Source organism: Plecotus auritus (assembly GCF_963455305.1).
Source record: "Plecotus auritus genome assembly, chromosome: 5".
In the NCBI taxonomy this organism is placed as follows: domain Eukaryota; kingdom Metazoa; phylum Chordata; class Mammalia; order Chiroptera; family Vespertilionidae; genus Plecotus; species Plecotus auritus.
The window spans coordinates 9,863,178-9,978,675 of record NC_137776.1 but is presented as its reverse complement, the minus strand read 5'-3'; the positions used below and the strand labels follow the sequence as shown (position 1 = coordinate 9,978,675).

General features: G+C 43.9%; 1 protein-coding gene and 1 pseudogene across 2 annotated transcripts; one reads left to right on the top strand and one right to left on the bottom strand.

The window, feature by feature from the left end:
- Positions 1–8,460: 8,460 nt before the first annotated feature.
- LOC308248554 (aldehyde oxidase 4-like) lies at positions 8,461–85,209 on the bottom strand (the record flags this gene model as incomplete). The annotated part of the gene is made up of 35 exons (XM_080668670.1): positions 8,461–8,514; positions 10,309–10,476; positions 12,667–12,852; positions 14,857–14,922; positions 16,384–16,498; positions 16,924–16,976; positions 17,854–17,928; positions 23,595–23,723; positions 25,454–25,549; positions 28,941–29,168; positions 30,608–30,799; positions 30,984–31,070; positions 31,388–31,475; positions 33,334–33,467; positions 36,463–36,587; positions 39,373–39,469; positions 41,779–41,901; positions 42,427–42,541; positions 42,856–43,025; positions 44,377–44,469; positions 49,000–49,162; positions 50,505–50,689; positions 52,416–52,525; positions 53,489–53,582; positions 55,006–55,157; positions 57,800–57,892; positions 58,126–58,270; positions 59,353–59,433; positions 59,996–60,079; positions 61,717–61,778; positions 63,351–63,477; positions 77,342–77,450; positions 78,058–78,154; positions 81,442–81,499; positions 85,156–85,209. The coding sequence occupies 35 exons, from the start codon at positions 85,207–85,209 to the stop codon at positions 8,461–8,463; spliced, it is 4,008 nt and encodes a 1,335-aa protein (XP_080524796.1).
- Positions 85,210–89,280: 4,071 nt separating this feature from the next.
- On the top strand, positions 89,281–89,754 carry LOC308248419 (protein tyrosine phosphatase type IVA 1-like; annotated as a pseudogene). The gene has a single exon. The product of its transcript is annotated as a protein tyrosine phosphatase type IVA 1-like (transcript).
- The last annotated feature ends 25,744 nt before the right edge of the window (positions 89,755–115,498 follow it).

The following is a 115,498-nucleotide window of genomic DNA, read 5'->3' as shown; positions in this document are numbered from 1 at the left end:
TTGTGCTGCAAATAACACGATGCCTGGAAGTGATTATTGTAGGCCTAATAAGCACCATGAAATGAAACTATGACAAGTGAGGCTTGTTGTCAACTTCATTCTAGAGTTGGAATAAGAGGCTACGTGGGCCTTTAGGAGCCAGAGATATTAATTATATAACAAGCTGGCGGTGAGTTGGGCAAAGGGTGAGTTTGAATCACCAGGTATGTACTTTGATTTGTGAGTGTATGCTATGATGTCTTCTTTCACTCATTTCCATTTACAATGTAGGAAGTAGGAACTGTGACCTTTTTGCTGTCACCAACACAAGTTCTCCCCACTGCAAGATGAGCTTTGGGGGTCCTTCATTTTCAGCCCCAGAAGTCATTTAGGGTTCTTAGGGTGATCCAGGTAGTTCTCTCTCTATGAAAAATCAGAAATTTGTTTTGGGGATCTTCCACCATTCTCTGCACTAGATAAATGCAAACTTAAAACTGAAGTCAGTGACAAAACATGTGGGCTTCATTAAAGCTCACAAACTGAGTGGTGTTGAATGGAACCCACCATGGATAACAAAACAAAGAGAGATACTGATAGAACAGTGGCCTCATCAATTCACAATTAGATTCACTGCTTGGCACAGTTATTTTTCCTTCTCTTCTCACTTAAAAATAACAACAAAGTGGTTTTTAATTAAATCTTAACTTACAAGCAAACAAGATCTTAGGTGCCAGGGATGAAATTTCTCAAGTGAAGAAATAATTGTTGGCCAAGTTACAAATGATGATAGAACATTGACAGAGAATTAACTATATGTGCACTGGGCAAGGTTACAGAGCAGAAAAACACTGAGTTAGTACACCAGGCCCAGGTGCCAGGCCCAGTCTGGTCACTGAGAAGCCAGGTGAATTTAGGAAAACTCAGAACCTCTGTAGGCCTGACTTTATCTGAAAATTAGGGGTTTGACCAGAAGCTCTTTTGGCTCTAAGGCCATATTTCTGTGAGGTGAGGCTGTTAGTTTTACTGAACCACAGAAATATGGTAAAAGCATAGAATGTGTGACCTTTAAAAGCCGTGGGGACCTCCCTCTCACAGACTATCGTTGTTTCTCAAGGAAGGTTGAGGGGTTTCACAGGGGTTCCACAGTTGAAAATTGGACTTTTCTCCCTAGCAGAAGTAGTTAATGGGCAGAATTTCATTAAAGTTTTCCTCCCATCCATTTGTCTAAAACTAGTGGCACAAGGGATGGCCGACCATAAGATGGAATGAACAAGTAGTAAGTACAGATTTATGAGGGTAATTTGCAAACAGTTGAGTATGCTGAATTGGGTGACCTTTCTCTTCTTTTTCATGGACTTTTGTGCTCCCATTTTTAACCTCGTGCGGGGATCATATAGTGTAGTCATATTGTTCCTATTTCTTCCATTCTAACTAAATTTGCCACTATTCTATAGTGTTCCCCAAAGAATATGGTATTTCTGACTATTGACTTCTCATTGCTTCTTCACATGAGTAAATCTGAGAACCACTGGTCTAGTTTTTAATGTTTTTATTGATTTTAGAGAGAGAAGAAGGGAGAAGGAGAAAGAGGAACATTGATTGGCTGACTTCTGCATGCACCCCACTGGGGATTTAGCCTGCAACCCAAGCATGTTGTCCTGACTTGGAATCGAACCGGTGACCTCTTGGTGCAGGGCATGGTCTTGTTTTATAGAAGAAAATAATAAGGCCCGAAGAGGGTAAGTGACCTTGTCATGATGATACAGATAGTTAATGTAAACAAAACCATGGACCTGGGGGCACCAGGCTCCCTGCCCAGAGTCCTCTCAACCTGAAATGGCTCCGTGCATCTGAGAAAAGCATGGTTTAAGCAACTTCGGCTGGTTAATAATAAATAAGGGAACAAGTTCTCAAGGAAGCCGAGGATGTGGAACAGAAAATAGAGGAAGGAGCCTCTGAAGTCTAGGGCAGTGGAACAAGCGAGTAAGGACTCCGCTCATAAGTAATAGTTTTGGAAGAATGTCTGATGGTTGCTGGCTGGAGATTGGATACAGGATGGAGAGTTAGAAGGGAAATGATGAGAACTTAGAGATTCTATGTTCTGTCTCCTTTCTTGATCCAAGCCCTGGGTTGGGCAGTTGGTGAACATGGCCAAATCCCAATTAGGTTTATGGGACTAGAGAGCTGAGGGGCCCTAAAGGACAGGTAGTGAGACCCAAGAGAAGTCACCTGCCTTGGGAGGTGGCTTAATGGTCCCATTAAGGATCAGAGAGGGACTCAGGAGTGGAGGGGGCCTGTGTACTGAGCGTTGACTGTGTGGATGGATGGTGAGGACTGGAGGGAGGGATGCCAGGGAGAATGACAAAGGGAGACCCTCTCTCCTTGTCATATAGGTTCCTCCTGGAACTTAGCCACAGCCCAGGGAAGGAAGGGACCCAATATGGACTGCAATTACATTTTACCCAATTCTGTATAATGGAGACTCAACAGAAAAATTAAATAGATAAAGAGAAAAATAAAGGAATCTCTGTTTCTCCTCCTGAGTTTGAGGATCAACATATGCTACTAGATAAAGTGCTTCCAGTGTATCTGGCTCAGTGCTCAGTGATTTACAAGTTCGAGGGGAGTCCTGATCAGTGAAAGAAACACCTCTCTTTTAATCTTGACAACCGCCGCAGGAAGTGGCTTCTGAGAAGGGTACTCCCGGGCCCAAGGAGGAGAAGTAACTTGCCTAAGTTTATACAGTAAATGGCAGAGCTGGATTGGAACCAAGACTGATACTGAGGCACATGCGATTAACCCCAATGCTTTACTGTCGCCCCACATCCCAGAGGCAGAGCCATGACTGCGTGGGGAACAGGCCAAATTAGTATGGGTTGCAGTCCCTGGCTTCTTGTCCCTGTCTGGAGGGGTATCAACCCAAATGGGCCACAAAGGTTCCCCTCCAGCTAGTAGTTTCCTGCTGTCTCAAGCCCTGGTCGTAACACCCAACACTTACCTTCCTCCCGTTCACAAAGAAAACCAACTCATCGGATTGCGACAGGCCAAGCATCCCAACTGTAAACAGGTTTCACCTTACAATTCTAGGTGGGTATGCTCTTTGGCACCAGCCACGGGACTGAGCACAAAGGATTCAGGTCCAAGCACTGAAATCCTTCCTTGTGTGGAAGCTGGCAGTTGGAGTCCAGAGAGCAGACTCCTTGGCTTCGTGGCCTTTTAAGTCTAGAGCACCTGTGTGGTCCCGCCTCTTACCTTGTGCCTCACTCTGCCTCCCACCAATCCTGGCTTCAAAGCTTGCTCTGTGCATGGCCCACAACTCTTCTTGCTTACTCTGAGGTTGGAGGGCCTCAGTGTGAAAACCATACACAACCATTTAAGCTTAAACCCACTTTGTACACTGCCTCAGCCCCTGGATGGGTTCCTTCTTCTCAAAGAGAGAGAAGTGGACCTCCCGCTTTTCCCTCCTCTGATCTCATTCTAATTGCAGAAATGTCTCCTTGTAGGAAGTCATATGGACAATTCCAGCCTGTGCCCTAAAGTGGAGGTGTGGGGTGCTGCGTCCACCCAGCCCCTCTTTATCCTTCCTACTTCCTCCCCACCCACAGGATTGGTACAGGGGAAAATAGTGATGTAGTCAAGGCAACCACTTTACAGATAAGTAAAACAGAGGCTCAGATAGGTAAGATCAGTAGCTCAGGACCATGCAGAACATAAGTGGCAAAGTGGGAACTATAACCAAGGTCTCCTGGATTTAAACACTTGTGAGTGTATAGACAGATTCCTTGATCAAAAGAACAATATCATTTTGATCTTTCTGAATATCTCCAGTTACATGTCTGGAGCTAAAATCAAGCAATTCATATTCTTTCAACTGAAGCAATGCCCAGGACTTGGCCTCACATGTGGGTGATGCAGGTAGCTGCTCAAGTATTTTCAGGAGAGGAGGCAAGACCTCTCTGTCCCCCAGCCCACTTCCTTCACGAGTGTGTGGAGCCCTGGCATGCCATGGTTAGAATCAACCCTTTCTCTTAAGGTGAACTCACTGTGTGACAGTGCCTCAGGCCAGAGACAACAAACATCTGGCATCCTCTTGATCTGGCTAACTAAGGAAGATCCTCCTTCCCACTTGGTCAAGATGTGGCTTCAGAATCCTTCCCACTGCAGAGCTAGTCCAGAAACATTCCTAACCAAACGCACTTGGAAGCTGCCAACTTTCTTTGCAATTCAGTGTCTAGGTCCAAGGCCTTCCCATCTTCGTGCACCTGTGGAGATGAGTGTTTACGCACATGTGCACGTGTTTGTGTGTGGGGGGGTGTTTCCCATGTGTTATACAGTTGCTGAATAAATCCACAACGGGTATGAGAGAAGTTGGAGATGACAATGTGAATAAGGTAGGGCCTCAGGTCAGATTTTTTTGATCATGCTACTTCTGCTACAAATAGCCCAGTAACTCTCTGAGGCCTGGAACATGAGGACCAAATTCCTAGGCCCAGTGTGTAAAGCCTTCCAAGATCTGTCCCTATTTCTGGCTTTAGGCCGGCTGTGGGCAAACTATGGCCCACGGGCCGGATCCTGCTGTTCTATCCGGTTCTCTTGCTCTCCCCTCTGCTCCTTTACTTTGAATTTATATTAGTTCACACAAACACTCCATCCATGCTTTTGTTCCGGCCCTCCGGTCCAGTTTAAGAACCCATTGTGGCCCTCGAGTCAAAAAGTTTGCCCACCCCTGCTAGGCCCTTTTGCTCTTCAAAAACTACTACTCTTCTCATCATTCTTCTGCCTCAACTATTCTTCTCCTTGAAACCTTCCACTGGCCTCCCAACACACCTAACAAAACCCCATAAGCTTTCCATGGAGGCCCCTCGGGACTGGCCCTACCCCTTTCTGTGAGCGCATCTTCAACCACTGTCTCTCTTGTTCATAATCTCGGCCACACTGGCCTTTTCCCTGCTTCCTGAAGGTGCTCATTTCTTTCCTGTCCCAAGGCCTTGGTGCAAGTTATATATTCTGCCTTGACTTCTGTTTTCTCAGACTTTGGCATGGCTGGTGCCTTCTTCTTATTTGGGTCTGAGCTCTTCCTTGATCACCCAGTCAGAAGTCGCACCTCCGTCATGCTCTCTTCTACCACCCATTTCATTTTCTCCAGAGCTCTCCTCACGACCTGACGTGGAGTTTTGTTCACCTCATTTGCCTTCTCTACTAGAATGTAAGCAGGGACGTCACTGTATCCCTGGGCCTAGAATGGTGCCGACCACAGAGCACATGCCCAATCAGTATTTGTTGAGTGACTGAAGAGGCCCTTCTGTGTCTGCAAAGGTAACAGGCCTGTTCCTGTCCTGCTGTGATTGCCCGCCCTCCCTCTCTCCTCCCTTTTAACCTACCATCAAAAAGCAGCATCAAACCTCCCTTCTATCCTCTTTTTAATTAAAAAAAAAAAAACAAAAAACAAAAAAACACTTGCAAATCCAAACAATCACTTCTTTACTTTTCATTTTAATAAGCCAGGAACCAGGAAACTAGTCTCTTATCTGCCACTAATAGTTGGTTATCTTTTCAATGTTTGTGTCTCATTTTCCCAATTGGGTACTATGCTCCTGGAGGTTAGCAGAGCTACTTGTATCCCCCACAATGGCCAGCATGAACGACAGCTTGTTCTTCGCAGGGGTTAATAAATGCTTGACTGATTATCTAAAAATACTTTAAATGAAGAAGGCACCATTCATTCACTCACTCATTTACCCAGTAGATACTGGGCATCCAGCTTGCACCAGGCAGGAGGCTAAGTGGTAGAGGCACAGTGAAAAACACGATCAACAAGTGTTCTTCCTCCAAGGGGTTGATGGTTAATAAGAGAGAGAAAATTAACCTGAGATTGAACATTTACCATTGTGAGAGCACAGAACAGGGAGAGGAGCTTTGTTGGGGAAAGGGATCAGGGAAGGCCTGAGGAAGGAACCACTAGGCCTGAAAGATGAGTAGGAGTTGATTCTGTGAGAATTGGGAATGGAGGCGGGGCAGGTCGGGGAAGGAGAGAGTGGAGGCAAGCGCCCTTCTTATGGCTGCTTGCACTTCGGGGAGAAGTGATACAGGCATTGTTTTTAAGGATCCACAATCTCCTCACCATCTCACTCTGCCTCTTAAAAGAGGGAAGCAGTGAACATACAGAGCACACGCTTCCCATTTATACAGGCGTAGGGATGCTGCCGACCAAAACCACAGATCATGGTGTGTCCCAATATTTGTAGGAAGGAATCCTCCAGAGCCAACAGAAAATGCAAGTGGGTAATGTAGAACAGCCTCAGGGCTCTAAGTCAGATTATGGTATTAGAGTTATTAAGTATGAAAGCGCTCCGGATTAAGGGAACCAGATATGTTAATTTCTGGGAAATGAAAACTGACCTTGAACGATTTATCAAGAGTGTTTTCAAACTTGTTTCAACCAGGGAAACTTTTGTTTGCATGAAACCTTACGCGGTGTGAACAAATTCAACAGGAAGGTTAGTTGAGTGGGCTGGGGTGAGGCCTGAAGTCCTGTGGTTTTCTCTCCTTCAGACACCCCAGGGCTCTGGGAACCAACTCGGTCTAAAAATCACTCAGTGCAGAGTGAAGCAAGAGCTGACCGCAGCGCGAAGGCAGGCTGCTGTCTCTGCCAAGGGTTCCTCTCCGATCTTATTTCAGACAATGGAAAAAAACAACCACTGATTTTTTTTTTTCTTTAATGAAAAGGCAAGACTGAATTTCTTCACTTTAAATGGATTATTCTAGTGGGTGAGAGGAACTCTCACCTCTTGACTCAGAGGTTTGTGTATTTATTGTAAGAAAGGTCTCATGAATTAGTTACATCAAAGAACCCTTTTACCCAATGACGGAATTAATATTGGAAATGACACTGCCCTCCCCCGAACCAAAACAAACAAACCTATTTCTGGAAAAAAAACTACAGTAACAAATCCTGCTTGCTGATGTTAGTGGAAAAGTACTGGCCATGCTCCCGTGTCCCTGGTTGTGCTGCTCTCTGCTGTGAACTCTTCAAAAGCTGAAGATGGAGCACAGGTGAGTAGAACAGGAGTGAGTGGGGCACTTTTTAGGACCCTTGATGGGTCATTAAATGCCCATGGCCCAGACCCTCCATTCTTAACCTTGTCTACTACGAGGCCTCTCCCCACCCCTCCCAGCTCCAACCGTTCAGTCTGCTGAGCCAGGTGGCAGCTGGGCTTATGGGAAGCTGGGGACCAGTGAGGCCTCGGGCTGTGTGTGTGGGGGTCCTCTCCAGTGCTTGGAATCTGGAGGAAAGGTTGGTCCTTCGGGGTGTGACTGGGGATGGAGAACGTTTGACGTTGGTGTGCTAGGTCAGGAGTGCCACATGAGTCACCTAACTCCTTCCTGCCCTGAGTCTGGGTGAGTATGAGGACCAGGCCTGGAGGGTAGACCATCTGGCCAAAGGGGAGTATTTTCAAGCCTTCAGAACTGGAACATCCGTGGGGCCTGCCATCCCTTTCCTCTCTCCCATTTCTCCTTGGGAATGGGACCATGTATCTTATGCCTGTCCCACCATGCATTTCGGAAACACGTAACATGTTTGATATCACAGGTTCACAGTTGGAGAGCAATTTGCCTGCATATGAGAACATGAATTTGGTGGTGGTGGGGTAGGCATGGAATGCTGCGGACTGAATGTTTGTGTCCTCCCCAAATTCATATGTTAACGCCTAACCCCTAAGGTGATGGTATTAGGAGGTGGGACCTTTGGGAGGCGACTAGCTAATGAGGACAAAACCCTCTTCTATGGGATTAGCACCCTTATAAAGGAGACCCCAGAGAGCTCCTGTGTCCCTTCCAGGACACAGTGAGAAGAAAGCAGTCTGTGAACCAGGAAGTAGGGGCTCACCAGACACCAAATCTGCTGGCACCTTGATCTTGGACTTCCTGGTCTTTAGAACCGTGAGAAATAAATATTTGTGTTTTTTTTTTTTTTTTTTAATAAATCACCCAGTCTATGGTATTCTATAAGACATGGACTAAGACAAAACCCCCATGATGCTGTAGATCTTCAGGATAACACAAATGAATGAAGAATTTTGATTCTTTATTATACCTTTTAGTGAAAATTTGCATCCTAAAACATGATCATGCAGGGACCAAAACTATGGAGAGTAATTAAAAAATGCTAAAATTGCCCTGGCCAGGTGGCTAAGCTGGTTGAAGCATTGTCCCATACATCAAAAAGGTTGTGGGTTCAATTCCCAGTTGGGGCAGGTATGGGAGGAAACTGTTTGATGTTTCTTTCTCATATCGATGCTTCTCTCTCTCTATCCCTTCCCCCTCTCTCTAAAAATCAACAAAACATATCCTCAGGTGAGGATTAAAAGATAAAAAAGCTGAAATTATCATTGACATTTGGGAAATACCTTATATATTGCTCTGGTTTGAGAATTTTAAGGGCAATCATAAACTCTTTTATCTTCTAAAGAAAAGATAAATTTAAGACACATGGATGGACCAAGGTGTAAATGTTGAAGGATCATCTCTGGGAATCTGAAAAAGATAAAGGTAAATGGTTACTAATACAATGTTGTTATACTGAACAAACAAAACAGAAACAGAGAACAAACTGATGACTGTCAGGTGGAAGGAGGCTTGGGGGCTGGGTGAAAAAGGTGAAGGGATTAAGAAGTATAAACTGGCAGTTACAAAATAGTTATGGGGGTGTCAAGTACAATATAGGGAGTATAGTCAATAATATTGTAATAACTGATGTATGGCATCAGTTGGACATGAGAGATATGGGGGGATCGCTTCATAAGTTATATAAATGTCTAACTGTACTGTACTGTACACCTGAAACTAATATAATACTGAATGTCAACTGTAATTGAAAAATAAAAAACAAAAAATGTATTAAATGGGTCAAAGAAGAGAATCTGAAAATCACTGCAGTAAAATAAAAGCTGGAATTCAGAGCTGCAAAAATAAAAAAGAGGTCCAAATTCTGCTGGCGTGTCCACCTAGCCTTTGTCTCTGTCCCCCTACCATGCCTGGAGCACAGTCATGACTCCTGGGAGCAGCCAGCATCCGTGACCAGGAGACCAAAAGCCCCCTCTCAGGACCCGGAGTGGGTGGGGGAAGCAGGACCAGGGAAGCAGCCTGGGTCCTGATGGCATCACTGGACTGCCTTGGGCTCCAGAACTTCCTTTTGTTTCAGAAAAAGAAATTTCTTTTCTGTTTGTTATATGAAAAATGTTGTAATTCAGAAGAAAAATTGTTTGTTTTTTTTAAAAAAGAACAAGTCAGTATCCATTTTATTCTTACCAAAATCTTATAATTTTCACATTTCTTTCAAACCTTGAGTCATAAATCTCCTCATTCTCATAATGTTTGGGGATAAAATGCATCTTTTTTTTTTTAAAATATATTTTATTGATTTTTTACAGAGAGGAAGGAAGAGGGATAGAGAGTTAGAAACATCGATCAGCTGCCTCCTGCACACCTCCCACTGGGGATGTGCCCGCAACCAAGTTACGTGCCCTTGACCGGAATCGAACCTGGGACCCTTCAGTCCGCAGGCTGACGCTCTATCCACCGAGCCAAACCGGTTTTGGCATAAAATGCATCTTAAAGCCAGAAGCCCTGTAATGTCAAAGGCCTAAACTGCAGTTTAATGTTATACCAGACTCATTTAGGGCTGCAGTAAGCAGTTGAATACAGAAATAGTCTCTGATAGTTCTAGATGTATTTTCAGCAGCTAAAAAAATGAAACTGTGTTCTTTTAACATGTGCCCAGTGACTTGATATTTTCATTAAAAATTTTTTATTAGTTTGCTTGAAAGATACTTTCCGAATAATTGACCAGATCAGATATCTATTTAATCTAATTTGGTTATCGAGGCAATTCAAATACCACATCAACTGCATTCTGACCAAATGTTTAAAGAAATAACCTACCATGCCCATTTGCTATTTTTAAAAAATTTATCTTTATTGTTGCAAGTATTACAGATGTCCCCTATCCCCCCTTTTTTTGAAATCAAGGAAGAAATAAAAACCACCTGGAAACAAACGAAAATATATACCATTTGCTATCAGCACTGACTCAATTGAGTGTGCTTTTCTTTGGGGCTGGAAACAATGAAACCTCATTTTAAGAGGTTCACTCACTTTGCAGGCAGCTGCTTTGGAGCATCTAGGAAGCAGCAAGTGGAGGAAAAAAGAGAATTTCCATTGGAAAAGACTAACCTGCCCTAGAATTCGTAACAGATACCAAATTCATACCGAGACCCTGAAAGCCATGGAAAAGGGATCCCAGCAGGGGCCTCTCCTCGCCACCCTTACCATGTCAGTGAACTGATCCACACAAGCCATCCGAATCTCCTCAGGCGTCGCTGGGCTGTTTAGGGTGAAGGTGTTGGCCAACCCCCTCTCTCTTCGGGCAGCAGCCACTGCATCGTATATGGCGAAGAACACGGAGGTTCCCATGAACATTCCAGCCTCACCCAATCCCTGAGAAGGAGGGCAGAAGGCCGTCAGGAAGGCATGGCTCCTTCAGGATTACTAGTTGGTGTTGACACACACACAAGCACTCGCACACTCTCATGCACACGCATTTCCTCTGGCTTTATAACCCTCAGAGTGGGGTGCATCTGAATTGCCAGAACCCATCCCCCCATGCCGATAGGTGTGTGTGGGGAGTAGTCAATGAAAATGCCCCAGGACATCAGGGTAGCAGGGCAGCTAAAAACACCTGTTTCCCTGCCCAGGTCAAGAAGACCAGGAGCCCTTGGTGCCCTCTAGAGTACTTTAATTTGGCCTCTAGACCAGAGATTTCCACCTGGTGTGTTGTGGCTGAAAATCGTTGCTCTAGGCCAGTGATTGGCAAACTCATTAGTCAACAGAGCCAAATATCAACAGTACAACGATTGACATTTCTTTTGGGAGCCAAATTTTTTAAACTTAAACTTCTTCTAATGCCACTTCTTCAAAATAGACTCGCCCAGGCCGTGGTATTTTGTGGAAGAGCCACACTCAAGGGGCCAAAGAGCAGCCGCATGTGGCTTGCGAGCCCCAGTTTGCCAACCACGGCTCTAGGCCATTTGTGTTTAATTCAAACCCTCAGCAAAAGAACCACAATCTTTGTAGCTGAGCTTGAAAGAAAGTGAGGTGTTGCCTCTGAAGAGTGGACGTTGAAATTCTCTTTGTGCTCACTTCCCTGGCGAGTGCTGCATGATTTTGAATGAACAGTGTGAGGGCATTATATTTTGAATAATCCTCCTTTGCTTCTTGTACTCTTTTTTCTTTCTTCAAAGGAGTCTGGTCCTTGGTCTGTGTCCAGGGCCTTAGTAGAGAGATGGGACAAAGGGCCCAAAGCAGATAAAGACTACCCCAGGCTGTGGTTTTTACTCTGAGGCAAATGTGGAGGAAAAGGTGCAGCTGGCAAAAGAAGGGGTTTCCTGTGAGGTGAGGAGGAGGGGGCGAGAGCAGAGAGGTCCTGTGCCCTATTTGGAGCACAACTGGCAGGGAGGGGCTAGACCCCAAGAGGCAGGGTTGTGTCAGGACAGTCTTTAGAGATATCCCTGGCCAAGTCTGGTGCAGAAGTGGAGAGAGGGCCTATTCATATAGAAAGTCTCATCTTCCTCCCAACTCTGACCTACTCCTGAGAAACAGAGGTAGTTTCCTGAAAACCCGAGGTTGAAGTTGCCATGAGTCTGGCCAGATGTGGGCTCAGGATGGCACTTAAGTTGGAGAAGGTGTGCTTTTGTACATGTGTTGGACAATCTTTGCTGCAAGTCTACATGGGTCAGTTAGACCCCACTGCGTGGAGCATGTGTGTCAACACCTCTTATATCAGTGGCTATTAATAACTCAGACAAATCAACCTCAGTGAGAAACTTGTTTGAAAGCCCTTTCTGACTTGGGGAGAGGGTGGGCAGAGGCATTGTGAGGAAGAAAGAACTGAGTCTGGAGGACATGTGGGAAGGGTGCAGAAAAGAAGGCTCTGGGCTGGGGAAATTGGCCTACAACTTCAGCTTTACCTCCCAGTGGCACTTAGCCTCATGAACCAAGATGTTTGACTTCTTGTTTTATTTAAATATATTTCATGATCTCTCTCAAGAATGAAGACTCCACTTGGGGTTCTGAAGGCAGTGAGTACACTCTGCCATGAGTTTGCTCTCCCCTCCCCCATCTCCCTCTGGGACCTGCAATTCCAAGAAGAAAGAAAATTCAGCAGACTGTTTCATTATTTCTTGAAGGAGCAGGTTATTATGGGCTGAACGGTGCTCCTCTCCAATTTACATGTTGAAGTCCTAACCGCTAGTACTCAATATGTGACTGTAATTGGAGATAAGGTCTTTAGAGAGGTAATTTAGTTAAAATGAGGTCTTTAGGGTGTGCTTTTAAGAAAAAGAAATTAGGACGAGAGAGAGAGAGAGAGAGAGAGAGAGAGAGAGAGAGAGAGAGAGAGAGAGAGAGAGAGAGATCCGATATATGTGCCATATAGAAAGATGATCATGTGAGGACACAATGAGAATGGACATCTGCAAGCCAAAGAGAAATCTCCGAATAAATTAAGCCTTGATCTCACACTTCCAGCCTCCAGAACTGTGAGTGAATATATCTCTGTTGCTTAAGCCACCCCAACTGGTATTTTGTTATGGCAGCGCTGGCAAACGAATAGAGGTGTTGAGTTCTTACCTTGGATGAGTAAATGGCTATGGGATTTCGGGACCGCACCAAAGTAACATAGAACTCTTCTGGTATTTCTGTGACGGTGGGGATTTTGTAGTCATCAGGACCCCGAGAATAAAGCACACCTTCTGGGGAGTATTTCAGTTCCTCTATGGTATATAATCCCATGCCTTGGATAAATGCTCCTTCAATCTACAGGCAAAAATGTCACAGTTTATAAGCATATGATGTTGGTTGAAAATATATCCCAATGTGATTGCAAATGGAGCTCTGAACCATAGTAAGTCATTCTTGAAAGCATTGCAGTGAACTTACAAAGGGTCTTTCAGCATCTGCTGCTTGCCATCCTGCCTGGCCCCAGCATTATCTCTTCTTGCCCAGGTACCTCACATTCCAGGGACTCAGCACTCGTCAAGTTCTGGGGGATTCTCCAAGCCCAGCAGATTCATTCAACCCTCCAATTCTTGGTAAGGGCAGTTTCTCTCTTTACTGCTCCCCACCTCAGCTTGTCCACTTGGCAAACTCCTATTTCTCTCCTCTCTCTCTCTCTCTCTCTCTCTCTCTCTCTCTCTCTCTCTCTCTCCACTCGGTCTCTCACTGGTTTACAAGCATTATGAGGTTTGGCCTTCTTGTGTTCTGTTCTTAGCATAGTGCCTGGTACATACATTCTCAAAAAATGTTCATTGAATTATATGAAAAAGAAGCTAACGTTAAAGGAATGTGAACGAAGTAAATGTAAATGGAACTGGGGCACTATATTTATTATACTATCTGGATTTTTTTGCTTCCTTTTATAAATTATGATGGAGAGTAGATCAGACTTAAACAAGGTGGGTTGAAAAAATATTTTAATTAAATTAAATATGTTTTATTAAAAGCCATTTGAGTTCTACTTACAAACTACTATGCTTTGAGGAAAAAGGGTTTATAGTCCCCTTTAAAGGGGATATCTGCCTCAATGTTAAAAAATTGAAGGAGAGTTACATGTTGCATTCTTTTAAATTCAAAATTACAGAATAAAGTAAACAAATTTAAATGCTAAATTTGGATATTTCCAAATGCTTGCCCCTAAAGGAAAAGATTAAAGTCCAAGAGTTCCAGTCTAACACATTTCTGGTTTTTTCTTTCCTTTCCCAATGGGACAAATGTATGGTTTTTCTGATCATAACATTTCCCTTTTGGCCTTTGCTTAATCAATAAAGAGGCAGGAACAAGCTGGTAGGAGCAGATAGGAAGGCGAAGGAGAGGTGGGGCCTGAGGCCAGCTGTGGGTGTCAAACTTTACAGACTTAGGATGAATTTCAGGTGCAGGTTAAATGGGCAGATTACACATCCCCACCCAGCAAACTTTTGATGGAGAAGTGGGTCTGGGTGGGCACAGGGACCCACATTTCCAATAAACATGGTAGGTGCTTTTGTTGCTGAGTCAGAGGCCGCACTTTGAGAAACACTGAGGGACCAATTAAATTGCCCCTCAGCCCATTGGCCAATCTCAGTCAGCCAGCTCCTTAGGAGTCAGGAAGGCAGGAAGCTGTTGGCAGATGAAACCACATGTCTGTCTATTGGGTTTGAAGCCAAATGCTCAACCTGTCCAGCTACTCAGGTCTAAACTGGGGCCTGGTTGGCAGGTTGGGGGTGCACTGATGTGGCTGGCCTGTTGGCCCCACTTTGAGTAACAAGGCTACAGGGGGGAAGCAAAGCTACACCAACAGCAGGAAAGGCTTTAACTTAAAGCTTAAAAAGATTTTGGGTGTGTTAATTTACTTACTTGTGAGATATAAATCAGAAATTCAGCCAGAGAGAAATTGTTTTTAAGCATTTCTTTTCCCCTTATATTTCTCTAAATTGTTCAGTCTACTTAAATTCAATGTGTATATGAATATGAATGGGGCTTTATTATTATGCACTTATATAATATCCCCTAGTTATAAACATTAATATTTGTTGAATAAAAATTAGAAGGCATGGAGAATTATAAAGCAGGATAAATCACACATATTTCTGCCACATAAAGACAACCACTGCTAACTTTTACTTGAATTTTCTTTCAATTTTTTTAATCTATTTGTGTGTGTGCAATATATGACATATATTGCAGAGTACTTGTAGTAGGTATAAGCATTTGGAGAACTCTGGGAAATAATGTTCTGAATGGAATTGACCCAAAGACCCCACGGGGCGGTCTGGTGCCACGCACCTGCCCGATGTCCAGGGCTGGGTTTATGCTGAAAGCGGCGTCCATGAAGATGTCCGTCCTAAGGAGCTGTGCCAAGAGAACATGCAGAATGGAAAAGATTATTTAAAAACTAGAGGCCCAGTGCACGAAATTCATGCATGGGGGTGGTGGGGGGTGTCCCTCAGCCCAGCATGCACCCTCTCCAATCTGGGACATCCTTCTCACAATCTAGGACTGCTGACTCCCAACTGCTCACCTGCCTGCCTTCCTGATTGCCCCTAAACACTTCTGCCTGCCAGCCTGATCACCCCCTAACCACTCCCCTGCCAGCCCGATTGCCCCTAACTGCCCTCCCCTGCCAGCCTGGTCACCCTTAACTGCCTTCCCTTGCTGGCCTGGTCCCCCAAAACTGCCCTCCCCTGCAGGCCTGGTCCCCCCCAACTGCCCTCCCCTGCTGACCCTGTCACCCCTAACTGCCCTCCCCTGCCAGCCTGGTCATCCCTAACTGCCTTCCCCTGCTGGTCTGGTCCCCCCAACTGCTCTCCCCTGCAGGCCTGGGTCCCCCCAAACTGCCCTACCCTGCAGGCCTGGTCCCCCCCAACTGCCCTCCCCTGCAGGCCTGGGTCCTCCCCAACTGCCCTTCCCTGCAGGCCCAGTCGCCCCCAACTTCCTTCCCCTGCAGGCCTGGTCAGCCCCAACTTACTTTCCTTGCAGGCCTGGTCCACCCCAACTGCCCTCCCCTGCAGGTCTGGGTCTCCCCCCCCCCCCAACTGCCCTTCCCTGCAGGCTTGGTTGCCCTCAACTTCCCTCCTCTGCCAGCCTCGTCACCCCTAACTGCCCTCCCCTGCAGGCTTGATCGCCCCCAACTGCTCTCCCTTGCAGGCCTGGTCCCTCCCAACTGCCCTCCACTGCTGGTCATCTTGTGGTGGCCATCTTGTGTCCACATGGGGGCAGCCATCTTGTGTGTTGGAGTGACAGTCAATTTGCATATTACTCTTTTATTAGATAGGTGCACAGGTGGGGGCCGGCTGGTTTGCCCTGAAGGGTGTCCCGGATCAGAGTGGGGGTTCCCTTGGGGCATGGGGCGGCCTGGGCAAGGGGCCTGTGGTGGTTTGCAGGCCAGCCACGCCCCCCAGCAGTCCAAGCATAGGCCAGGGCCAGCTGGAAGCAGGTATCTAGGATTTATTTTATCTTCTATAATTGAAACTTTGTAGCTTTGAGCAGAGGCCAGGGCAGACCAAGGTGGACGGGAAGCTTGGCTTCCTCCGTCGCTGAGGGCAACCCAAGCCTCCTGCTTGCTCCAGCTCCGTGGCGGCCGCCATCTTAGTTGGGTTAATTTGCATACTCGTTCTGATTGGCTGGTGGGCGTAGCAGAGTGATGGTCAATTTGCATGTTTCTCTTTTATTAGTGTAGATAGATCTTCACTACAACTATCTACTGGTCCCCGGTTCCCCACGGGCAGGGTCAGGGTGATTATTATCCACACATAGAAAATGTGTCCATAGACACACTCTGTGAAGGTGGGGAACACCCACCCCCCTCTCTACCTTGTGAGCCCCAGTCAGACAGTCGACTTCCACCTCAGAACAGGTTGCTCCATAAACAAAATATGGGTAAGGCTCCCCTTCCTCCTTCTCCCAGTCCATATAAGTCTGGTAGCCTCTGCGAAGAGAAACCCGAGGGAAAGAAAGGCTCCTTCCCCTCTTGTGGTCTGATCCTGGGTGGCGCTCTGGGTCCTGGAGATGAACAGAGCTCTCACCCCAGCACCGAAGGCCTCTCTCACCTTCTCCTCCTCCTCCAAGGGTCCCAGCCCAGACACAGGAAGAAGGCCCATTGGTGTCTGAGCCCTACTTTCCACCATGCAGCTACTGTGCTAGGTCACAGGGGTGTTCCTTCTGGCTGAGAAACCGCTGAGGCGCCAAGGGTCCCTGGCCTCCCCGAGCTCTCCTCCCACATCCCCCGGCCCACGACTGAAGGGCTGACACCAGGCACAGCTGAGCACCAGTAATTAGCAGGTATCTGTTCATGAGGAGCCCACGCCATCCCTGACTAAGTGTCATCTACACCAACGTAAAAGCATCCTTTACTTGTAATATCCTGTAGTGGACAGGCTGATGGTTTCTTCGTAGGCTTTCGCAATCTGAAAGGGATGATTGACACAAATAAATGTAAGTGTGGGGACAGCAGTGAAATTCCGTGCTGGGCTTGCCTCCTCTGTGTGCAGCACCCTCTGCGCCTTCACCCCGAGCGAGACTGAGGCTGCGTATACGCACAGGCCGTGCTTCCCAAGGGCGCTGCCTATGGCAGCTCGAGCTGCGCCCTGGGACCCTGTAGAGCCGCACAGTGTAAAGTTTATTATTTTGTCACCCTTTTTGGTGTTTTAAATTAGAGAGAGGGAGAGACTAGGCCTTATTCATATGCAATAGGCGTATACACAGGTAGGTGTATCTGTACATACACATATACAAACACATGTGTACAGAAGTGTCTCTGTGTGCATGTATGTATCTATGTAGTATGTGTGTATGTATTTTTACCCAGCTTTTTTCCATGTAATTTGATTGGCTGTCTCAGTATATTATATCACCTTCCCTGCCGGAGTAAACTGGGTAGAGTTGGAAATAATAATAATGATGAGAATTGTAATAATTATTATTAAAAACAGAGTAACCTTTTGCTAACAGAGATTGCTGCTGTGATCTCCATTGCTCGGGGGGGGAAACCCAGGCCCTGAGGCTGGGCGGAGCCTGCGCCCAGAGGGGCAGTGACAGCGCAGGGCGCCGCGCCACGTGTGTTCCACGGCAGAGCTAGGCCGCTGTCACGTGGTGAGAAACGAGGCTCTTCAGTGAAGCCACGGGATGGACACAGACTCCCTCTCACTCTCAGAAAAGCAGAAGCGAGTGCTAGTAAATGCTTTGCTTCTTGCGTGGGCACCACCAACCAGCCACGTGCTGAGGGCTTTACCTACCTATCCGGATGCATTTGCCTTCTCTGGCAGGATAAGGCAGACCACTCACCCAGTCCTTCCAGCTTCCCTCCGGGTTTTTCCTGATGACTGGCTGGAGACGGGCCATGAGAATTTGGCAAGCATTCTAAAAATAAGTATAAGCCAGGCAGAGAAAGGTAAATATCACATGATCTCACTCATTTATGGAATATAATGAACAACATAAACTGATGAACAAAAACAGGTCCAGAGACAGAGAAACATCGATCAGACCATCAAACCTCAGAGGGAAGGTAGGGGAGGGTGGGGGTAAGGGGGAGAGATCAACCAAAGGACTTGTATGCATGCATATAAGCATAACCAATGGACACAGACACCAGGGGGTTGAGGGCATGAGTGGGGGGTAGGGGGGCAATGGGGGAATAAGGACACATATGTAATACCTTAATTAACAAAGAAATTAAAAAAATAAGTATTTGAAATGACATGGGAAATGAAAGGCACAGGGAGTAGCAAAATATTCAATATTTAAATCAATTCAAACGTAGATGCCAGTTTGTAAACTGCTTCCTAGTCCTTCAGGCGGAATTTCTCAAACTTGAACAATGTATGGAACCCCTTTGAAAGAAACAAATATTCTTGTGGATCCTGCAGTGTTAAAATTATTTTTTACTAGAGGCCCGGTGCACGAAATTTGTGCACGGAGGGGGGATGGTGTCCCTCAGCCCAGCCCGCACCCTCTCCAATCTGGGACCCCTCCTGGACTGCTGGCTCCCAACTGCTCGCCTGCTTGCCTTCCTGATTGTCCCTAACCGCTTCGGCCTGCCAGCTTGATCACCCCCTAACCACTCCCCTGCCAGCCTGATTGATGCCTAACTGCTCCCCTGCCAGCCTGGTCGCTCCTAACTGCCCTCCCCTGCAGGCCTGGTACCCCCCAACTGCTCTTCCCTGGAGGCCTGGGTCCCCCCCAACTGCCCTTCCCTGCAGACCCAGTCACCCCCAACTTCCCTCCTCTGCCGGTCAGGTCACCCCTAACTGCCCTCCCCAGCAGGCTTGATTGCCCCCAACTGCCCTCCCTTGCAGGCCTGGTCCCTCCCAACTGCCCTCCCCTGCTGGCCATCTTGTGGTGGCCATCTTGTGTCCACATGGGGGCAGGATCTTTGACCACATGGAGCAGCCATCTTGTGTGTTGGAGTGATGGTCAATCTGCATATTACTCTTTTATTAGATAGGATAGAGGCCTGGTGCATGGGTGGGGGCCAGCTGGTTTGCCCTGAAGGGTGTCCCGGATCAGGATGGGGGTTCCCTTGGGGTGTGGGGAGGCCTGGGCGAGGGGCCTGTGGTGGTTTGCAGGCCGGCCATGCCCCCTGGTGACCCAAGCGGAGGCCCTGGGATATGGGATTTATTTATCTTCTACAATTGAAACTTTGTAGCCTGGAGTGGAGCCAAGCCTTCTGCTCACTCCGTGGTGGCAGCCATTTCTGTTGGGATTTATTTATCTTCTATAATTGAAACTTTGTAGCATTGAGTGGAGGCCTGGGCCAGCAAGGGCAGGCAAAAGGCTTGGCTTCCTCCATTGCCAGGGAAACCCAAGCCTCCCTCCTGCTCTCTGTGGCTGCAAGCCATCTTGGTTGGGTTTATTTGCATATTCCCTCCTGATTGGCTGGTGGGCATGGCTGATGGGCATGGCTTGTGGGTGTAGCGGAGGTATGGTCAATTTGCATATTACTCTTTTATTAGATAGGATTATAAAGTTGTTTAAATACATGCTAACATAAAGCTAGGTAGAGCTGCCTTAGGGTTATAGCTCTTTTATGTCTACAAAGGAAAAACCAAAATGACAAAGTGTGCAGACTAAGCTACTAGTATATACCAATGAAATTTGAAATGACATTAATTTAGTTGATGGATAATGTTTTCCTGAAGCTGAACTGCTGCTTGGAAGGTGGAAAAAGTCTCAACCTGCTACAGGACATGTACTTCGCCGGCTGCGAGTTTGACATACTTGCTCTAGTTCACAGATCAGTGCTCAACCACTGAGCTACACGGGCTGGGCTTTGGCTTCCTCTCTTAATTTGAATACAAATCTGCTTTCACGTGTGCCTTTAACGTATTCTTCTCAGACTCAGAATACCCCTCAGGCCCTCTATTGGTTTCTGTTTCTTCTGTTCTGTTCCTTCAGTTGCCCTTCTCTGGGAAATGGTCTCTGGCTTCTTGTACATTCAGGAGATCCCTGCATTCATAAATCTATCTTTGCTGGTTCATTCAGTCTTCAATCACTGACCTCATTACAAATGCATGCCTTCCAAAAGAGTAATACACCCAAGGCAAACCCAAGTCACACAGTTCCTGCCTGTTCAAATATCAGATGGCTTTCCTCTTGTGACCTGACCATACATTCTTGCGCATAACTTTATGCCCAACAGTCTAATGCTCCGCTAAGGTAAGTTTTCCCTTGAACAGAGTGAGGTATAGCAGAGACCGTTTGTCATTCTTCTGTGACATCTGAATTCCTTTTTGTGTGTGGAGAGTTTTTTCACCATATATTTCTTAGTAGAGTCATCTCTCCCTATTGGAGCTCAAAGCGCCAGATACAAAGTTTTCTGGCTTTCTTTGCATTAGAGAAGATTTCAATATACACAAAGTGGAGAGAATAGTACAATATTTCCTCTCAGACCACTTTCCCAGTTTTAACAATGAGTATTTATACCCCAACCTCACCCCAGTGACCTAACATTTTCATCCACCTCCCTCCCCTTGGCTCCCTCTGCTCCAACCATGCTGACCCTTGCAGCTCCTCAAGCACAATAAGTGAGCTCCGTCTGCTCCAAGTCCCTACACGGAGGGCTCCTGTCCCTGCTGCCTTCAGCCCAGGCTCAAGGGTCACCAGCCAGTGCCTAGCCTGGTTTCCTGGCTGCCCAAGGTCGCCCTGACACTTGCACTCTCTCTTTCCATAACTTCCTTTATTTCGATTCATGACACTTGCCATTATGTTTCCTTCTTTTTATTCTATTTTCTTTATTTATTATTACCTAATACTTTATTATTCATTATCTGACTAATTTTAGGCTAAGGACTCAAAAGGACGAGACTGGCGCAATAGCTGACAAATAGCCCCTTAATCCAAATGGGGGTGCTCTCCCTCCTAAGCAGGTCTTGCAGAGAAAGTGGCCACAGACTGTTCCTCACCCGCCTCATCAGTGGTATCAAAGGGTTGGAGCTGAAGAGGCTGGAAGGGTGGAGTGAGGGACAGGATTGCACTGCAGCAGGTTGGTGTGCTGGGATCTCCATCTTCTCAGGATGGAGTGGCAGGAAGGGCTTTCTCCATCGCAAACCCAGCGAGAGACACTCCACAGCCACTCAACGGGCTTGATGCGTGCCCTCTAGAGTTGGGGGCCTGCAGATCCATGTCTACTGCTGCACACGAGCCTCTGGGTGAAAGGCAGCCTGCAGCAGCCCTGGGAAGTCCCGGGCCATTTCTGGGGGAGATGCTGTACTCCGCCTCCCTGCATGGCCTTCAAAGGGACATGCGTCGGGGTGGAACCTGTGGTGTGGGTGCTGCCTGGGGTAAATTTTTTCTATTTTATTGAATTCTCTATATTTAACCATTCCAGTTTAAGAAAACATGATGAAGACAAAACCAAAATGGAATTAGTTTTCCCTACTTACTGCTTTCGTTGCTTTGTGGTATTTAATAGGTAGCTTATCTCTATTTCGGTAGCCATCAATGTACTAATGCTTATTGATTTACTTAATCCATTAAGTCTTGCATTTAACTTGGATTTATTCAAGATTTTTTCTACAAGTCATTTTTCTTCTCTAGCCATTTCCTACACTTTACTCCCATAGAAATGACTTGGGATTTAAAAAGGATTCTGGGGTTCTGAACAGATTCACCTTCCTCACGGACGGGCAGTCTATTTACATCAAGGTTGGAGCCACTGTTGTCTTTGCAGCCAACGAGGCCTCAGCTATCGCCATATGTTCCCTCTGAAAGTCTAAAGTGATTGCTGACAGAGAACCTGGAGCCTCGCGACCCTTAGTGAGCCTCTGAAACGCTTGGTAATCAACCCACCAGGGAGCCCGTTGAAGAGCTGCAGGCGGTCTGAAGGGCGACCAGGTGACAAGTTGTCACTCCTTTCCTTCTAAGGAGTGCTCTGCCCAAACTAGACTATGGAAGCCAGTGTGTGGAAAGGCTCCCTTCTGAGACTTCCTATATTTTTAGACTTCAGATAAAGAACTTTATTTTGTCTCAAATGTGCCTGGCAACATTTACATAGTCCTAGAAGAAGGTTTCTGTTGTCAGCTGAACTTTACCCATGGACTTTAAAATAATCTTATTCATATATATATATATACTAGAGGCCCGGTGCATGAAATTCATGCACTGGGGGTGGGTGTCCCTCAGCCCAGCCTGCACCCTCTCCAATCTGGACTCCTCAGGGGATGTCTGGACTCCTCAGGGGATGTCTGACTGCCGGTTTAGGCCCAATCTCACAGGGATCGGGCCTAAACAGGCAGTCAGACATCCTTCTCACAATCCAGGACTGCTGGCTCCCAATTGCTTGGCTGCCTGCCTTCCTGATTGCCCCTAACCACTTCTTCCTGCCAGCCTGATCACATTCTAACCACACCCCTGCAAGCCCGGTTGCCCCCAACTGCCCTCCCCTGCCGACCTGGTCGTCCCTAACTGCCCTCCCCTGCTGGCCTGGTCGCCCCCAACTGCCCTGCCTTTCAGGCCTGGTCCCTCTCACCTGCCCTCCCCTGCTGGCCTGATCGCCCACAACTGCCCTCCCCTGCCGGCCATCTTGTGGTGGCCATGTTGTGTCCACATGGGGGCGGCCATCTTGTGTGTTGGAGTGATGGTCAATTTGCATATTACCTCTTTATTATATAGAATATATATATATATATATATATATATATATATATATATATATACATATTTTTTTTGGTACGTGCAACTATCACTACTATTTTCAATATTTTTTCATCACTCCAAACAGAGACTCTATAACCACGAAGCAATAATTCCCCACTTGCCCCTCCTCCTGACTCCTGGCACCCTCTAATCGCCACTTTTTAAAAGGACCCCATCTGTAAGGGCTTCCTGCAAGGGATGAGGTGCCTCAGCAGAAAGAGGCTGGAGGAGGTCTGGGGCTTAGGTTGAGGCTGGAACAGGTCACAAGTGGAAAAGCCATAGGAGCGGCACTGCCCTTGTTATCGTTGTTCAGAAGGGACTCTCTAAGGAGTTCACCCTGGCATCCACCAGGGAAGGAGTCAGGTGTAACAAGGCCAGGTCACACCAATGCCAGCCTAGAGTGTTCTGCCTCTTTCCTCTGTGCCTTCTCTTTCTTAGACTTTATAAGGGTCTGAACTGTAGGCTAGGAAGCTTATGGGGGGCGGGGGTGCAGGGAGGGAAATCAGAGAGGCCAGCCCCACCCCCTTTCTACCTGCAGGCCCAAGCTGTTAAGTAGCAGAGACACTGCAATTGGAAGTATATTTTGGAATTTTGGACTGAACATTTTAATTATTGAATGTGATGGTTTATGCAAATAAAAGCGATTGATGAGTTCTTAATGATCTTAGGTTGATTAGAAAAATTACAGGCAGATTTCCCTCAAGGGGAGGGAAGAAGAGGCCCACAGAGGAAGCTTCAACCACTCGAAGTCTCTCAGCCTCTTAGCGGAGCGCCTAAAACCAGCGGCTTGACCTTCCTAGGCTTCAATTTCAGTTCCCATAAGAGAGGGGGTGGGGCAAGGTTGTTTCCAGAACTGTCACTGGGTGACTGAGAAATGAAAGAAAGGTCACCTGCACCGCTCTCCCGTTGATGTCTGTCCCCATGGACCCTGCTGTGAAGGAGGCATTGGGCACCGTGACTGTGCTTGTCTCCGACAGGTGGATATACGAGACGGGGATGTTCAGTTCACGGCTAGCAACCTGCCAGAAGCAAATGAAAACCACTATTGATATCATTGACTCTAAGCCTCCCTCCCCCCAAATTGAAAGCTTTTAAATTCCTTTTTATTGATTTCAGAGAGGAAGGGAGAGGGAGAGAGAGATAGAAACATCATTGATGAGAGAGAATCACTGATTGATTGCCTCCTGCATGCCCTGCACTGGGGATCGAGCCTGCCACCCCAGGCATGTGCCTGTGACCTCCTGGTTCATAGGTCGATGTGTAGCCACTGAGCGATGCCAGCCGGGCTAATCTTTTTTTGAACTGAGTTCTGGCAATAAATTCTGGCAATCCTTTTGGGATAAACACGTAAGATAGCATCTTGGGTCTTGGTACATGTAGATTCTGAGTTTGAAGGTTTTCAATGACACTGTAAAAGATCCATACCATGTGCTTTCTTTTATACCAGTTTCATAGAAGCCATGTGGCATATGGTCATTCTAAGACATCAGTTCAGTAGGACTCACACAGGCCAGACTGAGGTCTCCGTCTTATTGTTTTACCTTCATCTTCTCCTCGTGGCTTACCTACATTTAGCAGACTGTGTTTGTCCCACAGACATTTTGTAGGTATAAAGAAGGGTTTTGTTTTAAAGAAGCAAGGTATGTTCAAAGAAGGCTCTGTGGATTTTTGTGATTTTCTAATTCCAAGCACACTATTCAGTAATAGTATTTCCTTAAAGAAACTATCTTCTATTTCTCATTAAGAGAAAAGCTTTGGCCCTAGTCGGTTTGGCTCAGTGGATAGAGCATCCGCCTGCGGACTGAAGGGTCCCTGGTTCAATTCTCAGTCAGGGCTCATGCCTGGGTTGCAGGCTTCAACCCCAGTAGGGGGCAGTCGATCAATGATTCTCATCATTGATGTTCCTATCTCTCCCTCTCCTTTCCTTTCTGAAATCAATAAAAAAAATATTTTTTAAAAAGATAAAAGCTTTGTCCCCTCCCACTCACATTGTTTTTATATGTTTTTTAAAATTGATTTCAGAGAGAGGAAGGGAGAGGAAGAAAGAGATAGAAACATCAATGATGAGAGAGAATCGTCGATTGACTGCTCCCTTTCTCCCCCTACTGGGAATCTAACCTGAAACCTGGGCATGTGCCCCAACTGGGAATTGAACTGAGACCTCCTGGTTCCTGGGTGGATGCTCAACCACCTAGTCACACTGACCAGGCTACTCACAATGTTTATTCAAATTTCATATTCAACAAATCCTTATTTAATATTTTAAAAAGAGAAAATTTCCTGTTGCAAATAATCTCTTGCTCTTTCAACAACAGTATTAGGAAGATTGCTTTGAATTAGCACACATAATGACCCAGCATTGGTGTTGCTAAGTAGATTGTGAATAATAAGAACATAATTTCTCATTCTATTAAGCACATTCATTTCTAATGAAGATTTGCATGATCACAATGTAGCTTTGAGCATTTGCCATAAAGCCGAAAAATATTTTATCTTTGAAAACTGGAATCACATTTTTCAGAAGACCTGATGGGTCTTGGTCTTTAGTATGCAGGAAGAATAATATAACATATTTTCTCAATTCTAATACGCACTTCCATCAGTCTCCTGCATTCATGTGTTCCTGATGTCAAAATGAATGCTGTAATTGACCTGTGCATTTAGTGTGATGGCATTTCTCCTGCTCAACAAGAAGCTGACTGTCTGGTGTGACAGTCTTCCACAGTGGAAAAATGGATGCTTATCTCACCTGGATCATTTTGGTGTAGAGGCCTTGTCCAATTTCACAGCCACCATGAATCACCAAGACAGAGCCATCAGTGTAGATGTGGACGAGAGCGGCGGCCTGACGGGGAATAATTATAAAACCAGTTGGAAAAACCAAATGTTGCCCACGTTTAGCTGAGGTTGCCAGATGAATGGTTTGCTTCACTGAGTCAATCTCTCATACTGGAGAAGAAAGCTATTATTGGTGGCTACAGACAACCCCTTTAGCACCCTCCAATCTTAGAAACCACCCCTGTAGAGCAAGCATGTCAAACTTGCGGCCCACGGGCCTCATGTGGCCCACAATAAATATTTTTGTGGCCCAGCCAATATAACGGTATGTAAGAAACATTCTAATAAAAATTTCGTTATTTAATTTTTACAATATCCTGTTATACATAATTATTAATAATGAACTATGTTCGCTAATGACTGATTACTGTAATCGTGTTGCATTCATTTTCCTTCCACGCCTTCCGCACAGGTGCACCATTTCTCTCCACTAATACTAGCAGCAAATATTTTAGCAGACAATTGCCACGTCATTAATCTTGGACTGACTTGTTTGGTGTGCGCAACAAGAAATATTTTGCTTTTGGAGGACAAGAGAAATAGGCTTATTTGCATTATGCTTATTAATTTGTACAGTTATCCAGTGTCTGGTAAGTTACTATTCAAGAAAAATATTAATTTTTATTAAAATGTTCTATTATTTTATGTTAATGATTACTCATTTATTTTAGCCCTTTGCATTCAGCATGTCTCTATCGAAACAAACGTATGAAAATTGAAGCTTTTGTTTTTTTGCGGCCCACATACACTTAAACCTTGCTTATTTGGCCTGTGTTAGCCTTTGAGTTTGACATGCTTGCTGTGAGCAACGAATGGCAGCTCATCCCCACACCCACCCTCTGCGGGCCTGTTGGAGGCCTGTGTGGCTGCCTTGGAAGCGACCTCTCCAAAGCACCACCTGTACAATATTTTATTATTCTTTCCCCTTGAACATAAAAATTGATTTTAAAGCAAATGGAACCAGTATAAGTCCATTTCCCAGCAAAGCTTCCACTGGCTACTAGGGGAACTGGAAGACCCTTGAGATGTTTTAATAGCTTCCAGATGCTGCTGACCTTGAGAATGATGGTGGGGAGGGGTGTGGCCCCATTCAGGAAATTCCAATTCAATTGAAGGCTGGAGGTGGAAGCCAGATTAATTCCTTCCCCCCTTGTTATTTCAAGCTCCCAGGTGATTTTGATGATTGGTCAGATTTGGGATCTATAGGTTTAGTCCATAATTTCCACTTTTCATGTGAAGGAATAGAAGCCTAAACAAGGAGAGGATTGGCCAAACCTGGTGCCTAGTTTGTGGTAAGGTCAGGAATGGAACCCACAACTTCTAACTTGAGCCCAGCGTCCTCCACACCCATGCTGTGCTGCCTCCTTCAGGCTAAATGCTGTTGTCCTTCTGTGGGGCTGGACATGTGGCTCCAGAAACCGGACTGAGAAGGGAGGGAGGGAGGAGGCTGGGCTATGTCGGGTTGTTCTGCAAGTCATTAGAATTTTTCTTTAGCAATTCCCACCATATGCTCATGCACATGGCCCAGAACCTTGCATCTCTCGCCTTGGGACCTCTATCCCCACGTTGATGCCTGTGACCCTCCACTACAAATTCAAAACATCAACTAATTTAGCCCTGGCTGAGTGGCTCAGTTGGTTGAAGCATGATCTTGTACACCAAAGAGATTGTAGGTTCAATTCCTGGTCAGGGCGAGTACAGGAAGCAACTAATTAATGTTTCTTTCTCTCTTCCCTTCCTTTCTCTAAAATCAATTTTAAAAAATCCATCCATATCCTCAGGTAAGTTGAAAAAATATGTATATATGTATATAGTATATATTCAACTAATTTAGCTACGCCAGTCTCCTGGTTTGAGACTGTAGTATCAGGACTATCAAGGTCTCTACAGGAACTTTTAAACTTTGTATTTTCACTTCATGACCATCTAACAAGAGTAATGATGACCATATTCAACGGTATTGCCACATGCTTTCAGAGTCCGTGTTAGATTTTATGTTGATGATTGTATAAGCACCAAGCAGGACAACTGTAATTGATGGGGCATATTAGAGACAAGAGGTGAGATGGTGAGTCATCACACCCTACACAGACATTTAGGATTAAGACTGCAAAACGACTTAAAATGCAGCAGCAGCCAGAACTGCGTGAGGATTTAGTTTTGGAAAAGCAACATCACCAACCATGTTAAGTTAATGTAACTATTTTGAATATTACTGGCATTTACAGTACGACTTTCATTTAATTCCCAAATTCACTTGTGTTTTATACAGGCATCAGAACTATAAGAAGCTTGTTCTTTGTCGTCATACACAGTTAAATAACATTAAAATAGATAATTTAAGCAACTGTTGAGAGTCCACTGAATTTTTCCCTTCAAAGATGGTCTGTGTGTTGTTCTGGCTTCAGAAATATTCCCTGGGGAGAAGGATTGATCATCTGCTCCCACCCCTCCTTCTCATTTTGCTTCCTACCTTGTGAGTGGACTCTGAGGAGGGGAGTGGACAGAAGGGGAATGGGGCACCCTTCATTGAAACCATGCAGGGACCTGTGTTCTCTTCTTTGTGTGGGTTTGGTTATGGGGTATTTCAGAGATTGATGGGGGATAGAAACAAGTAAGAAAGAAAATACATAAATAAATAAGAAAATAAATAAGTAGCCGAAACCGGTTCGGCTCAGTGGATAGAGCGTCAGCCTGCGGACTGAAGGGTCCTGGGTTCGATTCCGGTCAAGGGCACGTGCATTGGTTGCGGGCACATCCCCAGCGGGAGGTGTGCAGGAGGCAGCTGATCGATGTTTCTCTCTCATCGATGTTTCTAGCTCTCTATCCCTCTCCCTTCCTCTCTGTAAAAATATCAATAAAATATATTAAAAAAAAAACAAAAAACAAAAAAAAAACCAAGACAGGTCCTTTAAAAAAAAAAAAAAAAAAAAAAAAAAAAGAAAATAAATAAGTAAATACATAAATAACAGAAACAGAAATAGAACCTCACTAAAAACTGTTTAAGGTAAAACTGAAAAGAAGGCACAGTAGTCATAGAGCCCAGTATGATGACTCTGGGTAGTCATGGAGCCCAATATGATGACCCTGTGTAGTCATGGAGCCCAGTATGGTGACCCTGTGTAATCATGGAGCCCAGTATGATGACCCTGTGTAGTCATGGAGGCCAGTATGGTGACCCTGTGTAGTCATGGAGCCCAGTATGGTGACTCTGGGTTTCTGTGAGAATGGAGCACCTCTGTCTGTTTTCAGTGTTTTGAAAGCTCTGTCTTCAAATGACCCTACTGCTGTCACTGAGAAGTTAGGAAAGAGGGAAAGGGATCTTCTTGTTCCCTCCAATTCTTACATGGACTTGAAATTTGACCCCATACCTCAAGACTCATTTCTCCCAACCTCACCTGATTGTAGTAGGCCTCAGGGAGGGCAATGGTATATTTCATGGGGACCACAGCAAGCCCCCTTTTCTTCCAATAATTATTTTTGTTAAATTCCTCAGCATTTCTTTTCCTAGCATAAAATGAAGATTTCTCCAGACACTCTTTCCAGCATCTTCGCAAGGGCTCTGGATTAAATGTCTGCTTATAGGCTGTTTTGCTAATCCTCTTATACATATTTATTTCTTTAACCTGAAAGACAAGAAAAAAGCATTTCAAGCATACATGCTATTCCATTTGTGAAACATGTGTTTTTGTTATATACCTGACATGAAGAAAGTCTTTCTAAAAAAAAGAACAACTATTTAAATGGATATAAATATGTAAGTGCAAATGCAAACATATAAACATAATGATAATAACAATAGAAACTACTGTTGAACACATCATATCTTCCAGGCTGTAGACTAAGTGTATGATCTCAACAACTTTGCAATAATCCTGAGAAACAGTATGTGTATTATAAGTCCTGTGACAAGTTTCGTTAGTGGTGAGACAAATTTCTCCTGACTCAAAATTCTTTTACTTCTACACAATGTTTCTTTATTCTTAACTGTTCTCAGATTAGCTCCTTAAAATCTGAACTATGGTAGGATGTTTGCACAAATGGCTGGAATGATGCCAATCTCCCTAGCCATGCCCTTGGGTGGTTTCACACTGACTCTGGGATTGGCCATGTGAATAGCTTTGGACAGCGGGACAACACGTATGTAATGCAGGCAGAGACTTGAAAAGTGCTTGCATTTGGGCTTGTCATGGTCTTACTTCTCCTGGAAAATCTATGAACCACGATGAGAACTAATCTGGGCTAACCTCCTGGAGGCTGAGAGACCCTGTGGAGCAGAGACCAGCCTTCCCAGCTGCGACATCACTTAGACTAATCAGTCAATAACCACCAGATATGGAAGTGAATCTGTCTTGGACCATAAAACTCCAGTTAAGCTGAGCCAGACCAGAAGAGCTACCTAGCAGCAGACCCACAGAATCAGAAGAAATACTATTTGTTGTCTTAATCCACTAAGTTTTTTTTTTTTTAAATATATATAAATTTATTGATTTCAGAGAGGAAGCAAGAGATAGAAACATCAATGATGAGAGAATCATTGATTGGCTGCTTCTTGCATGCCACCCACTGGGGATGGAGCCTGCAACCCGGGCATGTGCCCTTGGCTGGAATCAAACCTGGGACCCTTCAGTCTGCAGGTGGACACTCTATCCACTGAGCCAAACCAGCTAGGGCAGTGGTCGGCAAACTGCGGCTCACGAGCCACATTTGGCTCTTTGGCCCCTTGACTGTGGCTCTTCCACAAAATACCACGGCCTGGGCGAGTCTATTTTGAAGAAGTGGCGTTAAAGAAGTTTAAGTTTAAAAAATTTGGCTCTCGAAAGGAATTTCAATCATTTTACTGTTGATATCTGGCTCTGTTGACTAATGAGTTTGCCGACCACTGAGCCAGGACTTAATCCACTAAGTTTTGATTGACGTGTTGCACAGTAAAAGCTTATTGATACATAAACTATCTACTTTCATTGAATCTTACAAGCTAATGTAATGCTGTCTGTAGGTGCTCAATATATATTTGAACCATTGATGGCAGAGATTTGTAAGGGGATTCTGACTGATTACCTACCTCTTCAGGGAGTAAGTTACATTGAGATGCCACAGCAGTTATGTAAGCTTCAACTACCACTGAAACCTGGGGAAAGCCAAATCCCCGAAAGGCAGTGTTGGATGGCAAGTTTGTTTTGCAAGGCCTTCCCCGGCACCGGTAGTTAGGAATATGATACGCATTTTCAGATTTCAGCACGACGAACTCTATCACCTGAATGAAAACAAAACCGAACTTCACATCTGTCAAACATTCAAAATCAGTTATCCAACTTCTATCTCTAACACAAACCCTTCACAGAATTTTCTCTAATTTGTATGACAAATATCCATGCAAATAAAGTGTAGCACACACAACTCAATGGGTAACCTACAGGGAGGGCATAGCCCTTATTTACCAACTCAGACTCATCCGGGGTGCATCCACCATTGATATAATATTCAATGTCGGCAGCTTTGATCACACCGTTGTTCATGAATCCAATCTGCAAAGTGATATGACAAAACCATTTTCTCAGCAGTTCTTTACAACCAGATCCTGCTGTACACAAACAAACACATCCAACTGCACTTGTCAGTCCATGCGCAGCTTATGAACATGATTTGATGTGACAGTCATCAGAGGAACACTGAGGATGTTGCCCAGGGAGACCGTGGGATCCCAACAGAAAGTTCTGATTGGTTTTGGGTAGCACCCAAACACCCCTGCAGTCGGTATGGAATTTGGTAGTTGTTTTATGATGGATTGGTTGACCCTGGACAATATTTTCAGCAGTCTCCTAAAATTTTTGGTCTTACTCACTTTGTATTTTCCGAGGAGTGGGTGGCGGCCAGCAGTTATCAGCATGTCATCACCACGTTCTAGAACAAACCGGATTGGGCGGCCAGTCCTATAGGAAGTGACTCTGTTAATACGCTGGGGGCTTCATAAAGGTGTAGAAACATGGAGCTGGCAAAAGGGGACTGGACATAACCTAACTTAGTGGTTTTCCATGGGGGTAGTAACATACCTTAAACAACATTCTGGAAGTTTGTGGGGACATTAAAACGTAACAAAACAAACACAAACATAAAAACCCCTATGAATGTTATCCTGATTTAGTCATGTCTGAGAATTTTGATGTTGAAATAATACATTATTTAGTTATGTTACTTTGTTTTTATTTCTTTTTTATATGACATTAAGGCATTGTATGAGGATTTTGCAATTGTGTGAATTAGTAGGTTATAGTATGATGATGTTCACGTTGGATATTAAAAGGGGCATTAAAACACTTGCCAAAGGGGAATGCTGAGGCTGTAAGGACTGAGAACCAATCAATACTCCTTTGAGTTCTGTCCCCCTTGCATGCAGACTCCCCATCAGAAAGTGCCCGTGGAGGACCCCGCTGGCTTCGGAGGGGATGCTCCCCGTGCCTGCACCTCTGCTCACAGGACAGGCTTTGCTGTGGTTGGAAAGTGCCAGTGAACTATGATGCTCATAGTGTTTCTTTCCGCAGCGATAGCCTGGGATAAGTTACGTTTGTCCTGAACATACTTATTGAACTCTGGTACGTAAGAGGTTTGCAAAAAGTCATGGCTATTCCTGCTCTTAATGTGTCTGGTTATTCCACCTGGATGATGTCGAGGTTAAGTGAACATTCCCAGGCAGCAGCTGACCCTGCTGTGTTTCATCACAAAATGTGTCCCTTGTAAGGCTGGGGCTTTGACCCGCCCTCCATTCAGCCACCTTAGCTTGATTTATTTTAACAATTTATTTATTTATTTATTTATTTTAAAATTCTCACCTGAGAATAGGTGACAGTGGGGCCAGGGAAAAGCCTGCAACCGAGGTACGTGCCCTTGATCAGAATTGAACCCAGGACCCTTCAGTCTATAGGCTGACGATCTATCCACTGAGCCAAACCGGTTAGGGCAGTGGTCGGCAATGCGGCTCGTGAGCCACATGTGGCTCTTTGGCCCCTTGAGTGTGGCTCTTCCACAAAATACCACGGCCTGAGAGAGTCTATTTTGAAGAAGTGGCGTTAGAAGAGGTTTAAGTTTAAAAAATTTGGCTCTCAAAAGAAATTTCAATCGTTGTACTATAGATATTTGGCTCTGTTGACTAATGAGTTTGCCGACCACTGGGTTAGGGCAAAATGTTTGTTTTAAATTGTTAAAATAACCCTAGCCTGTTCTGTTCAGTGGATAGAGTGTCAGCCTGTGGACTCAAGGGTCCCAGGTTCGATTCTGGTCAAGGGCATGTACCTTGGTTGCGGGCACATACCCAGTAGGGAGTGTGCAGGAGGCAGCTGATGGATGTTTCTCTCTCATCGATGTTTCTAACTCTCTATCCCTCTCCCTTCCTCTCTGTAAAAAATGAATAAAATATATTCAAAAGATAAAACAAACATTTTAAAGATTGAAAGTCAATGCAGTTCACAAAGAAATAATACACAGTTATGTCTGGGCACCAGTCAACATCTATAGTGATTGCATTTATTCCACACAACTATCTTGTGAACCAGGTAGATATTACTTTCTCCACTTTACCAGGGAGGACACTGAGGCGCCTTGCCTATGGTGACCCTGATGGTTGGAGCGTGGGTAGAGCAGTGTCCCTTCACCCTCATGCTAACCACACCCCTTGGAAGTGACAGCCTGTGACCAATGGAGTGAACCCTGGGGTGGATGCAGGGCTGGAAGGACGTGGGTGGCACCTGTCCCGCTAGGACTTCTGACATTAATAGCTGGCACCGCGACTCTTACTTGTTGGCAGCCACAGCACTGACAGCTCCCAGCAGGGAGGGCTTGCTCACTTTCCCCCCAAATGCTCCTCCTGTTCTTTTCATGTGGCAGGTGACTCTATTCTCTGGGATGTTAAGTGCTGCAGCTACAAATTCCTGCAAGAGATAAGTCCCCAAAGTCACAAAGTGCAATTTAATAGGCTATTTCCTCATCCATGTACTTCCCCTCTGCATAGTAAAAGACTATCAGTACTTCAGCTAATACAGCATTTACAGAACTGTGAAACCATCATCACTATCCAATTTTAGAATATTTTAAGTATCCCCAAAGAAACCTTGTATCTATTAAGCAGCCACTTCTGAGCTCCCCCTAACCTCAACTCCCTCTAATGCCCCACCACTAGGCAAATACTAATCTGTTTTCTGTCTCTACAGATTTGCCTGTTTAGAACTTTACATATACGTGGAATAATACAATGGTGGCCTTTTGTGACGGGCTTCTTTTGCTTAACATTGTTTCCAAGGTTCATTCATGTTGTAGCATGTACCAGTACTCCATTCTTTTTTTTAAAATTTTCACCCAAGGATATGCTTTTATTGATTTTAGAGAAAGAGGAAGAAAGAGAGAGAGAAAAATTGATGAGAGAGAGAAACATCGATCAGGTGCCTCTCACATGTGCCAAAATTGGAATTGAACTGGCAACCTTTTTAGTATACAGAACGATGCTCTAACCAACTGCCCTCCCCTGCCAGCCTGGTCGCCCCCAACTGCCCTCCCCTGCCAGCCATCTTGTGGAGGCCATCTTGTGATCACATGAGGATGGCCATCTGTGCAAGGGTGTGATGGTCAATTTGCATATTACCTCTTTATTATATAGGATTGTATTGATATATCACATATTTTATCCATTTATTAGTTGTCGGGCTATGGCATTGTTTCTATGTTTGCCTACTGTGAAAATGCTGCTATGAACATCCATGTATAAGTTTTTGTGTGGACATGTGTTTTCATTTCTCTGGGTAGATACCTAGTCGTAGAACTGCTGGGTTATATGGTCACCCTATTTTTAACATCCTGAGAGACTGCCAAGCTGTTTTCCAAAGTGCTGTTTCTCATGGCCACCAGCAGTGGGTGAAGGTTCTAATTTCCTACCTCCTCACTAACACTTGCTACTGTCTGTCCTTTTGATTATAGCTGTTCTAGTGGGTGTGACGTGGTATTGCTGTGGTTTTTAATTGAATTTCCTACTAATGATGCTGAACATTCTTTCACGTGCTTATTAGTCATTCATAGACTTTCTTGGAGAAATGTCCATCCAAGTCCTTGCTGAGCCTTCTTTTGATACTGCCCCAGGTTCTGGGCGCTGAGCTGTGAGTACTAGTGCCCTGGGAAATGCCTGCTGTCATGGAGCCGACTCACTGTATCCCAGGTAGATATTAATGGTGACCGCCCTAGCTGGTGTGGCTCAGTGGATAGAGCATTGGCCTGTGGATTGAAGGGTCCCAGGTTTGATTCCAGTCAAGAACACATGCCCAGATTGCAGGCTCGATCCCTAATGGGGGCTGTGCAGGAGGCAGCCAATCGATGATTCTCATCATTGATGTTTCTATCTCTCTCCCTTTCCCTTCCTCTCTGAAATCAATTTAAAAAATGTAAAAAATAATAATATTAATAGTGACCTTAGGACATATACATTATCCATTCAGAGCCCAGAGACACATACTGTCTATGAAAAGAGACCTCAGAGGTCATCTTTGTCACCTTCCTCAATTTACAGAAAAAGATATGCCCAGTGACTTATAGGAGGTCATGTAGCTGCTTAGGGGCAAAGCACATTATCTCCACACTCCTCTGCCCAGTCCCACATGTGCGCTTCTGGATGCTGTAGCACACCCCAGCTCGGTCTGATCGCCCTGCCAGCCTGATTTCACCCCCAACTGCCCTCATTTCGCCTCAAATGGCGTTTGGTAGCCTCCTTCTCCCATTGAGCCTACCCACCCCTTTAAGACCTCAAGATACCAACTCACTGTGCTCTACCAGGAATCCCCCAGCTTTTTCCTTCAGGGATGCTTGTAATTATTCCTCTCAGTGTCCTTATTTAAGTACTAGAGGCCCGGTGCATTAAATTCATGCATGGGGGGGGGGGTGTCCCCTCAGCCCAGCCTGCACCCTCTACAATCTGGGACATCTCTCTCACAATCCAGGACTGTTGGCTCCTAACTGCTCACTTGCCTGCCTGCCTGATCGCCCCTAACTGGCCTCCCTACCAGCCTGATCACCCCTAACTGCCTCTGCCTGCTGACCTGATTGCCTCTTACTGCCCCCCTGCTGGCCTGGTCTCTCCCAACTGCCCCTTCTGCTGGCTTGGTCACCCCTCACGGCCCCCCCTGCCAGCCTGGTCGCCCCACACAGCCTGCTGCTCAGTCATTTGGTTGTCCCTCACTAACTCCCCTGCCAGCTTTGTCGCCTCACTCAGCCTGTTCAGTCATCCGTTTGGTTGTTTCAGATGTGATGGCCCCTGGCTCTTTATATATATAGATTCCCCTGTGCCTAGCACTGTTCTAGGACCTACAACTCTTCATTTCAGAAGGGAATGTCAGGGGATTTTCTTTGCTTGCTTGGGGGTGGGGGTGGGGGCGGGTAGCAATGCTTTATAACTCAGCCACTAGAGCAGGACTGGAATTCACACGCTACAGTGCTGGGGAAATGTCTTGGAAATGCGATCAATGTATATGTGCAACACGAAGATGCAAAAACATGTATAGAGAGAGAACCAACACCCATCAACCACGAAGAAAATTTAAATGCACATGTACTACCAATTCAGATAGAGAAGCAATGCAATAGATCCACAGAGGGAAATGTAATTACTACGATTAAATTTTACACCATCACTTGCCATAAGGGAAAAAGAAACTTTGCCCTGTATTTTGGAAGGGAGAAAACATTTCTGATCTCTTTAAAAGGTCTGCCCATTTAGGGAAATATTTGCCCACTTCCTCCATTACGGACGTTAGCCAGTGTCAAGTGTGCAGGGAGTTTGAGGCGGGGAGTGGGAACAACGTAAACTTCTCCAAAAAGGAATGCCTGGTGGTATGGGCCTCACACCACAGTCATCTGGAGTCTCAATTTCAAAAAATATCCCGTTACCTGCACATTGGTGGGAAACTGTGTTCCAATGTGTAACACCATTTCTTTATCTTCTTCTTTTGGGATAGCCAGGATAGTTTGTGTTTCCATGTAAAAATGTTCCTGTCCTTCCACGTGGATCTCACCTGTGAAGCATGAACACAGGACAATGTTTGCCTGAAAGTCCCTCATTGGAGGCTCTCAGTGGGGTTTGGTTTATAAAGGGCAAGTTGCTTCGGCTTATGGAGAATTGGACTTTATATCATTTGGTTAAACCACTTTTCCTCATTGATCTTCACTGTGCCCAGCCAGCTGGGTGACCATGGGTAATTCAGTCCCCTTCTCTTGGGCTTGGTTTCCTCATCTGTCTAGTCATGGGTGGTGAGATCCATGATGTGTTGGACTTGAGTGCACAGATGAGCCTGAACACATATCCAGTCCCTGTCATCTCTTTGCTCAGTGAGTTTGGCCATGTTGTTAAAGCCTCAGTTCTTTATCTGTAAAGTGTGGGTCATAATAATATACACCTCAATTAGGTAACATTAGAGTAGCTTGCCAAGGGACACAAAGTTTTAAAGTGGTAGAACTGGCTCTAGCTGGTTTGGCCCAGTGGATAGAGCATCGGCCTGTGGACTGAAGGGTCCCAGGTTTGATTCCAATCAAGGGCACATGCCCAGGTCGCGGGCTTGATCTCCAGTAGGGGTGTGTGCAGGAGGCAGCTGATCAATGAGTCTCTCTCATCATTGATGATTCTATCTCTCCCTCTCCCTTCCTCAAAATCAATAAAAATATATTTTAAAATAAATAAATAACTAAATCTATAATAATAAAAGTGTAATGTGCTAATTAGACTGGACATCCTTCCAGATGAAGCTGGGGCTGCTGCTGTGAGGGAGCCCCTTGGAGCCCCTTGCAATGAATTTCGTGCATGGGGCCTCTAGTAAATAAATAAATAAAATGGCAGACCTGTTCCCATCAGTTTTACAGCCTGTTCTTACAGGTTTATCTGAGATTTTTGGCTTGGTTAAAACATCCTTATCCTTTTGTAGGCTGTGCCAAGAGAGGCATTTGGCTCTAGTTTAAAATTTACTTTAAAACTAGCCAAAAGACTCCTGTGTAGTTAAAATAAGTGAATTGCTTTTCCAGGAGTCAAAGAATTTCTTGAAATTATTTCTTGGGACAATAGAATGTGAGCCCTCCCAAAAAGCTCTCCCCCAAACCCTTGATTTTAGCATACCATATACTGATTTTAATCTAAATTCAAACAACGACATAATTTTTACATTATGCTAAGTATTGTTCTCAGGCATAGTAAATTACAGATAATGAATTCATTTAATCATCATACCAATCCTATGAGGCAGGTATTATTAGGAAACTGAGATATGGAAAAGTTAAGGAAGCTGCCCAAGGCTACACAGCTGGTAAAAAACAGAGCTGGGATTCAAGCCCAGGCAATCTGACTCTAGGATCCACACTCTAACTACACCATTTCTCTATGTTGGCATACTCTGAAATTCTTAGTCATTTCTGCCCAAATTCCAAATTCCCTTCATATTTCAAATTTTCCATTTGTGCTAAAATTTTGAACTCCCATATGGCTAAAATCCTAAGTGACAAAGAGCTAGCACCTTGTGACTCCGTTGCTCTTAGGGTGAGTATAAAAATGAAAAGGAAATATATTATTGTGATTAAGAGCAAGGGCCTTTGGGTCATCTAGTCTTGGGCTCCAGTCCTGATTCTATTATAAACTGAATATGAGATCTCAGTCAATTACCTAACTTTCCTAAGTCTCAGTTTCTTCATCTGTAAAATGGAGCTACCAATATATGTTCCTTCTCAGAGTTGTTCTGCTTGAATATTAAATAATAAGCAGTAAATACTTAGGAGCTTAAAATAGGTTTTACAATACTCATTTCTCAGGGTTTTTGTCATTATTAAATAATGTAATACATGTAATATGCTTAGCATGGTATTGTCATAGCTTGTGTTTATCTGGATGCACAGAAACAAAGGATAAAGCTGTTTAAGGCAAAGATAACACTTTTTACTAAGGAAGTTATATGCCTGGGGTGTAACTACTCACCATGTTAGGAATTTATGATCAGATCACCCTGTGAGGTTACTTTTGTTTACATTGGTTATGGCACCCCCTTTTGGACCACAATAGTGTGTTTAGAAACATCATTCATAATAATCCCAAGTTGAAACCAACTGAACTGTCCATGAACAGTAGAATGGAAACATAAATTGTGGAGTATCTATACAACAGAATGCCCCCAAACAATGAAAAAGAACTACTGATCTATGCAACAACACGGGTGAATCTCCCATACATAACGCTGATGATAAGAAGTAAACACAGAAAAAGTTACACTCTAGTTTCCGTTTATATCAAGTGCCAGACAGGTAAACTCATCTACAGTGACCACAGTTAGAAAAGACCTGGAGGAGGGGGGCACAAGGAAGCTTTCTGGGGCACCGGAAATGTTCTGTATCTCGATGTGGGTAGTATTTACACAGATTGCTGCATATGTAAAATTTCATCAGACTGTAAAATTATTTGTGCATTTTATTTATTTTATTTTGAATATATTTTTATTGATTTCAGAGAGGAAGGCAGAGGGAGAGAGGGATAGAAACATCAATGATGAGAGAATCATTGAAGGGCTGCCTCCTGCACACACCACACTGGGGATTGAGCCTACAACCGGGGCATGTGCTCTGACTGGAAATTGAACCATAACCTCCTGGTCGACGCTCAACCACTGAGCAACACTGGCTGGGCCTTATTTGTGCATTTTAAATTGCAGTTTAAGTATCCCATTAGGGTTGAGAAGCTCTGCCTTAGAATTTCAGTATTTCTCAAGCCAATGGGCTGATTTAGTCTTTGTCTTCAGAAGCTTCACTTTTCTGGCCAAGACCACTTACCTTCAATGATTTGATCAACATGTTTAAAGGCTTGCTCTACATTTCCTTGCTCAATTTTCTTCTCATCAGAAAGAAATGAATTGTGCTCTAGGGCTTGCTGCAGGGGACAAAGAAACAAAAAATAAGATTCTTGTTTTCATTTATGTTTTTACATTCTAATAAGCCAATTCTATCAGATCTTTACACCCCAAGTCAAGCTGAGCAATTTGGAGAGTCACAGAAATTGGGTTACAATGGATCGCAGGCATGGTGAATACTTAGTTCTGTTCAGCGATGGGAGGAAGAGCTGGGGGGGAACAAGGATATATAAAACACAATCCTACCCTCTGGTTTGCTGACAATAGGCAGTTTGGTGTTAGGGGCCAACTTTGTGATGAGGGGGCAGATAATAGATCAAAGAGAGGCCCAGAGGAGGAGCCTGCTGGGGCTGGGATGCTCAGGGATGGCCTGTGTAGGTGACCTCAGGTGCTGAATTGGATAGGATTAGGACAGTCAGGGAAGAGATTGAAAATCATTTGAAGTCAAGAGCACCTCATAAAGCAATTGAGGTTAAAACCCAGCTGAGGGGCCAAAATGAGAACAAGGCTAGATTGGCTGGGGAGTTTTCTATCAAGAAGCAGCTGAGTCCTGGTCAGTGTGGCTCAGTTGGTTGAGTGTTGTCCAGTGCACTGATAGGTTACCGGTTTGATTCCCCGTCAGAGCACATGCCCGGGTTGCGGGCTCAATCTCCAGTAGGGAGTGCGCAAAAGGCAACTAATCGATGTTTCTCTCTCTCTCTCTCTCTCTCCCTTCCTCTCTCTCTAAAATCAATAAAAACATTTTCTTAAAAAAAGAAGCAGTTCTGCCATGGCCAGGTAGCTCAGTTGGTTTAGAGAGTTGGTTTCGGGCTCGATCCCCATTCAGGGCACATACAAGAATCAACCAATGAATGCATAAATAAGCGCAACAACAAACCAATGTCTCTTTGTTTGTTTTCTCTCTCTCTCCCTTCCTCTTTCTCTCTAAAAATAAACAGATAGACAGATAAGTAGTTGGATGAGCTTGAAAGATGGAGTGAGGTGGGACTATGAAAGACCTTGAGTTTTATACTAAGAACCTTATCGAAGGGGACATTGTGGGGTTTTTTTGTTTGTTTGTTTTTGTTTTTGTAAGGAAAAGTGACCTGGTGAACTTTGTGGCTTAGAAAATTAACATGGTAGGTAGATATTTTGAGATAAGATGGTTATTGTAGTAAATCTGACAATAAGGTGTTGAGGACTGGGCTGGAGGGTGGGAAGGGGTGTAAGTGAAAATAGAAAAAAGGAGCACATTTAAGAGGCATTTAAAAGATAACTGGAAAATACTTGAACTTGGCATCTGTTTGGAAAAACAGGGGAGAATCAAAGAGGATGATGAAAACTGTACCCTACTTGCCGGGTTTCATATTGCTTACGCATCTATCTCTCCATCACACACATTTATTGAGTACCTACTATGGGTGTAGTGCTTGGCTGGGCACCAGGGAAATAAGCATCATGAACATGTTCTTGACCTTATTAATAACCACAACTAAAATAAAATCACAGCTAACACGTGTTCAAAGCACCCTATGTCCCAGGTGCTTTTTTAAAGCCCTTTATTTGGATTCTCTCATTTAAACTTCATGATGATCTTTTGATGTAGGAACTTTCATAGTTCCCATTTCACAGATGAGGAAGCGGAGATACGATGCATTTAAGGAACTTGTCAAAGCTTCCATTTCACAGCCTGTTAAATGGCAGAGTCAGAATCTGAATCTGAGTATTCTATCTCCAGAACCTGTGCTTAAAGGAGGACGTAGGCACGGAGTTTGAGAGGACTCAAGCTGTCACTCAGTCAGTGGTAACCTGCTCTGAGTGTCAGTGCTCTGCACTTTCTCAGGGTTTCGTTTCGTATGTGAAGCTGTAAGGACCTTCCTCTGGTGTTGCTTGTCTATATTCTCAGGGCAGGCATTGGCAAGAGGCCACTCAAGGAGTCATGGACACAGGAAGGAACGGGGCTCCAGGCAGGAGAATTCTCAGTATCATGTCCCAGGTTGGAGATGACACTGAAGAAAGCATAGATGAAGCCCAAGTTATACTGTTTGTGACTGGAAGGGTTGGATTCTGCCAAAAGTACATCACCCTACCAGGGGTGGGCAAACTTTTTGACTCGAGGGCCACAGTGGGTTCTTAAACTGGACCGGAGGGCCGGAACAAAAGCATGGATGGAGTGTTTGTGTGAACTAATATAAATTCAAAGTAAAGGAGCGGAGGGGAGAGCAAGAGAACCCTTGGCTCTTTTGGCTCCAGGGGCCTGATAGAACAGCCGAACGGGCCGGATCCAGCCCGCGGGCCATAGTTTGCCCACGGCTGCGTCATTCTTAAAGATACAAAGCAGCTCGAATACCTCTATTGTGATAATCTGAGGTTCTATGTCTTCATAAGTGATCTTCACTTTCTTAGCGGCCTCTTTCGCATGAGCATAGGTATCAGCAGCCATGGTACAGACGATCTGACCCACGCAAATAACCTGCAGAAAAGTCACATGTTGGATGTAATTAGTTGAAACATAGAATCACTAAAAAGGATTTACTGTTCCCAGGTTCTTACATTTACCCCCTGGGTTCTTGTGAACACAAGAAAGGTTCCTTCCTGTCTATGAGAACGCATTTAAAACAGTGGCTTGAGTGGGACTTAGGGGGTTCAAAATTGGATGCAGAACTTGATTATGTCTGGCCTAGGACCGTCTTCAGCTGCATTCCCCACTGTTCCGAAATCACGCACGGGGATCCAGCCGTCCTGAAATTCCTGAAGTTCTCTTGGTTCTCTTAATGGCCGATGCTTCTGGGACTTGTATGAATTTTTAGATATTGCTTCTGGGACTTGTATGAATTTTTTTTTAGAAATCTTCCTTGAGAGTGCTTATGGTTTTTATGAGAATCTCAAAGGAGTCCCCAATTCAAAATGAGGTGGAGTCCTTGGTTCTCTGAAAGTCTTTGTGACATGGCATTTTCCACAAAGTATTTGAATCCTAAGCCACATACAAATCACACACCTCGTTCTGTGCATAGAGAATCTCTCCCTTATGATTATTATCTCCCGGAACATCCTCTGCTGTTATCACATCAACAACACCGGGAAGTGCCAGGGCTTCTGAAACATCAATTGCTCTAGGAGAGAACGTGTAAAAGTACACATGAAAGTTGCAAGGGTAAGTTCAGGGTACACTATACTAGTACATGACTCCGCCAACACTGGGAAAAAGTGCAATGGACTTCATAACTACATCATGGGCAATTCTCTTCGTTGGTATTCTGACTCCTGGCCATACACTTTTTCATAACTATGCTTTAAAAATGAATGATTCCCATCCAGAAGAGGAAATACTTTTAATTGACTTACATATACAGTAAGCTCTCAGTTTAAGTATAAAATTATAAGTGCATTTCAGTAACTTTTATAAGGACAGCTTTTATTTCCTTACATGATCTTTGCATGCGCTCTGGTGCTGGTAACTACCGCCAGAAAGAGTTCTTGGGCGACGGGGGGCATGTCATCAACATACACGGCTTCCCCAGTGGCATGTTTAATGGCTGACTGGTGCATCATGGGGTGGCCGACTGGATCTTGAGGAGGTTGGTGAGGATTCACACACTGTTCATGAAAAAAGCCTGTTATTTTATTGCCAGACATTCTCATGCACTGCAAATTGGGTCTGTTATATTTGGATTACTTACAAGTCAAGAAAAACTACGGGCAACTGGGTATCTCTAGCTATGGGTCAGAGTTAATATCCATTGAGTGTTATGGTAAGGGATATATTCTTGGTTACAGGCTCTAACCATCTCCGCGCGCCCCCCCACCCCCGCCACACACAAGATGACATTGTTCCTGCCCTCAAGGATTCTACAACCTTGCTGAGGAATCAGAACACATACATTAAAATAATGTGATCAATTTCATAGAATAATAAAGAATAATTTACACAGCTAATATGGTGTAAGGCAAGCATGTCAAACTCGTGAACTGCAGGCCACATGTGGCCCACAAGAATATTTTTGCGGCCCAGATAATATAACAGTATGTAAGATATGTTTTAATAAAAATTTTGTAACTTAATTTTTATAATATCCTGTTATACATAATTATTAATGACGAACTACAACGTTTGCTAATGACTGATTACTATAATTGTGTTGCATTCATTTCCCTTACATGCAGGTGCACCATTTCTCTCCACTAATACTAGCGGCGAATATTTTAGCAGCTGATTGCCACGTCATTAGTCTTGGACTGACTTGTTTGGTGTGCACAACAGGAAATATTTCGCTTTCAGAGAACAAGAAAAATAGGTTTATTTGCATTATGCTTATTAATTTGCAGTTATTCAGTGTCTGGTAAGTTAATATTCAAGAAAAAATATTAATTTTTATTAAAATGTTCTATTATTTTATGTTAACGATTACTCATTTATTTCAGCCCTTTGTATGCAGTGTGTCTCTATCGAAATAAACTTACGTTTCCATGAAAATTGAAGCTTTTGTTTGTTTGCGGCCCATATAAACTTATAAACCTTGTTTATGTGGCCCGTGTTAGCCTTTGAGTTTGATATGCTTGGTGTAAGGAAAACAGTTTCCTGGGAGATTCAAGGTGGCTCTAATTAAGCAGGGAGGACTTTCTAGAAGCAGTAAATGTTGAGTGATGTTTTAAAAAAAAGGACCAACAGTGGCCAAGAAAAGGAGGAAGTTTTAAGTAAGATAGCTGGAAATAGTGAAGAAGAGAGATTCAAAATCAAATTCCTTGTGTAGTCTTGAGTCAAAACATAAAAGCTAAAAACATAAAAGTAAGTTGTGTGTGGGTGACAATGGGTCACATCAGCTGGTTTCAGTAGACTTTGTCTTTACATGTAACACAAAAAATGGCTATTGAAAAGGGGGAAATACATGTGTAATGCATACATCTGAATGAATAACCCTATTAGAAAACAGAAACCCTACCCACCAACCTGGAACATCTGAAGTCCTTGGGGTGTTCCTATGGGGAAATTGTCTAGAGCACTCATGAAATTTTCTGGGATATCAGGAAACTTCTGGGGATCCTAAAAATAAGATTATTTGACATTTAATTTTACAATCTGAGTGACTAGCTTGGAAAAACATGTAGAAATATTTCAGATATTAGATGCCAGTTCTGTGGGGAGAACCCTGAGCTTCAAGTTCCCTAGACTGTCAGCAGTTATTTGAAGAATAACTACATCTACTTATGTGAATGTTATTTCCAGGAAGTGAAGATTTCCCTTCATGACCAGGTCTCCTTTTTGAACGAGTGGAAGTACGTATATACTTTTAAATGGATCTGTGCTTTCAAATCCAAGCCAGCCTCCTGAAACAACTGAGGGACTAGGCAAAGATGACTTGTGAGTTATCTACAAGGATGTCCAATTACAGACTATTTGTGCTAGTGAAGAAACTAGAATTAAACTAAACTCCCAAAAACAAGGACATGGCTACACAAATTATGGTATATCTATAAGATACAATATTCTACAATCATTAAAAATAATTTCATAGAAGTGTACTTATTGACACTGAAAAATGGTCATGTAACACAATTAAGTGAAAAAAAATTGTGTACAGCATGATCCCATTTTTTCAATTTAAAAATATAAAAGTGTGTATTCATATGTTAATTGTAGGATTACTGGATTAGAGTTGATTTTTTAAAATTTTGCTTCTCTGCATTTTGAATTCTTCTAAAATGATAGAATATGTAACATAATAAAACATGTAATATTTAGAGACTATATGATAATATGTAATAGATATAAAATAAAATATATATTTAGTAGGTTATATGCAATAATATATTAGATATATACTGAAGATATTATGTAACACACTAGAGGCCTGGTGCACAAAATTCATGCGTGGGTACGGTACGGTTCCTAGGCCTGCTCTGCAATCTTCCCTCACTGCCACACACTCCCAGTTCCCCATTCGCCATCAGCTGATCGGAGCCTGCCGATGGGGGTGAGGAGGGGCGGGGGGAGTACTAAAGAGATTGGCCGTTCCTGCCCGCTTGCCAGCTCTGCCCATGCTGCAGGTTGCCGTTTGTGTTTGGGGCAACTGGCGGAGGCCTTGGCCTGGCGTCACCCACGTCCCCCACCACCCACCCCCAGTTCCCCGTTTGTCATCGGGTGATCAGAGCCTGCTGGCCGGCCAGGGAAAGGGACCGAGAGGTGGTCAGTGCGCCTCATAGTGACTGGTCGAGCAGTCTTTCTGGTCGTTCCGCTGTTAGGGTCAATTTGCATATTACCCTTTTATTATATAGGATAATAGGATATATAATAAAACATAATAGAACTATAATACTAATAATAAATAATGTTAATAAAATAATAAAAAGGGCTAGCTGAACTAAGAGAGTAAAATTCTCAGGCATAAAAAAAATGTGGGTATAGTAATTTATCTGCCATTTTTGAGTCAGTTCATGAGTTATTAAGAGGACAGTTATGGGCCATATTTTGAGAAACTGCTATGGAAGTCATTTCAAACTAGGCTAGAAAAGAAAAAACATAGTTAATAAAAAATTAGAAACAATCTAAATGTCTAAAAATAAGGAATAGACCAAATGATGTGACATCTTTCCATAAACATGACATGCAAACTTATGTCATAATGTCACTGAAAAATATTTAATGACATTGAGAGAAGTTTAGATTACAAACTGAAATAAGCAACCAGTTCTATGTGACATATATACATACACATCTATAAAGAAGGTTTTAGGAGGATACATACCAAAATATTAATAGTGGTTATCTATGGTGATAGGATTACAAATGATTTTTTCCTCTTTTCTGGCTTATTCACATTTTCTAAATATTAAAGTTGGATTATTAATTTTTTTTTTCTTAAAATAAGGAAAGATGTTATGATTTACTTACTGAAGGTTTTTTTGTGACTGAAGGTCAACTTGCATGCATATTAGTATTAGTTATACAAATTATAGGGCAAATAGAATACCAAGATTATCCCCTTCTCAGCCCAATAGTGAAGGAGAACAGAAGGAGAGGAACAAAGAAGGGCGAGGAGGGCCCCATACTCAGTACCCTTGATGGATATCAAAACCAGGCAGGGGGAGAAACCAAGATGGCGGCATAGGTAAACACCTAAACTGCTGCCTCGCACAACAATTTCAAAACTACAACTAAAAGACAGAACGGACACCATCCAGAACCACAGGAAAGCTGGCTGAGTGAAAATTCTACAACTAGAAGGAGAGAGAAAAGCTCACAGAGAATTGGAGGTACGGCAAAGGGGCTTTGTGTGTGCAGAGAGGAAGGGCGGCTGAGAGCCTGGCTGACTTTCTCTGGCGGAAGGGGGAAGGAAGCCTCCGACCGCACTGAACCCCAGTTCTGACTGCACTGAACCCCAGTTCCGGGCGAACCCCTGGGGACCCACGCTCTTACGGGGGGAGTCTGGACTCTCGGGCGGAGACTCGAGCTGGGAAAGGCAGAAGTCTGAAGGCGCACACGGGCCAGTGTGCACTAAGGCTGCGGAGGTTGCCACAGGCTTTCCCTAGTGGAAGGGAGTCAGAGGATCCTGACTGCACTGAGCCCCAGTTCTGACTGCAGTGAACCCCAGTTCCAGGCGAGCCCCTGGGGACCCACGCTCTTGTGGGGGGAGTCTGGACTCTCGGGCGGAGACTCGGGAGCCGGGGAAGGTGGAGGACTGAAAGTGCGCACGCGCGTGTGCGCCAGTGCGCACAAAGGCTGCGGAGGTTGCCACAGGCTTTCCCTAGTGGAAGGGAGTCAGAGGCTCCTGACGGCACTGAACCCCAGTTCTGACTGCAGTGAACCCCAGTTCCAGGAGAGCCCCTGGGGACCCACGCTCTTGTGGGGGGAGTCTGGACTCTCAGGCGGAGACTCGAGCTGGGGAAGGCGGAGGACTGAAAGCGCACATGCGTGCAAGGGCAAGGCTGACAGGAAGCCAAGACTGAGACTCCACCCCATCCAAGCTGAGCACAGAGGCTATTACAATTTGGCAAGTCTAATCCTATAAGGCTGTCTCCAGCACCGAACTTCTCCCAGCATAGACACAGCTGATCCTTACAGCCAACTGGCCCGGAGGTCACTTCTTCCCAGTGATACCAACAACAATAAAGACTTAATTACAACAAGGCTGTACACACAGTCCACAAAAGGGTACACCAAGAGTGTCCACCTCAGGTTAACTGGGGAAGCAGACCCACTGGGCCATATTGGAAACCTAGCACAAATATCTACCTTACCAACTCAGGGAATCAGTGAAAATGCGGGCTCAAAGAATCAGATCAGAAACAAAAGAAATGGAGGAAAACAAACGACTGGATATAGAATTCAAAACCACGGTTATAAGACTTTTTAAGAATATCCTAGAAAAGGCCGATAAATATAACGAGACCCTCGAAGATATGAAAAAGGACCAACTAGAAATTAAACATACACTGACTGAAATAAAAAATATTATACAGAGACCCAGAAACAGAATAGAGGAACACAAGAATCAAGTCAAAGAATTGAAATACAAAGAAGCAAAAAACACTCAACCGAAAAAGCAAAAAGCAAAAAAAAAAATCCAAAAAGTTGAAGATAATGTAAGAAGACTCTGGGACAACTTCAAGTGTACCAACATCAGAATTATGGGGGTGCCAGAAGAAGAGAGAGAGAAAGATACTGAAAACCTATTTGAAGAAATAATGACCGAAAACTTCCCCCACCTGGTGAAAGAAATAGACTTACAAGTCCAGGAAGCCCACAGAACCCCAAACAAAAGGAATCCAAAGAGGACCACACCAAGACACATCATAATTAAAATGCCAAGAGCAAAAGACAAAGAGAGAATATTAAAAGCAGCAAGAGAAAAACAGTTAATTACCTACAAGGGAGCACCCATACGACTGTCAGCTGACTTCTCAACAGAAACTATGCAGGCCAGACGGGAGTGGCAAGAAATTTTCAATGTGATGAATAGCAAGAACCTACAACCAAGATTACTCTACCCAGCAAAGCTATCATTCAGAATTGAAGGGCAGATAAAGAGCTTCACAGATAAGAAAAAGCTGAAGGAGTTCATCACCACCAAACCAGTATTATATGAAATGCTGAAAGGTATTCTTAAAGAAGAGGAAGAAGAAAAAAGTAAAGAGAAAAATTATGAACAACAAATACATATCTATCAACAAGCGAACCTAAAAATCAAGTGAATTAAAAACCTGAGGAACAGAATAATCTGGTGAATATAATAGAATCAGGGGCATAGAAAGGGAGTGGACTGATAATTCTCAGGGGGAAAGGGGTATGGGGGGTTCATGAAGAGAATGGACAAAAATCATACACCTATGGATGAGGACAGTGGGGGGGAGGTAAGGGCAGAAGGTGGGGTGGGAAATGGGTGGAGGGGAGCTATGGGGGGAAAAAGGAGAAATAATTGTAATAATCTGAATAAAGATTTATTTAAAAATAAATAAATAAATAAAAAGTAAAAAAAAAAAAAACAAAAAAAAAAACCAGGCAGGGAAAGCCCTTTCATGTGCAGACTCCCACTCAGAATGTCAAAGGACCCAGAGACTCAGAGAAGTCATTTACCATTTCATTCAGTCCTCGCCTCACTTTGAGGTAGAATTTGAAGAGTAAGCTGATGATGAGGGTTCGCTTATATTCTACCATGCCACCCTTAGCTCCTGGCGGAATGTAAATCTCATCCAGGACCAACCGGCACGCATCGCTCAGCATTTGGTCATCCCATTGCCTAGTAGGAAAGAATGCAAATATTTCACAGAAGAGGCAAAGATGCACTAAACTGATAGAACAAGGGAAGATGGAGAGCAATCTGTATCCATCTTTGAAGTCAACACAAAATGTCCTTAAATATTTCATCTGCTACATGTAGAATCTGATGCAGTGAGAGAAACATCAATGTGAGGGAGAAACATCAATCTTTGCCTCCTGAATGTGCCCCGACTGGGGATCAAACCCATAACTTAGGTATGTACCCTGTCCGGGAATTGAGCCACAACCTTTTGGTGTATGGGATGACGCTTCAACCAACCAAGCCACCCAGCCAGAGTGTGACAGGAATTTTTAAGATCTACTCTCTTAACAACTTTTAAATACATAATACAGTATTATTAACTACTAGAGGCCCAGTGCATGAATTCCTGGGGTCCCTCGTCCTGGCCTGTGGGATCAGGCTGAAACCAGCTCTCCGACTTCCCCTGAGGGATCCCAGATTGCGAGAGGGTGCAGGCCAGGCAGAGGGACCACACGGGTGCACGATAGGGGCCAGAGAGGGACTTGGGAGGTTGGCCAGCTGGGTGGGGACTGCAAGAGGGCTCTAGGATATGTCTGGCCCATCTCACTCAGTCCCAATCATCCAGACCCCAGCAGCAAGCTAACCTACCAGTCAGAGCGTCTGCCTCCTGGTGGTCAGTGCACATCATAGAGAGTAGTTGAGCAGCCTTAGCATATCATTAGAATATTATGCTTTGATTGGTTGAATGGATGACCAGACAACCAGACACTTAGCATATTAGGCTTTTAATATATAGGATAGGCACTATGCTATACACTAAATTCCCATGAATTATTCATTTTATAGCTGGAAGTTTGTACTTTTTACCCCCTTCTTCCATTTGTGCCCTCCTTCCCCCCACCCCCCACCCCACCAGGTGCAACCATCAATCTGTTCTCTGTATTGAGAGTGATGAGAGAAAGGCCATTTAACCTTTTGGAATATTTCATCTTCTTTATGTGGTTTAAAGAAATTTTTAGATATCTTAGGACACAATATTAGAAATGTTTACTTACTTTCTAAGTTAAGTAAAAGTGAAAATTTGAAGGTTATACCTACTTTTATTAATTTGTGCAGTAATCTTATTACAGAAACGACAATAAAAGAATTACTGTACCTTGAAATATGTTGGTTTGGGGTGACTTTCATTTGTTATCCTTTTTTTTTGCAGCAATTAAATTTTTAAAACAAATATATAGCTATATTTTATAATCAGAAAAAAAATCTCTAACTGCTATTTTCATTAAAATATTAAAATAGGAAGGCCTGGGTTCTATGTTCCAGATGTGCTGTGACCTACCTCCCGATGAGCTGCTTGCAGGTTTGGTTTGCAGAGACTACAGTGGGGCCAACACGCCCATAGAATATTTTAAGGTCCTTGATTGTGTCTGTGCCATCTTCAAACTTCACACTCATCCCGGCATTGACAATGGCAAAGGCATTCTCCTGGCGTTGGGCTAGCCGCAGTCCCGACACAAAGTGCCACTGGCGGGATAAGGACACATATGTAATACCTTACTCAATAAAGAAAAAATAAATAGAAACACTCAGAAAGGTTCATGCTTGTCTCTACTGTGTGACAAACAAGGCACTTGGGTGATTATTAATAATAAAAAGGACCCTGGGAATGGACTGGAATTTTCACTGTTATTAACTCTAGTGCTGACGGTATGTGAGCACTGGCCAGTGTGTTTTACATATGTTAATATTTAATCCTCACAGTAGCTGTACTCATTTCCAATTTACTGATGAGAAAACTGAGAGGTTAAGTAACTTACACAAGGTCACACAGTAAGTGGCAGAGCTGGGGTTCAAACCCAAGCCGTCTGGCTTCAGAATCTATGCTAATCTACTTTCAACTCCAAATCACCGCTCTTGGTTTCGGGCAAATGACTTAAACTGGGTCTTAATTTTCTTTAAAATGAGAAGGTTGGGTTTGATCAGATGGTGCCTCAAGGGATGAGGGGGAGGATTAAGAGGTGAAGTGTCTCTCAGAGCAAGGTAAACTCTTAATCAAAGAGTTTGTGCATGTTCTAGCAGACAACCCCCTCAAAAGACTTTCAAGCAAGGTAAACTCTTAATGAAAGAGAGTTTACCTTGCTTGAAAGTCTTTTGAGGGGGTTGTCTGCTAGAACATGCACAAACTCTTTGATGAAGCAATAGATATGGGGCTCCAGCTCCCATCCAGTCTCATTTCATGGGGTTCCTCCAGCTGCCATTCACCCCAACCCCCATCCTCATGCTGTTCTCCCACCTGGAATGACCAGCCCCTTCTCTCCACTGACCTATGCTTTCCTTCCCTTTTAAACAACACCAGGGGAGGGCTCTCCCCATCACAGGAACCCCTCCAGCTTTTTGTCCACTCATTTCCTGTTTCCTATCTCAAGTCCTTTCTCTGAGATTTAGAGATCTTGGAAGACAGGACACTGTGTTTTATACATCGGCGTGGTATTCCCTGGATGTAGACCCATGCCTGGCTTTAAATTTTATTTAAAGCATTTGGTTAAAAAATGTTGGTTGACTTGGAAGTACTTTATGATAATGAACTTTCAGTTCACCAGGAACTTATGGGAGGTGATATTGGTGATAGTTTGCCTCAGTCTTGGCTAAAATGTGTACTTATCTGAAACAAAAAAAATTCAGCTGCTCACACAAAAGGCACTCCTTTTCGCAGAGAGAAGGCCCACAGAAATGTTTTTCTTTTAATTTCTTTAAAAAACAAAAGAGAAAATGAATACAATAGCAATGAATATATAACACTGGGTTATATTCATCTTTGTAATAACACTAGAGGCCTGATGCACGAAATTCGTGCAAGAGTAGGCCTTCCTTCCCCCGGCAGCCAGCACTGGCTTCCCTTGCAGCCCCAGCTTCATCCGGGAGGTTGTCTGGAAGGTCATCTGGTCTAATTAGCATATTATGCTTTTATTATATAGGATGATCATTGGTTTTATTTTATTTTTTATGAACAAAGAAACCCAGAAAGGCAAAAATGCCTAAGGTCCACAAAAGCCCAAGATGGGCCTGATAAGAAAGCAAATGAAATGGTCATTGAGAATCTGGCCCTTCCTGAGTGGAGCCCAATCGTCTCCCTGCAGCTGCTGGTTGGAAAAGGAGATGGCACCATCCCCGGGAGTCTGTCTGTGGCTCCTGCACAGGGTTCAGGGTGAGCAGGGTGCCTCTGGGTGGGCAGCGGGTCAGGAGTCCTTACCCGTGTAGAGTGGGGAATATAAACAGATAACACAATCTCTTCCGACTTAAGGTCCGCTTCAGGCAATCTCTCAAGGAAATGGCCGTCTAAAGGAATCTGCCGTTCTCCTTCTATAAGAGAAATGACCTTGATTAGAATATATGTGTCCAATTGGAGAATATCCAGCCAGGGGCAGAGGTGATGTATCGGGTGAAAAGAGAGAGTGTGCAGGCTGGGGACCAGACGATGTGGGTTCTAGCTCCAGGTTCCATACTGTGTCACCTTAGGCAAGTCACAGAACCTTTGGAGCTTCTGGCTCCTCATCGTCGGAATGAAAGGGTTGCACCAGATAAGCTGAAAAGACTATATGGAAACAACCCGGTTTCACAAGTGGGAAATGGGTAGAATGTATTTCATGTATGGGAAACCTGAGGTCCCGAGGTCTGGAGAGGTTAGATGACCTGTCCAAAGTGCTCGAGGTGGGACTAGTGGCAAGGTGGGGTGCCTCAGATATAGCTTCTTTTCTTTAAGCAGTTTGCCCTGCTTTCTTATTTGATCCACCATATTTTTTAAATGTGATTTTAATCAAAGAAAGGGTTACAACAATAGTTCTATGAATAATATGCATTGCTTTTATTTCCTTAAGTACAATCTTTTCCCTTGGCAAGGATTAAACTGGTTGTGAATAAAGAGAGAAGTAATGAGTCATGTGCCCCACAAAGTTGATTTCATTTAAAATGAAAAGTCCTAGAAGAAAAATTCCACCGTCATGAAACTCTGAAATTGAATATGCCATAAAACTTGAGATGTACCTCAGACATTTTTTGATATCTGCTTTTGGACTGTGCATGAATGTGACCAAACAGCTAAGAAAAATTATCTGGTGCAGTAACTTATCTATGAGATATAGAATATCTAGAGAACAGGATAATTGATCTCAGCTTCATCCTTATGTTTGAGGGAATGTAGCTATCACCTATATGTATTTGGTAAGTCAAAGTTGGATATGCTTGGGTTCCCACGTCATAGTTCATGGAAGGAGCTACCTGACAGTGATAATTATAAAACAGAATGCTTAAATGTTGGTCTCTTACCTTTAGATATCAGATTGATGGTAGCATTTCCTGCTGCTAAAATTGGATTTAGGTCAGAAAAATTCGGCCTGCTCACCACATGTCCTCCTAAAGTCTAAATAAATAAAGGTGACATTATTATTATTATTTTTTTAGTTACACTTAGCTATTTAACAGATAAGCCATTATGCATGCAGGGATCTTGTGTTAGCTTTTAATTTTCTTCTTTGCTTCATAGAAAGATCTGGCAGAGCTTTGGGACAGTGAAGTAGATTCGGGCAACATACGGGGCAAGATTCCCACCCCTGACTCCATTCAAACTCATTGCCTGAGAAAATATTCCTTTCCCATGTGTTACGAGGAGACAGCTCTCTTTGGGAACTGAGCCTAGAGTGAGCGTTCTGTAACACAGGGGAAGGTGGAGGAAACTAAAGAACCGGGAAATGGACTCATTTTCTAAATGTGTGCGGTGCTGCTGTGCAATAGAGTTCTTCCCTCTCGCCCAAACCATCAGTAATGAGGACATCTGAAGGGAGCTGAGGAGGCAAGATGATGAGAGGAAAACATGGTCCAGAAAAAGAAATAGAAGATGCCTATGGTGAAAACATATGGCGGATTTTGAGAATCAACAGAAATGGAGCCAGAGACAACTAGGAAAAATGTGCCCCCCTCCCAGCCCCACTGAACTACTCACCATGTGTGAAATGGGTAGTGATTTGAACCAATTTTCTCTTAAATCTTAGATAACAAGGAAACCTTGTAAGCTAGATAACTGGGGGATGTCCAAGAATTGACATTTGGGATACCCATGTTTGGAAACTGACCTCATTGCAAAGCTCTATGAGGAGAACCATCCATAAAAGAGTATTTCAGAAAGGCAGGCTCTTGTTTACTAAACCTTGGATAAGACACCTTTCACAGACTGTTAGAACCAGGCAGGATTATAGAGACAGTCCATTGGGTTGAACCTTAGTTTTTATTTTTAATTTCAGAGAGGAAGGGACAGAGAGAGAGAGATAGAAACATCAATGATGAAAAAGAATCATTGATCAGCTGCCTTCTGCATGCCTCCTACTGGGGATCAAGCCCGAAATCTGGGCATGTGCTCTGACCAGGAACTGAACTGTGACCTCCTGGTTCATAGGTTGGCACTCAACCACTGAGCCACGCCGGCTGTGCTTAATTTTTACAATGGAGAAACAGTGGCTTAAAGTGGTTTCTCCAGGATCATGCCACTCACAGGTGACAGGCCGAGATTAGAATTTGGGCACCTTCAGATTCCAGGAGCATAATCTTGTTATATAATATGCCGCTTCTCACTGTGGGCACACACATGCACACAATGTGACCCTTCTCACTGTGGGCACACACACACACATGCTCACACACGCACACACACACACTCACACTCATGTTGCAGAGATTTATTCAACACTGACTGGTTGGGTTTCCTCTTCAGAGTAATGTTTGCTCAACTGAACAGAACTGCTTGGCTGTCTGTACCTATGGCTTATTTCCTATGATACTGGAGAACGTACCGCCATACTCCGGATCTGGACTCCGGCAAGTGTCCTCAGATGCGTCAGGAGGGCACGGAAGGTCTCAGTCTTCTCCTTTGGATGCTCCGAAACAATAAAACGTAAGGCATCCTTCAGCTGGGCGAGGCTGTAGCCCGCACCGATGGTCACCCCTGAAAGTAAACCACTGGCAGGAAACCTTAAAGTAAAGAGATACCTGGGCTGCATGGAAGCCACCGTTCAAATAGATCTTCTCTTTTCACGTTGACTTAGAATGACATAAACCGAAGATCAAGATTATTTCTGGCAATCTGCATTATTCCCAAATATTGGGTACCAAATTCTTTTTCTCAGTCATGAATACAGTCATATATGCCATATACGCTAATATATGTCCATCACAGATATTTGAAATTTATTAGTTTATTTCCAATTTAGTGTTTTCCGGAATGTATTGATCAAATATAAAATTTGCAGCCAAGACTTCATAAGATTTTTAAAAGCTCAGTAAGCCCAAGTGGGAATTGACCTGCACGTTCGCGTTGCCCACTTGTCTTCCTTCCAGATCCTTTGCTTCCTACTGTTCCCTTATCAGAACGAGAATAGACACCCATCTGTGCCTCGGGCTGGTTTCATGCAGGTGAACTCACAGGGCATGCTTTGAGTAGTGATGCCATCTGGTTTAGGTGTTCTTAAGGGGGCAATACTGCACCCAAGGGGGTGAAAAACCTTTTTCTTTTTATGTATAAAGCTCTGGTAGACATCTATACTAATAAAAGGGTAATATGCTAATTAGACCGGGAGACCTTCCGGGAGACCTTCCAGACATCCTTCCGGAAAAAGCCATGGTGGCGGGGCTGGAGCAGAGGTGGTTAGGAGTGATCAGGCCAGGAGGGGAGGGCAGTTGGGGGGTAATCAGGCAGACAGGGGGGGCAGTTGGGGGTGAGCAGGCTAGCAGGGGGGGCAATTGGGGGCAATCAGGCTGGCAAGGGGGGCAGTTGGGGGCGAGAAGGCCAGCAGGAAGGGGGCAGTTGGGGGCAAGGAGGCTGGCAGACAGAGTGGTTAGGGGCGATCAGGCAGGCAAGCAGGTGAGCAGTTAGGAGCCAGCAGTCCCAAATTGCGAGAGGGATGTCCGACTGCCAGTTTAGGCCCAATCGGGCCTAAACCGGCAGTCAGACATCCCCCGAGGGGTCCCAGATTGGAGAGGATATAGGCCGGGCTGAGGGACACCCCCCCTCGTGCACGAATTTCATGCACCAGGCCTCTAGTACTGTACATAAAAAGATACATTGTCTCTCTGTGGTTTTAGATTTCATGGAGGGATGATTAGAGAAAAAATTTTTATTGCCCCTTTGAGAGGCAGCAATAAAGAGACTGAGAAACATTGGTTTCAATTCTGCAGGCTCTACCTCCCCAACCCTTGCACCTCCCCCCTCACAAAGTACTTCCACAACTTTCCTTCCCACCCTCTCCTCTACCAGCCTGGTTCCCCCCTGATCCACCTCTTCCTGGGAGTGTAAAAGGTGAAAAGAATTAATGGACAGACTGACTTCATATTAGCAGGTCAGAAGGGAAGCAGTCAATTTTTCATTTGATTGCTGTTTACTCACTGGGGAGAACCCTATTTTACGTAGCATTTTTAGCTCCTATAACGTGTTCTCCATTCAGATGCTGAGTTTCCGTAATGGATGGTGGGATATGTTTCTCAGACAGCCTTATTTGGTGCAGCATGTAGAAGGAGTACTTGACTAAGAGTAAGAAGAGATGGGATTTAGTCCTGACTTAACCAAGTGATAGCTGTGCGAAGTTGGGAAGTTACTTCAGCCCTTTAACTCTACAAATCCTTTAGGAGAACAGAGATGCCAAGGTTACCTGCTATGTATACCCCCCAGGGTTGTTGTGAGGATAAAGAGAAACGAGATATGAAAGCACTTGTTAAATTGTGAAAAGAATGTAAAATAAATAAGGTTATTGTTCACAGCTAAACGTTCAAATTTTGTAGTCCAGATTGTGTGTGTGTATGTGTGTGTGTGAATATGTGTGGGTGTAGATGAGCCTTAAACAAATTTGTGAATCAGAAAGTAATGTCTAGTGGGCTCAGTTGGTTAGAGCATTATCCCGTACAACAACAGGTTGTGGGTTCGAATCCTGGTCAGGGCACATAGCTGAGTTTTGGGTTAGATCCCCTGTCCGGGCATGTGTTTCTCTCTCTCTCTCTCTCTCAAAAATAAATAAAAACAGCCCGGCAGTGTGGCTCAGATGTTGAGTGTCAATCTATGAACCAGGAGATCAAGGTTTGATTCGCATGCTCGGGTTGCAGGCTCGATCTCCAGTAGGGGGCATGCAGGAGGCAGCTAATTAATGATCCTGTCTCACTGATGTTTCTATATCTCCCTCTCCCTTTCTCTCTCTGAAATCAATAAAAACATATAAAAATATTTAACAAATAAAATAAAAACATATCCTTGTGTGAGGAAAAAAAAGAAAATAAGAATGTCTAGCAAGATGCTTTCCTACCGGCCAGCCAATGTCTTAAGTCTTCTTATTCAGTCAGTCTTCCCATACCTGGCTGAACTACGTGGCATCTTCCCGCCATTACGGCTCCTATGACAATGCAGTCCTCAGTGACACAGCTGAGTGGAGTGGGTTAGTTTGAAAAAGCTCACAGAAACACAGAGTAGATGCTCAATAAACATTTCTGAATGAATAAATGAGGTCAGATATTCTATGAAGTGCTCAAATCAGCCCATTGTATATAATGAACAGTCCACCAACCGCCAATCATTACATCTTATTTGAAAAAGAAGGTGCATACCATTGTCTGTGCTGTCCACAAAATACAGTTCTGGAAGCCCAAATGGAGATATGAAAACTGGATGGAATTCATCTTTGAATTTAATGCCGGGGCCTTAAGGAGAAAAGCATTTAAAGCAATCAGGCAAGGAAGTCAATGGGTGCTACTAGATGTTGCTTACAGATAATCAAGAGGGAAAATGGTGGCAAAAATGACATTTGCAAAAGAAAGCAACAAAGCATTCTAAAAGCAGAGGCATCCATTAGTAAAGATGAACTGCATTTATGAGGAGTTTAAAGAGACACGGGTGTTTGGGTTACCTCAAGAACATACTTTAAAACACCCACCCACTGTGGTGTTCCCCATGACAAGGGGGGCCTTGGGGTAATTGGCTTTCAGCTCCAGGAGGTCATTGAGGGCCACAGCGGTCATCCAGGTGGTCCTTTCCCCTTGAAACATCAGCCTTCTCTTACTTGGATCTTCCGCCATCCTCTGCAGAGAAGCAAAGCCCACAGAAGTTCAGGTGAGGCTGCTGGGCGGCATGCCGTGAGGATATACACTGCTCTGGGTGTCCAAACGGCCCGCTGGCCATTTTAGTTTTCTGATGAGACCTAACTTCTAGGGAACAGGAAAGGGTGGCTTTGTTTGAGACTAGATTTGTAAGTTTTGTGTGGGCACCATTGCATTAAACATCAGAATAGGTGTCTGCCCGTCAATGCCTACATATAGAGTAGAGCAGATGTTGTTTCGAAGTAAGTGTGTGAAGAGGAGGCCGCATGGTATGGTGAGTATCTAAAGGGCCTGGCTTCTGTCCCAAGAGTGACTCAGAGGGGCCTCATCTTTGGGATTAGGTGTTTTTTTTTAGGATAAAAATAGCTTATAGGCAAAGTTACCCTTGAAAAAATCCCTTAAATCATCCAACAGGTATAGTATATGTGGATGTTTTTATAACTCTGTATTTATACACATGTGTATCTACATCAACATGTATGCATATAGTCACAAAATACTAGGCGTATCCAAGTTCTCACACTCTGAAGGGTGTGCAGGGACTGAGACTCTGAGAAGCCAGTAGAATCATATCCCTCATCTCATACTCTCTCCAGGGTATAGTCACGGAATAGAATGACGGGCCTATCGCACTGTTTATATTATCTCTCTCTCTCTCCCACCTGAGGTGAAATCACAGAGGTTAATTGTAAGAATAATTTAATTCCATCATAATAAGTATCATTTGAATCTTACTTTACCAGTTGTACAAAATGCCTTAAACGTATCTCACAGAGTAGCTGTGTGACATTGGGTACATAACCTACCAGCTCTGAGCTCAGACCCTTCAATGGAGGGGGTGGGACCAAAACACCTCTGAGGTCCTGGCAGCCCCATGCCTCCGTCTAAACTATCTGCTTCAAATTATTTACAATGGAGCTGAACAAGTTCCTGAGAAGGGGTTATTATAGTGGGCACAATTCCAACTTCTAATGTCTAAAGCTCGGTAATGCCACAAATTACCGGATAATACAGAAGGCTTATACCACATTAGGTTATGAAATAACAAAAGTAAAGTGTCTTACTATCAGTTCAGGAGGGAATATAGGTTCCTGGGATGGATCCAAGGGCTGGAATTCGTCTTCATTATACAGTTTGGTACATATCTCGACAAAACAAAATAAATACAAGTGGAACTTCAGAGTTACTGGGAGATGCACAGGAGTCTCTAACTGTGGGACTTCAGAGTTAGGGCCTGACCCCTGACACCTCAGACACAAAAGCTGGGTGCCAGAGCCCAGGGTGTCCCCAGTAGGATTCTCCCCACCTTCAGAGGACCGTGACTGAGCCCCTGGCAGCTTTACTGAGCTCCGGGCTGGCTCTTTGGGTGTCAGGAATTGGGTTTTAAGCTTCTGTGCTGGGTCTTGAGTGGTATTTGCAGATACCTATTTGCCATGAGCATAAAGAGGCACCACTGCTTACGTCGCCTGATTGGGGGTGAGGGGGTGTGTAAACCCAGATTAGCACAGAAAGTTGCAATGCTTCTGACGGAGGACAGCCTTTTGTGGTGACTGGCCTCACGAAAGTCAGGGGCCTGCCCATTTGGGGGACTTTTGAAGACTGTTTATGCCCTGAATTTACTGAAAAGAGTAGAAAATGTGAATACATTTGGATCTACATGGGTATTTTTCCAGTCAAACCCAACTGCAGCAGAACATCAATACTTACTTTTTCCTGTCCATTCTCAAAAGACCTTTCTTCTTGATCCATGCAACATTTTCCCGATCCTTTCATCTGACAGACAGTTGATGCCTTCGGAAGGAATGCAGTTTAAAACAAAATCATTGGTTGATACTTTAAATTCTAACCTGAGTACCAGGCCCCACAGGAGGAGGTCATACAGTGTGTCCTTGTCTCAAGGACTCGGTAATGGGCTGGGGTGGGGAACAAGGTGTTCAATCACTGAACAGCTAGAGAAATGGCAGGAACATGCACCACGCTCATGGTAGGGTCTTGTTAATGGTCTCTCTCGAGTCTCGGGGGAGGATGAAGAGAGTTAGAGGAATGCTTGGTCAGCAGTTAAGGTTTCCCACTAAAAGCGAGGTAAATGGAGTGTAGTTGTAAGGTGGTAACTTAAAACAAAACAAAACAAACGGCTCTTTTTCCGTGTAAGGGTCAGACAGCGTGGATCTTTAATGAAGGTGTGGGAAGGCAGACTGCCTTGAAGACCTGCTACATACATATCTAAAGAAACTGAAAACCCAAGTTTATTTGCATGTTAGCATAGCTATTCTGATTATTTGGATAATTTAAGTCCCAGACCATTTGACCTTAATTTTCAGGACCTTTCGTGCAGAACCAAAGGAGTGTTTTGGGCCGGAGTCCACTGGTCAGGGACTGCAACTCGCAGGTGGATCATTTCATTCCTGTCTGCCCTTGTCATGTACAGACAGGGCCTACGTCTATGGCCGTTACAGGCCACTAGTGTGACTTCATACATGGAGACAAGGAGACCTGGGTTCTAGCTCCTGCTTTAGCACATACTAGCTGGGTTGAGTTTGTTAAATTAGGAAAATAAAACACGTTCCAAAGAGGTTTGTTAGATTAAATATATGGTAGGTATGCACAGTTTTTGACACTAGGAAGAGTGAAAGTGGTGGCTTATATTTTTACTCAAGTCTCGAGGGAAGTCATTTCCTGCAGAGTTGAGAAGGGATTTGGATTTTGTGACAACGCTATGCACAATAAAGGAACTAACTGTAAATGTCTGAATGTGGGGACCCAGAGTGAGTGAGACAACAATACCTATCATTATATAGATTTCACCTCCCGGAAAATAATTCCATAGTATTGGGTTGAATCATGAAGTTGTTGTTTTCATGGGTCAAAAATGGTGGAATATTGGCAATTCATATTTAAATAGTATTTTACTCAGGATTTAAAATAAACTAGCCTGTAGTTTGTAAAAGCTTTTTGAATTCTTCATTACTGGCCTAAAAATAGTTTCTTTAAAAAAAATTTAGAATTTGGAATTAACTTGTATACCTTGAGTTATTTTGGTCAATCAAAATTACATATAATTAATTTTTTTGCCACAAAAAATGGGTGCTGGAAAAACACCTGAGACCTTGTCTGTCGAAAGTATGTCTCCTCTTTAGGATCATAGGATACTGTGCTGTCCAGTTACTGCAGCTCCATGCACTCATTCCCATCATGTCTTTCCAGGCTTATTCTTCTTAAGCCTCCTCTGAGTCTTCCCTTCCTGCTCGCTAATTCTCTTTCACACATGTTCCTTCAAAGCTTATAGACATGGCATAGAGGATATACTGAGCTTTTAATAATTTTGCTTTTCAATAGATGCAAACTCTATTGAAGAAAATGAAATATAGATTAAGAAACAATTAAATCGGTTGAAAAAATTTCTGTACATATTCTTTATTTTAGCTTACCACGCAGAAAGTATTTCCACTTTCTATAATTGGTCGGTATCCAGTACAGCGACACAAATTACCTGATTGAGAAGAGATCAATTTTTAGCAAATGATATAGAAATATATTGCATATTTGTGTTTCATGTTTTCAGTGGCAAGTTTTAATAGTAATTAAATTATTATTTTTTTCTTTTTTTTTTTTTTTTGCTTCCCAAACCAGCAAAATTGCTCTTTGGAGCAGAGATGTTCTTCAGAAATAGATCTTGTACCAGACTTTACAACATAGTCTCATAGTGGTCGCTAGGTGAATTACAGGCATAGAATCTGGGAGGAAATACTCCATTGCTATAAGACTGTGTATATTAAAAAAAAAAAAAAAAGAAAAAAAAAAGCAAGAAAAATCACAATATATCTGATTTTTCAAAACTCTATATACTTCATTAGTGTGGGTTATTTCATTGAACAAAGATTACCTATTATTCAAATCTATTCAGGTTTAGTTAAAATTATAATTGAAACCATAGGCCAAAGTTTTAGTACTTAGTGAGAAACTGAGAAATTTTGAGTAAAGAAGTTGTTGAGAGACAAGGAAAACTATTACAGGATATTTCCATATCAGTTAGCATAAAATTTATGTTGAATTTTTATTTTGTTTTAGTCTACATCTTTTCATCATAAAACTGAATTTCTGTCTAGGTCTTTTTATTGAAAGGGACCAAGAGCTTTCTTATAATATTCAGAGATTTGCTCCTACAGCTTTCTCCTAAGAACTAGTGACCAGTTACTTTGAAACTAGGTATGTTTGTTACAGAAGACTACATTTGATAACATGACATGCTCTCTTTTTTTTGTAGAAAATTGTGTTTGTTCACTTAAACTTGACAGCTATTTGTTATAGAAAATTGAATTCATGCCCTAACCAGTTTGGCTCAGTGGATAGAACGTCGGCCTGTGGACTAAAGGGTCCCAGGTTCGATTCCGGTCAAGGGCATGTACCTTGGTTGCAGTCAAATGCCCAGTAGGGAGTGTGCAGGAGGCAGCTGATCAATGTTTCTCTCTCACCGATGTTTCTGACTCTCTATCCCTCTCCCTTCCTCTCTGTAAAAATCAATAAAATATATTTTTAAAAAAGAAAATTGAATTCTTCACCAAGCTTATTAAGATAAGTAATTGCTATCTATGACCTCTTTGATCTTATAATAAACCCAGCCAGAACATAAAACTGTAAAGTATCTGAAAGCCTATTCTCTTTGTAAAAGTAATATAAGGAAGTAGAATTCATGAATGGTCCTAACAGATTAATTTAAAAATAAACAACAAAATCTTGTTCTTCCATACTGCCCAGATTTCCACTTTTAGGAAAGATTCTATTGAAAGTGTTATAGACAGCCCATCTGAATGGCTTTGCAGAAGGACAATGGGCTCTATGAAGGGAGAACGTTTTGTGACTAAACCAATATAGCCCCAATTCTTGGCCTCTCTACTGACAAAATGAAGGCAGCACTTTCTGGAAAGGACTTGGGTGAAGAAAGGTAGTAAAGAGGAAGCCCAAAGCTTTGCCACAACTTCTCTCCATGGCGGAGACCTCCTTCTCTAGTTACTTGGTCTATTCCTATCTTTGGTCTTGCCTGCAGAAGGCCAAGAAGGCTCACCTCCAAGAGCTTCCATTATTTGCTCAGGGGTCGGCTCTGGGTGGTTCCTCAGCAGCGTGTAGATGGACATCGCCATCCCTGGGCTGCAGAAGCCACACTGTGTGCCATGGCACTTGGCAAGTCTTTCCTGGGAGGAAAGGGTACATTATTTATGCATTAAGCCTTTGGGTTCCTTATCCTGGACAGGAAATAAAAGAGAGTGAGGAATAACAATTTACTTCATCCATTCTATACAAAGAATCTATGCCATGAAGATGTAGATGGGAGACATGACGCTGGGTCCCTCTGTGTGACTCTGTCCCATGTGTCTCTTGCATGGTGTTCAACCAGCTGGCTCAACATTTTTCAAACAGCACGCCCCCTGAGGTGAAAGCCACATAGTTCAACTATGGCTAAACTTGAAGGACAGATATTCGATAATATTTTAATAACTATATATGGTATTAGGTGGGTACTAGATTTATTGGGGAGAAGTCAAGCATATTATTTACTTACTCCATCATCTTGGGGGGAACCTTGGAAGTTAAATAAATGTCTAACCACTATGCTGTACACCTGAAACTAATATATTATTGAATATCAAGTGTAATTGAAAAAATATAATTATGTTAATGCAACAATGGCATATGTAATCATTAAAAAAAAAAGGACAGATATTGTTCTAATGCTAAAGGGAAATGCGGCTCTGTGGTTTCAGATGTGCATATAAACAGGCTGTAAATGTGGTGGTCAATCTTAACAACTGGGTCTCTGGGGAAAAAAGCCCTGATTTGTAGTTTCTACCAATTTCAGTTGTGCAAATATTTCCAATAGGGCTGGTGTCAGACTTCCAATGTGATGTCCTTGAATGCGGATCTGGGGAGAGATGTACAGTGGCATACCATTCTATGGCATTTCCACCAAGTAGATATAATAGACTAATAATCTTAAGGGTATAAATAAGAGTAAATGTAGTAAAATAATTAGCAGATGATGAATGATGATATTTATTAACTTTGTTTTTGTCATTACTTATTTCATTTAAAGTTAGTATAGTTTCATTGTTAATAATGGCTGTGTTTAAAGAATGGCTCACAAAATTCCTGAAAGTTTAACAATCAGCTCTCACAAGCCAGTATGAGCCTATTCCAGGGCACTACTGAACAAATCTAGCATATGTACTATCAATAGTTGAGAGAGACTTCTGGTCAAGATGGTGGAGAGGTAAATGCTGTGTTCTGCTTCTCCCATGACCACATCAAAATTACAATCAAATTATAAACCAACCATCACTGAAAACCACCTGAAGACTAGCTGAATGGAATTCCTACAACTAAGGATTTAAAGAAGAGGCCACATAGTGACTGGTAGGAGAGGCAAAGACACAAAACAGGCTGATCCCACACCCACCTATGATGGTTAAGAACAGGGTGGGGTACCTTGGCTGTGGAGGGAGCAAGGGATCCCAGCCTCATATCCAGAGTACCAGTTGCCAGGAAGAGGAGTCTTTATAATACTTGGCTGTGAAAATCAGCAAAGGTTCTGTCTGAGTGAGACAAAGAAGTGCTGGAGACCCAGGCATCTTCTTAAAGTGCCTGAGCACAGATTTACTTACCCACAAACATTTGCCCCAAGTTCCAGCAAAGGGACAGCAGCTTGAAAAATGCCAGGGACATAAGGGCACCTGAATCATCTGGCTTCAGGTGAGGGCTGGAGGGGCGGCTCTCTCTTGGACAGAAATACTGGAGTGCACACCATTGTTCCTTGGTTGAGCTCTCCTCTCACAGAGCCATCTGGTGGACACCATTGTTCCTATGTTGAGCCCTTTTCCTGCCCGGCCTGCTGGTGCAGGCAGTGCCAAATCTGATTCTCCAATTAATTTGACTAACACTGTTCACCCCACCCTAGTGATTCATTAAGAACCTGCCCTACCCAACTACGCACAAGCCTGAAACCTCTTTAAAGTGACAGGTCTCGGCCTACCCTGTGGACTTCCCTAAAATATCTTAGAGACACACGAACTCTAGACAAGTAGCATCTGGCCCAGCATGCCTCATACCGCTGGCCCAAGTGGCAGCTGGCCTCTCCCAGGCACCTCCAAGTCCAGCACAGGTGGCAACCATCTGCAGATCACTTTGTAGCTTCTACCTGGTGGCCTTGGGCCATGCATAGCAAGTGACTTGGTCTGCACCAGAGATCCTCCCCAGAGGTCCCAGAACCATCCTACCCGGTTTTAGACCACACCAGAACACCAACCAATTAGCCACACAAACAACAGACCGAAAGGATGGCCAGCGCAGGCACCAGAACATTGCTAAAGCAAAACCACTCCATGGAATTAACCCCTGAAAAACAGCTTGTCTGCTGTAGTCACAGACATTCCTCACAGCCAGTTAGCCTGGGGTCAATTTGTCCCACTGACATTGCCACAGCAGTGAAAGCTCAACTATAATAGGAGGGCACAGACAACCCACTCGGGTGATGAAGGAGAATGCTTCACTGGGCCCTACTAGACACCTATTATATAAGGCAACTGTGCCAAGACCAGAAGATGTAACAGATTCACCTAAAACAGAAACAAACACAGAGAATCAGCCAACATGGCTGGGGAAACAAAGAAAAATGTCCCAAATGTAAGAATGGGACAAAACTTCAGAAAAAGAGCTCAACAAATGGAGACAAGTAATCTACCAGATGCAGAGTTTAAAACACTGCTTATAAGGATGTTCTATGAACGTAGGGGAAGAGTGGATGAATTTAGTGAGAACTTCAACAAAGAGAGAAGAAACGTAAGAATGACAATCAGAAAACCTAAAAAAAAGAATCAGTTAAAAATACAATTACTGAAATGAAGACTGCATTTGTTAACATGACATGCTAATTTGAAAAAATATATGCAACCCTATGTTCATTGCAGCAATATTTACAATAGCCAAGATATGGAAACAACGTAAGTGTCCATCAATGGACTAGTGGATAAAAAGTTGTGGTACAGAATCAATATATGCAAAGTAGGAAGATAGTGGCCTTAGGTAAACGCCTGTACTCACCGCCTCCCACAACCACATCAAAATTACAACTAAAATACAGAACAACTATTATCCAGAACCACTGGAAAGCTGGCTGAATGGAAGTCCTACAACTAGAGAACTAAAGAAGAAAGCACACTGAGACTGGTAGGAGGTGCGGAGGCACAGAATGAGCTGGTCTGGCACCCACATGGGCCGCTTTTTTAAACATCTTTGCAGAGTCTGCTTAGAGGAGCAAGGGGTCCCAGCCCCACACCAGTCTGGGCAGTAAGAACTTTGGGCTGTAAAAACCAGTGTGGATTGGGGCTCAGTGACACAGAGGCTGCTGGAGACCCAGCTGATCCTCATAAAAGGCCAGCACCACAAACTGAACTGACAAGGTCTTGCTTCATCTGAGCTCCAGCACCAGGGTGAGGCTTTGGGGAAGACAGACACATACCAGGAGGAACTGGATTGTCTGGTATCAGGACAGGAACTCAGAACGGCTTTCTCCCATATGGAGGTGCTGCAGGGATCATTGTTCCTACGCTAGGACATCTGGGTCAGGACTCACTGGCAGCCATTTCTGTTTGCTCCACCTTGGTGATTCCCTAAGACCCTGCCTCATCTAATTTACAACCCCACTCAAGCTGCCAGCAGCAGCTTTTGCATATGAATGGCCTGTCCTTGCTCTGGTTAAAATTTCAAACAAGCTGCAGCTGGGTCAGGAAGCCCCAAATCTATAAATAAAAGGCCCAAAACCTGGCACCAGCACCAGCCTGCCTTGCTTCACAGCTGGGCCTCATCTGAGCACTTCCAAACCTGATACAAAGAGGAGAAATCTGCAGATCTCTCTGTAGCTCCTGCTGGGTGGCCCCAGGCATTGGCTGACTTGGCACCTCCTTGGAGACCCAAGAGCCAGTGTACCCAGTGGTCAGTGTCAGCCTATACCAGATTACAACTCTACACATCTATAAGCAACACACTCAAGGGGCAGACTCAGTGAGCACCAATACTCCACTGCAGCAAGTCCTGCTCCACAGCGGTGTCTCCTGCACAGCAACTCTCCCATTGCAGTTGCAGTTGGTCCTCACAGCCAGTTGGCCTGGAGGTCAATTCCTCCTGACACCAATAGCAATCAAGTCTCAAGTACAACAAAACTGCACCTAGAGCTCCTAGCTCAGGTGACTGGGGAGGCTGAGTCACTGGGCCCTATAGAACACCTACTACACAAGGCCACTCTACCAACTCAAGGAGACATAGCAGCTCTACCCAATACATAGAAACAAACACAGGAAAACAGCCAAAATGTGGAGACAAAGAAAGATGTCACAAATGAAAGAAATGGAAGAAACAAACTACTGGATATAGAGTTCAAAACCATGGTTATAATGTTACTCAAGGATCTTCTAGAAACCTCCAAGGGACTTAGTGAGACTTTCAAGGATCTTAATGAGAATGCCAAAAAAAAAAAAAAAGAAAAAGAAAAAAGGAAAGGACCAGTCAGAAATTAAGCATACACTGATTGAAATAAAGAATAATATACAGGGATTCAACAGTAGCGTAGAGGAGTCTGAAAATCGAATCAACGATTTGAAATATGAGGAAGCAAAAAAAACACCCAACCAGAAGAACAAAAAGAAAAAAGAATCCAAAAATATAAAGATAATGTAAGGAGCTTCTGGGACAAATTCAATTGTACTAATATTCACATTATGGGGGTGCCAGAAGAAGAGAGAGAGAAAGTTATTGAAAACCTACTTGAAGGAATAATGACAGAAAACTTCCCCTACTTGGTGAAAGAAATAGAATTACAAGTCCAGGAAGCACAGAGAGTACCAGACAAGAGAAACCCAAAGAGGACCACACTAAGACACATCATAATTAAAATGCCAAGGGCTAAAGAAAAAGAGAGAATTTTAAAAGCAGCAAGAAAAAAGCAGTTAGTTACCTACAAGGGAATGTCCATATGACTGTCAGCTGATTTCTGAACAGAAACTATGCAGGCCAGATGGGAGTGGCAAGAAATATTCAAAGTGATGAATAGCAAGAACCTACAACCAAGATTACTCTACCCAGCAAAGCTATCATTTAAAATTGAAGGTCAGATAAAGAGCTTCACAGACAAAAAAAAGCTAAAGGAGTTCATCACTATCAAACCAGTATTATATGAAATGTTGAAGGGTATTCTTTAAGAAGAGGAAGAAGAAGAAAAAGAAAAAGATAAAAAATATGAACAACAAAATGGCAACAAATACCTATCAACAATTGAATCTAAAGATCAAAATAAATGAATAAGAAATCTAATGAACAGAATAACCTGGTGAATAAAATAGAATCAGAGGCATGAAAATGGAACAGACAGAGAGAGAAAAATGGCGGCGGAATAGACAGACGTGTTCCGAGCCTAGTCCCGGAGCAGAAAGAAAGAACAGCTGAGGGTCGCACTAGGAGTGTTTGTTGGCAAGTTGGGGGACAGCTGAACTGCAGAAGAAAGTGGGAGACTGCTAGACGGGGTTCCCCTGACCTGGCAGCTCCCACTGCGGCTGGGTCCCCTCCCGGAGCTGCGGGCTTGGACGCGGAGCCTCCGCCATCTGGAACCAGAAAGTGGAGCTTATCGGAAGCCTGAGAATCCACAGCTGCAGCACCCACGGAACAGCTGCAAGCCCCAGAACAACGCTCCCCAATTGGCGCAAACACACGGGTTCAGAGGAGCTCTACACTCCACCACGAAAAGGTCAGATTTCGCCTGGGATAAGGTGAGGTCTCTGGTCCCAGAGTGAGAGAGGAACGCGCGTTTTGCAGGAGCTGGAGGACCAGGGAAGTCTGTGCCTAGAAAAATCCGTGGCTGTTGGGGCTGGCGCGATCCGTGAATGTGGAAGGGGGTCCTCAGAGCTGCTAACAGAAGGGCTCTCTAAAAAGCAACCCATTTTGATCTGAAGTGCAGGGACACCCTAAGAATTTCAGGGGTGTGCTAGACTTACGCGCAGCCACGGAGTGCGCACAATTGGGCTTTTTCCTCTTGAAATTCTTGCTTCTGATTACTAAGCCCAATACATAGGATCACCCAGTTGGGGACACCCTGGGAGACTGCAGGGGAAAGTTGTTTTTCTGGAACCTGGGGATTGGAGCGGGTAGTGACCATCGGAGAGCCAGCTCTGAGGCAGCCCACTCCCACAAACCAGTAGTGAGTGCCACAGGGAAAGAAGGCTCTAACACTGCCTAGAGAGGCCATAGATAGACCCGGAAGTCAATCCAGAAACACTGCCACCCAGGGGCTGAATCACAAATTGACTCTTGTGTAATCAAAAATAAAAGAACATGAGAAATTAAGACACACCGCCTGCTTAAAATCAGGACTGGCTTACATCACTGAAGAGCAGTGGAACACAGTGAACTGCAATACTGTCCGGACTAAGAAACAGGTGTGCCAAACAGAACAACAGAGGAAGTGAATGACCTTCACTACTCCACATTTTATTTTTCTTTTTTATTTTCATTTTTTGCATCTTTTACTCAAGAAACTATTTTTTTTCTTTTTTCCTCACTTGATTTTACCTTTTTAATTATTACATTCTTATTTTCAATCCGTATTATTACTACTGCTATTTTATCTTTTTTTTTTTAAGTGTCATTTTTATTTTCTCTTCATTTTGTTTTGGGATTAATGTTCTACATTCTATTTTTATCTTTCCTTTAGCATCATTTTACTCTATCTCAACTCTACCTTTATGCCATCACTCTCTTCCTCACTTTTCCCTTTTCGGTGTCCTGTTTATCTTACCCCTTTCCTGCTTTCGATTTTCCCTATTCTTTCTGTTTACCCCCTGTTAAAATTTCACCCTACTTATATATCTAATCTCCATTCCCCTGCTCCAAGTCCATACACACCTCTCTCTTCGCTGTCTTAACTATCCAAAAAATTGTTTTTCTCTCTGTCCTTTTGTTGTTGTTCACTTAATGTAGATTATATCGAATTTTTATGCTTTTTTGTGAGATTGTTTTGCTTATTCTTCTTTTGTTTATTTTTTTTGTTTGTTTAGTGCTTCTGTTTTCCCTTGCCTCACTCAATATTAGTTGGTGTTGTAGTTTGTATTAATCCCCAGGTACTTGTTGCTGGCATTTGCTGGGATAAGTGATTGTTCTATTGGAGTTTTATCCCCAATATATATAGTCTGTTTCCCTTTCTCTCTTAGTCTCTTTCTTGTCTCTCTTACTTTTTTCTTCTTCTTTTTTTCCCTTTTCCCAATTTCATTTTGACACTCCTTTCTTCTTCTTCTTCTTCTTCTTTCTTTCTTTTTCCTCTTCTTCTTTCTCTCCTATCCCCTAATTTGCCGTTCTCTAGTGGTCACCTTTATTGGAGGTTATTAATATTGTGAATACATTTCTGTTCAGTGCCTTGTGTGTTGTACCTGGTAGTGCTGTATTTTGTGCCTTTAAATCAACGCAGGAGAGAGAGAACTACATAACCAGACACCCAGAGAAGAGACATCATGGGGAGACAAAGACACAGCCCGCATATGAAAGAAAAGCAGGCATCACCAGAAGAGGAAGTAAATGAAATGGAGGCAAGCAACCTTCCAGAAAAAGAATTCAGAGAAATGGTCATAAGGTGGCTGAAAAGAATGGAAGACAAATTCGACAATATGAGCAAGAACCAAGAGGAAATGAAGAAGAACCAAGAAGAAATGAAAAATGATATCGCCGCTGTAAAGAACTCAATAGAAAGCATCAAGAGTAGACTAGAAGCAGAGGACCGCATCAGTGAGCTAGAAGACAAGATGGGAAAAAATTCCCAAGTAGGGCAACTTCTAGAAAAAAAAATTAAAAGGCAGGAAGAGAGCCTAAGGGAACTTTGGGACAACACGAAACAAAACAACATCCGCATAATAGGGGTTCCAGAAGGAAAGGAAGCTGAACAAGGAATAGAAAACCTCTTTGAAGAAATAATGACAGAAAATTTCCCTGATATAGAGAAGAAAAAACCCACACAAATCCAAGAAGCTCACAGTGTCCAAAGCAAAATGAACCCCAAAAGACCGACGCCAAGGCACATTATAATTAAATTGGCAAACACCAACAACAAAGTAAGAATCTTAAAAGCAGTAAGAGAGAGACAGAAAGTTACATACAAAGGAACCCCCATCAGACTAGCAACTGATTTCTCAACAGAAACTCATCAGGCCAGAAGGGAATGGAATGAAATATACAAAGTCATGCAAAGGAAGGGTCTGAATCCAAGAATACTGTACCCAGCAAGGCTATCAATCAAAATTGAAGGTGAAATCAGGAGCTTCACAGACAAAAGGGGACTAAGAGAATTTATCACCACCAAACCAGCAATGCAAGAAATGCTAAAGGGTCTGCTGTAAAAAAAAAAAGAAAGAAATAGGAAGCAAAGAAGGAACACAGGTGTAAAGAATAGGAATGGCGACAAATAAGTACCTATCAATAATAACTTTAAATGTAAACGGATTAAATGCCCCAATCAAAAGACATAGGGTAATGGATTGGATAAGAAAACATGACCCATACATCTGCTGTCTACAAGAAACCCACCTCAGAAAAAAAGACGCACACAGACTGAGGGTGAAGGGATGGAAAAAGGTTTTTCAGGCAAATGGAACTGAAAAAAAAGCTGGGGTAGCAATACTTATATCTGACAAATTAGATCTCAAACTGAAGGACATAACAAGAGATAAGGAAGGCCACTTCATAATACTAAAGGGAGCAATCCAACAAGAAGAAATAACTCTGGTAAACATATATGCACCCAATACAGGAGCACCCAAATACATAAAAAAACTCCTGGAGGATATCAAGGGAGAGATTGACAGCAATACAATCATAGTAGGAGACTTTAATACCCCACTATCACCATTGGACAAATCCTCTAAACAAAAAATCAGCAAAGAAACATCAACCCTAAATGACTCACTAGACCAGATGGAATTAATTGACATCTTCAGAACATTTCACCCCAAAGCCACAGAATATACATTCTTCTCAAGTGCACATGGGTCATTTTCAAAGATAGACCATATGTTGGGACATAGGCAAAGTCTCTTCAAATTCAAGAAGATAGAAATCATATCAAGCATCTTCTCAGACCACAGTGGCATAAAACTGGAAATCAACTACAATAAAAACACCCCAAGGAAATCAAACACATGGAGACTAAACAGCATGCTATTAAACCATGACTGGGTTACCAGAGAGATCAAAGAAGAAATAAAAAACATCATGGCAACAAATGACAATGAAAACACTACAATCCAAAATCTATGGGACACAGTGAAAGCAGTCTTGAGAGGGAAGTTCATAGCTCTACAAGCCTACTGCAAAAAACAAGAAACAATGTTAATAAATTACCTAACCCAACAACTCAAAGAGTTAGAAAAAGAGCAACAAGAAAAGCCCAGTGTAAGCAGAAGGAAGGAAATAATAAAGATCAGAGCAGAGATAAACGACATAGAGACCAAAGAAACAATACAAAAGATCAACAAAACCAAGAGCTGGTTCTTTGAAAGGATAAACAAGATTGATGAACCTCTAGCCAGGCTCACCAAGAAGCAAAGAGAGAGGACCCAAATAAACAAAATCAGAAATGAAAGAGGTGAAATAACAACAGATCCCCCTGAAATACAAAGGATTGTTAAAAAATACTACGAACAACTCTATTCCAACAAACTGGACAACCTGGGTGAAATGGACATATTCCTAGAAAAATATAACCTAAACTCAATCAAGAAGAATCTAAACAGCTCAATATGCCAGTAACTATGGAAGAAATTGAAGCAGTCATCAAAGAGCTTCCGGCAAACAAAAGCCCGGGGCCAGACGGCTTCACAGGAGAGTTTTACCAAACATTCAAGGAAGAACTAAAACCTATCCTCCTCAGACTATTCCAAAAAATTCAAGAGGAAGGAACACTTCCAAGCTCCTTCTATGAAGCCAGCATCACCCTAATAACCAAAACCAGATAAAGACAACACAATGAAGGAGAATTACAGGCCAATATCCCTCATGAATGTAGATGCCAAAATCCTCAACAAAATTCTAGCAAATCGGATCCAGCAGTACATCAGAAAGATCATACACCATGACCAAGTAGGGTTTATCCCAGGAATGCAAGGATGGTACAATATCCGAAAATCAATAAATGTGATACATCACATAAACAAATTGAGAGATAAAAATTACATAGTCATATCAATTGATGCAGAAAAAGCATTTGACAAAATCCAACACCCTTTCTTGATAAAAACTCTCAACAAGGTGGGAATAGAAGGATCATACCTCAACATAATAAAAGCTATATATGATAAACCCACAGCTAACATCATACTCAATGGGCAAAAACTAAAACCATTTCCCCTAAGAACAGGAACAAGACAAGGATGCCCACTCTCACCACTCCTGTTTGACATAGTACTGGAATTATTAGCCATTGCAATTAGACAAGAAGAATAAATAAAAGGCATCCAAATTGGAAAAGAAGAAGTAAAGCTGTCCTTATTTGCAGATGACATGATATTGTACATAAAAAACCCGAAAGACTCCATCAAAAAACTAACAGACTTAATAAATGAATTCGGCAATGTAGCAGGATACAAAATTAACGCCAAGAAATCTATGGCATTTCTATACACCAACAGTGAACTTACAGAAAGAGAGACTAAAAAAGCAATCCCATTTTCCATCGCACCAAAAAAATTAAGATACTTAGGAATAAACCTAACCAAGGAGGTAAAGGACCTATATGCGGAAAACTACAGGACACTGAAAAAAGAGATAGAGGAAGATGTAAACAGATGGAAGAACATACCATGTTCATGGATTGGTAGAATCAACATCATCAAAATGTCCATACTACCCAAAGCAATCTATAGATTCAATGCACTCCCCATTAAAATACCAACAGCATATTTCACAGACCTAGAAAGAACTCTCCAAAAATTCATCTGGAATAAAAAAAGACCCCGAATAGCCACAGCAATCCTGAGAAAGAAGAATAAACTAGGAGGGATCTCAATATCAGATTTCAAGCTGTATTACAAAGCCACTGTCCTCAAAACAGCCTGGTACTGGCTCAAGAACAGACATATAGATCAATGGAATAGAATAGAGAATCCAGATATCGACCCAAACCACTATGCGCAATTAATATTTGACAAAGGAGGCATGAGCATACAATGGAGTCAAGACAGTCTCTTTAATAAATGATGTTGGGAAAATTGGACAGATACATGCAAAAAAATGAAACTAGATCACCAACATACACCATACACAAAAATAAACTCAAAATGGATACAGGACTTAAATATAAGACGGGAAACCATAAAAATACTAGAGGAATCCACAGGCAGCAAAATCTCAGACATATGCCAAAGAACTTTTTCACTGATACTGCCCCTAGGGCAATGGAAGCCAAAGAGAAAATAAACAAATGGGACTACATCAAAATAAAAAGCTTTTGCACAGCAAAAGAAACCATCAACAAAACAACAAGAAACCCCACTGTATGGGAGAACATATTTGCAAATGGTATCACTGATAAAGGTTTAATTTCCAACATCTACAGGCAGCTTATAGAACTTAATAAAAGGAAGATAAATGATCCAATAAAAAAATGGGCAACGGACCTAAATAGAATCTTTTCGAAAGAAGACAGAAGGAAGGCCAAGAGACACATGAAAACATGCTCAAAGTCACTAATTATCCGAGAGATGCAAATCAAAACGACAATGCGTTACCATCTCACACCTGTCAGAATGGCTATCATCAACAAATCAACAAACGACAAGTGCTGGCGAGGATGTGGAGAAAAAGGAACCCTCGTGCACTGCTGGTGGGAATGCAGACTGGTGCAGCCACTGTGGAGAACAGTATGGAGTTTCCTCAAAAAACTGAAAATGGAACTCCCATTTGACCCAGTAATCCCACTTTTAGGAATATATCCTAAGAAACCAGAAATACCAATCAGAAAGGATATATGCACCCCTATGTTAATAGCAGCACAATTTACAATAGCTAAGATTTGGAAACAGCCTAGGTGCCCGTCAACAGATGACTGGATCAGAAAACTATGGTACATCTACACAATGGAATACTATGCTGCCATAAAAAAGAAGGAATTACTACCATTTGTAGACACCTGGATGGAATTAGAGAACATTATGCTAAGTGAAATACACCAGTCAATGAAAGAAAAATACCACATGATCTCACTCATTTGGGGATAATGAAAAACATTATAAACTGATGAACAAAAAGATAGTTACAGAGGCAGTAAAGCATCAAACAGACTGCCTAATTACAGCGGTAAGGTTAGGGAGAGGTGGGGGAAATAAGAGATCAACCGAAGGACTTGTATACATGCATATAAGAGTAACCAACGGATGCAAAACATTGGGGGGTGAGGGCATGTATTGGAGTGGGGTGTGGGGGGGTAATGGTAAGATATGTACACATATAATACCTTAATAAAATTTTGAAAAAAAAAAAAAAGAAAGAAAATGGAACAGAGAGATGATTCTCAGAGGGAAGAGGAGTGGTGGCGGGGGGGGGGGGGCAGGAAGTGATTAAACAAAGATCTTATATACATATATGCATTACCTATGGACACAGACAATAGGATGGTGAAGGCCTGTGGCAGGTGGGAGCCAGGTTGAGGGGGACAAGGGCGGAAAAAGAAGGACATCTGTAATAATATCAACAATAAAGATTTAATTTTTTTTTAAAGCCATGGTACATATATACAGTGAAATATTACTTGGCCTTAAAAAAATAAAATCTTACCATTTGGACAACAGATGAACGTAGAGAGTATGATGTAAGTGAAATAAGTCCGACAGAGAAAGACAAATACCATATGATCTCACTTACATATGAAATCTAAAGAACAAAACGGAAGTTGACTAATGGACACAGAAAACAAACTGATGATTGCCAGATGGGAGGGAGGGGTTGGGGAACTGGGTGAAAAAGGGGAAGGAATCAAGAAGCACAAACTGGCAGATACAGAATAGTCATGGGGATGTAAAGTACATCATAGGGAATATAGTCAATAATATTATAATAACTGTATGGTGCCAGCTGGTACGAGACTTCCCAGGGGGATCACTTCATAAGTTACATTAATGTCAAACCACTATGTTTTACACCTGAAACTAATGTAATATTGAATGTCAAGTGTGATTTTGAAAGGTGACTGGAGAGAAAGAAATCTGATAGGCTGCAGCATGAGGTGCTTCTGTAACTGTTAAGGTGATGAGTCAGGTATGAGGTAAGATCTTAATAAGGTCAAAAAGTCATTAAGGTTATGGTTGAAGGACAGGCACTATAAACAAATACCCATCAATGGTAACATACTGTCAGAGGATGCTCTTAGCCTCTATGCTCCAAGCACAGTTTTTGAAGGGAAAGAATGTCAAGGGAAAATATGGCTATTTATAATTTTCTTTCTATACACTGCTCTTAAAACAACTTCTGCAGCAGTCCCTATGCTAGTATATACAAACAGCATCGCCCTTTCTTCAAAAAGTCCTGCAAACTTTGGTAAACACGTTGTCATTTTAGCTGTTTTATTGCCACCTGGGTGCTCAGTTTCTCCTGAGACATTTGGTGAGTGTGGGGAGTATTTGTACACACAATTAGCCTCTCATTCAGAGTTCAGTATTTTGAATGTGGTAGACAACCAGTTATCTTCTATAAACTTCTGCTTTTCTATCTCATTTTCTTTTCTCATAAGACTGAACTGTCCTTGTTTTAGTTTAGGGCAAAGATGGGGCTGAGAAGCTAAGTAAGATATATTAAAATTAATGAAGAAATCTTGGCTTATACACCAATCTTTGAAAAGATCCCTAGCTACGAAGCATGGAATCTAACAAAATGTGAATTTAAAAACACAAAGGATTTGACAGTTGGTGACCTATTTAGAGTACATGGGACTATGTGGGATACCTATACCAACACCTGGTCCCAATCAGAATACACTCTTACCTGCACGGGGTGAATCCTGGTTTTGATGCTTCCTATACCTTCTACCGTGGTGACAGCAGCCCCATACAGAGAACAGATGGGCACCAGGCATGCGGTGACTGGATAATGACTGTGATAGAATTGTGTAAAGAGAACACCTGGGAATCACAGGGAGCGGGTAACATAATTCAGGGAGTAATGTCGGTTCGGGAGAACCATGAGACTGTATATCCGTGAGAATACAGAGAACTCTACATATAAAACCATAAATTTCTGGAAGCGTTCAAAAAGGACTTACATGTGGCTGGTGTAGGATATGAAAAAGAAATGGATAAATAGAATAAGAAAGTGTTTTTTGTAGGGCCTCCCAGAGACCCTCAATTCTCTATTTTTTCCCCTCATTCTAGGGAAAGAAATGTCTTACTGATCATAAGATGATATATTGACTTATATAAACCACCATGGGTTAGTTAAACCCAGTGATTCCCAGCCCTGCAAAGCTTTTAAAAATACAAATGCTCTGGTTGCACACTAGCCCAATTAAATATAATCTGATGGGAAGAAAGTCCATGGGAAAGATCTGGAACTTAGGAAGCTGCAGGGAGAGCAGGCCCAGAGCTGTGTGAGTGCCATAGACACCTGGGGAGAGGAGAGGAGTGAATATGGACAGCAAAGTGGGAGGCTCCACAACCTTCCCGGATGTGCCCAAGCATGGCCCTGGCCAACACAAAGGATACTGGATCTTCTTGGTCTTGGGGTCATATCTTGACACCATGACAGTGCAGGCGCCACAGCCTCCACTCCCACAGCCGTACTTGGTGCCTGTGAGGTGGACTGGAAAGAAGCGAGTCAAGGAAAAGAGGGGCCCAGGCCCCTTTGCTTTTATTTTTAAAATCTGTTTTTATTGATACCAGAGAGACAGAGATAGAAGCATCAACGATGAGAGAAAATTATCGATCCTCCTGCACGCCCTCTACTAGAGATTGAGCCTGAAACCCGGGCATGTGCCCTGACTGGGAATCAAACCATAACCTCCTGGTTCGTGGGTCAACACTCAACCACTGAGCCACACAGGCTGGGCCCCTTTGCTTTTTACACCTCTTTTCCTCGGATGCTGACAATTAACATGTTCTCTTGAGTTCCTTGCTCAGAGTTCCACTTTTGCATGTAAAGGAGCTCATTGGTAAAGGTGAGAAGAAATTTTCTTTCTTTTTCAGATGCATTTCTAAATGCAAATTTTTTCATATTTTGGGAGATAATAAGATGGCACTCCCGAAGGGACTAGGGCAACACTTTGCAACTCAACACATTACCATTTCTGCAGCGACCATCTGGATGGTCCCACTACATGGGTTGGGGTACGTGAAGACTACAGAGAGCCTCGTGCCTGTTAGATCAGGGTTGCATCCAAATGAGGACGGAAAAAGCCTGTTAAATGCAGAGTTGTGGACAATGGACTCTGGACTCAGGTTACGTTATTGCTGTTAAGGTGGTGTGTGTGCAAAACTTAGAAAAATCCTCTTGGGAAACTTGCCTTTCTCTGACTCAGCAATGTAATGCTTTTTACCTTCTTATGGGATTAAGGACTATTAATTTAATAACCATGGTTCCTGAGCTAGTCATGTCAACAACCACTGTGCACTTTTCCTCTGTAAAGCATTTGCATATTTCCACAGAGGGAGAACAAACAACCTATGTAAACTCCCTGCTTTCTGTTCTGTAAGAATCTGCTGGAATTGGCTTGGGAGCTTTTCTGGTTGAGGTTTAAAAAGGATTTCATGGGTGGAGATCATACTTGGCTTGGGTAGAGGTGGAGACTAACTTCATCTTAGAGAAGGCTGCACAAAGAGATGTAATACTGGGTTGGGTCAGTATACCCCGGAGTGAAACAGCTTTGTGATGCACGGGTTAACATTGCCTTGAATGAAAAAGCCAAAAGTTGGTGCAACTAGCTGCTTTGTCCTTTGGTCACTAAACAACTAGTTTGATGCTTCCTTCTTCCACCCCCACCAGAGGTGCCTGCCTCAAACAGTTCCTTCCATATTTTGTCAGTTCATCCTAAAGCTCATCATTTAAGTAGGTTGCCAGATAAAATACAGGGGGTGGGCAAAAGCAGGCCTACAGTGGTGAGTACATGAAACACAGAGTTTATTCTTGTATCATTATTTATTAATTATTGTATGATTTTCCTCTAGCCAATATGTCATCCCCTATTCCACTCATTATTCCAGGAACTGGGCTTGTAGCTGGAAAACAAACACACAAAAGCAAACAATAGTCCAAAATTTCCCTCAAGGGCTCTGCCACCTCATAGTTACCCAGTGTCACCCTACCACTTCCCTTTATAGCACTTCTAAATTCACTACAGACTTCTCTGTGCTTTCTCTAGACCTCCTAAATGAAGAAATTCATCTATATTAGGAGCAAGCTGAACATGCATGGATTCCCAAGGAAACATGGCCGGAAGCCGCTCTAGGCAGAATTGCCCCAGCCTCCCATTTCCCATCTCCCCAGTGTCCTCCTCTGCTCATTCTTCTTGGTGCCTAAAGGCATAAAGAAGTCGTTCTAAGTAAGTGTGGCTCACCTGAGACGTCCAGGCCCCAACTTCTGATTACAGAGTCAACAGTTCTGGGATGGAGTCAGAGGCTTATTATTTTCAAAATATGTTTGTATTGATTTTTAGACAGAGAGGAAGGGAGAGGGAGAGAGAAAAAGAAACATCAGTGATGAAAATCATTGATCAGCTGCCTCCTGCAAACCCCGCCCCCTTACTGGGGATTGAGCCCCCAAATGGGCATGTGCCCTGACGGGGAATCTACAGGTGACCTCTTGACTCCTGGGTAGATGCTCAACCACTGAGCCACACCCACTGGGCCAGAGTCTTATTTTTAACTTGTTCCTCAAGTGGGTGATTCACAAATATTGGATTTTCTGCCAGAGCGAGTCCCCCATGTGCATACACCAGCACTGGCCTGCTGCACTTTTCACCGGACACCCATGGCCCCTCCCAGGGCCCTGTACCTAATTTACATTGCTAATTTTATATTTTTTCCCTGAAGGCAGGTCTCCAATATTATAAAAACTTCAGGCTCCCACAAAACACCAATTTGCTGCTGACATGGGGCCTGACTCAGGTTTCATTGCCAGGATGGAACCCAGTCACACAAGAAATCAAATATAGGGGAGCCATTCCCATCTTTCTTTCACTATTTCACTCCTTCCCAAGGTCACAGCCTCCCACCGAGTCACCCCGTCCATCCCAGCTGCCCGGTGATAGTCCAGTCACCTGTACAGTTCCTGGAATAGTGAGTGGAATAGGGGCAGATATATTGACGAGAGGAGTAAAATGATGGGGTAGGAAACTATATTGCAAGGGGTTCCATAGACCAGGTGGCATCCAGCACACATAATTTATTAGATAAACTTGGCAAGGGAAGAACAGGGAGAAATAAAGTCATGTATTGGGGTGTGTATGTCGGGAGGCAAAAAGACAGATATAGGGCCAGAATCACGCCCTCATGCTACCCATTTATAGTTGCACCCAAAACCAAGAAATGCTTTTTGAATCTTTATCGAAGCTCTACTGGAGGTCTCGGAGGAGTGAGAGGTGAAGGAAGCTCCAGATCCACGTGGAAATCTGGGAGGGCATTAGCTTGACTTGGGAATTTTGAAATGTTTATAAAACCTTGTTTTCTTCAATAAGGTTTATGAAAAGGCATACGCGACAAGTCAGGGAAATGTGCTGGTGGGAAACCATTGTCAGGGACATGCTGCCCTGAGCAATTGGCCAGGCGTGTTCACCTTCACACGCGTGAACGTGAAGCTGCCATCCCGGTGACCATGGGCATCAAAAGTTATGAAGTTATTTCCCAAAGCTATTCCCAGTGGACCCTCGTGGTTCCCTGGAGGGGTCTTTTGCTTATGTGCTCAGGTGAAAAATACAACCAATAAAGTACACATATATCACTTCTAGATGCATTCTCTGAACTCCAACTAGACGCTACACATTGGACACCAGGTTATTGACCCAGAACAAATACAGGGCAGCTTTCTTCAGAAGTCTTAGCGTGTTCACTGTTTACCACCCAATCCAGACGGATTACAGCGAAACGTAAGGATACGGACTTTCCGCAGGTAGAACAGCAGGTTCATTTCAGGATCGGCGCTCTTCTCCACGACCTACATTGTGGAGCGAGAGGAGGGCTTCAGGAAGAGAACACCAGAACGCGTGGCAATTCTACCTGTTGTTTAGGGGCATGTTTTTGATAGGTGATAACGTCCAATGACAAAACAACAGCAAAGGAAACACAATACTTGGAACCAGAATTTTGAAAAAATGATGGAGCATTATCTTAACGCCTCTGAATTTTGTAACACATATGACACGTGTAAATTCTGGATTGTTTTTCCTTAGAGTTATCTAGGGAAATGGATACACAGGTTCCAAAATTGATCAAGATAGCTAGTGGCTACAGGAAGCCACAAAACAGGTTAGCTGCAGATTTTCTAAGGGAGTCATGAGATCAGAAGGGAGGGGGTTTAAGGGAGACAGCCCTGTCTTCTCCATCCCTCCTCAGTGAAATGCAGGTGCCAGCAGGTGAGGGAAGAGCAGAAGGGAGCATCAATCGCTGCTCTGTCTCTCAGGTTGCATGCCAGGCTGTTGCCGCCAATAGATCACAGCTGACACATGCGATGAAAGCTGTCTGCCCTCCCTGCCCAAGCAGCTCCCTGGCTGGGTACAGTCAGGCAAGATTAGAGAGAACTGAAGAGAAAGTCGCCTGGAAGAGTAGCACTGAGCAACAACAAAAAAGAGGACATTATTCTTCTAAAAGTGTGTGCATTTTTATCACCCCAGGAAAAAAAACAACAAACCACATTATTTTTAATAAATGCCTCATATTTCCAAGTTTCCTTCCGCGTCCTCGGAGGATCTGAAGAGCCAGAGATAAGCTCAGCACCCGTTATGACATGGAAGGATCAAGGCCCAAATGAAGAAGGAGAAAACAAGGTTAGACTTTGGGGAACGTAATGAAAGGATGCTAACTGCAATTCTGACATCTCACATATATAGCACTCCCAGTCATTTAAAATAAATATTTCAGCCCTGCCATAGTGGCTCAGTGGTTGAGTATCGACCTATGAACCAGAAGGTCACGGTTCCATTCCGGTCAGGGCACATGCCTGGGTTGTAGGCTCAATCCCCAGTAGGGGGATTGCAGGAAGCAGCCAATCAATGATTTTCTCTCATCATTGAAGTTTCTCTCTCTCTCTCTCTTTCTCTCTCTCTGTATCTCTCTCTCTGTGTCTCTCTCTCTCTCTCCCTCTCCCTTCCTGTCTGAAATCAATAAAAATATATTTAGAAAATAAATAAATATTTCAGTAATCATATGAAAAATTCTGATCATACCATAAGTTGCACTCACAAAATTGTACTCGTACCTTCTGTTTCCTCTGGTACTTTAAAGACACTTAGGAAATGATTTCGTTTTACTATGTATATGAAAAAATGAGCAACTTTACCAATATCCAGAGATAAGCAAGGGAGAACTGCAATGAGAGATTATTTTACACCCATCAGCTTAGCACACTTTAGCAAGTCTGATTGTATCAAGTGTTGGTACATCATAGATTTGCAAATTGATAAAAGGCAGCACTTGTCATGCAATCAACTATGGGAAAATGTAACTTGTGCTGGATTCCGGAAAGCCACCTGGCAGGACCTGAGACATTGGCATGCCATAATCTCACTTAGAGATTTTCTTGCCAGTGTTGGTAAGGAAATACACGGTCGGGGGTTCACTGCATGCAGTGGGGACTTGGAAGCATCCCGTGTGTCTATCACTGGGGGACTGCATAAGCAGAGTGAAGGGTATACACGGCCCGGAGAACTCTACATGCAGAAATAATGAGCCAGTTGTTCAAAGAGCAACATGGATAGGTCTCAAAAACAGCAGTGAGTCACAAAAGAAATAGAAGGGGATGTATAAGTCTTGTAAAGTAAACCACAATTTCACTTGGGTAACTTAAGAATATAAGCACACGCATGCAAAGTCAAACACTGTACAGTTGAACCTTGAACAATGTGGGATTAGGGCGGCTGATTCCCCTGCACAGTTGAAAATTCATGTATAACTTCTGACTCCCTCAAAACTTAACTATTAATAGACTACTGTTGACTGCAAGCCTTCCCAATAACATAAGCAATTAACACATAGTTTGTATGTTATATATACATATATATTTATATTGTATTCTTACAACAAAGTAAGCTAGAGAAAATGTGATTAAGAAAATCATAAGGAAAATACATTGAAAGTATTTATTGAAAAACACACACACACACAACCACATATAAGTGGACCAGCGCAGTTCAAACCTGTATTGTTCAAGGGTCAGCTGCATATATTTCAAGGATACATCTATCTTTCTAAATGACTATATTGAAAGTATATGACAAGGATGTATGGTACATGCACAAGAGTGGATGCATCTGGGACGAGAAAATAAGAAAGAAAAAGAAAAAAGAAAACAATATGAAGCAGAAGAAAAGCCTTGTCCAGGCTGTAATGAGGATGTGCCATTGGTGGAGGAATGTGCTTCGCTCAACTCTGTGCTCCTGGGTCTAAAGGGAAGAAGACCAACCACAAAAATAACAGCAAACCCGATCTCTTCAAAGAGTTGCATATATTTCCCCCCTTTTATTTGCCACCTACAACTTGTCTTAGAAATTTGTAAAATGGAGAAAGGGAAAAATACTAAAATATCAGCTATGAATTCAAAAGATTGGGAGACCTGCAGAGGGAATAATCATTCTAATGTGTTATTAAAGGATAAATGGCTTTATTTACCAGCAACAGCAAAGCAACAAAGCCCCGTTTTCCTTGCACTCAGAAAAGTTCTTAGCTTTTGAATTCCTGTAAATTGTCCACTCAGCAATTATTCTTCTGACATGCCAGTTGGCTTCAGGTCATGCAAGATCCTGACCAATTGGTAAGCAGTATTACTAAACCCAGATTTTTTCTTTGTTCTTTTCTTTCTCTTTCACTTTTTGTTCTTTAGTTCATGGGTTTCCTAAAAATGTTTCCCTGCTATTTGACAGCCAACACTCTCAAGAATTTTTGCCATGATTAAAGTTGTGTCCCCTCTTTTAGGGAAGAACATCAGTAATGCAGTACATCTGAGGCTTGGGAAGCAAAATCATAAACACCAAATGACTTCGAAACAATTTTCTATTTTAATACTTTATAAGTTTTTTTCCTCCTAATTGTCTCAAAGCACCTCAAACATTTTACTTATTCATTTTGCTCATTCAAGTACAGGCCTGAGGACAACTGAGCATTTGAGTTGCCGCACCTCTTCCCCAGTGGACACAGCCGCCTCCCTGTCCCATGGCTCAGCAGAGCTGCTTCAGTTTCTGGGCTAATTGACCAGCCTGAGTGGATGTATGAAGGCAAAACAAAATCATTCTTTGCTATTAGCATCCTTAATGTCACATATGCCTTCTGTTGAAATAACATCGGTGAACTCGAGTAGAGCTAATATAGTTTTTCATAACCTGGGTCAGAATTCACTCCCATTGTAATCCAACAAATACAAACGGGAGCTCCTTACTGTCCAAAAGAAAAGTTAAGGCAAGCAAAAGCCCCCATGCTTTCATAATTTTGCACTAAACCTTGAATGAATGACCCATGCTCAAGTTCAGACCAGTACATACTAGTATCACTTGAAAAAGACAGAAGGCAGAGGTTAAGGAGTGGCATCGTGGTGAAAAGAAATGAGCTTGGCTTTTGCCTCTGGTGTGCAAAAGTTCATATTAATTTATTGTGTAAACTTACCTTTCTTCCATTCACAAAGAAAATCAGCTCATCAGAACTGGGGAGAGAAGGCATCGTGCCAGAAAACAATGCTTCCACCACAGTAGGAGGCTTTCCTTCTGATAGAGCAGGTCGGTGAGAGCAAACACCTAGATGCCTACAGATCTTGGAAAAGCCCAAGCATCAGCGGGTGATTTATAACCGCATGCTGGAAGACAGGAGCACCAACCAGGGCTGCCTGCCCGCCCTGCCCGCAAGCACTTCGAAGGGCTCTTGGCAGCACCTGTCTCCTCCTTTGCCAGGAGTGAGCCAAGTCATTGCCCGTCCCCTTTGAAGCCCAGAATGGCTTGCTAGGGAAATTTGTTGAAAGCCAGGGACTAATAAATAAAAATCGAGTTTTGCCAGGCTGGCGTGGCTCAGTGGTTGAGGATCGACCTATGAATCAGGAGGTCATGGTTTGATTCCCAATCAGGGCACATGCTGGGGTTGTGGGCTCAATCCCCAGTGTGGGCGTGCAGGAGGCAGCCCATCAATGATTCTCATCATTGATGTCTCTATCTCTCTCTCCCTCTTCCTTCCTCTCTGAAATCAATAATATATATATATATATATATTTTAAAAATAGAGTTTTAAATAGGCTATTGTTATTTTTAAACCAAACCATCAGTCAATATAATACTACTAGTGACCCAGTGCATGAAATTCGTGTACATTAAAAGGGGATTAATTAGAGGAAATAATTTAACATTGCTATTTGCCCTTTCTCTATAACAGAAGTGTCAGAGATGAAAGAAAATTAGTAAAATGTATATGAAAACCTTCCTCCTGTCAGAGTCTGGGGCACACCACGGAACCCAGAGTCAAGTCCCCGCCCACCCACATGCACCTCAAAATCCCATGAGACCCAGACCCGGCAGCCCCCGCCCCCCCCCCCCATTGGGCTAGATTCAGACCTGGCCAATCCCGCCCTTGTCAAGCCCTGCCAGGCAGGGGACATAGCCTCAGGTCTCCTGGCCCGGCGCCAGGATGGGGGGCGTGGCCTGAGGTCCCCCAGCCCAGACCAGAGCAGGGGGTGTGCCTTGAGGTCCTCCATCAAGCCCCACCAGGTGGGGGACACGGCCTGAGGTCCCCTGTCAAGCCCCGCTGGGTGGGGGGTGCGGCCTGAGGTCCCCCAGCCTGACTCCAGGGAGCGGGGCGCAGCCTGAGGTCCCCTGTCAAGCTCCACAGGCAGGGGGAGGGCATAGACCTCAGGTCCCTGCTGATTGCTCTTTAAGGCTCCTGATGGGAACTTGGCCTCAGCTGTGGGTGCAGCCATCTTTGTGATGGAGTGATGGTCAATTAGCATATTCCCTCTTTATTAGATAGGATACTATTGAAACTCATGAAACTTTTCCCAGTGTCCTTAAAGATTTATTGGAACCCAGCCACAAACATTCATTTAGATGTTGATTCTGGCTGGTTTCCATCTGCAACAGCAGGCTGAGTGGTCGCAGCCGAGATCTTATGGTCTGCAAAGCCTTAAAATATTTACTCTCTGGGTCTCGTACAGAAAAAGTTTGCCGACCCCTACTGGATCTCATCCTTACTTCTTCGCTCCTTTGCATTCATTTCCCCCGCTTCTCCTTCCATACTCTGTTTCTCAATGGGAGAGTCTGGTGCCCCTGCCGCCTTCTGCAAAGCCACCCCCCCCCTCCGCCCCCTGCCTCCCCCTGCCCTGCGGCTGCCTCCACCACCGCTGTCAGGACCGGTTGTATGACGAGGCCACAACCTTCAGTGAGTAAACATGGTTCTTTCTGTGGTGTTCTTGGTCACACGTTTATGGAGTTTCTGAAGGGCAGTGGAGATTATTGCCAGGCACAGCACGCCCTCTATGCAGACGGGTGGCCTGCAGCAATCCATTACTACGCCACCAAGAAGCCCCCAGAGGAGTGGTTCCCCTGGCCATAGAAGTGTTGACTGGAATCTGCGGAGCATTTTACAAGAGTTCAGGCCTGGATGGGGAGGAGGGGAGGGCCTCAGTATTACCGGATCGAGGAACTGCTGGTGCTTGTTAGGAGGTCATCTCATGTCCCATTACTCCCAGCATCACTCAAAGCACCGATAATTTCCCGTGGGGTACAATGAAGTGGGCTCAGTTTCTTTGCATCATGTCTGTATTCAATTTTTAAATTCTTTCATCACCCTATTGAGTGTTTCTTAACTAAATGATCATGGCTCGCATGAACTGCCCAGCTCATGTGGAAGTCACATACAAGAACATGATATTTCCATCAAGGCCATGATCGGTAACCAGGCAGGCTGGGCTGGCAGCGCCTGACACCTCCCGCGAGGTCCAGGCCATGATCAGTAACCGGGCAGGCTGGGTGGGCTGCGCCTGACGCTGCCTGCGGGGTCCAGTCCACTATGGGGGACCGGGCAGGCCAGGCAGGCAGTGCCTGTCGCCACCGCAGGGTCGAGGCTGTGATCTGTAACCGGGAGGGGGAGGGGGGAGGGGGGCAGCGCCTGACGCCGCCCGCAGGGTCCAGGTCGCTATCAGGGATCCGGGCAGGGGAGTATGGCCAGTGTCTCTGGGATCACTGTCTGCCCCGGGACACTGGTGGAGCAGGCCGGGGTTGAACATTTTAATGAAAATGGGATGCCTGTGCCCCCGCCCACCGAGCCCTGTCCCTGGCAAGGAGAGGACAGTGGGCAGTTAGCAGGCACCAGGGCTTGGAAGGGACTGGGAGCAACCTGCGGGCATGCTACCTGGAAGAGGTGCTGAACCATGATGACGCAGAGGGCTGGCTGATGGAGGCGTGCAAAGGTGCAGACGAGGCGGCTCTCGCTGGAGCTGAGCTCAAAAAGCACATCGACAGCCTGATGGAATAAATCGCCTTTCTGAAGAAGGTGCATGAAGAGGAGATGCCCGAGCTGCAGGAGCAGATCCAGTACGCTCAGGTCTCTGTGGAGATGGACATGTTCTCCAAGTCCGACCTCTCTGCCATGCTCAAGGACATCCGCACCCAGTATGAGAAGCTGGTTGCCAAGAACATGCAGAATGCAGAAGAATGGTACAAGAGTTGCTTCACCATGCTGACCGAGAACACTGCCAAGAACGCCTATGGGGTGCACACTGCCAAGGACGAGGTGTCTGAAAGGCCAAGACCCTGGAGATCAAAGCATGCCAAGGCATGAACGAAGCTCTGAGATAGCAGCTGCGAGAGCTGGAGGATAAGCAGAACTCCGATGTTAGTGCTATGGAGGACACAATCAACAAATTAGAAAATGAGTTGAGAACTACAAAGAGTGAAATGGCATGATATTTAAAAGAATACCAGGACCTCCTCAATGTGAGTGAAGATGGCTTTGGATATTGACATTGCAGCTTACAGGGAACTCTTGGAAGGTGAGGAGACCCAGTTCAGTTTCACCAGCGTGGGAAGCATAGCCAGCGGCTACTCCCAGAGTTCCCAGATCTTTAGTCGATCTGCCTATAGTGGTTACAGACTAGCTCCTACTTGATGTCCGCTCGCTCCTTCCCTTCTTAATACACCAGCCACGTCCAGGAGGAGCAGATCGAGGTGGAGGAGACCATTGAGGCTGCAAAAGCTGAGGAAGCTAAGGATGAACCCCCTCTGAAGGAGAATCTGAAGAGGAGGAGAAGGAGAAGGAAGTGGCTGACGAAGAGGAAGGAGAGGAAGAGGAAGAAAGTGCCAAGGAAGAATTTGAGGGTGCAAAGGAGGAAGAAGAAGGAGGTGAAGGTGAAGGAGAAGATGCCCAAGAAGCTGAGGATGAGAAGAAAGATGAAGGTGCTGGGGAGGAGCAAGCAACCAAGAAGAAAGATTGAGCCCCCCTTTCCTTAATTATTTCAGGAATATTCCTCCTGAAACCAGGTCAACCCCATCACCAACCAAGCAGTTGAGTTCCCGATACTATATGAATTAAGAAGTCAATATATATAACATTCTGAGGTGACTCAGGTTGGATATTAAATGTTGTGCTATGACTTTTCTCCTTATGCAGAGTATCTGTTTGCTTGCAGAGTGGCTTCCTGGCTTGCTGCCAGCCTGTGCATGGTCCATGCTTATGAGTTCAGGATCTATGACAATGTGAATAATTTAGATGTGTTCAATAAAAACACATGAATACATGAAAAAAAAAAAGGACATGAGATTTCTTATTACACACAATTCAACCACTGTGACCTCAAACAAATTCATAGCAGAATTTAAGAAGAATGGAGTTAGCACAATCATAAGAGTATGTGAAGCAACTTAGGACACTACTCTTGTGGAGAAAGAAGGCATCCATGTCTTTGACTGGCCTTTTGATGATGGTGCAGCACCATCCAACCACATTGTTGGTGACTGGTTAAGTCTGGTAAAAAGTAAGTTTCCTGCAGAACCTGGTGGCTGTATTGCCACACCTTGTGTTGCAGGCCTTGCAAGAGCGCCGGTGCTTGTTGCCCCAGTGTTAATCGAAGGTGGAATGAAATATGAAGATGCAGTACATTTCGTAAGACAAAAGCAGCATGGAGCTTTAAACAATAAGCAACTTCTCTAGTTGGAGAAGTACTGCCCTAAAAGGCATCTGCATTCCAAAGACTCCAGTGGTCATAGAAACAGCTGTAGCATTCAGTGATGCTATTGCTTTGGGAGTGGAATTTGAGATAGGATCTAATTTGTAATACACATTGGCCAACATGTTGGGTTGGTGAGTAAGTCTGATGAGGCTTCCAGAGGAGTGTTGAAAAGTGTAGAGAGCACCTGGGAAGGCACATTGAGCGTTTCTTACAGTGTTGTCAGCTGAGTCCAGTGGCGTTGGCAGAGCCACGTCCTGGAAACGTACCGTGCCAGAGGCAGGTATGTTGTCAGCCTGACCCTTAGCTCAGGTGCCAGGGGGTAGGTTTCATTATCTAAGTTCAGCCAGGTGCAAGAAATGGATGCAATCATCCGGGCTTAGCCAGGAGTGATAATTACAAAGAAGCCACAAGAATGAAAAATTATAGCTTGATCTTTAACCATGATTTCTCTTAATTTCCTTTGTTTTAAACTTTAGTAAAACTTCCTGGAATTATGCTGTATATAATAAATGTGCTGCACTGGCTCTGGGTCACTGTCTCTCCATCAGAGGACAGCTTTCCCACCCGGTCCCAGCTTTCCCTACTGTGTCTGTGTCTGTCTCTTTCATTTTCTCAATCCCCCATCGCCCCTACTTAGGACTTGTGTCTGCTCTCTAGCCAGGCTGGTCACGGTAAAGAGAGAAATAGTTATAGAAAATTAGTTATACCAGGCCACAAGCTTGACAGAATTGCAACCTCTATGTTTGATTATGATCAACCTATTTTTTTTTTTTTTAGCAAAAGGTTCTTACTGTTCAGCATTTAAAATGTGCTTATCATTTGTTCCAAGTGACTTTTCCTGGAATCATGCAGTATTGAGTTATGTCTTTAAATCTATTCCCATGCCAGAATCTTACCAATATACTAAAGGCCTGGTGCACAACATTCGTGCACTGGGGGTGAGGGGACACTGAGGTGGTGGTGTCCCTCAGCCTGGCCTGTGCCCTTCACAGTCCAGACATCCTTAGCACTGCTGTGGAGGCGGGAGAGGCTCCGGCCACCACCGCTGAGCTTGCAGCTGTCAGTCTGGCTTCTGGCTGAGTGGTGCTCCTGCTGTGGGAGCTCACTGACCACCAGGGAGCAGCTCCTGCACTGAGCGTCTACCCCCTGGTGGTCAGTGCACATCATAGCCACTGGTCGTTCCGCTGTTTGGTCGATTTGCATATTACACTTTTATTATATAAGATAGATAGATAGGGGTCCCGGAGTGCGAGAGGGCACTCTACAAAGTTGCTGTTGTACAGGGTGTGGAATGCAAATGCAAGTGTGCAGTAACCAGATTTGGGGCCGACAGTGCCCCAACAGCAACATAACCCATGGCTGAAGGTGGAATCGTGTGGCCCTGTGAGCAATCGAGCTTCCTCCTCTCTGGTTCTGGGGTGTGTCACCCAGGAACCGCTGCTGCCAAGTCACTGCAGCTTGGCAGCTCCTGGGTTGAGTGTCTGCCCCCTGGTGGTCAGTGTGCGTCACATGTACTGGCCAGTCGGATGGTTGGATGGTCAGACAGTCACTTAGCCTTTTATATATATAGATAAGTGATTTAGAAAGATTATGTGCCAGAATACCCAGCACAATACTTGTGTATTTTTAGTTTCATACAGAATTAAAATCCCAGGAACTATGAGCACTCTGGACCTTATGTGGTTTATGCCTGCAGTCATTTCAAACATAGAAAAAGTAAAGTAGGGCCTATCTAGTTATTTGTTTGCTCAATATATGTTTACATCTCTCACACTCATATAACTATACATCAGGTTTGCTCAACATTTTGATTTTTAAGTCTTAGTTATTATTTAATGTCTTTCTATAAACCTCATTTTGTGTTCTTATGGAAAGCCTCCACTAATCTAGATCTTATGCATTAGCTGGATGTCACCTTTTTCCTGGTTGGCAGGTAGCAACTATATCATTTAGTTATTTGTTTCATTATATGCTGGATTATGGGAGAAGCCCAACACCTGAGACAGGTAATGAAGCCCTGTCTAATGGCACATATGAATGAAGAGTCCCAAGAGGTGGAGAACTCTCAGAGAATAGATACAATGCCCCCAGGGCAAAAGGCAGGGGCTACAGGACAAGTCGATAATCCCAAATCTCCAAAGAGGTTCCTTCCACTCTACTCTGTTTTATGGCCTAACTGAGTGTGGTGCTGGGTGAGGAGGAGGAGGAAACTGGGGGAGAATGGTGTGGTGTGCTGGGTCAAGAGGTTCTTGTAACCTATACATATCTTAATTGCAAAATGCATACCTTAAAGAAGCAAACCACTGAAAGAGAATTGGGACGCATCAGTATGGCCTTTTCCCTGTGCGGTTCTGAAACTGTACAAGGGGACATGTTCCCAAGTTTCTGCCACCTGATAATCCCAGAATTTCAAATGGTCAGAATCATTGGAAAGGAAATTCTTCTATCACTTATACTCTTATTTCTATGATCGGAAATAGATACCTAGCCGTTCTTGTAAACTTTTGGAGGAGGTAGAGGGAGAGCATAGGTTATCTTCACAGGCCTGCAGCATATCTGGCAGTCCTGCCTTGCCACATGTTGCTAGAATTCCATAGGGTTTTATCTAGTCTAGAGCTCCTGTGACCTATTTCACATAGAACTATGCATTTTCTAATATTTTCCCATGCCATCATATATAGATATAGTATACCTCATTCATTTTAATATCTGCATAGTAGTCCATCATATAGATGCAACGCACTTTATTAAAAGTCCCAAACAAGGAACACCTTGTGTGGGTTTTTCTTTTTTTTCATTCTTGTATAAATATCTTCCCACAGTAAACATCTTTGCATATATATTTTGGCAAAAAGAAATTTTTTGTATGTCCATCGGTTAAATTCCTAAAAGTGATAGTGGATTTAGGTTTTTTTTGGGGGGGGGAAGGGAGGGGTCATAAAAATGTTCTAAGATTAGACTGTAGTGAGGTTGTACAAGTTTATGAGTATACTATAAACCACCAAATTGTACACTTTAAATGGGTGAATTTTATGATTTGTGAATTATATCTCAGTAAAGCTATTAAAAAATTCCTAGCAGTGAAAGTGATAGGTCTGAGTATATGTGTAGTAACATGTTTACAGGTGCTAAGGGCCTCCCCTTTGAGTCTTTTGTGGATCAGGAGATGGGAGGGTGTTACTCTACCAATAGGACGAAGCTGGTACAGTCTGTGTGGGGCACATCTCTTATCTGGCCTTGGAAAGAGAGGAATTACTGGCGTTGGTCATGAGAGTATATGGCCCTACCCTTTAACCACCGACCGCCCCAGGACTGAAACACCCTGTGTTAACCTTACCAATTTGTATAAAACTTAGTCCCTTACGTAAGAATTACTTTGTACTTTATATTTCCCACACTGTCTAATACACTTTATAACTTAAAAATGCTTTCACATTTATTTGTTTAGTATTATCTTGTTTAGTCCTCATGACAATTCTGTGAGATTTATTATAATACGAGAGGCCCAGTGCACAGATTCGTGCACATTGAAAGGAGGCCAGCAGGGCGCTACTGGGCGAGATGGGCCGGACATGCCCTGGAGCCAACCTCCCTCAGTCTCTCCCCAGCCAGTCACACCTGGGGCGGCACCAGGGCTCAAAGGGCGTCAGTGGAGTGAGCGGGGTACCTCTGGTAGGTGGGGTCCCTTGGGCTGGCTTGCGGGGATTGGGCTGAAACCAGCAGTCCAACATCCCCCAAGGGGTCCTGGAGTGCGAGAGGGCACTCTGCAAAGTTGCTGTTGCTAGGCAGCTCCTGCATTGAGCATCTGTCCTCTGGTGGTCAGTGTGCATCATAGCAACTGGTCGACCGGTCGACCGATTACTTAGGATTTTATATATATAGATTCCTGCTTTGCAGATGAGAAAACTGAGATGAGACTTGGACACTTGTCAGGGTCACGTAGACATTAAGTGTACAGAACCAGTATGCAAACTCAGACCTTCCAACAGCAAGTCCCTTGTTTGTGGTCCCAATGCTTGATGACATCATCGGTCAGTCCCACAGTAGAAGCCTGGTAAAGCCTGACTTCCCGCGGGTTTTATCTTTCTTGATTCAGAGATGACTGAGGTGTCTAGAGAGAGAATGTGTTAAATGGAGTTCAGGGGAGACAGACAGGCTTTACAATTCCACCCCCAACCCCCTACCTCATTACAGTTCTCTTGAAACTACTACGTTTTCACCCAAATTAATACTAAGTTGATTTCAATTTGGTGAACAATGATAGTAAGTGGTAGATGAGAGGAACATTTTTTAAAAATATGTTTCTATTGATCTCAGAGAGAGGGGAAGGGAGAGGGAGAAAGAGAAACACCGATGAGAGAGAGAGACATGGATCTGTTGGCTGCCTCCTGCACACACCCTCCACTGGGGATCGAGCTGGAAACCCAGGCGTGTGCTCAGACTGGGAATCAAACCAGCCACCTCTCGGTGCATGGGATGGCACTCAACCAACTGGCCAGGGTGAGAGGGACATTCTTAAACAAAGACATTAAGATACTGTACACTGAAACTCCATGTACATGTATGAATGCTTACTTATGCATATATGAACATGGGGAAAGAAATGGAAGGATGCACACCAAACATTGGTTACCTGAGGGTGGGGAAGGCAATATTCCCTCCCCCACCGAAACAAAGCAAAATGACAAAGGAAAAGCCTTCTAATGTGTGTCTACAACTAAATGAAGCAAGTACAAAGAGATCCCAAGTGTGTAAACTTATATAGATATGTACATATACATAGAGAAATATAGAAAATTATATTAATATATTAAGTTTTTTAAACAATAACTATTAGCATATATTATTTATATAATCACAAAAAAAGCAATAAAGTTATTTTCATTGGGACGAAATATTGGCTACATATATATTTTAACTTTTCTTTGAAAGCAGGTATGCTAAATAGCCGTCTATGAATGTGGTCAGGTATAAAGAGGTCCCCTTATCTAAGCAGGTGTCCTATGGGGCGCTGAGTGGTGTCACAGGTTCCTGAAACTGGGAAACACGGATATTCAGGAATCCTTCATTAAAATGTTTATTTTACCAGGTAGGTGCTACTCATTAATACATAATCTCAGGTTACCTTTTCTCAAGAGCAGAAGGGAGAATGTCTTGAGCAAGTAGAATTCTAGTCAGGTAAATTTTGTGAGGGGTAGATAAGAACATTCTGGAAGATGGCTGTGACTAAAGGGCAGATCAGAGTTAGGCAACTTTGGGCTGGTTAATAAATACACATATACAGGGTGGGGCAAATGTAGGTTTACAGTTGCTCATGTGGAAAATAATACAATCCTATATAATAAAGAGGGAATATGCTAATTGACCATCACTCCATCACAAAGATGGCTGAGGCCAAGTTCCCATAAGGAGCCTTAACGAGCAATCAGCAGGGACCTGAGGCTACACTCTCTCCCGCCCCCGTGGGGCTTGACAGGGGAACTCAGGCCGTGTCCCCCACCCAGCAGGGCTTGACAGGGGACTTCAGACTACACGCCCCCCCTCCCCCCACCTGGCAGGGCTTGACAGGGGACCTCAAGGTGCGCATCCCGTCCTGGTGCTGGGCTAGGGGACCTCAGGCTGCTCCCCCCGCCCAAGCGCCAGGCTGGGGGACCTCAGGCCGCACTCCCCCACCTGGTGGGGTTTGACAGGAGACTTCAGGCCGCACCCCCCACCCAGCGGGGTTTGACCGGGGACCTCAAGGTGCACTTCCCGTCCTGGTGCTGGTCTAGGGGGACCCCAGGCTGCCCCCCCCACCACAGTGCCATGCCAGGGGACCTCAGGCCATGCCCCCCACCCAGCGGGGCTTGATGGAGGACCTCAAGGCATGCCCCCTGCCCCAGTCTGGGCTGGGGGACCTCAGGCCACACCCTCCATCCTGGCACCAGGCCAAGGGACCTGAGGTTATGCCCCCTGCCTGGCAGGGCTTGACAAGGGTGGGACTGGCTGGGTCTGGATCTTCTAGCCCAATTGTTGGGGGCAGCCGGGTCTGGGTCTCATGTAATTTTGAGGTGCATGTGGGTGGGTGGGGACTTGACTCTGGGTCCCGTGGTGTGCCCCAGACTCTGATAGGAGGAAGGTTTTCATGTACATTTTACTAATTTTCTTTCATCTCTGACACTTCTATTATAGAGAAAGGGCAAATAGCAATGTTAAATTATTTCCTCTAATTAATCCCCTTTTAATGTGCATGAATTTCGTGCACCGGGTCACTAGTAGTTAATAATAATACAAGAATAAACTCTGTGTTTCACGTACTCACAATTGTAGCCCTTCTTTTTTCCTACCCTGTATATAAATTTGAAAAAACACACCAAATACCTGAAGTAGTCACTGTCTTCCAGAGCTTAATGATTAGTTTCAACCACAATTTTGGGTGTGGGTAAACTTCTGAAGGAATTATCTGTGTAAAGTTAGGGTTAGGTTTCCAAGTCACCGAGTGGCAAAGTGAAACTGTTGAAAGACACATGGCCCGTTTGGGCAGTTTAATCCTCCTTTTCCCAAGCTCAAGGCCACTGTGGGAATGTTCTGAACTCAAGGGGATGGCTGCTTGGCGTGCTCTCTTCAAATATGAGATGTGGTTGTCATTAAGCCGTTTTCTTTCCTTGCAACAAGTAGAGATGGGATTTGAACCCAAAGCTCTGTTTGGGGAGGCTTAGCCACTGCTTTTACATGCTGTTTGGTTAATTACATCTTGATTTCTTCCTGGTAGTGTGTTGACCTTACCAGTCAAGCTCATTACCTTATAGCTGCACCTGCCAATTACTGTGCTACATTTTTTTTAAATATATTTTATTAATTTTTTACAGAGAGGAAGAGAGAGGAGAGGGACAGAGAGCTAGAAACATCGATGAGAGAGAAACATCGATCAGCTGCCTCCTGCACACCCCCTACTGGGGATGTGCCCGCAACCAAGGTACGTGCCCTTGACCGGAATCGAACCTGGGACCCTTCAGTCCGCAGGCCGACGCTCTATCCACTGAGCCAAACCGGTTTCGGCCTGTGCTACATTTTAATATTTATCAAGAACAGCAAGTCCGACGCAGGTGGAGAAGAGATGGGTGTGGGCATTCCCAACCTTCTGTAGAGTTCATGCAAATGACTGTTTGCTGGGTGTCATCACAGAACCTCCTCTTCCAAGGCGCTAGCGCACGTATTTGTTATTTAAAACCGAATACATGTGTTTTGAGAATTAAAAGAAATAGCTGTGTGTCAGAAAACCTTGGGCGAGGGTCCTGAACATTCCGCCTGTGAGTGGAGTGGGCTGCAGATTCCATCCTGGGCTCCTTAGGAAGCAAAGATAACAGGTGGGGCTTCCTCTGATGAGATGAACAGGTAGAAAAAAGATGAGTTCAGAAGCTTCTAGAATAGGCAGAGCCAGGGAGAGTGGGGAAAAGTCAAACAGGCCAGTGATGTCCTCATAGCTACTGTCAGGAGATTAGACAGTGAGTGAAAGGGAATGTGGGAGTGATTCTGGAACATGAAATGCTGCAAGGCCATTGGGCCTGGACAAGGGCCGAGGACGGGGTCCAGGTTGTGGGCAGGAGAAGAGATGCTGGGAAGTGGGCAGGTAAGTGGCTCTCCTGGCAGAAGCACAGGAGAGACTGATTTGCTTGGGACAGGCTCAAATCTCTGCCTCCTCCCAGACACCAAGGGGGTCCTGCTCGGATCCCTGATGGTCTTGCCTAGGGTGGGAGAGTTGGAAGGGAAGAGAGGAAGAGTGATTGAAGTCTGTAGATGTTCTTTATTTTTAAAAAAATCTATTTTTTATTGATTTCAGAGAGGCAGGGAGAGGGAGAGAGAGAAATAATGAGACACTCATTGATTGGCTGCCTCCTGCACACCCCCTACTGCAGGATCAAGCCCACAGCCTGGGCATGTGCCCTGATCGGAATTGAACCCAGGACCCTTCAGTCTGCAGGCTGACGCTCTATCCACTGAGCCAAACCGGCTAGGACTTGTAGAAGTTCTTTCTGGGGGAACCCAAGGCATTTGTCAAAGGGGCCCTCCATGACCAGAGCGCAGCAAAGGGAAAGTGAGGGCTGGGTTGCCCTCAGACCAGCACAGCGGCCCCGCTGGTCCTCCTGCCTCACCAGCAGTGGGTGGTGGCAACCCGGAGGCCATTTGAGTCACCCCGATCATTGCTGATGTCCCCTGCAGCGTGGGAGAGGGTTGTTACACGCAATGGGCCTTCTGAACCTGCACTCTAAGAAACCAACCTTGCAGCTATCACCGCAAAGCATCAGAAGCAGTTGTTTTTGGAGTCAGATGCTAGTTCAGAATCATCTGATGTGCGGCTTCCGTGGGTGTGACATTCAGTGGCTGCTGTGCTGAGTTTCCCAGCGCTCATGAAGCCAGCCCAAGGGAAACAATAAACAAGACCCTGACCCAAGGCTGAGCACAGCAGCCCATGTGCCATGAAGATAAGCCTGGGTCCGAGGTTGGCCTGGGAAGGTGGGGGCAGGAGCGGGAGCCGGTGGGGGAGGGAGGCTGGAAACAGCCCAGGGCAGCAGGTGAGAGGTGGCGATGGCTGGAGAAGAGAAACTGAAAGCAAGGAGTTGCCTTTTCTTTCTATGTTTTCTGTTTCTGCTTAGCCCTGGGTCCGTGTTTCACTGAGACCTCAGTTGGGACACGATTCCTGCCATTTCCCTGGGCAGGCTGGGGGCGACCAGCCAGGATGCTGCAACCGAGTCCTGTGTCGATCAGAGGCAGGGAGAGCTGGAGGTGTTCCTCGCAGTGAGGGGTGGTGGGAGCAACTTCTGTGGAGACACAATGATAAATAGACGGTGTCTATGAGAGGTGAGAGTAATCTAGGCAGAGCAGAAGGGTCCTGAGTCAGGCATGATGTCCACAGAGCTGTGTGTGTAATAAACACTGGAAACAGATATGTAAGGTGTCTGAACACAGTCGGGCAGAAGGTAGATCCCTGAGTAATGCTAGAGGATAGAGGCCTGGGAGAATAGCCACACTGCACTTTGCCCAATCAAGAAATTGACCCTGGCCCTAGCTGGTTTAGCTCAGTGGTTGAGTGTCGACCTATGAACTAGGAGGTCACAGTTCAATTCCTGCACAGGGTACATGTTTGGGTTGTGGGCTCAATCCCCAGTAGGGGGCATGCAAGAGGCAGCTCATCAATGATTTTCTTTCATCATTGATGTTTCTATCTCTCTCTTCCTCTCCCTTCCTCTCTGAAATCAGTAAAATTATATTTAAAAAAAGAGAAAGAAATTGACCCTGGTTGTGCTAATCCGCTAAGATTTCAGGGTTGTTTGAGTGGTAGTATGGTTTATACAGGATGTGTGCCCTTTTTATCTGGAAGAGGGGTCCACACCTTTTGACTCTGAAAAGGGCCTGGGTTCCCAAAAGCATAACAGAACCAGGCAGAGATGGAGGCACCCAGAGAGGAAGTGAAGAAGGTGCGAGGAGGCATTGTCAGAGGCCAGGGGAGTTGAGCTGCAAGGGCCAAGTGGTCCGCGGTGTAGACGGCAGCAGGGTCGTCCAGAAAGAGCAGAAAAGTGTCTCTCAGATTGGAGAACCAGAGGCCACTGGTCACTTGGGCAGAAGCAGTCAGTTGAGGCATACATGGGAAGTAAGGAAGCAGAGAGGGTGGCAATTATAAAAACTTGTCTCAGAGGGGAAAGGGGGGGAGAAGCAACAGCTAGAGGAGGAAGCAGAACCCAGGGAGGGTCTCTTGTTATGGGTGGGACAGACTTGAATTCATGGGCTGATCAGAAGGAGGCTGTAAAGAGATGCAAGTTAAAGGTGCGGAGCACAGCAGGGACACTTCAGAGAGCGAGTGGAACCAAAGGAGCAGTTGCAAAGACTGGCCCTGGCAAGGAGGGGAGCCCTCAAATTCTGAAATTGTGCATGTTGAGGGGGGGGGGGGCGGTGAGGGGTAGAGATGGTGTTTGGAGCAATTAATAACTGATGGCCTCAATTATTATTAATATTAATATTAATATTTATGAAATAGGGGGCAGTCATCATCTGAGAGGAAGGGGGAGGACCTTTGGGGGATACCGGTAAAAATTGGGACTCGGCTACACCTCTATCTTTTAAAAATATATATGTTATTGATTTTATAGAGAGGAAGGGAGAGGGATAGAGAGTTAGAAACATCAATGAGGAAGAAACATTGATCAGCCGCCTCCTGCACACCCCCTACTGGGGAGCAAGCCCACAACCAAGGTACATGCCCTTGACCTGCGCCTCTATCTTGATGTTCAACCTTTGACAAAACATTCTCTCTCATAGCTGGGTTACACAGCTATTAAAAACACACACACACACACACACAAACCCATCTCATTTAGAAATGCATCAACATGTACCAAAGTCAGGACTGAAAAGGAATCACCTGTGTAAACGCTGACTCTTGGCTTGACACATACAGTATATACCCATTTTTGTAATCCTTTGCCTGGAGTGGCCCCTTAATGTTTCTGTTTTCCAAAGTACAATTCCCTGTTAAGCACAGCAAGCAGGCAAGGATCTTATTTTTAGAGGAACTTAATTTAAATATATTCAAAACAGAATGTACTGTGTTTTACCAGGTGTCAGCAGTATTTTCTTCCAGATCATGGGGATAGTGAGTTTCAAGAAGCATGATAACCAGAGAGGGTCGGACCTGCATTGCCACCATGTGCCCACCATCCAGATAGCATTGCTGACATGTACACATAAGGAACTGTTTGACATTGAAACGGGGAATCAGAACTGTTGGACATTGAAATTGGGGCTCAAACATTTTTTGTTATTATATGTTTATTTCTAGTCTGCAGAGGCAAGATTTTTTAAAAGAAAGAAATGGGGAAAAATAGTACAGAAGCAAAGAAGCATTGAACAGACTGTCAAACTACAGCAGGAAGGCAGGGGCGGTTGCGGGGGGGGGCTGTAAGAGATCAACCGAAGGACTTGTACACATGCATATAAGCATAACCAATGGATAAAAGACACTGGGGGGGGGGGGGCAGGTAAAGGCATGTACTGGGGGGAAGGGGAGGGTGGGGGAGGTCAATGGGGGAAAAAAAGAGACATATGTACTACTATTTTTAATACTTCAAACAATTAAAAAAAAAAGAAAAAAAAAGAAAAAAAAAGAAAGAAGCATGATAACGTGACACATTTTCCACAGGTGGATACTGCTGCCCCCATGATAATTAGTTGTGTGCAAGTAAGATACATCTCTGGCCCATTTCCCTACCTGCCCACACTCCTAAGAATAGGATACAGGTTATCGCTGACTTAGCAGCCACTCCATCAGATAAGAGCAAAGCATGAGATGATATTACCTGAGAGCGAATCTGTTTCTATGATGAAAGCGCCTGGGGCCAGGGCTGACTTTGCAGAGCACCTGGATGCATGCACTTCAGCTGTGACCCTGGCAGACTGTAATGACCTTCAACCTTATTTCCAGGGGACACTCTCTTCCCACTTCAATCCAAACTGCACTGCCAGGTTCACCCGAGGGAGCTTGTGTTCATCTCACCTTCTTATTCAGACTCTCAAATGTCTCCATAGTCCACGGTGGTGATTTTCAACCCATGGGCGAGGGACAGCGGTTGGAAGTCACTGGCTGATGGCACTAGTACTTATTTTTTTGGCCAAGGAATCAAGGTCCTTTGTAAAACCCTCTCCTCCTCTCTGAGTCTGAAGTTCTGGATGGTCTATCTCTTCACTAATTTCCATGACAAGAATGAAGATGAGTAGATTGCACCCACGTTCTACAGAAGTCTTACCATCAACCAAAATTGCCTCCGTGTGTTAAAAAATCTCATGATGAAAAAGGACTTTAGAAATCACCTTCAGTCCGGCCGGCATGGCTCAGTGGTTGAGTGTCGACCTGTGAACCAGGAGGTCACGGTTTGATTCCTGGTCAGGGCACATGCCAGGGTTGCGGGCTCGATCCCCGATGGGGGACGTGTAGGAGGCAGCTGATCAACGATTCTCTTTCATTGTTGATGTTTCTATCTCCTCTCCCTCTCTGAAATCAATAAAAATATGTTTTTTAAAAGAAGAAAGAAAGAAAAAATCCAGATGTGAGTGCCAGTGCTTTCAATGCCAGCTTCTTGTGGAGAGGTCTGTCCAACTCAGTAGCAACCTGGGAACGGAGGTCTGCCTCCCACTGGGCTCTCCTGGGTGGCACAGCAAGAATCCCGCCAGGTGGGATGCGGGTGGTCTGGCTGGAGAGAAGGCCCAGAGCCACCACCTCACCAGCCGACCCTCATGACTCATTGTGACCAAGGAGATGACAAGCCCGGATAACACATCTGTCTTCCTGCTGCCCTCTGAGACCTGGGAACTGGTCAGAGAAAAGGCCGCCTTCATAAAACTGGAGCATAAAATACATGGAGGCGGGACAGAAGGCCTCTGCTGCCCCCTGCTGGTGGGCTCCCGCTAACCCTAAATATTTTATTTAGAAATCTGAAGAATGTTATTCGCTCTCAGGATTCCTATCCAGTTTCCACCAGTGAAGGGGGTGTCATTCAGGCACCGGTCCTCAGCTCCCACTAAAGAAGTCAGGCCTACGCCAGCTCAGCTGAAGGTGGGAGTGGATTTTATCAAATTTAACCTGTGCTCATCCAACGTCGCAGATTCGTTTTCAGGGCGGGCCACACTTTTTTCTTTTCTTCTTTTAATATCTTTATTGTATTGACTTCAGAGAGAGAGAGAGAGAGAGAGAGAGAGAGAGAGAGAGAGAGAAACATCAATTATGAGAGAGAATCGTTATCTGCTGCCTCCTGCACGCCCCACACAGGGGATCAAGCCTGCAACCCCGGCATGTGCCCTGACCTGAAATCGAACTTGTGACCTCCTGGTTCATAGGGCGATGCTCAACCATGGTGCCACGGCAGCCGGGCGAGCATCACCTTTTTCTCTATGTCCTGTGGAGTTTGGGTCCTGGCTCTGCCACCCATTCGCTGCTGAAACCATACTGAAACAGTTACATTTCTTGGGCCTCATCTTCCTTGCTTGTACAATAACCGAAATAGCCTTTTTCAGTGATATGATTTATGATTCCAAGGGTCCCGGGGCTTTTGAGTGTTTGAAGAAGGCTAAGGAAATAATGCACTGTGCTGAAGTTCTCTGACAAGGCAGGTCAGCATTTACTCTGCTGTTACTGTTTTCGCCCAGGCGTGTGTGAAATATCTGCTGCACATTCTATCTTTATGACGTTGAATTTAACTCAAGATAAAAATAAAGCAAATAAAATCAAACAGGTGAAAGGGGACATGGTGCTTTCATAAACGCGTACCTTTCGGGAGACAGGAATGAAAACAGACACTGGGACTTGCTCTGGCTTAAGGTTTGCATTTGTCGCTCCCGCAAGAAAATGCCCATTTAAAGGAATTTGCACGTAGGGAGAGAGGGCTGGCGCCGGCATATCACGGCCCCTTTCTCCTTCCTGAATGACGGCTAAAGGAACACACTTATTGGAGACCATCTTGTAAGTGCAGAGAAGTAGGGAAAAGAGAGTAAAGACAACTTAGAATCCTTGGAAAACTATGGAAACCATTCGGAACATGTTATTGCGTCTGGGACAAAGAGCGCTCCCCGTCCTCTCTTCCCCCCAACCCCCCCCCCCCCCCCCCGTTGCTGTGTGGTCCACCTGCCTTCCCCCTCACTCTCCAGCCTCCTTGCTGTTTTCGCTCTCTGCACGGCACATGCAACGTACCCACCACCCACTGTCATTATTACCCCGTTACCCCCACTGATCCTTTGGTCTCAGCTGGGAGAAGCCTGCTCTAACCTCCGCTAGAGTCCGTCCTGCCACCTGCTCCCCTAACATCATGTTCCTCTCCTTGGCAGCACTTGTCCCAGTTGCAGTTTCACAGTTTATTTGGGTGATTATTTGTTTGGGATTTGTCTCCAGACTGTAGGCTCCATGAGGGCAGGGTCCATGCCTTTTCTTAAGCAAACAAAGAGATTGCATCCCCCGTGTCCAGCACAGTGCTTGTGCCTTCTGGGGAGAGGGGTCTAACGTGGCTAAACCCGCCCCATCCTCAAGGCTGAGCTTGAACGCCGCACCTCTTCCACCATGCTTGCATTCATTCTCTCCTTTCCTACTGAATTGGTATCCTGTTCCCTAAGGTTGGCACTGGCTCGTTCTTTAACGGAACCATAATCCGAGGCGACACCGTAAGTAAATGCGGACCTGGCCGCCCGCCTCCCTTGCCCCTACTGTGTGCCAGGCACCGTTCCAGAGGCTGAGAGCACAGGCAAGGCCTCCTCTATCAGGAAGTCAATATTCCAGTAGCAGAAGACCGCCGTGGCCAGATCAAGGAGTAAATAAGTAATGTCATTTCAGGTATAAGTGCTCTGATGAACCGAAGCCAGGCCGTAGGGTAGGTATAAGAACAGGGGCTTGAAAATACTTCCTGGAAATTACATCGATAGCGGTTACAAAAGCGTTGCCATGCCAGGAGTCAGTGCTTCGGAAAAAACCTCAACTAATGAATTTCTACATTTTTGTCTTGTTATTTGTTTGTTTGCAGCCAAGAAGGGAGGGTTTATAAGTTGAGGAAATGGCGTCAACCTTGGAGTCACCGGTGAGCTAGTGCTCAAAGACCTCCCTCTCTTTGGCTCCCAGGGGGTGGGTTATGTGGGGGGGGGGGGGGGTATTCATCATGGTGGCTACAGGAGTTGGGGTCCTGGGCTCCCCTGATGGTTGGGGCCAGGCTAGGGAGCAGTTCCTCATTGTGTCAGGTCCTGAGGTCAGCCATGGTGCTGTTCTGTTTGGTTTCATGAGGGTGTGGTCCGTAGGTCTGTCTGAGGCTGAAACAACTGGAAAGACTTTTGTGAACCATATAAGTAAATGGACTTTAAAAAAATCATATGTGAGATGAATCTTATTTGTATAAGAATCTTCACCTTATAAATTATTTTTTATCTACCTTTCCATTCCACCCCATATTACAGTCATGAGTTGTTAAAAAAGAAAGTACTTTTTTTGTAGTTCATCATTGTTTACATTTCTAAGAACACAATGGCAAGATAAGCAATGTGCAAATGTTTCGGATTCTGTGTCATCGCGACACCTGAATTCACTCAGCAGAGGGGGCTCATGCTTTAATTTTGAGAAGCTGGACAGAAAATTAAGGCTCTTGTGAAAAGAATCCGAAATAAACTATGCAATTCTCATTTTAAATAAGGTTTCCTTTTAGTGCTTCTTGGAAGCCAGGGGTGGGCAAACTTTTTGACGCGAGGGCCACCATGGGTTCTTAAACTGGACCGGAGGGCCGGAACAAAAGCATGGATGGAGTGTTTGTGTGAACTAATATAAATTCAAAGTAAAGGAGCGGAGGGGAGAGCAAGAGAACCCTCCACTCTTTCGGCTCCGCGGGCCGGATAGAACAGCCGAACGGGCCGTAGTTTGCCCACGGCTGGACTAGGTTCATTTTAATCTGCTTAAATAGATGTGACTGATGAATTCAATTTGGGGCAGAATTTTCTTCAATAAGGTTCTGTTTTGCTTATCAAATAGGCGAATTTAGAACAAGTATCCCAGCTCAGGAATCTATAGATTTAGTTATAAAGAAGGTAACTGTCTACACATCCACTTTCGGTGACTTTTTATAATTTTTTTTAAAAATATATTTTATTGATATTTTACAGAGCGGAAGGGAGAGGGATAGAGAGCTAGAAACATCGATGAGAGAGAAACATCGATCAGCTGCCTCCTGCACACCTCCCACTGGGGATGTGCCCGCAACCAAGGTACATGCCCTTGACCGGAATCAAACCCGGGACCCCTCAGTCCGCAGGCCGACGCTCTATCCACTGAGCCAAACCGGTTTTGGCAACTTTCGGTAACTTTTTACATTGTACTGTGAACTTGGAACATAAACGTATCTGACTTGTTTTAATACAACTATGATTTGACATTGAACACCTGGGTATAGAGGTCTCTGCCCTTTGAGCTTATGAAACAGATATTTATGTAAGATTTCAAAGGATGTTTACTATGACATAATCTAAGTTCAAAGGCAAAGCAAATAAAGATTGAAAGAATTAATTAATCTCCCAGATAAAGAACCAGAACCATGAAGTTGAGTGAGCAGCACTGAAATCATAAGCGAGTCAGAGAAAGACAAAAATCACATGATCTCACTTACATCTGGAATCCAATGAGCAAAATAAACTGACAAATAAAATAGAACCAGAGGCATAGAAACATGGAACAGAGGGAAGTTGGGGGTGGGGAGAGATTAACAGAAGAATTTACATGCATATATGCATGCCCCCATGGACACAGATAATACGAATAGAGCGGTAAAGGCCTGGGGTGAGGTGGGAACCGGTGGAGCGGGCAATGGGGAGAAAAGGGGAGAGACAGCTGTAATACTCTCAACAATAAAGATTTTTAAACAACAAATAAATAGAAAAGAAAGAAATCTCAGGTGAAATCGGCAACACTAACAGATGAGGTTTTGTGAACTGCAATTTTTGAGTTACCTGAAGGGCTACTGGAATGACAGAAGAGGCGGCCATTGCTTATGCTTTTATCAAACAACATTACAAAATAATTATTTTCTTATCATTAAAGTCAAACAGATTTGTATATAGAAAATACAGGGAAATAATGTTAAGAAGAACATAAGTAACATTTATTTTACTCAGTGTTTACAACTTTACAACTAGCTTTGAAATGAACATGTGCAGCAGCTTAAATGGGTAGTTTTGTCTTTTCCTTCCTTAAAAATCCCCAAATCCTCCTTAATTAAAATGTTAATATTGTTGGCTTTGATCGAGCAATTGAATCAATACCCCTCCCCCAGGAACTGGCTTTTCAGGTTATTTCACTATGGACATTCCCTTTGCTGAGACCACATTTTACTTGTGGTGACCACAGTCCATTATCTCCCCTCCGGGTATGCATAAAGAAGTCTCCACCCAGAAAAAAGCCTCCAAAAGTCCTTTAAAAGCTGCTGACTCCTGTCACTGGGTGCTGGAGTCATCCAGCTTCAGACACCTGGTGTGTAGATGATTGAATAAATTCATAATCCCTCACCACTCTGGCCTCGGTCCTCCTTCGGTGACCTAACAAATATCACTGTAACTGGGATAATTCAAAAACAGTATAAATTTGAAAACATGTCTTAGATTGTGAAGGAAGGTTCCACTGATAAAGGAAAATATTAATGTCACATAGCACATACCATATCACTTTAAAATTATCTTTATATACAACTACATTTCCCACAATGCAGTTCCTAGGGAAGAAATCATGTATTTTTCAGCAGGTTTGATTTACCAGCATATAGCCCAGTGCTTGACACATGATCAAGGCTTAATGACTATCAAATTAATAAATAAATGGGTGTTTTAAATGATTTTATTTCACCTGTACTTTTCAGAGTAATGTTGATAGAAAAAATTGGGGCGGGGGCAGGGGAAAGTCATGCCTCTCCTTGTTGGATGCCTTTGGGACAGCCACTGCAATTGGTTCTGCTGGGTTGGAGAAAAGAAAACTGAAGAATGGAATACTACGTTGCGGTAAAAAAGGAGTTCTTACCATTTGCAACAACATGGATGGAACTGGAGAGCATTATGCTAAGTGAAATAAGCCAGGCAGAGAAAGATAAATATCACATATTCTCACTCATTTGTGGAATATAATGAACAACATAAACTGATGAACAAAAACAGATCCAGAGACAGAGAAACATCAATCAGAACGTCAAACCTCAGGGAAGGTAGGGGAGGGTGGGGGTAAGGGGGAGAGATCAACCAAAGGACTTATATGCATGCATGTAAGCCTAATCAATGGACACAGACAACAGGGGGGTGGGGGCATGAATGGGAGGTGGAGGGTAATGGGGGAATAAAGACACATATGTAATACCTTAATCAATAAAGAAATTAAAAAAAAGAAAAAAGAAAGAAAACTGAAGAAATACCTGGTGACTTCCGGCCTGTGAAATGCTACGAGCTATTTAACTGAGAATGTGGGAGCTGCTCTCATGGGATGCTGGAGGCAAGAAACAGACCAAGTCCTCCTTGAATGATGGTGTTTAGAGATAGATGAATAAATTTCTGGAGGAATCAACAAACATTTGTTGAGCCCCACCTATGTGCAAAAAAAATTGAGTCTCAAGAAAGGATGTACAATTTTTACCAGGATTTTCTGAACTGATGAAATATCTTTTCAGAAGATCAGATGGGGTTCACATTACATTGCAAAATAGATTTCCTCCATCCTCACCATCCGGGCATTTGCTTAGTGTCAGATAGTCTTAATTTTCTTTAGCAGAACCATCTGCAACATAGGGACCTTGTCATGATAAAGGAGAATAGACCTCCTTTTGTATTAGTCACTATAAATAATTCCAAAATCCTTGCAGGAGAGATAAGTAATTGGATAGAAAACTTCCTCAAACTTTGGAAGTATTTATAAGAATGATCATCCATAGAAAAAAAAAGGCAGCTAGATTTTGTGCTGCAAATAACACGATGCCTGGAAGTGATTATTGTAGGCCTAATAAGCACCATGAAATGAAACTATGGCAAGTGAGGCTTGTTGTCAACTTCATTCTAGAGTTGGAATAAGAGGCTACGTGGGCTCTAGCTGGTTTGGCTCAGTGGATAGAGCGTCAGTCTGCGGACTGAAGGGTCCCAGGTTCGATTCCAGTCAAGGGCATGTACCTTGGTTGCGGGCACATCCCCAGTAGGGGGTGTGCAGGAGGCAGCTGATCGATGTTTCTCTCTCATCGATGTTTCTAACTTTCTATCCCTCTCCCTTCCTGTCTGTAAAAATCAATAAAATATATTTAAAAAAAAGAGGCTACGTGGGCCTTTAGGAGCCAGAGATATTAATTATATAACAAGCTGGTGGTGAGTTGGGCAAAGGGTGAGTTTGAATCACCAGGTATGTGCTTTGATTTGTGAGTGTATGCTATGATGTCTTCTTTCACTCATTTCCATTTACAATGTAGGAAGTAGGAACTGAGCTTTTTGCTGTCACCAACACAAGTTCTCCCCACCGCAAGATGAGCTTTGGGGGTCCTTCATTTTCAGCCCCAGAAGTCATTTAGGGTTCTTAGGGTGATCCAGGTAGTTCTCTCTCTATGAAAAATCAGAAATTTGTTTTGGGGATCTTCCACCATTCTCTGCACTAGATAAATGCAAACTTAAAACTGAAGTCAGTGACAAAACATGTGGGCTTCATTAAAGCTCACAAACTGAGTGGTGTTGAATGGGACCCACCATGGATAACAAAACAAAGAGAGATACTGATAGAACAGTGGCTTCATCAATTCACAATTAGATTCACTGCTTGGCACAGTTATTTTTCCTTCTCTTCTAACTTAAAAATAACAACAAAGTGGTTTTTAATTAAATCTTAACTTATAAGCAAACAAGATCTTAGGTGCCAGGGATGAAATTTCTCAAGTGAAGAAATAATTGTTGGCTAAGTTACAAATGATGATAGAACATTGACAGAGAATTAACTATATGTGCACTGGGGTGTGTGTGCTATTTATAGTCGGGCAAGGTTACAGAGCAGAAAAACACTGAGTTAGTACACCAGGCCCAGGTGCCAGGCCCAGTCTGGTCACTGAGAAGCCAGGTGAATGTAGGAAAACTCAGAACCTCTGTAGGCCTGACTTTATCTGCAAATTAGGGGTTTGACCAGAAGCTCTTTTGGCTCTAAGGCCATATTTCTGTGAGGTGAGGCTGGCTGTTTTACTGAACCACAGAAATACGGTAAAAGCATAGAATATGAGACCTTTAAAAGCCGTGGGGACCTCCCTCTCACAGACCATTGTCGTTTCTCAAGGAAGGTTGAGGGGTTTCACAGGGGTTCCACAGTTGAAAATTGGACTTTTCTCCCTAGCAGAAGTAGTTAATGGGCAGAATTTCATTAAAGTTTTCCTCCCATCCATTTGTCTAAAACTAGTGGCACAAGGGATGGCCGACCATAAGATGGAATGAACAAGTAGTAAGTACAGATTTATGAGGGTAATTTGCAAATAGTTGAGTATGCTGAATTGGGTGACCTTTCTCTTCTTTTTCATGGACTTTTGTGCTCCCATTTTTAACCTCGTGCGGGGATCATATTGTGTAGTCATATTGTTCCTATTTCTTCCATTCTAACTAAATTTGCCACTATTCTATAGTGTTCCCCAAAGAATATGGTATTTCTGACTATTGACTTCTCATTGCTTCTTCACATGAGTAAATCTGAGAACCACTGGTCTAGTTTTTAATGTTTTTATTGATTTTAGAGAGAGAAGAAGGGAGAAGGAGAAAGAGGAACATTGATTGGCTGACTTCTGCACGCACCCCATTGGTGATTTAGCCTGCAACCCGGGCATGTTGTCCTGACTTGGAATCGAACCGGTGACCTCTTGGTGCAGGGCATGGTCTTGTTTTATAGAAGAAAATAATAAGGCCAGAAGAGGGGAAGTGACTGTGTCATGATGATACAGATAGTTAATGTAAATAAGACCATGGACCTGGGGGCACCAGGCTCCCTGCCCAGAGTCCTCTCAACCTGAAATGGCTCCGTGCATCTGGGAAAAGCATGGTTTAAGCAACTTCTGCTGGTTAATAATAAATAAGGGAACAAGTTCTCAAGGAAACCGAATTGTTTGATTTGTTTGATAAATTTTATGATGCCCTTGTAAAAATATTTTATGGAACACTATTGTGTTTTTTTGTGGGAGCCATCCAAAGGGCAGAACTTTTGGTGAAATTTCCAATAAATCGTTTCACATTGTGTAACCACAGAACCAGCTCACAATGGACCTGTCCTGTTTAATAAGAGACTGAGTTACTCCTTGGAGACAACAGACTGAAACAGGGTGTCATACAGCCCCAGCATATGCAGAGGACAGAACTTTGACCTCCAGTTGCTCCTGGAACGGAACCAAAATCTCACACACACACACACACACACACACACACACACACACACACACAACCAAAATCTGCTCCTCCCCCCCACCACCCCCCAACTAAAGGACTGGAACATAACCGGAAGTGAAGGGTCTATTGTCCAGGAAGATCCAATGCTGACACCCCTTACCATAAATGCCCAAGTTCCAAGGTCCTCCCATTAAAACTCACTCTGCCAGCATTTCCACATACATGCACCCCAACCACTCAAAACCCTTAACCTAGTACAGCGAGCAAGATGGATTCGAGGCACCATTAGGTCTCCCATCTTGGTTGTGCCTTCTGGGAAATTGGGGAACCCTGCCATGGTTGGGTTGTATGGGGAAGTGTTAGAGGAAAAAGACCTTGTTGCCAACATCTCAGTGTGAAAGAAGATGGACTAGACCAGCGCAGTGTGAGTGCAGAGGAAAGGCAGTTGATGAGCGTGAGGACTGGTGCATGTTAGAATCCTCAGGCCCTGGTTATGGGGGAGGAAAAACGAAAGGTGTGCTACCAATACCATACATATGGAAGTCAGGAGAGAGACCGGTTCAGCGGAGTAGGAGTGGGGTTACAGTAGACTCAGGATCAGGTGTGCGAAGGAAGAAAGGGTTGAGAGAGCAGAAGCAAAAAAAGGTTTGGGCATCATTGATGGAGAGCTTACTTGGAATCTCGGGAATGAAATAGGACATGAAGTGAAGAACGCTCATGAGAATAACTTAGAAAGGAGGGTGAGTGGGGTTGAGAGCTGGCTGCACCTGTGAGAAGGGCTGTCTCATCAATGAGGCATAGACTTGCCCAGTATTAGTCCATATATATGAGAATTACAGGAAAGCAGATCTCAGATCAAATAAGACATGGCTAAGACAGAGCTAGCCCAAAGAACTGCCGAATCCAACTCTGTCTATTGGCTGTTATAGTTCCAGGGAGATTCACCACTGAGTTTCCAGTTCTAACATGAACTAAACTTGATTAGTCGGCACTCTGCAGGGAGGAGATTCAGGGAAAACTATGGCTGAAGAACGAGTAATGGTTAGATGGAGCACTTTATTAGATCTTCTGGAATGTTATTTTTTTATGCATTCAAACTGCCATCCTAGAACTCATTCTTGGTTATATTTCTGCTGATGTCAGAAGCATCAAATGTGGTTTTCAGGGGTCCACTCCCAACTCTGTCTTAGGCCTCAGGTCACTGGGACTCTGCTCTGGGTCCCAACTCTGTTGGTCAGGTCCATCAAGACAATCAACAGGACGCACTGAGCCCAAATATGAAAAGCTGCAGGTAAGAGAGGAGAGGAAGGGAAGACTTGCACTAGTTTGGAAGTCAGGCTTGTTTTCTTCTTGATCCAAGCAACGTTTCCCTGCTCTATTCACTTGGCAACAAGAAGGACTCTAAGGGAGAGTGTAGGATGGCAAAACTAGGGCATTCTGGAGTTGTAAAATGCCGTGAGAGGTAATAATAACTATAATGATAATATTAATAACGACGGCAGCAGTGGCAGCACCAGGGGCAGTGGCTGTGTTAACTGCAGTAGAGGTTTGATTAAGCACTCAGTGTGTGCGCGGCCTGATGTTTTCTACTTCATAAACGTGGCCTAATTTAATCCTCATGATCATGATATTCTTTTACAGATAAGGAAACGGAAGCTTAGAAAGGTTAAGTAATTTATCAAATTCTATAGCTAAAGAATAGCAGAGTCAGAATCGGAAGCCATGCACTCTGAGAGTGGAGGCCGTGCTTGTAAAACACAGCTTTGCATGGCCTCTAATTATTAACCACAACTACAATTTCCTGATTGGCCACCACAGTCCAGTGCTTCCCATTCATTAAGGCACTTAATCCCCCAAACAACCCTCCAGAGAGAGGAGTGGAGAGCAGGCTGTCCAGCAAGGACTGGAAGGCCTGGGGGCCCTGGAGTCCCTGGAGCCTCCTGAGTTAAAGCAATACCCACCCGGCTGCCCCTGAGACCCAGGGATTGGCTCCCCGGAAGGATTCTCCCTCCTGTTGAATCTGTGACCTTCCCCCTTCCCCTCCCGCACATCCTTCCACCGTTCATCACAGTCTGGGAATCTGGCTCAGGCCTTTTCTTGGTGCTCGTTTGACCCAGTGTTCTAGCTGATTACATAGCCTTTAAACTCATGAGGAAACTGAAAATGAATTATAGGTAACAATGGACGGTACCTAGATTCCATAACACATGTTTTCAAATAAATAATGAATGAATTTAAAAGTGAATGAACAAATAAATAAGTAAATCTTATTGCAACTTGTCTTACTTCTCCAGCTCAGGTAAATAGTAATACTAATATTTATAACTGCTAGGTACCAAAACAAATGTTTTACATGGATTATTCATGTCAATTTTATTTACAAAGCTCTCTAGTTTCCATTCTTTCATCTTTCTTTTAGACATATTTCCTTGCACGCCCCCTTTTGAAATCATCTAAACTCTTTCTCACTTTTCCACATTCTTGTAAATAATTTAGGAATCCAAATATCTCTGGGTATATAACTTCAACAGTTCATAAGTGATATCTTTGCAGGAAAAAGATTGTATTTTTTGGAATCAATGACTCCATATATTCTTTCTTACCTACTCACCATAGGCTTTATTTGGGGGGTGGCTATTGCAGACTGTGAAGAAGAGAGTCTGAAATTAATGCTCTATGGATGTTACAGGTTGATTCCACACAACATGAGAGATGGAAATGGCTTCCCCTCACTTCCCCATAGACCATTAGTACTGATCAAAGATGGAATCACATTCAGAGAGGACATAGGCATTTGTTTCCCCAAATGTTTCACTTTGGCGGTGACTCCGCAAATGTGCTGCTGAAATGACAGTGTGAGAAATAGTCTCTTCTCTGAATTTCCCTACCACAAAGCTCGGTGTTAGGAAGATGGCCCAATCCATTTTCACTTGGAATATGCTGTTCTGTAACCTTCACCTTCAAAGAAGCCATTAAGGTGCTACCTGTCTGTATTTCTGAGAAAAATATCTGCTTATCCTCATTGAGATGGGCAAAGCAGTAAACCTCAGAGTCTGTAACGCACAATATTGGGCTTTCCTTGAAAACCAATTGCACATAATGGGTGTGAGGCTTTGCTGTTTAATCCTGAAGTTGCTGGCTCAGCAGCTGTCAGCGGTTTCATATTCCCTGGACTGAGACTTCCCCTACTCTCCACAATGAGCCTGTACTCAGGCACGGCCGCGTACAGAGCCTGGGTTGACATAAATACACAGTGTCTCAACCCACAGGACCCTTCTGTCCTTGGCATGTCTCTCTCCTTTCTCCTCTAAAAAAGAATCTTAGACAAAATCCCAGTTGCTTCTGTAGATTGAACTGGTGTCTTGAGAAGACATTTAGAGAACATTTCTGGGGTACACTCTGGGGAAGGGTGCAGAACAAGAAGTCAGTGCAGAAAAAGGACAAAGGACAGAGGAAACCCTACAGGGGGAACAAGCCAGGAGCCGGAGAGGAGCGCATCTGATGAGCAGACTGCTCTAGTTCCAGACTGTCTTGTCAAGGATGTTGGTATAGAGACCAACCTTGGAAGATGAAGACAGTGTCACCCTGTGGAAGAATGATCAAGAATTCTTACCGTCAAATCTAATAAAGATAATGTCAAAGGGGAGGCTTGCCACCCATTATAAAAGGTTCGAGTTCCCTGATCTTAGGATGCCTCTCCTGCAGCCCAACCCATTGCACATCCAGGTGTCTACCGGCCCTCTGCTCATAGTCTTGTGGGAACTGGGGCTAAGAATCTGTCATAAATGCAAACACTCTAGCTACGCTACTGCTGTAAACAATAATTGTGCTTTGTCTTTGACCCAAGGGTCTTATGTCTTCTGTTAGCATCCATCAAATTGTGTCAGGCTAACATGTTTGCTTGTAAGTAGGGTGAACCTCAGACTCTTTACAGTTCTTGACAATCATTACATGGTATTAAAAAATGTCCTAACATCGGAAGGACTGACATAGAGGGATTATCTTTTGAAAAGGGTGACAGAGGATGCTTGGGGGCATGGCTCCTTGATCTTTTCCGAATGTCACTCTGTTATAATTATTTCTGTGTCTCTTCAGACCAGTGATTCTCAGCTTTATAAGAAGGAGTCATAAACTCTTTGAGAACTGACAATTCTGTGAGTATACACTCAAAATCACTTGAATATATACACATTTTACACAAAATTTTAAATATTTGTGGGCCTCTTAGAGGCATCAATTGGATCTAAATTAGAACCCTTGGTTTGGACTGATTCGTCCTAAGGGTAAGAACCATAGTCATACTGCTCATAACACACTGACACTCAACTAACGCTTATAGCAGGGCTCGGGAATGAACTTGAGAAATGAATAAGTAAATTACAAGACTGAAACTTACATGGATAATACTCCAAAATATGCAATGAATGTGTGTGTGTGTGTGATAATAAAAGAGGTCCTGATAATTCTCTAAGAAAAATAACAATGTACGTGATCTCAAGAAAATAAACAGATTTAGCCAAGATGGCTAAGAACATGGGTTCTGCAACCAGATGATCTGGGTTCAAATCCTGACTCTTCCACTTGGTAGTGATGTGATCTTAGCAGTAACCTAATCACTCTGTACTTTAGTTTTGTCATCTGCATAATTGGTATGGAGTACCTACCATGGTGAATTATGTCCCATGACTTGGAGACTGTGGGTGATAAAGAGGACTTGCAGTTACCAGAAATTGTAAAAAGGTGCACAGAAATGAAATTTGGAGAATGTAACTATAAATACAGAAGAAATAAGGAGTTGGGGGGCTGTAAGTAGATTGCTCTCTCTGATCAGCAAAAATAAAGGATGTGAACATATGATGGAAGCAATGCAACAAACTGTTGAAGACAGACGTG